This window comes from Aquarana catesbeiana, linkage group LG08, assembly GCF_042186555.1.
Source record: "Aquarana catesbeiana isolate 2022-GZ linkage group LG08, ASM4218655v1, whole genome shotgun sequence".
NCBI classification, from domain to species: Eukaryota; Metazoa; Chordata; class Amphibia; order Anura; family Ranidae; genus Aquarana; species Aquarana catesbeiana.
The window spans coordinates 155,206,304-155,350,482 of NC_133331.1; the positions used below are offsets into that span (position 1 = coordinate 155,206,304).

The window sequence follows — 144,179 nt, forward strand, 5'->3', positions numbered from 1 at the left end:
ACTCTCTTCTTAGAAAAAATATATCACGGCCTGAATTACACTATAATTAGTAATGAATAAAAGTACCATCATCCCAAACTGACCCAGTGACGTCAGAGGTCGCTCACATGAGCGCGCCCTGACTTCCGGGTTGGGGAGCTCAAATGGCGGCCATTCCGGCTGCTATTCGAGCCTGTCAGCCTCCCGACGCAGAGCTGTGCTTGGTATCGCTCCCTAACAGGTCAGTTTAGTACTCTCCTCCTATTGATTGCCACATCTTGGTCTGCTCTCTATACACCTCAACTTTTGCTCATGTTACCACTCTGCACACTGGTCTATTATTAACATCAGGCAGAAACTGACACTGCCCTGTGTCTTCCTCCCCTGCAGCCTTGGTTTGGCTCTACCATTATCATATCCACTGCCTGTCCCTTACCCTTGATCTTTACTTACATCCCAGCAGCTATGCGGGCTATTAGATTTGTTTGTGCAATACTTTCTGTCCTGCATTCCAGCTATTATCTTTGTCCTATATATATTGGCAGTTTATTTAGACGCTTATAACTCTATTTCTAGCTGGATCGGCTTTAATGTGATATGCTCACTAGCCTGCTAATCTGGGTGTTTGAAGCAGTACCTTCGATGGCTTTATATGACCTCCCTTATTTATGTTGCTTATAAGTGGAACCCCTGCAACCATCCTAGCTCATGCTCTTACAATATTTAATATATAGCCGGTGAGTGTTAGTGCCTGTCACCTTCAGTATGTAGCCTTAGCCCCTATACAAACCCCTTCCCCTTTTTTGGTGGTGGTCTGCTATGTTCTTCAAATTTTGCTTCCCTTTTCCCTCCCTCCCCCCCCTTCTGCCCTTCCCCCCTTCCTTTGCCCCCCCCCCCTTCCCCCCCCCCCTCCCCTCCTCCACTTTCCCTTTCTTTCCTCTTTCTCCCCCCCCCCTCCCCCTCTCCCCTCATCTTTCTGGATCTTGGCCTTATCCTCTAAATCACCACTGAAGGTTCTTTGTAATCTTATGGCTTTGGCATACCCCTCTAGGATTTCATTGACACCTAGATGACTATAGTTTGGTTAATTATATTCTCATCTACCAGAGGCTGTCTGTCATCCCCTGTATTCGCCGCGGGAGGGACTTTTATTGGGTCCTGCAAACCGCCTGATTGGGTGAGCTTGTCCTTATCTGTACTCCACTTGGATGATGTTATTGATGATTTTTGTAAACAGTGCTGCTGCAATGACTTTTTGTATTTACCTGTAGATGATAAAATTTTGTCATGTCATGTTTTAGATATGCTTCTCCTGAGGAAGCGGTGTTAAACCGCGAAACCGGTCGAGACTTAAAGCTCTACATACACCCTTCATCCAAAATTTGCGGAATCCACCTGTTTTGTCCTGTGTGGTATTTCCCTTTTATGATGACATAGAGTGATGTTGTTTATAATCACAATAGTGACTGTAATTGTAATTTTACTCTGCTTTGATTAAAATTTATATTTTAAGATTTTTTAACTCATCCTTATACCTACTATGATACACCAGTAATCCAGTACCGGATCAGTCCCACTTTTCTCCAATAGTTAGAGGATCAGGACGGGAGTCGTTAGTAGCAGCAACCGTGACTGCGTCCTCACCCTCCCTCTCTTCCTTAATTATGCACTCTCTTCTTCTTTATAATGTGACAAGAATTAAGTAGTTTTGCTGCTCATATTCACACAGACTTCTCACAAACTTCTTTCTTTACTATTTTTCGGGATTCCCTCAATATATTTTGATTTGTCACATCTGACAACATTTTTAAAAAAATTTTTTTGTTGGTTTTTAAGTCTGATTATTTATTTTTTGGTTTGTCTTTTTATCAAGGCTTATTTTTTGTTTTTGTGATTTTTATTTGTACTCAGGAAAATTTTTGTGTGTGTTTTTTGTGTCAAGTTACCACAACACCATTGATATGTTGTTCTATTTAATCTGTAGAAGATTGTTTGGTGTTGTTGTCCCTTGTTAATTTCACATTTTATGTTAGAAATGTACCTGAATCGTCACCAAAAAACTGTCCTTTTTGGATGAAAACACACATAGGAGAGGATAATTTTCCAAAAAATTACTTTTATTAAGGGCTCACAACTAAACAAAGAGGGAGGCAACGCTGGAGAAACTGCAGAAATGGGTGAAGCCTTGGACCCCCAGGGCAGACATCAACTATTTTCAAGCAAAATTGGTGGCCTGAGGAGTCCATATCTAAGGGAGTGCAGTCTGGTCCAGAAGTCCCAGAGATCCGGAAAGCAGCAGATGACATCTGTGTCCCCAGGCTGTGGTCATACAAGAGACTGCAGCTTCTATCAGACCAGACTGAACCCAGGGCCATCACTCTCTGGTCTTCCTTCCACGCGGTGGCTCTGGTGGTGGAGTTGTGGCAGCAGGAGGAGGAGGAGGAGGAGGATGGTCCAACTCAATCACGTCGGTCTTAGGTGTTAGTTCCCCACTCACCCCCTTACTTAGGACTTTATAAAGAAGGTCCTCACACAGCTTGCGTTGACCCTCCTGCATGCCCTGCAGTTTTGTGGCAGCCATGCAGGCAAAGGCCTCTTCAGGAGTGGGTAAGGCTCGGAGGGACACAAAAGCCTCCTGAATGAGCCTGAGCGCAGAATCCTGCATGGGAGTCGTCTTCCTCGCTCTTTTAGATGGAAGGCGGAGGGGAGGAACCTGCGATTCAGTCAGGTTGCGACTGGTCCCCGGCTTCTCCTGGCTGACACTTAGCCCCGCCTCCTCCTGGCTGCCACTAACCCCCGCCTCCTACTGACTGCCACATTCCACAACCTCCTCCTGGCTGAGGTCTTCCTGTGTATGAAAAAGGGACATAGTTTTAGTTTTTTATTCATCAATCACACACAATTGTCACCTCCTGACTGTTGCAAATTGAATGTTAACAAATATAACAGACTATCATTCTGAGCCCAGCAGTTTTATTTCTTGTCCCAATTTTGGGTGCCCACTACTGTCTATTGATATGTCAAACACTTTTTTCAATCAGCAATTAGTGATCAATAATAACATCTAGTAAAGATCATTTCTTTATTGACCAGAAATCTGTAGAAGAATGCTATACCTGGCTCCAGCTGGGCTCCTCCACTTCTTCCTGGCTGGAGGGGCCAGGTTGGACATTGGAAGCCTCAGCTGGGGTGGAAGGAAGAGTGGAAGGAGAGTGGAGAGGGATTCCCTGACTTCAGTGTGGTCTGACAGAAATCGCAGTCTCTCATAGTACCACAGCCTGGGGACATAAACGTCATCTGCTGCAGCTCCTGACCTCTGGGAATCTGTGACCTTCTTGCGCTCCCTAAGATAAGTGCTCCTCAGGCCACCAATTTTGTTTTTTAAATAGGGGATGGTTGCTGTGGGGACCACTGGCTTCACCAACTCCAGCAGTGTCTCCAGCGCTGCCTGCCTCTTTTGTTTATTAATATAATGGGGGTGTCTCACCTGCCACAGACAGGGCAGCTCCCTGTAATTGTCTATGAACAGGGGGAGGAAATTGTGGTCATTGAAGCCATCCATTTTCTCTGCAAGACACAACACAAGACAAACCCTAAGGTCAGGCCAAACTCTTCTAATCTTGTTACAATATAGGCTTCTTACCTTCGTTATCATGATCGGCGCTTTCAATGCTCCTTCCTCCGCTCACAGATCGTACGTAATACGCACGCGTGTTATGCTTTATACACACTGCGCATGCTTGTAACTCCGCCCACCCCTGACGTTCTTTCTAGTCTATTCCCCGCCCCTTTTCGTTCGGCGCAGTGGGGGAAGATCACATGGCGGAGACACAGCAGGTGCGTGCTAATTATAACAACGAGAAGGAGGGGGAGGAAAGCCTGGAGCTTGAAATGTCTGGATCCAGAAGGAGATTTAAGGCCTCAAATATGTCCTTTGGGGAGATGTTGGAGATGGTGGACATCCTGAAGAGGGCCGACTATGAGGGGAAGTATGGGCCTTACCCCAACCACAATGTCAGAAAAGCCAAGATCATGGCGAAAGTGGTCAAGCGTCTGCACCAGAATTTCGGGGTATGACGATCGAAAGATCAACTCAGGAAACGGTGGTCGGACCTCAAATTACAAGAACATGAGCAGTACAGAAAGATCCGGAGAGTGCTGCAAAAAAGTAAGTAGTTGTCCTGTGTTCCTATTATTCTTTATGTTTATTACGTTCGTGCTGCTCCATGTGCTTTTCTTACAAGTCTACATTTTTACATGGCAAATTTCATGTTCATGGGTACATTATTCGTTCGTATCAAACATTTTTCTTTCGGACTATAAAACACCATTGTTTAGGCCATATGCATTTGGCCACAATTTTTACGCCCTACTTGTCATAAACTATTTTGGTTGTGTAGATGGCTTTGTTACTAGAATTAAATGCAAAATAGATTCTGTGTAAGGAGAGGACACTCAGCAGCTGTTTTCACATCTGGACACTGGAGCACTAGTGTGGGACACAAGAACACCATTTTTATTAGGGGGCCACACAGGTGTTCCAGTGTATACTATAGGGGGGGGCTACATCTGTGAAGCTTGTAACAAACAGGTAAAGTATTGAAGCTTGACAAAGGACAATGAAAATGCCACATTTTGGAACTCTGCCAAAATAGACAATTGTACCCCACTTCCAAGCAATGTTTTCTAATTATAGTTCTGCCATCAAATCACTGTGTGCTAAGTATAGCATTTTTTTTGGACATAGGGGATAAAAGACTCGGAGGACACCCCTCATCCGAGGAGAACACAGACCCCCCACCTCTGGAAGAAGGTGAAATCCCACCAACCCAAGAAGTGCAGGAGGAGGAAGAAGATGTGGTGGAAATTGTCACTACAACAGGTGAGTGTCTGCGACCACAGGCTCAGGTAAGAGATGTATGACGGCAGATTTTTTATACCTTTTTTTTGGTTTCTCTCTTTTTAGGTGATCGTGATGTTGTGGTCTCCAGATCCTTTCACATCAGAAAGTGCCAAGATCCTGATCAGGGAGATCATGGGGTGTAATTTAGAATTGGAAAAACTCAATAAAAACATCAATGATGTTATTCAAAAAAATAAAAACATCATTGATGTTTTTGGGCGAATTTAAAACCCCTCCCAATCCCTTTGTTTTTTAGTGTGCTCCAATGTTCAAAATGTTTGAAAGATTTGTCGAAAAGCCAAATTTGGAGGATGCACACAGTGTGCCAACATGTGCTATCTGCCATCACGGGAGATCAATGGACGCGTTTTAGGGGTGCAACCCCTTCCTCAATAATAAAGTAGCTGAGAGGAAGGGGTTGCTCCCCCAAAACACATCCCTTGATCCCCCGTGATGGCAGCTAGCACATGTTGACATTGGGAAATTTGTGTGCATCTTCCAAATTTGGCTTTTCCTGGGGTGACTTCACCCCATCTGAACGCAATATCAAACACAGTTCCTAAATACTCATGTCTGAGATTGCCTTCAAGTTCTACCAAATGTGAACTTTGTAAGTTCAAGATTTGTGGCTTTCTTGTTGGTTTTACACATGCCTGTTTTAGCTTAAATGGACATTTATCTGTTTGATAATGCCACCACAAAAATTGTTATACCACAAACATGTTGTTTTGTTAGAAAAACCTTTTCTAAATGCACATGTGATTGTGCAGGTATTAAAGAGATTGTTAAGCAAGAATGTGTGGATTATTGTGTCAACGCTAAAACACTTTGTTGGTGATGCCATTGCTGTTTTCTGTGAAAATGGGGGTTATTTCCTATGGGCAAATCCTCTTTGCACTACAAGTGCAGTTTCAGTGCACTTGTAGTGCAAAGTGTCTTTGCCTTTAGTAAATAACACCCAACAGTGCTTTGTATAAGGTTACACAATCACGCCATTTTCTGGACTCAACACATTTCTGTCACAGTCAGCTAAAACAAACACAAGCAGTAAATGTCCACAAACATTTTCTTTTTTTTGCTTTTTTATTTGATAAAGGCTTCACAAATTTGCTGGCATATTGATGGCCCCCCTACCCGCAAAGAACTCCAGGTATCGTAACCGGATATTACGGGCACTCAGGGAGGGCAAGCCAGGACGGCCACTTTCAAGCGCCGTCAATGTTGTTTCAGGGATCACTCCAGCCTCAGGCCCAACTGAGCCAGCATAGTTGGCCGAATGTTTCCGTAAAAAGTTATGGAGAATACAGCACGCCAGGATTATATGATTAAGTTTATACTCCGCCATATGGATAGGTGTCAGAAATAGGTGGAACCGGCTGGCCAGGATTCCAAATGTGTTCTCCACCACTCTTCGGGCTCTGGCCAGCTGGTAATTAAAAACCCTCTGTTCCGGGGTGAGGGTCCTCATCGGGAATGGCTGCATAAGATGGTCCCCCAGCGCAAACGCTTCATCAGCAACGGACACGAATGGGAGTCCTTCCACATTGTCCTCTGGAGCTGACAAGTCCAAGCTGCCATTCTGGAGACGCCTGTAGAACTCCGTCTGGGCGATGACTCCACCATCGGACATCCGGCCATTCTTCCGCACATCCGCATACAAGAATTCGTAATTAACCGACACCACCTCCAACATCACAATACTATTGAACCTCTTATAGTTGAAATAGTACGACCCCGAGTTGGGTGGTGGGATGATGTGGACGTGTTTCCCATCAATTGCCCCTCTGCAGTTAGGAAAGTCCCAAAGTTGGGCAAAGTGGGAGGCCACAGTCTGCCATTCCTGTGGCGTGGAAGGAAACTGTTGAGGAAAAAAAATAAATATTAATATTTTTGCTCAGAAACATGGCAAGCAGATTAGGCACAAACATTATGGGTCAACCTCCAGATAGCATTTATTAAGGGGAATGTAACAACACCAAAGTATAAGGTAGACCTATCATATTCCCCCTACCCCCCCCCCCCCCTTCCATTGGGCCATTTCTAACATTATGGGGGGTGGGGTAATCTTGGACAGGTAACCCTCTTCACTTCATTGAGAAATGAATGGCTAAATACAGGGTATTACTTGGAACAGCCCCTCCTTAGTTACACTATTGGCAGCCCACTGGACAGGTAAGACGTGTCATAATACAAAGATATAAATACACACTGGACACATTTGAGCACATTTGGACATTCTGCTATTACCTATCAAGATAATAATAGGATCTAAAAAGTTTAAACACTACCATTGGAAAGTATACAGGCAGGCCCTTGCACTACATGCTTTGGGGAATTCATCCATAAATCTGACCACAAAAGAGATGGGTATAGTGTGTATGGGTTTGGCAAAGTCAGCAGATAGATGATTGAGGATAGATAGAGAACTGGGATCAGCTGACTTAGCAGTTGGGGGGAGGGAGGGTTACTAAAAATGATTTGGGGACACCACAAAAAAAAAGCCTCTGGCACTCTGCCTGAATTTAAAGCACAAATAACATTTCAAAACATTTTAGGGGGTGTTTGGGGTAAAGCACTACTATGGAGCTGATAAAATACATTGTAAAGTGACTACATGATGTGAATATAGGGCCCGTAGAGCATGCTGGGGAGGTAAGTGAAGGCAAATATGTATGAAGGACCGACAAAATTAATTAAATAAAAATCCAGCATGCATGAGGACAAAGGGGACATTCACAGCATATTCCAATCATGGTAATTAGGGAATGAGGAAAGAAATACAATATATTATCAAACATTAAATACAATAAAATGTGATATTAAAGGATAAAAATCTTACCTTCATATACTCCTTCTGTAGGACCTGGATGATGGCAGAACAGGTCTCTGGGATAATGATACCCAGAGCCTGGGAGGAGACGCCTGTTGAGAACTTGAGGTCCTGCAGGCTTCTCCCTGTCGCCAAGTACCGCAGAGTAGCGATGAGCCTCTGCTCCGGAGTGATGGCTTGCCTCATGCAGGTATCCTGCCTGCTGATATAAGGGGTCAGCGAAGCCAACAAACGGTGAAATACGGGGTCCGTCATCCTGAGAAAGTTCCTGAAATCATCAGGATTATTCTCACGGATCTCACAGAGCAAAGGCATATGACAGAACTGGTCACGCTGAAGCAACCAATTCTTGGTCCATGAACTCCTCCCCACCCTGTTCATGGACTGGACTTGTGTCAAGGTCAGGACCCCAACATCAAGCCCCCGCACAGCACGAACTCTACGAGGAGTACGTATACGCAACATGGCTAGAAAACGGTCGGCTGCTCAGAACGAAGTAACAGAACGCACTAAAGAACAGCAAGGCCTGTGAAGAGCGACCTGAAAAACAGTAACGAACGAACAAGAACACAATGACTAATCCAAATCACGCGTAGCTTGTTTGCACGCACTGAAGAGCAGATACAAACCCACAAGCACAAACTGAACGGCAGAAAACGATCTGAAAGCCACGAGTCTGAAAAAGCGTGAATCGTCTCTCACCAAACTTCCGACAACTTTGTGTGACCGTGTGTATGCAAGACAAGTTTGAGCCAACATCCGTCGGAAAAAATCCTAGGATTTTGTTGTCGGAATGTCCGAACAAAGTCCGACCGTGTGTACGGGGCATTATACTCATCATCATCCAACAAGAGGAACCCTCAAACTGTGACTTCCATAAGGAATAAAAGAAAATGCAAAAAAAGAATGAAAGAAGAAAAAAAAAGGTTCATGGTTTCTCTGCTCCTAGAGAAGCCACCCCCCAGCCCCACCACGACATCCCCTGAACTTTTTTACTCCCATACTGAACACAGCTCTTTAAATTTAGTGGAAGAATAAAAAGATTTCAAGGAAGATCGCACTTCTAAAAATTTGGCAGAATTAGCAAGTAGGGTGGTTAACTCCTGCACACTCTGTAGACATTGCATTTTATCCACCCACTCCCTCAAAGTAGATGGGTAAGATGAATTTCAGTGTTATGGAATGATCGCTCTTGCAGCCATCAAGAACAAACGTCGGAGACCCTCCTTAGCATCATTCATAGAACCAGGGATAATGGACAGCAATGCTTTTTGGAGCTCTCGGGCTATTTGTAACCCAGATATGTGGTCATATATGTCAAACATGACTTACTGCAATGTTACAATCTTTGGGCAGGACCACCATAGATGTTACAGTGCATGTATGACATAGGCACCTCTAGCATATTTCAGAGGGAATATCTTATGTAACCTTACTGGCTATTGATACCACCTAGATAACTTAAATTTCCTTTCTTGTATCCGCTATAAACATGAGTCAAAATAAATGCATTATTAGCCACATTTTGAGAAATCGTACACTGTAAATCTTTTATCTACTATATAGTTTGGTAAGTTTAGGTATACATCAGATAACAAAATTGCATAAATTGTTGAGATAAGGTGTTTCGGGCTTTGCATTCTTCTACATAACTGTGCCAATTGAGTGAGGGGTCTATGCAGAGAGCCTAACTCTGAGAGATACACCACAACTATATAGAGCCCATGGGACTTTTATCGAGTCACAACACCAAGGTAAAATGTAAGAAAATGTATTACATGAAAAAATACATATATTATTAAACACATATCATTATACATGTATGCCAACAGTGAAAAAACATCATCAAATGGCATTCAAAAACCTTCAAGTTTGAAAACACCTGACATCAACATATGGCAACTGAGCTAATGCTGTCCATCAATCAAAATAGTCTGTGCTTAAAATCTCTAGGCATTTCACTAGATAAAAACTGGCTTCCTCAGGAGAGCACACAGGGATATCTGAAGATAGAAAGGCTTGCTGTTAGAAACTTTTTTTGTTTTTAAATAATTATTTTTATTTTTATTTAAAGTATTTTATATTACTTATACGTATAAATACCAACACAATTACATCTCCCATAGGTGAACTTTCATCCAAATTTTATACAAAAGATAAGTTTTCCCCGTTAACAGCCAACTATAAGAAGTTCTCCTATATTGTTACACCCACTCTGTGTTGTGGTCTATATGCCCATCTGCTCAAATGTATCAAATATTGGTCCATTATTCCTTCAAGAAAACTTCAGTCAAATCTTTACCTATTATTTTATACTTCTCTTATGTTTGAATTATATATATTGTTCTAAGGCAGTTGTGGGTTCTACTAACCAACCAGACCATATCTTTTCAAATTTCTTTGGGCAGCCTCTATTAAAATATGTAGCCCTATATAATGGTAAACTACTATTTACTAATTACTTCCAAAAGGTCACTGAAGGAGGAACGTTTTTTTTCCAGTTTAACGTAATTGCTTTTCTAGCATAAAAAAAGCAAACCTATTTGTATTTTTTTCCCAATTATGGGAATCCTATTTCCAACTAGCCCAGACAGACAGAGCTCCATATTTCGATTCAAACGTAACAGATGTAACTTCTGCAATTATCTCTAAAACCTCTGTCCAAAACCCAATGATCATGGGGCAAGTCCAGAATATAGCCCAGGTGCTTAAAGCCCAGGTGCTTGACAATCCCGCCCCTCTAGCATCACCATGGCAGAAATCAGCCAATGGGCTCGTGTCAGAGCATAATGCAAAGGGGGAGGGAACAAGTGCCGCCACCCAAACGACACGGCTGATGGAAATGACATACAGGCCAGGGATGGGACGTGGCCACCAGGTAGCCATGTCACTTCTGCTCCACTAGAGCCCAAGTCTCACGGCGAACGCGATGCCAAACCCCTGCACACACACCACGCAGCCGCGTCACAAGGTCAAAGGGGTCCTGGCCAAGATGCAAAAACAGTTCCTGGAAGCTGTAGGTGATGCCAAGTTCATCTGTCCCCTGCGGCGGACGGGGAAGGGGATGTAAATATCACGCAGTACATGGGGGACACCATGGGTGAAACCACCCGAGTGACAACCCAAGGGCTGCGCAGTAAAAATGGGCTTGCAACTCCCGAGCAAAGACCAAAGCGTTATGGGGAGGATTAAATCTATCTTTGAGAGAGTCTTATAAAAGTCTCAAGGCTGGAAATAAGATAGCCAATGTTCCTGTGGACATTCCCGGTACTCAACCAATGCTGATAATGGTTTTATATTTATAGGTGGAAAAAAAGAACCAGTTACACCTACCGGTAATGGTGTTTCTGGGAAGTCTTCCAGCACCCTGAGAGATGACTGGTCCACCTGACAGGAAACACAATCAATCAAGAGGTTAAAGGCCCCCGCCCCTCCCGATGCTCCTCAGTTGTGACAAAGTATTGACCCACACCAGTGCACGAAAGTGAAAAACATAACCACCACCACTCTAAACATTACATGTTTCCTAAATAGAACGGGTGGGAAGTAGGCCTGCCGTCCTGGAAGACTTCCCAGAAACACCGTTACCGGTAAGTGTAACTGGTTCTTTTCTCAAGTCGTCTTCCAGGACGGCACCCTGAGAGAAGAGCAAGTAGCTCAGGCCTACCTTTAGGGTGGGACCACCGCTTGCAGGACCTTCCTGCCAAATGCCAGGTCCTGAGGAGATAGTAACTCCACTCTATAATGCCTCAGGAACGTGTTCTGGCTTGACCATGTAGCGGCTCTACATATCTGCTCCACCAAAGCTCCGGCCCTTTCCGCCCAGGAGGTTGCCAGAGATCACGTGGAATGCACTCTAAGATTTCTAGGAGCTGCTTTACCTGACTGCTCATAGGCTAACGAAATGGTATGTTTAATCCATCTAGCTATAGAAGCCTTGGATGCCTGTTGGCCCTTCTTTTGGCCAGAAAAATTAACTAAAAGATGGCTGGACCTTCTGAATTCCTTAACCCTTTCTAGGTAGGATAATAAACAGCGTCTGACGTCCAGACAATGAAAAGAAACTTCCCCTTCACTTTTGGGGTTACTACAAAAGGAAGGCAGCATCACTTCTTGAGTCCTATGGAACTTTGATGCTACCTTAGGGAGGTACAGGGGGTCCTGCCTAAGTATAACCCTGTCCTCGAATAAAGAAAAAAATGGTTCTTTAATAGAAAAAGCCTGAATGTCACCTACTCTCCTAGCTGAGGTGATTGCTAGTAAAAAGGCTAATTTAAAGGTCAGGATCCTAAGGGGGATCTGATCTATCGGTTCAAATGGGGCCTTTGTTAACCCCTCCAGTACTAGTGTAAGGTCCCAAGGAGGATACCTGGACATTTGAACAGGGGACAACCTCTCCCTGACCAAGAGAAATCTCTTGATCAGGGGGTGTAATGCCAAACGTTTCTCAAGGAAACAGGACAGGGCTGAAACCTGCGCATTAAGGGTCTTGGTTGCCAAACCTAGATCTGCTCCATCCTGGAGAAATTCTAAGATAGCAGGGATCTCTCTTTGAGAAGTCCCTCTCTCCTGGCACCAGCGAGAGAAAATCGCCCAGGTCTTGGCGTAAATACGCCTTGTGACTGGCTTCCTACTAAGGAGCAGTGTATCCACTACTCTGTCCGACAGCCCCTTCTCCCGCAGGTTCTGCCTTTCAAGAGCCAGGCCGTCAGCTTGAAGAAGCTGGGGTCTGGGTGGCGGACTGGACCCTGAAGGAGAAGGTCGCCCCGGACCGGGAGGTGAAGCGAGGGGGCTATGGACCAACCCTGCAGGGTTGGAAACCAGGCTCTCTTGGGCCACCAAGGGGCTATTAGAATCAATTTGCTTTCCGAGAGGAACAGTTTTTGAAGGACCCTCGGAATTAGTCCCAGAGGGGGAAAGGCATAGGCCAGTCGGAAGTCCCAGACCTGCGCCAACGCATCTATCCCCTCTGAGCCTCTCTCTCGAGCAAGGGAAAAGAATCTCTTTACCCTTCTGCTTTTCCTGCGGGCAAAGAGATCTATCTCTGGAACGCCGAATTGCCGACTTACCAGGGAAAAGACCTCTGGATTCAGTTCCCATTCCCCCTGCAGAATCGGCTGCCGATTGAGGTAGTCTGCCTCTACATTTAACATCCCCTTTATGTGGACTGCGGAGATGGAAGGAATCCAACTTTCCACCCAGGACAGGATCTCTGCTGATAGGGATAGAAGTGTTGTGGATCTGGTACCCCCCTGATGATTCAGAAACGCCACAGCCGTGGCATTGTCTGACAAGACCTGCACCTCCAGGCCCCTGATCCTTCCTTCGAAAGCCTTTAGTGCTTCTCCTATGGCCAACAGTTCTCGAAAATTGGAGGAGGCCCTTCTTTGTTCTGAATGCCAGGATTCCTGAGCTATTAGATCCTCCAGGTGGGCTCCCCACCCGTAGGAACTTGCATCTGTAGTTATCCTGAGAGGCTGAAGTTGGCTCCAAAGAAGGCCCCCTTGAAGCCTCTGAGGAAGGATCCACCAGTGAAGGGAGTTCTTTACTTCGACCGGTATGGCTATCTCTATGTCCAGAGAGTCTCTTTTTCTGTCCCAAGAGGATAGAAGAAAGTGCTGGAGGAGACTGGAGTGTAGCTGTGCCCAAGGAACTGCTGGGATAGCTGACGTCATTAGACCCAGAACTCTCATGATACCTCTGTAGGAGATAGTGCTTGCCTGTAACAGCGATATGACCGCTGATATGAGGCCCTCTACCTTGCCCTGAGGAAGAACTAACTTTTGTTCTGAGGAGTCCACCAGGAAACCCAGATACAGCTTTGTCTGAGCAGGAGTCAGCGAGGACTTTTCCTTGCTGACAATCCATCCCAGGGCTTCTAAGGTCTCCATTACTCTGGATAGATCCAGAAGTAGTTGATCCCGACTTAGACTGTAAATCAAAATGTCGTCCAGGTAGGGAATCAATGCCACTCCCTGGAGGTGCAGAAAAGCCACCACCTCTGCCATGACCTTTGTAAAGACTCTCGGACTGGATGCCAGTCCAAAGGGGAGGGCTGTAAACTGCCAGTGTTGCACTCCCTCTGGAGAGGCGATCGCAAATCTCAGGAATCTTTGATGGCCCTGAAAAATGGGGACATGAAGGTAGGCGTCTTTTAAATCCAAGGTCACCATAAACACTTCTTTGAGGAGATGTCTCCTGAGGGAATAGACACTCTCCATGCGGAACTTCTTGTAATGAAGAAAAACATTGAGGTTCCTTAGATTTATAATAAGACGATAGCTTCCTGAGGGTTTTGGTACCACGAAAATGTGGGAATAAAACCCCTGACCCTGCTGGTCCACTGGAACAGGTATTATAACCTCCTGACTGGCCAGCTCTCTTATATTCTGAAGGATTCCTACCACCTTGCAGGGATCCCTGGGAAGGCAGGTCAAGAGAAACTTGGGTTGTGGAGGGGAGAGAAACTCCAATCTGTAACCCTCTCTTATGATCCGAAGTACATAGGGGCTTTGGGTGATCCTTTCCCACTGAGAGGCAAAGTGGGAAAGTCTGCCCCCTACCGGAAAGTCATTTGGGGGTCTTGTCAACTGACTTCTGGCTGGAAAAGAGAACGCCAGTTTTTTGTTTGTCTTTTCCTGCACCCCAACGTCTATTAGGGGAGACCTTTTTCTCGGAGAAGCGATTCTTTGCCTGGGGGCCACGAAAAAAACGCTTCCTCTCTCTCCTTGGTTTGGTAGGAAATTTTTTCCCCTTCTCGGTAGATCTGGCTAGAGCCTGATCTAGGCCAGCACCAAAAAGGAGCGTCCCTTCAAAAGGGAGACCACATAGATGGGTTTTGGATGAGCTATCCCCATCCCAGGTTTTAACCCAGAGGGCTCGCCTGGCTGAGTTTAGAAAGGCACCTGTCTTAGCGGTTGTACGCACTGTCTCAACCGCAGCATCTGCTAAATATGCGACAGCATTCCCTATGACCTCCAGAGAATCCAGGACCTCCTTGGATTTTGAGGTTCGGGGTACGTGGTCCATTAATTTACAGACCCACGTGTCGGCATTCCTTGCGATACAAGCTGAGGCCAATGCGGGGCTCATAGCCTCAGCGTTAGCTTCCCAGGCTCTGCGTAAAATGGTTTCAGCCCTGCGATCCATTTGATCCTTTAAATTACCGGTATCTTCAAAGGAAAGATCCGACTGCTTAGAGACCTGTGCTAAGGAGGCGTCTAGTCTAGGAGTTTTGAAAAACTTTTCCTCATTCTCCTCAGAGAAGGGGCATCTACGCTTCCAGGTTTTATATTTCAGAAGCCTTCTTTCTGGTTCTTTCCATTCCCTTAAGATGACTTCCTTAAGGGCAGAATGTACCGGAAGGACCCTGGCATGAGGTTTAATCAAGCCTCTATACATCCTATCCTGAGCGGACACCTGTGCAGCAGGCTCCTGAATCTCTTCTGAGGCATAAATAGCTTTCAGAAGATCTTCCATGTCGTCGGCAGAAAATATATGTCTGCTAGACCTGGATTCCTCCCTCCCATCCTCCTCTTGGCTGTCCACCACCCCTTCATCAGAAAACTCCTGATTAGGAACTTCTAAATCACACTCTTCCTCCGAATCGTGGGGGAGTGGATACTTCAGTACCTCCGCCCGATACCTCCTAGAGGAGGCGGAGCTCTCCTGGGAAGAGGCATCCTTACTAGAGTGAGCCTCTGAATCCCTAGGCTTAAGGGTGGCCTGAAAAGACTTTAAGGTGGACAGCATCTCAGTTTGCACAGTAAGGAATTCCTTCATTATCTGAGATGTCTCCTTCCCTGTCAACTTCTGTATGCATTTAAAACAGAAGGGCTTTGGATGTTCTGGGGGTAGCCTGTCATTACAGTTCCCACAACGTTTAGAACGGGTGGAGGATTTCACAGGACGGCTGGCAACCTCACGGGCAATAGCGTCGTCCCCTGAAAAAAACACACAGGCATACACTGTGAGAGTCGGAGGAGAAGAGTTGGGGTACCCTCCCCCTCTAAACCTCCGAAGGCCGGTCAGACTCACCCCCTGTGGTCTCTTCCATGGCCGCAGACCCTGCAGGTCTCTCCTTCTCATGTTCCATGCTACTTCCTGCTACATGTGCTGCATACAGGAACGCAGAGGAGACATGGGCGCCTGTTCCCTGTGGCTTTTTATATCCTCTGTATGCTGGCTGCAACTCGCCACCGCCATCTTGCTGAAGACAGGAAGTGATACTGGACCTGAGGTCACTTCCTGCTGCAGCCCTTCCACTCCCTCCTCTTAGAGGAGGAAGTGATCTAATTTCCTGATCTTCAGGAAAATGGTGCTGAGCTACACTCAGCAAGGCCCCTGGAAGAAAAGCTCTCAATGCAGAGCTTCTTGCCGCGCGACCCCCGCGAACGTTCGGCGGGCGGACAGACGGACGGACGGGCGAGCGGACGAACGGCAGCCCTGGCCAGACCCCAGAACGGGTCCCAGACTCACCTCCTGTGGTCTTGTAGCCAGTAGAAGGAAAACCACCAACTCCTGCAACTGCGCGGCCACCGCACAGGTAAGGAAGGGCAACAGGAAATTTGGCCCCTGAAGTTCTGGGTACACCACCGCACCCAGGGTTCTTCAGCACTCGGGGGGCTCTTCCATGGAAAGAAGCACGGTCACCGACCAGGGTCCCGCTTCTGCTGCCTCTCCCCCCCGAGACACGGATTGGGAAACCCCCCAGGAAGGATGAGAACCATCCGGCAGGACCCAGCGGCTTCCCAGGCATTTGGTCCGGCTCCCAGGGGGAGACCACCAGCCCCAGGCTTTTAGGTCAACAGAAAAATAACAAACGGTTTCGCTGTGGGGAAACACAATCAAAAACTGAGGAGCATCGGGAGGGGAGGGGGCCTTTAACCTCTTGATTGATTGTGTTTCCTGTCAGGTGGACCAGTCATCTCTCAGGGTGCCGTCCTGGAAGACGACTTGAGAAATTGGAGTCATCAGAACAATATACAATGATGTTTCTAACGATTTGATTAAATAGTTCCATGCTTTCAAAATAGATGGAACAAAGAGATGCCTTCAGTGGGCATGCTGAAAGCGATATTCACGGCAAAGAAGTAAATGGAATAGGGGATAATAAAGATTCAATTTGGACCCATTGTTTATGTGTAAACCAAAATATGAAATTTAAAATTCTTGTTAGGACTGATCTAAAATACAAGACTAAATTTGGTAAACCCAAGCCCCTATCTTGTTTTTTCCTCATAAGCACATCAGATCCAAATGTAGTTTAGAACTTGCCCAAATACATCTCAAAAGAATTGTGATTTTAACTAATACATTCAAAAGTCTACACTCAGAGGCGCATGTATCTTTCTTCTCTTTGCATATCTTGGAGATTGCTACCCAGTGGTGGCTGCTCATAAGGGGTGCAGGGGCACCGCTCCCCTAAGCCATGCACCTGGCCCCTAATCCCCATGCAGGACGCATGGATTTCAATGGATTTTTTTTAAGCACATGATTAGAGCCTGAGGCTCTAATTGGCTTTAAAAAGAGTGGGCTCAGGGCGCAGAGCACTGCGCCCCGAGTCCACCTACTTGTGTGACATCAGCGATCATGAAGCTCGTCCTGAGACTCGATTGTCCAGGAGTCCTAAGACCCAATTGGCTGGGAGGAGAAGTGACCGCCGGGACTGGGGAGGAGATACAGGGGGGGAGCCACCAAAGCTGCAACCTGGATGAATGTGAAAATTCTGTAGCAATTAAAAACAGATTGACCTGAGTACAGATTTGGGGGGAAGAATGAAAACATTTGCAGAATTGCAGTTTTGCATGAATTTTTCTGTAGTTGTTTCTGTGCCATCCTGTATTAACTGTTTGGTAGAGGAAAGCCTGTACTTGCTGTATAATATAATATTATCAAGAATAATGAAGTTGTAAGTATACACTGCCTTGGGGTTTCTAGAAAAATATTTAACTTCAAATGATACAATCACATGGGGCAAAAAGCAAATGAAATAAAAGCTTAGCAGATACAATATGAAAAAGAAAATACCTGTAAATTTATGTTGGCCATAACTATTTTCGTTAAGCTAATACGCAAAGAGTGAATGCATCTATTAAAACAACAATAAGCACGGAATGGAATTTAATGTTACATAATCTTTAATGGCTTTAGATATTAAAAAAAAAAAAAGTTTTGGAGATCATTATTAATACATTATGTGTTAGCGCTATTGAGAATAACTGATATAAAGTCACCCTAACTTCAACAGTAACATTTCATATAATGAGGCTTGCTATAGAAGCTGTTAATACTAATATTGATCTTGTTTAAGATAATATATTGGGTTATTACATTTGAATAATAACAATAATCGGGAATTACCCATTTTCCTCTCATTTCTATTTTATAATCACTGCCAAACTGCCAAGAAATACAAAGTCTAAATGGAGTCTAGGTATTAGCCTTAATATTGATGGTGATGTAACAAATGCAATTTACACAACAGCGTAAGCTATTAGATGATCCTTATGTAGTATTGATCCTATTTCCCATTACACATTGCCATTTGTTTGAAAAATGGTAATTTTCATCAATTATCCTAACACCTGGACTAATGCAAAAGGCTGTTTTTTTTAATATACCCTTTTAGAAATCAATGTTGAGAAAACCTTTTTTTTTTCTTAGTAAAAGTCAAATATGGCATTCAGTGGTTTACATCGGCTACATCGGAACATTATTACAATGAAAAAATAAATAACATATTGAACAGCTATAAAGAGAAAGACAAATAAAGGAACATAAGATTCAAATGTACAAATATTGATTGTTTTCATTATCAAAAATTTTGGCATCACTGGGGGCAGGAGGCGGAGCCTAGCGGAGCAGACATGCATTGTTAGAGCTCCACACCGCTGAGGAGAGAAGAGAAGGACAAAGCGGAGCCTGCAGGCTCAAAAGGTATCCATTTGAACCTTTTTGCCCCAGGGAACAAACTGTGAAAGTTTGGGCAGGAAATATGGTACTGGGAGGAAACCGTGGCAGAAATAAAAATCACCTCACAAAGAGCTCACAGGCACTCACTGCAGCTGAAGCAGCTCCAGTCACCTCACAAGATACAGCATCAGGGCACTCTCACAGACAGAAAATGTCACAGCAAGACTCTCCATTTGAGTCAGAAATAGAACAAATCCTCTCACAAACTTCTCCACAAGCCTCCTCAGTATCCCCAGTAATATTATTACAATTTGAAAAGATGCTTCATAAGGCTTTAAAACAAACCTCAGACCAAATAACAAAAAGCCTAACCAAAGAAATAAGAGAGCTGGGAAACCGCACCGCAGCCTTAGAAATAAAAATGGATGAAATTGAAATTACAACCCAAGAAAATATAACAGAATTGGAACAATTAAAAAAAGAGAATTTAATACTTCAAACTAAGCTCGAAGATTACGAAAATAGAGCCAGACATTCAAACTTACGCATAAGGGGAATACCTGAAACTGTGACAGACCTGCAATCTACTATTACTGCTCTATTACAAGAACTAAAGCCAGATATCCCTATTGAACATTTAGAACTGGACAGAGTACACAGAGCCCTCACAGCCAAAAAGAAAGATGGACCCCCACGTGATATAATCACAAAATTTCATTATTACAGAACGAAAGAACAAATACTAATTGCTGCAAGAGAAAAAAAGGAACTTAATTTTCAAGGACACAATTATCAAATTTTTGCTGACCTATCCCAACTTACTATTACTAAAAGACGATCCATGAAACCCCAACTAATGGAACTGCAACGCCACAACATTATGTATCAATGGGGCTTCCCCTTTTCAGTCAGATTTAACTACCAAGGTACAATTTACAGAAGCAGATCAGCAGATGAACTACAACAAACCCTTTTAAAATTAAATCTGACAGAACCCACAAGCAGCAACACTCCCACACGCAGAAGAATGGCATCATCTTCACCTTCAGGCAGCACCCAGAAAATTTCAGAACAAAATGGGAATCATCATTCTCACAAAAGAGGCCGTTATGCCACATCATCCATGGACCAAGAAGATTCAATGGACTGACATCCTAATTCCTGATATCTCTTCATTTATTATACTAAGAGATGGTTCTCTATAAAAAACCTATATTTATAACTGAATGTAACTGCATTCTTATAGTCACACACTGTGTGGGATCATGTTACATTCCAGTTATATTTCTTATTACTTCTGATTCATATAGCCTTAGAATATAAAAGTGAAATAAGGAAATTCTTGTTCAGTTATATATTATCAGGTAATAACAATAGATTTATTACTTTTTAGGACAAATATGTTCAATAATCCAGAAGTAATGGAAGCTTTTTCTTTCTTTTCTTAAAACAAATATATTATTACCTAACTAGTTCCTAGAATTATGTTTTTGTTTATTCTAATCTGAAGCAATACAACCTCAATTTTATGAGTTAACATATCTAAACAGTTGCATATGAATAAAATATGTAATTGTTTACTCTAAAAGGGTTAAAATCCCAAAATAATTCAAACTATCTTCATCAATACCAAAGTTATTAACAGTACCTTTCTAACTGAATTATTTAGCCTAGGGCAAGACTAACCATATACAACCACCCTGGAATAAATAATTTCAACAAAAACTATATTCTGCACTCCAACTAATGAAACATCATTTTGATGTCTTTAGACATAGCACTTCTCTCCTGTAAGCGGAAGATCCGTGTACCCCCATTAGCCCTCCTCATTCTCCCAACCATATTATGTGGGAGTGTGACGAAGGCACTTATTCCCCTGAGAGAGATATTTATTCTCTTTCACGGGTAAATTGTGATTACTTGCAAAAAATAATTTATACAATGTATCATCTAATCTCATATGTTTTTTGTTTACTCTTTACTCCAGAATTCACTGGTTTATTTTCTATCTATTCATCTCTTCAGTCCACACAGGTTGATCTGCGCAGTCAGCTCTGCATAACAAAAAGTAAGTCAAAACTATTTGATCTATTGCCATGGCACCACTGAATATACTTTCCCTGAATGTTCAGGGAATAAATGTCCCTCAAAAAAGGACCAAAGCCTTCCGTACTTTCCATAACAAGAAGGCTCACATAGTATGCCTCCAAGAAACACACTTCACCAAAGATTCTACTCCAAAATATATTTCTCCTTTTTATCAACAAATTTACACGGCTTCTGCCTGTACCAAGCAAAGGGGAACTCTAATTGCATTTCACCGATCCACACCATTCACCTTATCATCAGAAATTAAAGACCCAGAAGGTAGATACCTGATACTCATGGGTTATATAATGGATACAGCAATCACGGTGATTTCCTACTACGCTCCTAACAAACAACCTACACCATTCCTCTCACATTTATTACAAGTGATTAATACACACAAAATAGGAACAGTGATAATGTGTGGGGATTCGAACCAGGTCCTCCTCCCATTTCTAGATAAATCACCTTTTACACCATCCAAAATAACCTCTAGATTACCTTTTTCTCAACTTCTTTCCAAATACAATCTGGTAGATTCATGGAGAGAAAGTAACCCAATGAAAAAGAAATTCACTTATTTCTCACACCCTCATCAAACCTTCACCAGAATAGATCATATTTTTCTAACAATAGGAATGATACCAGAAATTATTGCATCAGATATAATTCCGATTCCGTGGTCTGACCATAATGCAGTATACACTACTATAGCCTCAGCCATACCAAAAGCGCATGACCCAACGTGGTACTTACCGGACATAATGCTCAAACACCCACTACATCAGATGGCCATTGAACAAGCTTTAAAGGAATACATATCAATTAATAATACAACAGACATCTCCCCAATAACACTGTGGGAAGCTCATAAGCCTGTCTTGCGTGGTACAATACAAAGACAAATGGCACTATTTAAACGGGAACGCAAAAATCTAGCAAAAAAACTAGAACTCAATTTTAATGCAGCCTACATATCATTTCAAGATAATCCATCTCAGAGTACAAAATCTCATCTGGAAAAATCTAGATTGGAATATGATCTATTTCTCACTGAGTCAGTTGATAAATCCCTCAAACGCTCCAAACACAATTTCTACATGAATACAAACAAACCAGGTACATATTTGGCTCGGGCATTAAATTCAACTAACAAATCTTTCAAACCAATACGTTTGAAATTATCAAAAAATGTTTACACTTGTAATCCAGTTAAAATAGTCCATAAATTTCACTCACATCTCGCAACTATATACAAGACAAACAATGAATTTAATCCTACAGAGGCTGAATCCTTCTTCTCAAAAATAACCTTACCTGAGTTATCTCAGAATCAAAAAAGCAGTTTGGATGAGCCTATAACTATAGATGAAGTTGCTAACGCCATAAAAGACCTAAAACTTAACAAAAGACCAGGCCCAGACGGCTACTCGGCTTTATACTATAAAACATTCTCAGAAATACTCTCTCCCATTCTCACTGAAACTTTTAACAAACTTCTAGATGGACATTCTTTTCGGCAAGAAACACTAATGGCAATTGTTTGTATGATCCCAAAACCCCTTTCTGATGATACTTCCTGTGTGAATTATCGGCCCATCTCTCTGTTAAACCTCGATATTAAATTATTAGCAAAAATAATAGCAAAACGCCTCAATAGCATTATAGGAAAATTAATACATAGAGATCAAGTAGGCTTCATGCCAAATAGACAGGCAGGCGATAATATACGCAGGGCAGTGTTATTGGCACATATTGCTAAAAAAGGAAAATCCCTTTATGTTTTCTATCTCTCGATATTAAGAGGGCATTTGACACAGTATCCTGGCAATATATGCAATATTCATTACAAAAATGGGGTTTTGGACCCCACTTTTTAACATGGATCAAAGCATTATATAATAAACCCAAAGCCTATATAAAATATGCTGGATACAAATCTGAAGCCTTTAATATCGAAAGAGGTACCCGACAGGGTTGCCCATTATCTCCCTTATTATTTGCCCTTATACTCGAACCCATGGCCCAATACATCAGAACAAACCAAACTATAACTGGCATTGAAGTAGGAGGTATTACGCACAAATTATGTATATTTGCAGACGATATATTACTTTTTCTATCATCACCACAGGTCTCTGGTCCTAACTTAATACCAGCTCTTGATGGGTTTGCAGCCCTATCCGGCCTTATGATTAATCCTAAGAAATGCCTAGTGCTTAATATTTCACTCACAAACATGGAATTGATCCCGGCTAGGGCTGCACTCCCATTCACATGGGCAGAAAAATCAATCCCATATCTTGGAATTCATTTAACAGCATCTCATTCGGACTTATTCTCAACCAATTATCCTCCTGTATTAAGACAGATCACAAATCTAATAAAACAATGGTCGCAACTTCCTTTATCCTGGATAGGGAAGATTAATGCAATCAAAATGACTATTCTACCCAAATTGCTTTATCTATTCAGAGTCCTCCCTATTCCAATTCCTTCCTATTTTTTGAGAGTAGTACAAAAAAGAGCAACTTCGTTTATATGGGGCTCTTCTAAACCACGTATACCTATACACACACTACATCTTCCCAAAAATAAAGGAGGCATGGGATACCCTAATTTTACTAACTACTACAGAGCAGCACATTTGGCCAGTCTGTCCAAATACCATGCAAAACAGGAAATCCCATTATGGGTATTTATAGAGGCTTCAGAAAATGACCCTCTATTAATATCAAATTTATTATGGCTTGATCCTAAAGACCGCTTTAAAATTCATAATCCCATAACTAAACACTTCTTATCTCTCTGGGATAAACTAAAAACCAAATATCAGTTACAATCTCCACACAATCCTCTCCTTTCTTTTATCAGAAATCCGGCCTTTTATCCGGCATGGATCTACCCAAATTCTTTTAAAGCTTGGACAACATCAGGCATTCAGACACTAAATGACTTCATAGCATCTAAATCATTCCTTTCATTCCCATCGCTTAGAGAAAAATATGATCTACCAAACTCTGAGATATTTAGATATCTCCAAATCAAAAATTTCTATGCACCATTCCTAAAGGGGGATACACCATTATCCCAATTATCCATTTTTGAATCAATCTGTACAAAAGATCCATTTGCTAAAGGTACAATTTCATCACTTTATAATCAATTATATGGAGTAGCAAATCTTAATAGACCCTCTTACGTTCAGAGGTGGGAGGAGGACCTGGGACGAACTTTAGAAGACACGGACTGGTCTAACATATGGCTCACATCTAAGTCATCTTCACCCAACATCTTAGCACTGGAGACAAATTATAAAGTCCTAACTCGCTGGTACCTTGTACCCGCTAGAGTGGCAAAATATTCACCTAATACCTCAGCTCTTTGTTTTCGAGGATGCCCAGAAATAGGCACATATTTACACATATGGTGGACATGCCCAGTAATCCAAACCTTCTGGAAGGAAATCTTCCTGATTGCATCTAAAATATTTAAAAAAATAATACAACCAGATCCATATTTAACTTTACTTAATCTAAAACCGGAATGGTTAACACTCTCTCAATTCAAACTTATGATCCAACTAATAACGGCTGCAAAACAAACAGTGGCCAAGGCATGGAAATCTCCTACATTGGTACTAGCAGAAACAATTCATAGAATGAATAATACAATGTCCCATGCTAAGATGGTAGCCATCGATCAAAATCAAATTCCAAAATTTGAAAAACTTTGGCATCCTTGGATAAAACAACAGTTCCTGTCAAACTTCAATGACTCTGTCCTGTTGCCATGGTAACAGATTAAATGACTTACAGAGACACCCATTCTAAGGCTTCAAAGAGAACTAAAAAGAATAATAAACTGACGAGCGGGACAACCTTGTGGACCATACCTCTACCTTTCAACCCTTTTTCTTCTTTCTCTTTCCTTTTCTCCACCTTACGATTAAAGCTCATTATCAGAATTTATTTGACCTATATACACTCTACTTGTAAACAATATGTATAGTAGGTATAAATCATTTAAATACCTACAAAAGTAACTAAGGAAATGATATATATCTTTAATTTAGGTTTACGTGAACCCAATGTTTAATATTTGAAATTTCATGATATTTACCTATATAAACCCCACTGTAAAACAATGAGCTTACTTTATAGATCCTTGTAAACTTACTTTATGTATCTTTATAACATTGTATACTCAATAAACTTCTTTTGACAAGGAAAAATTTTGGCATCAATAAACTGTTGCAAACTGACCATTAGCCATTTATGGAGGTTAGACATTTATATGTCTAAGCCTGAATTTTGGCATGCCAGCTTTTACTAGGCACCTTTATCCAGTTGCCAACTGCCCCATAGCAGATTTACTATAATGCTACTATACTGGATCACACATATATATAAATATAAATATATGTGATCCTGCACCTCCAGGTATCGGGCGCGAGTGCGTGCCGCCGGCGGCTCGTTCTCACTGTGATTTTACACAGCGGGAGCTGATCAGAGGGTCACGCGGACCCGATGTCTGCTGGCACACGGTTATTATTCTGTACACCGGCAGAACGGCAGTCTGGCTATGTGAACAAGGCAGATTGCTGTTCTGTCAGTACAGAAGGCATTGATCCTGTGTTTCTGTAAAGCAGGAACACCGATCCATGCCTTCCACTAGTAAAAGCACCTCCCCCCTACACTGAAACATTAGCTAGGCACACATTTAACCCTTTGAGCTCCCCTGATGTTAACCCCTTCCCTGCCAGTGCATATTTTTAGCACTGATCACTGTATTAGTGTCACTGGTTCCCAAAAAAGTGTCAATAGTGTCAGTTAGGTGTCCGATTTGTCCGCCTCAATATCGCAGTCCCACTGTAAGTCGCTGATTGCTGCCATTACTAGTAAAAAATAAATAAAAATATCCCATAGTTTGTAGACGCTATAACATTTGCGCAAACCAATAAATTTACACTTATTGGGATTTAAAAAAAAAAAAAAATACGTAGCAGAATACATATTGGCCTAAATTGACGAAGAAATTAGATTTTTTACATTTTTTAAATTGAATATGTTTGGTAGCAGAAAATATTTTTTTTTTTCAAAATTTTGGTTGTTCTTTGTTTATAGCGCAAAAAATAAAACCTGCAGAGGTGATCAAATGTCACCAAAAAAAAGAATTTGTGGGAAAAAAAGTACAAAAATGTAATTTGGGTACAGTGTCGCATGCCAGCGCAATTGTCAGTTAAATTAACGCAGTGCCGTACCACAAAAAATGGCCTGGTCAGGAAGGGGGTCAAATCTTCCCGAGGTGAAGTGGTTATAAGAGTTAAGGATTCCTTGTAATGTCTCATTCGTGGTTATGTTATTTTTCTCACTAGTGACTGTGGAATGTACTCTAATGGGATTCTTTCACATCTACCTATATACAGTCTTCTTCTGTTTTAGATATTAGTTATTACATTCTTAGCATGCACTAAGTCATTACTGTATACTGTATGTTCAGGGGAGGGTTGGCAGCCTTAGGCCTAGGGGGCGAGTCCAGTCAAGTGGCCCATAGGGTGGCAAAGTGATGGGCCGGGGAAAACAGTCTAAGGTTTTCCATGATCACAAAGATGGTGGGAGGACAATGTGGCCCCCCAGGGCCCCTGGCAGGGGCTGACCGGCAGCTTTTGGCCCAGGGGCAAGTATAACCCAGAGGCCCAGTGACTCGGCCCCACGCTCCCTCTTCCCTGCCCACTCTTAACTCCCACCTGCCACTTTCGTCATCCATGTAAATTTACCTTTTCATTGCCAGAGCTGTTTTTGAATTTTTTGCACACATGTTTAAAAAATAATTTTAGGCTGAAGATTACACAAAACCCCCAAACATTATATATTTTCTGAAAGCAGACACCCTAGAGAATAAAATAGTTATAGTTCCAATTTTTTATGTCACACATTTTTACCACAGATGTCTAGGAAAACGCAAAATTTCTGTAAAAAAACGCAAACAAATGCAATAAACTACCCACATTTTTGTTAATATATAAAAGACTAGGTTGCACCGAGTAAATATATCCCACATGCAACTCCAAAGACATGCTGGTAGGTTAATTGACTTCTGTCTGAATTGGCCCTAGTATATGAATGTGAGTTCCTCCTCTTCCATCCTGCCTCCCCCCCTCTGAATGACGTCACGACGGGTGGGACCTGGAAGCTCCTGTCAGGCAGAGATCCCTGACAAGGAAGTGATTGATGGTACACTTGCTGGCCAAGTGCAGGAGCGCACCCTGCATATTCCTACCGCTTCGCTGCAGCTCTGGAGGCACAGCACTTTCTAGCAGAGGCCGGCGGCTGTACATAGTGCCTGGCCCCTCGCTAATCCAGCCCAGAGTGCGGCCTTTTTACCAGGCATCAAAGCGGCCCGGTGGGCGATTGCCAGCCTGCCCCACCCCCCCAACCCTGGCCCAGTCTGCCCCTGTGTATGTTTGACCATTTGTGTGTGTTTAGGCATACTGTCTGTAACCAGTTAAGCGTGCTTTACATATCGGATAGGCTTAGTACAAACTATTAAAATGGATTTAAAGAAACTATACACTTTTGTCAGCCTCTGGGTGGAAAGAAGAAAGTCATGCGTTTAAGTGGAAGTAAACTCATCAATTTACCTATTCATAAAACAGTTACATGCAAGGCATGCCATGAATGATAACTGTCACAACAGTTTATTTTCTTAACCAAATTTTCAAGCCACCAAATGGCTGGAGTCATAATTGATCACATGTGCAGCACCACGGCAAATACAGATCAAACAGAGGCTACTATGGTAGTTTCCTTCACTGTAAAGTAGTGGTCTCCAAACTGTGGCCCTTTGCTTGCCTTTATCCGGCCCTTGGGGCACTTTCTCTCCTACTGATTTGATGCATTATTCTTTCCACTGACACCAACAATAAGGTGTCATTCCTCCCACTGACACCAATGATGGTGCACTATTCCTCCTACTGACACCAACGATGGGTCACTACTCCTTCCGCTACTACCAATGATAGGGCACTATTCCTTCCACTGATGCCAACAATGGGGCCCTATTCCTTTCACTGACACCAACGATGGGGCACTATTCCCTCCACTATTACTAATGATGGGGCACTATTCCTCCCACTGACACCAAAAATGGGGCACTATTCCTCCTCATACTAACCACAGGCAATATGTGATCTTTCTACTCCCAATGACCACAAAGCTTGGAGCGTTGTTTGCTCCCAATGACGCTGCGGCATTGTTTACTTCCATTGGTGACAGTCTGGCCCCTCTAAAATCTGAAGGACAGTAAACTGGCCCACTGTTTAGAAAGTTTGAAGACCCCTGATCCACACCCATAAAGATACCACCATATCATAATTTCCATCCATAAAGATATCAAGATATCATAATTTCCATCCATAAAGATATCAAGATATCATCATATCTATCCATTAAGATATTACTTAATATGAGGCCATTACTGCCATCTATATGGGCTGTAATTGTGAAAGATCCAAACTGTGTTCTGTTGGGTCAATAGACAATACATTAAAGTGATACACAATCAGCGAGCCAATCACAGAAGCAGGAAATTATATTTCTGGGGGTGTACAGAAATGCCTAAAGGTTGCCATATTGCATTGAATTTTACAGAAAATGACAGATTGAAAAGGAAAGGTCATTTTTAACCACTTGCTGACCGCAATACGTATGTATATATATATATGCTGTGGTTTGCAAGTGGTTTACCGGGATTATGACTGAAGATATTGTTTTTTACACCCGGCGGCTGGCTTTCTCATGAGAGCGTTCCGAACAGGTCACGAGCCGTTTCCGCCAATACGCCTGAGAAATGATCTGACCGTGCCGCCAGCTTTGGCAATCAAAGAGTAGATCCACTTTGATCACCTCTATGGTCTTGGAGGACCAGAGTGACGTCATGACGTCACTTCCCGTCCAGGCGAGTAATCAATGTTTGTTTTCAATTTTTTAAAAATTGTTTTTGATCGCTTTTAAAAGGGAAAGGAGAGATCTGAGGTCTTTTTAATCCGAGATCTCTCCATAAAGAGGACATTTCATCCTTATTTCTATTACAAGGGATGTTTACATTCCTTGTAATAGGAATAAAAGTGATTAAAAAAATAAAGCAATGGTGTAAAAATAAAAAGTAAAATACATAATAAAAGAAAATGTAAAGGGCCCTCATCTCTCCGTGCTCACGCACAGAAACGAACGCATAGGTTTTCATTGTTCTTCCTTTCTCCATTGATCCCCCAATATTCTAATAACGAATACAAATCAGTACTAGAGAACAGCAATAGGCAAGCTGAACAGACAATGGAGAGTGTCAGCTGTACACTATGAGCCTCAGTCCGCGCTAGGTGCCGCCAGAGGGCGCTGTGTAGTAGGTTGACGCTCTGACCAGTGAACGCTCGTATCGTTGTTCCTCCTCGGGCCGGGGCCGTAGATCGGTATTTGTTGTCCTGGAGCCAGGTCTGTGCGCCGCCGGGGGGGATGGCGGAGGCCGGGGTGTCGGCTGCTGAGGTGGTGGCTGAGACGAGGAGAGTCGGTGGTGGGGAGGCCGAGCCCCGAAGTCCCGGGTGGAATGAGTCTCAGTTACGGTCCTATCAGTTCCAGTGCCGACAGATCCCGCGGCTGCAGCACTCTGACCCCAGAGCGGAAGAGCTGATCGATAACGAGGTGAGCCCTCTCCAGAGGAAGTGTCCGATCCCCTCTTATTGTGTGTGGGACCCTCTGATCACCTGCTGTGCCTAGTGCCATGGAGAGGTCACGTAGTCCAATGGGGGAGGGGAGGACGTGCTGTACTGGGGGCAGAGGTCAGGGAAGGGTTACCAGCTGGGTAGGGGGGTCCATCCAGGGGGCAGAGAGTGTGACAGGTGGGTTATTAGCAATGGGTAGAGTGGAATAAATGGGCTGCCAGATACTTGGAGCGCAGCAGATGGGTCATCAGGTGGATGTAGTGCAGCAGGTAGGTCACCGACCCAGTGGTTAGAGCAGGTGTGGTCAGCTACAAGGTGGGTAGAGTAGAATAGGTGGGCTGGCAGACACTTGGTGAGAGACATGGTCGGTCGGAGCATGGCAGGTGAGCATTAGGTTGGCTGAAGCACTGCAGATGAGTCAGCAGGTGGTTGTAGCGTGGCAGGTGGGCCACCGACCCGTGGGTTTGAGTAAGGCAGGTGGGCTGGCATACACAGCGCAGCAGGTGAGAGACTTGGTCGGTCGGAGCATAGCAGGTGAGCACTAAGTTGGGCGAAGCACTGCAGATGGGTCACCAGGTGGTTGTAGCGCGGCAGGTGGGCCACCGACCCTGTGATTTGAGTAAGGCAGGTGGGTAGAGTAGAATAGGTGGGCTGCCAGACACTTGGAGCGCAGCAGGTGAGAGACCTGGTTGGTCGGAGCACTGCAGATGGGTCATCAGGTGGATGTAGTGCAGCAGGTAGGTCACCGACCCAGTGGTTAGAGCAGGTGTGGTCAGCTACAAGGTGGGTAGAGTAGAATAGGTGGGCTGGCAGACACTTGGTGAGAGACATGGTCGGTCGGAGCATGGCAGGTGAGCACTAGGTTTGGTGAAGCACTGCAGATGAGTCAGCAGGTGGTTGTAGCGTGGCAGGTGGGCCACCGACCCGTGAGTTTGAGTACGGTAGGTGGGCAGAATACAATAGGTGGGCTGGCAGACACAGCGCAGCAGGTGAGAGACTTGGTCGGTCGGAGCATGGCAGGTGAGCACTAAGTTGGGCGAAGCACTGCAGATGGGTCACCAGGTGGTTGTAGCGCGGCAGGTGGGCCACCGACCCAGTGATTTGAGTAAGACAGGTGGGTAGAGTAGAATAGGTGGGCTGGCAGACACTTGTAGCGCAGCAGGTGAGTGACATGGTTGGAGCATGGCAGGTGAGCACTAGGTTGGAGTGCAGCAGATGGGTCACCAGGTGGTTGTAGCATGGCAGGTGGGCCACCGACCCGGTGGTTTAAGGCAGGTGGGTAGAGTAGAATAGGTGGGCTGGCAGACACTTCTAGCGCAGCAGTTGAGAGACATGGTTGGCAGGAGCATGGCAGGTGAGCACTAAATTGGGGCGAAGCACTGCAGATGGGTCACCAGGTGGTCGTAGCGTGGCAGGTGGGCCACCGATCCGGTGGTTTGAGTAAGGTGGGTAGAGTAGAATAGGTGGGCTGGCAGACGTTTGTAGCGCAGCAGGTGAGGGACATGCTCCGTCGGAGCATGGCAGGTGAGCACTAGGTTGGAGCGCTGCAGATGGGATACCAGGTGGTTGGAGCGTGGCAGGTAGGCCACCGACCCGGTGATTAGAGCAGGGCAGGTTGTCTACAAGGTGGGTAGAGTAGAATTGGTGGGCTGCCAGACACTTGGAGCACAGGAAGCGGGCCCACCAGGTGGTTATAGCGAGACAGGTGGGTTCACTGGGTGGGCAGAGTGTGGCAGGTGAGCTACCAGAATAGAGCACACCAGAAGGGCTAGGAGGTGGTTGGAACAGTGTAGGTGGGCCACCAGGTGGTCAGCATGGGCAAGGCGAGCCACCAGATAGGTTAGATTGTAGCAGATGGGCCATTAAGTGGTAAAGCACAGCAGGTGAGCTACCAGGTGGCCTGCCAGGCACCTGAAGCATGTAATAGGTTCAGTGTTGTTGGGAGCTCTGTAGTGGGAAAGCAACCTGATGACTTGTCTGGGGCAGAAATGTACCCAATGTATGACGTGAAGGGTTAGCTGGGTCATCAGGGTGACCTACGGTAGTTAAAATGATTGTAAAAGATCACCTTGTAAAACAATCCATTCAGTTTAAAATAGAAATGAAAGGGAAAACATTTGTGTTTAGATATAAAAAGAAATGATAAATACATTTCCCCCCCTTTTTTTTTTTTTTTTTTTTTTTTTTTTTAAATACGTCATTACATTCCCTCTGTACTCAGCTGCATAAGAGCTGGGCGAGGAGACACTGTAGCACAGTGGTCATCAACCCCGTCCTCAGGACCCACTAACAGGCCAGGTTTGCAAGATAACTGAAATACATCACAGGTGATATCATTTGCTGCTCAGTGATTGCAGTATTCTAGTCTGCATTTCCCCAAGGTAATACATAAAACCTGGCCTGTTAGTGGGCCCTGAGGACATGGTTGATGACCACTGCTGTAGCACACTAAGCTTCTCAGTGAAAGGCTGTGTGTGGGGGTGGGGTTGTGGTCAGGACATGTCTGATCATTGGAGGAGAGCAGACTGAGTTCCTACACACCTATATAACTGACCACTCTGTGCTACCATACCTAGTGTGGTCAGTTATTAATAGGAAAGCAGCGGGACTAGCAGGAACACCAGGAATTTCATACAAAGAGAACAGGATACTTTTCATACCAGTACATGTTACAGCAGGCACATATCAGGAATATGAAATGTTGGGTTTTAGGTTCCGCCCATCCCTGCAAAAATTAAAAGCCAGCAGTTACACATACTGCAGCTGCTGACTTTTAATAATAGGACACCTGCCTGTCCTGGAGTCCAGCGATGTCGGCACCACAGCTGATGTTTCCTTAACCTGTCGGGTGCTGCCGCCGCCATTGCCAGTAAGGCTTCATGCTGGGTCCCTACTGCGCATGCGCAAGGCACCGCTGTGCTCTCCTACTGGCCAGGCAGCGGGGAAAGCCGCCGACATAATTCGCCGTGACCTGGACTCCTGGAAGTGGGGACAGGATACCTGTCAAAGACAGGTATGCACTCCACCCCCCGAAAGGTGCCACATGTGGCACCGGAGGGGGGAAGGAGACAAATGAGCGGAAGTTCCACTTTTGGGTGGAACTCTGCTTTAATGCTGCTTATTTGGTGTAGTAGGGAAGTTGCATGGTGTGTGGAAGTCATCAGATTATGGCCAATGCTTTTTACAGACTTGTGTTTAGTTTATAGAATGTCCCTCTGTCCATATAGCTGTTTGGTTTCCTTGTAGATTGTTTTGTAGAACACTGTGGTGCTTGGATTCAGATCCCAAAAGGGATTTTGGAAATGAACTCCTTCACGGTAGAGCTGCAGGATTCTGGCTAAAATGAGAATGACAATTTTTTTTTTTTTTTGCTTAGAATAAAGATCACGATTCTCACGGCGTAACATCATCTTTCACATTACACACAAAATTTGGGCTAACTTTACTGTTTAGCTTTTTTCTTTAACTTCATTGAAGTATATTTTTGCTTTTGAAAGACCGCTGCGCTAATATAGTGTGACATTAAATATTGAAACAACCGCCATTTTATTCTCTAGGGTCTCTGCTAAATATATATATATATATATATATATATATATATATATATATATATATATATATATATATATAATCTTTGGGGGTTCCAAGTAATTTTCTAGCAAAAAATACTGGTTTTAACTTGTAAGCAACAAGTGTCAGAAAAAGGTTTAGTCTTTAACCACTTGCCGACCAGCCGCCGTCATTGTACTGTGGCAGGTCGGCACGATTTCACGAGCTATTATAACTGTACGTCGGCTCCTTTTAAGCGGGATAGCAGGCGCGAGCGCGCCGCCGCATTGCAGGGATGCCGATGCTCCTGGCCGGCGGTTGCGGGCACGAGAGGCAGAACAGGGATGTGTGTGTAAACACACACATCCCTGTTCTGTGAGGAGATGCAGATCGTGAGTTCCTAATAGCTAGGAACAATAATCTGTCATCTCCTATAGTCAGTCCCCTCCCCCCACAGTTAGAACACATAATAGGGAACACAGTTAAGCCCTTGATCGCCCCCTAGTGTTAACCCCTTCCCTGCCAGTGACATTTACACAGTAATCAGTGCTTTTTTTTTTGAGTAAACCAATCAATATAGGCTTATTGCGATCTTTATTACCAAAAATATGTAGAAGAATACATATCGGTCTAAACTGAGGAAAAAATTAGCTTTTTTAAAAAAAAAAAAAAAAATTGGGTATATTTTTATTATAGCAAAAAGTACAAAATATTGTGTTTGTTTTTTTTTTTGTCCTCTCCCGTTTGGCTGGATGCCAAGTGAGAAGAAGGTGGGCCCCCACTCGGCTCCATAGCATTGACTGGCTGAAGCAACGTCAAACGTCACTTCCGCCCAATACTATTAAAGGAGAAATGTTGTTTTGTGTTTTGTTTTTTTTTCAAATGACTTTTTTTTTTTTATTGCATTTTAGTGTAAATATGAGATCTGAGGTCTTTTTGACTCCAGATCTCATATTCAAGAGGTCCTGTCATGCTTTTCTTTCTATTCCAAAGGATGTTTACATTCCTTGTAATAGGAATAAAAGTGGCCCAATGTATTTATTTTTTTTAAAAGGACAGTGTTGGAATAAAAAGTAACATTTAACTAAGGAAGAAAAATGAAAAGCGTCCCCACGAGCTCGCGCGCAGAATCGAACGCGTACGTGAGTAGCGCCCGCATATGAAAACTGTGTTCAAACCACCATGTGAGTTATCGCCACGATCGTTAGAGCGAGAGCAATAATTGTAGCCCTAGACTTCCTCTAACTCAAAACTGGTAACCTGTAGAAATTTTTAAATGTCGCCTATGGAGATTTTTAAGGGTAAAAGTTTGTTGCCATTCCACGAGCGGGTGCAATTTTGAAGCGTGACATGTTTGGTATCCATTTACTCGGGGTAACATTATCTTTCACAATATAAAAAATAATTGGGCTAACTTTTTATTGTTGTCTTATTTTTTTTAATTCAAAAAAGTGTATTTTTTCCAAAAAAGTGAGCTTGTAAGACCGATGTGCAAATACGGTGTGACAGAAAGTATTGAAATGACCGCCATTTTATTCTCTAGGGTGTTAGAAAAAATATATATAATGTTTGGGGGTTCTAATTAATTTTCTAGCAAAAAAAATGATTTTAACTTGCAGACACCGAGTCTGAAAAATAGGCCCAGTCCGTAAGTGGTTAAAAAAAGGGTGCCAAACCCCGGTGATCTTTGATCTTACTTCTACTTTGTATTGAGAAAATGAATAAAACAGCTCTTTTTTATGCATAGCGTACATTTTGACACAAAGCCTCTTCTAGCTCTCTAAAGGAGCAGATTAATAAACAGCACCCAATATTGTGCCCTTTCACAGAGCCAGTTACTACTGAAGACAATTATTTTGGTCATTGTAAGAAAAATAAAACAAAACAAACACACAGGGTATACAAAGGTTGAGAGGATAAAAAGGAATGGGGGGATCAATGGCTAATAAAATAAGGGTCACCTGATAGAAAAAAATGGTGGCGTGATCTCATGGAAAGACCAAGGAGATAAACCCCCCCCCCCCCCCAAGGCCTTTGGGTCCGGGGATCCCAAAATGGTTTTTGACTTTGATCTTATTCGGGTCGTCCAGGTCGATCCCTGCCTCAGAAAGGTTGCCTACCTCTGCTTTACAAGGTAGTGCTGTTGGCATATTTGTAACCCCCTGACAAGTTTGCTTTAATGTCCCTAGTCTTGGCACTGGGGCATTTTAAATTCCTTTGCCACAGACCTGGCTGCTTTTCTGCTCATCTGGCTGGTGTTTTTGGAATATATAATATGCTGTCATGTCTAATTCTGTACACTACCTCCAGCAATACAGAATGGAAACTATGGGACAGAATAGAGTTACTTTCCAAAAAATGGCACATTTATTAGGGCCTATGTCAACGGGCTTGTGTCGGTGGCATCCGTTTCGGATGTTTCGAAACCCAACTCAGACCCACCATCATGTATGGCTAAGTTGGGAGATGGATCTTGGGTTTTCGTTGAAAGAAGCCGATTGGTATAAGATTTCGATCACAACTAGCTTCATCTTCACAAAATATAGCTGCCTTAGACAAATTACAAAGTGCTCACACGGTGGTATTTTGTCCCTGTCAGAATTGTGAAATATGCTCCATATTATTCTCCATCTTGTTTTCGTGGCTGTGGTGATCTTGGATCGCATCTCCACACTTGGTGGGATTGCCCAATAGCAAAAAAATTCTGGAAAGATGTATTTCTTATGCTTTCAACACTGTTTGAAATCCCTATCAATTCTGATCCTGCAATACCCCTTTGAACCTAAAACCGGCCACTCTCTACTACCACCAATTCAAACTCCTATTACAGATCACTACAGCCGCAAAACAAACAATTGCCAAAGCTTGGAAATCCCCATCCTTAATCATTGCTGAAACTAAAAATAGAAGCAATCAAGCAATGATCCATGCCAAAACAGAGGCTATAACTGAAGATAAATAATCCAACTTTGAGAATGTATGGAATCCCTGGGTGACTCACTTTTTACCTTCCAATTTTGATGCTTCCCTACTTAGGCCTCATGCACACGAGACGCTGTTAAACTCGTGTTCAGAGGCAGTTGGACACTTTTTTTCAACTGCCCCTGAACCCATTCAATGTTATCCTATGTGTCCATGTACACAGTCTTGTTTTTTGGCGTTTTTAGGCAGTTGCGTTTAACCTCGTTTTTCCAGAAGTAAAAAATGGGTTCAAACGCAAACGTTTTCCACGCCAAACGCGGCTAAACGCCGGTACCGCATTTAGCCGGGTTTGCGTTTATAAGTGTTTTTTATAACCCAAATTTGGGGCCCCATATCTCGTGGCCACTTAGTGCTAGGAACCCCAAATTTGGTATGCAAACACTGTTGAACTAGCACTACAACATATCCAAATTTGGGGTTCCTAGCATAAAGTAACCCCAAGATATGGGGCCCCAAAATTGGGCCACAAAATGTCATGCTCTGCTGCAGAAGTGCTTGACATTTTGCAACCCGACTTTGGGGCCCCATATCTCGGGGCCACTTAGTGCTAGGAACCCCAAATTTGGATATGTTGTAGTGCTAGTTGTGTGTTAGCACACCAAATTTGGGTTTCCTAGCACCAAGTGACACCGAGATACGGGGCCCCAAAGTTGGGTCGCAAAATGTCATTCTCTGCTCTGCAGACGCTTCTAGACGCAAACGCGGCAAAACGGGCGTTTCTAAACGCCGGTTTCAGCTTTTAAAAACATGTGTTCAGCAGAGTTTGCACCGGCGTCTCGTGTGCATGAGGCCTAAGACCTTGGTAATCTCGATTTATACTTCTATTCTCTACGTTCATGGTATGTGTTTATTACCATGTACTACCCTGGGGACCCCTACTACCTCTCATTTCTTTCTTCCCCATCTATTTTTTCTCTAGAGACTACTTTCTTTTTCTTTTATCTTCTACTTTTTCCCCCTATTCTTGCTCTCTTCTTTTAATTTACTCTTTATATAGTTCTGGTAGCAGAACTTTTGTTTCCTTGGTTATCATTATACCAATGGTACATAGTTCCAGTATGTAGTATAAGATTTTAGATTCTATAATTTCTTTTTTATTTTATTTAAAAACTATACTTTTGATAATTAAGACCTTTTTTTTTTTTTTTTTTTTTTTTTTTTTTTTTTAATCTGAGGTCATCTTATATGAACCTGGTCTAAGTTGGTTTTATCCTTTCTTCTACAATGTATGACGTAATCTTTTGAGTAGTTAGATCCATGCTAAAATTGTTTTAAACTACTTTTAGTTTATGTTGGAACTAAAACAATATTATTACCATATATGTGATCTTTTCTTTTGCTGCCACCATATGTACTTATGTATACTAATTGTTGAAATTCAATAAACAAACAAATTTTGACAAGGGATGCTTCTGAGGTCATTCTTAAATCATTGATAGATGCATTTGACTTGCTGTTGACCTTCATCAGACCTGGATTTGACCTGTTTGTTTTAAAATGCTTTTGCATTTTCATAGACTTTCATAGTAATGTAAACCCTTTTTAAGCAAATAAAAGCCCATTGACAAAGGCTGTAAAGCACACGGACTATATACAGGTGTATTCCTGTATCAGAATAAACGAGAAGTGAGAGGAGGAGGAGGGAGGGAGACTCTGAGGGGCGTACCAGGATGAAACTGGCTGCACGGCGATTCAGATCTGACACACAATGTGACATCGCATTACCAGGCACTGGGGAGGCTGCATAAGATGGGCGCTGGCAGGCTGCATAGCATGGGCACGGGCATTGGTGGGGCTGCATGGCATGGGCACTGGTGGGCTGCTACATATGGACACGGGCACTGGTGAGGCTGCATGACGGGCACAGACAGGCTGCTACAACTGACTGGTAGGCTGCATCTGACAGGCACTTGTGAGGCTGCATTGATCTCCTGTACCGTGTCCCCGGTCTCTGGCCATCTCCTGTACCGTGTCCCCAGTCTCTGGCCATCTCCTGTACCGTGTCCCCAGTCTCTGGCCATCTCCTGTACCGTGTCCCCAGTCTCTGGCCATCTCCTGTACCGTGTCCCCAGTCTCTGGCCATCTCCAGTACCGTGTCCCCAGTCTCTGGCCATCTCCTGTATAAAAATATTTTTTAAAAACAGTCACTTTCGGTTTTCGATGCTGTTTCGGTTTTCGGGGTCAAGGAAGATTTATTTTCAGTATCGGTTTCGGCACCCAAAAACCCATTCGGTGCATCCCTTTCTGAAATGCAGTATGTAGCTACATATTTTTTAAAAGGCATGTACAGTGGGTCATTTAATGCACTATAACACAGGATTGAATAAGACACAGTTTAAAACTTGTAAGTGAAATACGATGGGAGCGTTCTCCCAGGAGGGGCATGGCATGTCGGGATGACATTGCCTGGCAATTGATTAATGGCGGTCGTTGCATCGATGCCGCATCGTGGACACCCGAATCGCGATGCATCGATGCTACGATTATATTCAACACCCTAATCTGCAGTCGTGTTTAAAGTGGTTGTAAAGGCACAAGGTTTTTTTTACCTTCCTTCTGTGTGCAGCAGCCCCCCTTCTGTGTGCAAAGCCAGTGAGCCAATCAGGAAACGAAGGGGGCATGGCTGAGCCACGGCTCCATGTGTGAATGGACACACAGAGCCACGGCTTGGGAACGCGCCTTCTTAGGCAAGCTGCTTGCTGTGGGGGCACCCCAGCAGGAGGGAGGGGCCTGGACCGCCGGCATGTGACCCGAGAACAGAAGGATCCAGGCTGATCTGTGCAAAACCATTTCACAGAGCGGGTAAGTATAACATGTTTGTTATTTTAATGTAAAAAAAAAAATTAAAGGTTTAGTAACACTTGAAGATTTTTCACCTGTTAATGCATTCTGTCCTTTAAAGTGAAAAACCTTCTGTGCTGCAGCTTCTCCCCTGCCCCCCCCCCTTTCTTACCTGAGTCCTATCCAGCGATGTGCAGTGGCTCACGCTGCTGTCTCGCTCCTTGTTGGGCCGATAGATAGCAGCGGGAGCCAATGGCAGTCAGTCAAATGCTGTGACACGGGGGGCTGAGCTGACTCACGCTGTCTGTGCCAATGGCGTTCAGGAGTGAGCATACACGGTGGGGGAACTGGCGAAGAGGAGGAACCTGAAGTGCTGGCTGGGGACCTCAGAAAAAGAGGATCAGGGCTGCTCTGTGCAAAACCATTGCACAGAGCAGATAAGCATAACATGTTTTCTTAAGAGAAAAAAAAAAAGGTTTAATATTGCTTTAAGATATAAACTAATGCCAGGGTGAATTCCATGCTTCATCAATATGCCCTTGCTCATCAGTAGGCAACACATTAAGAGCTTATTATACAGAGATCACTGTGCTGTTACTTAAAATGAGCTGTACTGCATTACCTGACTAAGGTCATATGCACATTCCTAATTCTGCATCACTATGGGCTGAATGCAATCTCATCATTGCAGAATGACACTAGCCTGCATTAGTCATTGATCACTGGCAAATTCAGTTGTCTGTAATCATTTTCAGTATATTAAACCCTGGGCACGTTCCAGGTTCTTCATGTTCTGTTTTAGTTGCCTTTAGCACACTGATAGTTCTGACACGTGCATTATTACCAATGGTCTTTGTTGAGACACTCTACGAATGAAATGAATTGAATGCTGCTGCAGTCAAATGAAGAGATTCCACTTATAGCATGAGATCTGTAAACCGTAAGGGGAGCAAAGGAATGAGGAAGAAGGGGAGGAAAAAAAAAAACTTGGAATACTCGGCTTAAAATCTTGGAGGAAGATTTCCCTGTATGTCAAGATTTGCATCACTGCTTCACAAGGGACCAGATCTGCATGTTACAGATAAGAGATCTGTGAATGTGTGCAGCTGTAGCCCACAAATCTACAAAATGTGATTCTGACAGACATTCTGCAGCTTACAAGCAGAAATCCATCCTCCCACACGCTTCACTCTTTGCTTAAAGCTGTCTATACACTGGTAGATAGTCAAGAGAACATTTGTATGATTTTTTCTTGTGAACATTTGTGTAAAAATTATTTGTACGTTCAACGACTGGACAAATGTTGTTTTTGAAAGTACTGCTGTCTGCTGAAAGCAGATCACAAGAGTGCAGAATGAACTGCAAAAAGTAATGCTTTTACCATTCAGTTTTGGGATGATGGAATTTCCTGAACAAAAAACACATAGGCTGTTAGAAATTGCTTTGATCTAGTAAAATGTTCAATTCTGTGATTTCTCATTTTCTCATCACGATGGTTAAAAATTAACTTTGATTTGATCCCACTAACAGTTAGAAAATGGCATGATCTTAAAATGAAGAATTTGAAATGAAATTCAACTAGTGTATAGCCAGCAGTTCCAGTAGCCACATTGTCATTTAGAATTCCTGTCAAATAATAAACAGTGGATAACTAGGGATATGAAGGATATTCTCAACTCCAAGAAGATGGCTTTTAGAGTGGGTAATAGGGAGGAGTTAAAAATGATTCGGAGGGACCTGAGGATAAAGATTAGAGAGGCTAAGGAGAAATATAGGAGAAAGCTGAAGTGGACACTCAAGCAAAACAAAAAGAGAGCTCTGGAGTGGCATGAGAACCATAACAGGTCTTAAGCAGGTTGGTGGATGGGCTAGGTGTGATGTGGAGGGCAAATGAACGGAACCATTTTTTTTAATAGATTTGATTCGGAGGCCTTGGCTTTAACTCCCTCAGAGTCAACACAAAGCTGTAGGAGAGTTTACTAGATGTCCTTCCACCTTTTAATCTGTGTTTTGATTCACTCCTATTGGATACTTTTACTGGTGGTTCTTTTTATATGAACAACTCTCTCCCTCCTTTACAGGAAAGTGCATCAATGTCTTTTACAGCTGATCAGGTGAGTAGACAGTTGAAGAGACCTAAGGCAGTGAAATCAGCAGGCCCTGATGGCGTTAGTCCCAGGGTGCTTAGGGCATGTGCAGACCAGCTGGGGAGTGTTCTTCAACAGGTCTTTAACTTGAGCTTAAGTCTACGAAAGGTTCCTGTGTTGTGGAAGACGTCCTGTCTAGTCCCTGTGCCAAAGATACCACGTCCTTGTGGCTCCAATGATTATAGATTAGTGGCTTTGGCCTCCCACATCATAAAGACCTTGGAAAGACTTGTTTTAGGGACTTTGATAAGGCGCAGGCACGCAAAACATGTAAGCCACAGTGGTCACGGCAACACCAAGCTTGCGATCCACCTCGATACACAATATATCCCGGCCATCTCCGCTTCCGGCCTGACTTCCACGTCATCCAGGGCGCCTGGCCTCGGTCAGTCCGATCGGCTTTTTTGAGTCCATCCTCCAGCGGAGTGCACTATAATACACCTCCCGCGACACAACGGGCTTGACACCCTTGACCAGCCACCGGACTCACAATTGTGACTCTGGTCTTCTCATCCTGGCAGCTCCCCTGGAGATCTGGTGGCCTAACCTATGACCGAGAGTTGAAGCATGGCGGTTGATGTTAGCCCCTTGTCATCTGTACTTCTTGGTGGTATCGTGTATATATTTTCTTCACAGTATATCAATAATGGCAATTTGGTTTTTATTATTGCTTTTGCAAATTTCTACAATTTCATTACCATTGACGGTTGTTTTTAAATTTTCCAAGTGTGCATCAAATAAATTAACTTTTCTTGGCATAAGGTCTGCAAATTCTTACGCTTGTCCCATAGAGCGCATCTTTGTGTTTTTTATGTCCTGTTCACATTTTCCAGTGGTTGGCGGCTGCACTGGGCTTCAGCTTTTTCTTACACGTATATTCTCCAGCATGAGCACACATCCATAGATGATTGACAGTTTTAGCGCTCAAGGACCCTTTTGTTTTGTTTGACTGATTTGCAGCACTAATAGGTGGCACTGATATGTGGCACTGATTTGCAGCACTAATGGCACACACTGGGCACTGATTTGCAGCACTGATTTGCAGCACTGGTGGGCACTGATTTGCAGCACTAATAGGTGCCACTAACTGATGGCTGGCACTGATGGCTGGCACTGATGGCTGGCACTGATGGCTGGCACTGATGGCTGGCACTGATGGCTGGCACTGATGGCTGGCACTGATGGCTGGCACTGATGGCTGGCACTGATTGGCTGGCACTGATTGGTGGCACTGATTGGTGGCACTGATTGGTGGCACTGATTGGTGGCACTGATTGGTGGCACTGATAGGTGGCACTGATGGGCGGCACTGATGGGCGGAACTGATGGGCAGGCAGTGGCAGTGAAATGCAGCACTGATTGTATTGGCAATTGCTTGCAGCCTGGCATGATAAAATGTATTACAATGTATAAAGAGTATACAAGTATTATGACGCCATCTTGCTATACCCTGCACTCAGCCTCAGTAAGCCTATAGTTAGAAGGCAGCAGTGGACATCTTGTTACACCCAGCCCAAATAGTTAGTGAACTATATGAGCTGGGTGTAACAAGATGTCCCCTGCTGTTTTGTGACCGAGTGCAGGATGTACCCAGATGAGCGTTGCCAGTGTTCAATCTCCAAGGGAGACATGGGCCGTCACTTCCGTTAATGATTCTGACGACCTGGGTCATTGGTTCTGACGGGCGGTACATGCGGCTGCGACCCACACCTGCAAGCTTACCTTCCGCTGCTACCAGGACTCTCTCTGCTCACTGACTTCTGGGAGCGAGCGCAGCCGTTTCTTAATGCAAAGGTATCAGATTAGGCATTGCGAGCATTTGCCTGAGTACAAGTACTCGGGCAAATACTCGGTATCGGCATGGATACTAGTATCGGTGCAATCCTAGTTACGACCCATGGTTAGTAAATGCTTAGACCCTTTGCAGTTCATATACTAGCCAAGACTGAGGGTTGAGGGTGCTATAATTTTCATGTTAAATTGCATGTATGCACACCTGGATAAGTCAGCAAGCGCTGTGAGGGTCATGTTTTTTTTTACTTCTACAGTGCTTTTAATACTATCAGGCCGGATCTTTTGGACGAGAAGCTAGCAGCAATACAGGTTGATGTTTCTCTTCTGTCATGGATTGTAGATTACCTGACAGGAAGACTGCAGTATGTGCGTTTGCAAGACAGATAGGGTGATCAGCAGTATTGAGGTTCCACAAGGGACAGTTCTCTCTCCCTTTTCTTTTTACTGTCTATACCACTGATTTCAGATATGACTGTCTCTTGCAGGGTGGATAAAAATCAATGTTTGTTTTTTTTTTTTTTTTTTTCAATCTGATTTTTTTTTTTATCCGTTATCTCTGTTTTACTAACCTGACAGCTTATTATTCTAAATAGGTAGGAAAGCTTCATTTTGTTTGCAAATATTAAAGATTCTAACTACCAGCAAGAATAAGTTCTTACATTTAAAGAGCACCTGACATTTCAGATCCATCATGAGAGCGTGTGTTAACGGGCATCCACTCACCTGCTGCCGCCACGTCTCTCATCTTGTTGTGTCACTTTCGCCACACCAGCCGTCCCATTAAAGTGGATGGGACTGTCTGTGAGTCAACAGCGGGTCAGAGGAGGAGGAGCTGCTGCAGGACAGAGATGAAAGTTGCTCTTTAAAAATTATGTTTTAAATCGAGTTGATTTAAATCAAGCCTTTTTACTAGTGATTTTAAATCGACTTAATTTAAATCAAATCCACCCTGGTCTCATGCCATCTTCAGAAGTTTTTTGATGACTATGCAGTAGTGGGATGTATCAGGGATGGGGAAGAGGAGTATAGAACTGTGGTGGAGAGCTTTATCACATGGTGTGAGGTTAATCATCTATATCTAAATGTGACAAAGACTAAGTAGCTGGTTGTGGATTTCAGAAAGAAATAGTGTATTCTGAATGCAGGTCAACTAAAACGGCTGACCAACTAATCATATATGTTGATTAGTTGTTTCAGCCCAAGTTCAAAGTGCAGAATATACAAAGCCTGTCTTAAAGTTCAGAAAAAAGCGGGTGGAGAGCTGAAATTACACTCTGCAGAACTCAGTAAAGAGAGCTCTGAGAGCTGATTCGAGGGAAGGGATGCACCCCCCTCCACACAGAACACAGTCTAGGCTTCCCTGTAGGTCATAGTGGTCTGTAAGGGTTTACAACCATTTTAAGGCCAAAAAGTTCTATCTTGGTCTCATCAGACCAGAGAATCTTTTTTCTCACCATCTTTCTTCAGGTGTTTTTTTTTTTTTTTTAGCAAACTCCATGCGGGCTTTCATGTGTCTTGCACTGAGGAGAGGCTTCCGTCGGGCCACTCTGCCGGAGAGAATTCCATTGGGCCACTGCAGCCCTCCACCGACTGGAGGGCTGCAGTGATGGTTGACTTTCTACAACTCTCTCCCATCTCCTGACTGCACCTCTGGAGCTCAGCCACAGTGATCTTTGGGTTCTTCTTTACCTCTCTCACCAAGGCTCTTCTCCCCCGATAGCTCAGTTCAGCCGGACGGCCAGCTCTAAGAAGAGTTCTGGTCATCCCAAACGTCTTCCATTTAAGGATTATGGAGGCCACTGTGCTGTTAGGAACCTTAAGTGCAGCAGAAATTTTTTTGTAATCTTGGCCAGATCTGTGCCTTGCCACAATTCTGTCTCTGAGCTCTTCAGGCAGTTCCTTTTGACCTCATGATTCTCATTTGCTCTGACATGCACTGTGAGTTGTAAGGTCTTATATAAACAGGTGTGTGGCTTTCCTAATCAAGTCCAATCAGTATAACCATCTCAAGGATGATCAGAAGAAATGGACAGCACCTGAGTTAAATATATGAGTGTCACAGCAAAGGGTCTGAATACTTAGGACCATGTGATATTTCAGTTTTACTTTTTTATTAAATCTGCAAAAATGTCAACAATTCTGTGTTTTTATGTCAATATGGGGTGCTGTGTGTACATTAATGAGGAAAAAATTAACTTAAATTATTTTAGCAAATGGCTGCAATATAACAAAAGGTGAAAAATTTAAGGTGGTCTGAATACTTTCCGTCCCCACTGTGTGTATGTATGTGTGTGTGTGTGTGTGTGTGTGTGTGTGTGTGTATATATATATATATATATATATATATATATATATATATATATATATATATATATATATATATATATATATACTGTGTGTGTGTATATAGACCTCGTATATACCGTATACTGTGTGTGTGTTTAGACCTCGTATATACCGTAGAGCTGCACGATTAATTGTCAAGAATCGTTATTGTGATTTTCTCCCGTTGTGATCTTGATAAAAGTGTGTCACGATTCTTGGTATACAAAGAATTCTCTCTGCTCTTCTGAATCCACACGTCAAAAGAAAGGAAGAGAAAAACCGGGCAGTCTGCAAAGAATCAACATTCTTTAGCTGTGAAACTTGAGTAGAAATATTGTAACAATTTGTTAATGGAATAGACTTCTGTGTAAGTGAGGAAAGTTTAAACACTAAACCTTTTTCTGACATTTGTTGGTTTCAAGTTAAAATCCTTTTATTTTGCTAGAAAATTACTTAAGTTAGAACCCCCAAATGTTATATATATTTTTTAGTAGGGACCCTAGAGAATAAAATGGTGGTTGTTGCAATATTTTATGTCACACTGTATTTGCGCAGCAGTCTTTCAAATGCAATTTTTTTGGAAAAAATTACTTTAATGAATTAAAAAAAAAAAAAAAAAAAACAGTAAAGTTAGCCCAAATTTTTTTGGATAATGTGAAAGATTTTACGTCGTGAGAATTGTGAGAGAATCTTGATTTTTTTTATTCTAAGCAAAAAAATTGTGATTCTCATTTTGGCCAGAATCTTGCAGCTCTAGGGTGTACTCACTTTTGTTGCCAGCACTACTTTACATTGTAGCAAAGTGTCATTTCTTCAGTGTTGTCACATGAAAAGATATAATAAAATATTTACAAAAATGTGAGGGGTGTACTCACTTTTGTGAGATACTGTATATACACATACACAGTATCTCACAAAAGTGAGTACACCCCTCACATTTTTGTAAATATTTTATTATATCTTTTCATGTGACAACACTGAAGAAATGACACTTTGCTACAATGTAAAGTAGTGAGTGTACAGCTTGTATAACAGTCTAAATTTGCTGACCCCTCAAAATAACTCAACACACAGCCATTAATGTCTAAACCACTGGCAACAATTAGCCATTTTCCCTTCACGGTGTCATGTGACTCGTTAGTGTTACACTTCTCAGGTGTGTTAAATTTGGTGTTATCGCTCTCACTCTCTCATACTGGTCATTGAAAGTTCAACACCTCATGGCAAAGAACTCTCTGAGGATCTGAAAAAAAGAATTGTTGCTCTACATAAGGAGGGCATAGGTTATAAGAAGATTGCCAAGACCCTGAAACTGAGCTGCAGCATGGAGGCCAAGACCATACAATGGTTTAACAGGAAAGGATTCACTCAGAACAGGCCTTGTCATGGTCGACCAAAGAGGTTGAGTGCATGTGCTCAGTGTCATATCCAGAGGTTGTCTTTGGGAAATAGACGTATGAGTACTGCCAGCATTTCTGCAGAGGTTGAAGGGGTGGGGTGTCAGCCTGTCAGTGCTCAGAACATACACCACACACTGCATCAAATTGGTCTGCATGACTGTCGTCCCAGAAGGAAGCCTCTTCTAAAGATGATGCACAAGAAAGCCCACAAACAGTTTGCTAAAGACAAGCAGACTAAGGACATGCATTACTGGAACCATGTCCTGTGGTCTGATGAGACCAAGATAAACTTACATGGTTTAGATGGTGTCAAGCGGCGTGTGTGCTGGCAACCAGGTGAGGAGTACAAAGACAAGTGTGTCTTGCCTACAGTCAAGCATGGTGGTGGGAGTGTCATGGTCTGGGGCTGCATGAGTGCTGTGGGCACTGGGGAGCTACAGTTCTGCCAATGTTTACTGTGATATACTGAAGCAGAGCATAATCCCCTCCCTTTTGGAGACTGGGCTGCAGGGCAGTATTTCAACATAATGACCCTAAACACACCTACATGACCACTGCCTTGCTAAAGAAGCTGAGGGTAAAGGTGATGGACTGGCCAAGCATGTCTCCAGACCTAAACCCTATTGAGCATCTGTGGGGCATCCTCAAATGTAAGGTGGAGCAGCGCAAGGTCTCTAACATCCACCAGCTCCGTGATGTCGTCATGGAGGAGTGAAAGAGGACTCCAGTGGTAACCTGTGAAGCTCTGGTGAACTCCATGCCCAAGGGGGTTAAGGCAGTGCTGGAAAATAATGGTGGCCACACAAAATATTGACACTTTGGGCCTAATTTGGACATTTTCACTTAGAGGTGTACTCACTTTTGTTGCCAGCGGTTTAGACATTAATGGCTGTGCGTTGAGTAATTTTGAGGGGACAGCAAATTTAGACTGTTATACAAGCTGTACACTCACTACTTTACATTGTAACAAAGTGTCATTTCTTCAGTGTTGTCACATGAAAAGATATCATTACATATTTTAAAAAAATGTGAGGGGTGTACTCACTTTTGTGAGATACTGTATATAGGTCTGTTATTCTTGGATATTTTGATACCTAAACATATAGCTGGTTGTTTATATTTACCATGCATATAGAAATAATAAATTGTCTTTTTAAAAAAAAAAAAAAACTTTACATATTAACTAAATTATACACCAAACTTTTTGTTGAGGTTTTTATCTGATTAATCGAAAAAAATATTCGATTATGAAAATAATTGTTAGTTGCAGCCCTACTTTGAACAGCTGTTGAGAAGTCTGCAGATAAACAGATACAATTTACCGCTGTAATAGCGGCGCTTTTCGGCCGCCAGCGGGGGTCACTTTTAACCCCCACTAGCGGCTGCATAAAGTGCCTGCAAAACCTAGCTGCCGAAGTGCTTTGCAGGCGCTTTGGCACCGCTGCCCATTCATTTCAATGGGCAGGAGTGTTGTATACACCGCTCCTCCACTGCCCGAAAGATGTTGCTTGCAGGATTTTTTCTAACCTGCAAGCGCACCGCCCCAGTGTGAAAGAACTCGGGCTCTCATACTGGGGCTGCAAAAGGGGGCATTTTTCAGGCACTATTTTTAGCCCAAAAGCGCCTGAAAAACGCCCAAGTGTGAAAGGGGTCTTAACCACTTCAGCCCTGGACCATTTGGCTGTCCAAAAACCAAAACACTTTTTGTGATTTGGCACTGCGTCGCTTTAACTGACAACTGCACGTGGCTCCCAAACAAAATTTTTTTCCTCAGTTTAGACCGATACGTATTTTTCTACATATTTTTGGTAAAAAAATAGCAATAGGTATTTATTGATTGGTTTGCGCAAAAGTTATAGTGTCTACAAAATAGGGGTTAGTTTTATGGCATTTCTATTAATTTTTTTTTTTTACTAGTAATGGCGGCGATCTGCGATTTTTATCGTGACTACGACATTATGGGAGACACATCAGACAATTTTGACACATTTTTGGGACCATTGTCATTTTTACAGCGATCAGTGCTATAAAATTGCACTGATTACTGTAAAAATGACACTGACAGGGAAAAGGTTAACTAGCTGGTTAGGAAGGGGTTAAATGTGTCCTAGGGAGTGATTCTAACTGTTAGGGGGCGTGGCTATGAGTGACACGTCACTGATCACCGCTCCCGATCACAAGGAGCTATGATCAGTGACAGTGTCACTAGGCAGAACGGGGAGGTGCTTGTTTACATTAGCATCTCCCCATTCTTCAGCACCATGAGACGATCGCGGGTATTCCCGTGGACATCGAGTCAGTGGGACCCGCGATCCTACTCGCGGAGCTTGTGGCAGGGTCGCGCGCGGTGGCGTGCACGCGACGGCAAATTTAAAGAGACGTACAGGTACGCCTATTTGCGCAGCCGTGCCATTCTGCTGGCGTATATGTACATGCGGCGGTCGGCAAGCGGTTAAGGAGCCAAACTCTGTTTGCCATTTTGGTAGACTACGGAAGCCTGAAACTCCATCTGAGGTGTTTTGTTTAGATATCTGTTAATGGGAGATTATAGAGGGGGGTGTTTTCTCGAACTTCAGCTATTCTATCCTAGTTAGGATAGATTTGTTCAAACAATCTGATATGCTTTGATTTTCTAAGATGGCTTTTCCAGGAATGTAGAATGTGTTTTGCCAATGGTAGTAATTCACACAATACACAAGGTAACAAGTGATAGGTGTTGCTTTCACCATCTAGGTAGGTCCTGTGGGCCGATGATGTCACAACCTCTCTGAATTGGCCAATCAGAGTAAGCTTTGTTTTCATTGCTAGAATACATCGCTTTCTATGAATGGCTGAACGTTGCTCAGATAGACTAGTGTCTTCCAGGTATGAGACTGGAAGGTCTCGGCTCAAACCCGGAACACAGTGCAGTATGCTGGAGGTAGCTTCAGCTGCATACAATTTATACCGCACATCCAGCAGCCTCACATGTTAGTGAGGGACATAGTGCGTTTGGGTCAGCTTGGCCTAAACAAACTATGTAAAGTGTAACAAAAGCTTGAGTTCAGCTTTAGCCTGGGTTCACACTGTAGCGATATGGGGAACCAGCGAGATTCCAGCGCATTCCCGCATCACATCTCTCCCGCAAGCAGTTCAAACTGTTTTCTGTGAACCGCTACGGGTGTCAATACAATATTAATGACACTCCCAGTTCGGTTCACGGATTGCAATGTGAACTGTGGATTCGGACAGGAATCAGATCGCATGGGTGTGGGCTGATAACAGTGCGGGGGGAAAAAAGTCCCTGCCCCTTTTTTATGCGAGTTCAGCCATACAACTGTATGGTCTCATTTGCATTGCACAGACATCGCATGTGATCAGCACCGCAATGTGGGTGAGAATCACATGCAATGTCTGTGTTCACTACAGTGTGAACAAAGGGAAAAAGTGATTGTAAAGTCTCATTGTGTTTTTTTTTTTTCTTCAATTAAAATAACAAACATGTTCTACTTACCTGCTCTGAGCAGTTGGTTTTGCCCAGAGAAGCCCAGATCCTCCTCTTCTCTGGTCCAATTGTTGTCAATGTTATGTTTCAGAGAAGAGCTTTTATTCTTTATTTCGTGGTTTTATGGGACTTCCACTTGGCAGCAATGTTTTGTCAAATCCTGTGCTTTGGAATGGTGAATTGAGCGGCTACATTAAAGTTGGGCTCTGCATTGTAGATAATGCATTAGAGCAATATTTACACTGCTTGAAGGCTTGGAAATAACACACTGCCTTCTGCACTTAAAGTTCACAAACCCAAACATTGCTCAGGAATGTATATCCCCATTATTAATCCCCGCTTAGATCAATTTCACAGATACAGTAGGCTTGTCACTTGTAAATGTGTAACAAGCCAATCCTGCAATGACACTTCTAGTACTAATGTGAACCTGAGCAAAGAGATTACATGTCTGGTACAGCAAGCTTGAATGGCAGACTTATCTGATAACATGCGTTCTTGAGTCCTAGTTAATGAACCACTACTTGTGTATCATTTGTTTACCAATCCTTTCAGGTTACCAGTCGTGCTGTTTTCTTTCCTGAGATCAATTAGCAGCCTGTGTTCATTAGCCCCACGTTTTTAAAAACCTTACGTGCCGCGTAAGCACATTTCCATCTTCTACCTATATGTTAAAGCAAGCCTGTGCTTCAAAAAAAGGGAACACAAGTTGAAGGCTATCAGATTTTTTTTTCCCCAGCTGGGTGGGATGAAGGAGTAACTGGGTGGTTCCACAAGAGTGTCTGAGGAAGGTTATGCAGAATATGCAATATAGTGCAGGGCTTAAAGGGGTTGTAAAGGTAATTTTTTTTTTTTTTTTCCTAATAACAAACATGTTATACTTACCTCCACTGTGCAGCTCGTTTTGCATAGAGTGGCCCCGAACCTGGTCTTCTGGGGTCCCTCGGCGGCTGCCTCAGCTCCTCCCTGCAAGAACTAAACACCTTCATGCGAGCTCTCTTGCATGGTGTTTAGTTCTTGTGGGCACACTCCCGTGATACAGCTGGCGGCTATAGCCGCTGACTGTATCACTCGGCCGCGCCGCGTCATTGGATGTGATTGACAGCAGTGCGAGCCGATGGCTGTGCTGCTTTCAATCCATCCACTCTAGCCAATCAACGGCCAGGCTGAGCGGCGAAGAGGAAATCGGGGGCGAGCGCAGCTGGTGAACAGGCTCAGGTAAGTAAAATGGGGGGGCCGGTATTGTCGGATGTTTTTTCACCTTAATGCATAGGATGCATTAGGGTGAAAAAACGTGAACCTTTACAACCCCTTTAACAAATTTGCTTTGAATCTAGGAGCCAGTTTTTTTAACTAACAAATCTTAAGGGTGGAACATGTAAAGTGAACTTATCCTTTCACCCTTTCACAGCCAGAGCTGTTTTTGCACGTTTAAAAAATCATTTTAGGCCTGAAGATTACATGAAACTCCCAAACATATGTTTTCTGAAAGCAGACACTCTAGAGAATAAAATAGTGGTAGTTCCAATTTTTTCTGTTACACAATATTTTCGCAAAGGTCTAGGAAACACAACATTTCAGAAAAAAACACATTAAAAGTTAATTTTAGAAGGACAAAAACGCAATAAATTACCCAATTGTTTGGTAAAATGTAAAACCTGAGGTTGCACTGAGTAAATAGATACCCAACATGTCAAACCTTATACTTGCGTGCGCCCATGAAATAGTAACAAACGTTGGTACACTGTATTTCTCATACAGAAATGTATTTATTTATTTATTTTTACTTAAATCGGAACTCCACCCTAAGGTGGAAGCTCCACTTGTTTGCTTCCTCCACCCCTCCGCTGCCACATTTAGCACCTTTCGGGGGGGGGGAGCGGATACCTGCCAAAACCAGGTGTCCGCACCCACTTCCGTGTAAAATCGCTGCATCTTTGTGCGGTGATCTATGAAACTTCCGGCGCCTCCTTCATTCCCACGCTGCCTTCTGTGAGACACAGGTCCCAGAAGACAGCAGGGACCATTCAGAAAGCACAACACGACTCACACATGCGCAGTAGGAAACGGGCTGTGAAGCCCTTAGTGAAGATGCCAGTGCCTGCACCCGGAGCCGATGGATGGTTCGGCTAAGGGTGCTAACATCGTGGGCTCACTGGACAGGTAAGTGTCCTTGTATGAAAAGTCAGCAGCTACAGTATTTGTACTGGAACTCCGCTTTTAACTCTTTTTTTTCCATCACATAGGGGACAAAAGGTCCCCTATGTGATGATTTTTATGGTGACAGGTTCTCTTTAATGGGACATCCAGGGTCTAAAAGACCCTGCACATCTCCTCTGTGCTTCTTTGAACATTGCACTGCATTACAGTCTTTCCTGGCCTTGATGGGGTCAGAAACAAGAAGGGGAGGAGAGCGGACTTGTGTCCACTCACCTCCCTCCCCTCTTCCTGGCGGAACCCGCTATGCCAATCCAGGGCACGCAAATGGGCAAGCGGAGCCCAGGATACATAGCAGGAGGGTAGGGGTGGTACATTTCAGGCGCCAGGTAGAGTAGGGAGGGTTATAACCCCTGTCAGTGTTTTTTGTCTTATATGTCACATTGGGGAGATTTCCCTTCACTTCCTGCCCCATAGCCAAAATAGGAAGTGAGAGGAAATCCCTCCACAGTGAGAGAATCCTGGGGTATCGCTAAAACTAGTCCCTGGTGGAAGATTTTCCTCTTACTGTTCTGGTGTCAGAATCCCTAAATTTTCTTTCACTTTCAATGATAAACAGGACAAATAAAGAGGGTGAATCTCACAGACAGCAATAAAAACTGACAGGTGTTCTAATTCCTCTCCATCCTATCCAAAACTAGGGGAAAAAATGTTGCCTTTAGTTCTACTTTGCTTTTATTTCTAAGTTGCGAGGTGGAGCCCTCCATGGGTCAAACCTTTTTTTTTTTTCAGTACATCCCACAGATGCTGGATTTAGATCTCCAGAATTTGGAGGCCTAGTCCCACCTGTTGTTTTCCTAAATCAATTCTTGAATTCAGCAGACCAGGCCACCATCTTCCACTGTCCTGTGGTCCAGTTCTGATGCTCCCGTGCCCATTGTAGGCCCTGTTGGCTGTGGACATATATATATATATATTTTTTATAAATAATTGTATTATATTTGACTTTTTAATTAATATCATGAATTTAAATGACTATGAATTTATTAATCGGCCAGTATCGGCAACTTTTTGAAACCGTGTTCAAAAATCCTGCTTGCTGCATTTTTTGTGCATATTTTGTCAGTTAAAAAACGCAACAAAAATGCACCTCCCTATTGAAATACATTGTAAACAGAGCAAGAACACATTAAAATTGCACCCATGTTGCATTTTTGATGCATTTTTTGAGTTACATTACCTATGAAAAACACACCATAAGCACGGTAAAATCACGGGTGATTTCGCCAGCCGTTATTGGAGCCTTTTTTTTCTTTCGGCACAACGCTGAAAACTCTCTTCACATTGGAGCGATTTGTCAAGTTTAAATCACGTGACAAGTTGCAGCCTATTGCCGGCAATGGCATTGTTCCAATCGGTGTGACGCTGACTGCGCGGCGCCGCACTGATTTGTAAAAGTACCTCCTGCACTACTTTTGCTGATTTCCGGTGCAACTTCAATAGACATCTGGGCATGAAGCTGCACAGATGTCTTTCAAGTAGCACCTGAAATTACGCTGTCCTGTTACTTTGAAATTGTGCTACTTCGAGTGAAATAGCATGATTTTAAAGTAGCATCAATGTGAACAAGGACTGAGTCTGATATTTAAGTAGCGAAAACCTGAAAGATAACCGCTACTACTATGCTTTACCTTTAGAAAGGGAGCATGGGCAGGCCTGAGGGGTGCTCTGTGTGTCAATTGATGCACACAGCCTGGCTCGGAATCAAGCCTACACATCTGCAAGCTGTTTTCTGTGGGAGCAGGCAGGGAAGATCCCACTGACGGCGTGGCAGGGGACCCCAGAAGACACGGTTTGGGGCCATTCTGTGCAATACCATTGCGTAGGGCAGGTAAGTATAACATGTTTATTATTTGAATTGAAAAATAAATTTACTTTGTAAACACTTAAATACCCTTTTTTTCACTCCTGTTTGATAGCTCACGTTTTGTTTTCCTTATGACTGTTACTATTGCAGCATATTTTTCTCGTCTTTCTTTTAGGTTTACGTGTTAACACATCAGCGTTGCTTAACTTAACACCTTGATCTTCTTGTTATGAAATAGGAACCTGTGGTTCTGACCGAAACGAATCTGGTTCATCCAGCTCTGAAGTGGGATTTGGACTATCTGAAGGACAACATTGGCAATGGGGACTTTTCTGTGTACAGTGCCAACGGCCACAAATTTCTCTATTACGATGAGAAGAAAATGGTGAACTTTAAGACCTTCAAGCCTAAGTCTGTCAGACAAGAAATGAAGTTTCCAGAGTTTGTGGAGAAGCTCAGAGACGTAGAACAGAGAGGAGGTGATGAGAGGTAAGATGACTTAATTGTATTGTCTCATAAGATGCCATGTCACATAACAGTGATGTCTAGCTTGCCACAGAAGCCAAGTGTAAATGTCAGATCCTCATAATTAAGTTTTCTTCAACTAGAAAGAGACCTGTAGTAGGGATCGACTGATTATTGGTGTGGCCAATATTCACTATTTTAGAAGCATCGGTCAAAAAACTGACCGATATTACCAAAATTGCTTCAAGGGGTTTTACCGGGGTGATGCATTCAGCTGCATGCATCACCCCGGTACTGTTTAGAGCGGACGCCGGCTTTATTGTAATAACAACCGATGTGGCTCAGCAGCCGCTCGGCTGTTATTACAAGCAGCGAGAGGGGATGTTCCCCCTTCCACCGCTCGCCTGGACTCTCCCGTCCCACCGGGAGGCCCGAGTAACCAGCCAGCACGTACGCCGGCTGGCCGATGCTTTGGGTCTCGGATCTAGTAATCCGGATACATCTCATGACTTCACTTCCTGGGTTACTGGCATCTTAAAGGCGCCAGTTTAAAAAAAAAAATAAAGTATTCAAAAACGCCGATCTTGATATTTTGAATATTTTGAAGTGCAGTGGAGGGGTTTGGGGGTCTTACAGACCCCCGATCTCTCCATGAAGAGTACCTGTCAATGCCTATTACTGTCACAAGGGATGTTTACATTCCTTGTGACAGCAATAACAGTCATAACAAAACAAAAAAAATGTAAAATGACACTGTGTAAATTTTTTTTTTTTAAATGTACAAAATATCAGCAAAAAAATATCGGCTATCGGCAGGAGAGGTGGCCGAAATATCAGTATCATATCGGCACAAAAAAAATTATATCGGTTGATCCCTAACCTGTAGCTGAGGGACTTGGGAAGAGTAGTGTTTAATGACGACAAGATCCTAGATGGCTTCCCTGCTAGATGTTTGTAATGATCATATTCTTGTGATAGGGCTTGTTCACACTTGATAAAAATTTTGAATGCTTAACAAACGCTCCTATAGTGTTAGTATGGGCGTTAAACGCGTGTTAATGAGCTTTAGTATGGGCGTTAGACTGGCGTTTTACAGGCGTTAATGACCAGTTAAAAATGCTCCCTAAATGCCCTATGGGCAGTTTTAAAGCGTTTGAGTGTTAAGGCATATTAAAACCGCTCCACAGACATCTATTCCATTACAGTTAATAAAGTAAACTTAATGCCCCGCAACCGCACCGCAACTGCCTGCCAGAGCATTTGCGAAGCATTGCCATAGACTTGAATGGGAGGTGTTGAAAGGCTTCAAACGCCTCCTGACTCGTCATGAGGCTTCATGTTTTCATAGTGTGAACAGCACTGTGTGCTGTCCATTGTATAATTTGCAAAGACGTTTGAGGGGTGTTTTTAACACCTCTCAAATGCCTGCTTTAAATGCCAGTGTGAACTAGGTCTTTGGGTTGAGCACATCTCAGATGCCAGAAAGCTAATGTCCCAAGTAAAAGCAACCTGATGTTTTTGGGAGTGGCAATAATCGTTTGCAAAAATAAAGAGCATAAATCTTGCAAGTGTATACATAGACTAAAATGAAATCTTCATCCTCTATCCAGAAACCAAACAAAAAAAAAATAACTTAATTAAAATGAAACCTAACCCTTGTATTATTGTCTACAAGCTCCACCCAGAGTGAATACATTTTTACTGGAGAATAATTGTAGCACTTTTTAGCCTTTGTTTTTGCCCTTGAAGTACTGCCATAAAGATTTACTTGGCAGGGCCTTCTGTGTAAGCTCACTCATGTTGTCTGTCAGGACTAAGGTCTATTTGTTGCAGTAGAATGTCAGGATTCCACAATAAGTGAAACTGACATCCAGAGCGTTTATTGTGATCCGACAGTTGAGTCCCACCAAAATGTCAGATCACAATAAACGCTTCACCCATTGTGAAGTCCTCATGAGTGCTCGCTACTTGGTTCTGTTGGCTGTGATTTGTCTTGTGACGCACCCAGCCATTTCTTTGTATAGTGCTTTAGCGCCCTGGAACAAGTATGAATAATCTCTGATGTTCATTTGCTGCATGCTTGTTATAGGTCAGTAACTGAGAAGCATTTACCATATATACTCGAGTATAAGTCGAGTGAAAAAAAGAAATGATTAATGCGCTACCCAAAAAAACAAAAACCAGCTGCTACAAACCATAAGACAAAAAGGTAACAAATATAAGATAAATTGTAGCGCTAAAACACACATGTATTAATAGTGAATAAAGTTCAAAGTGCATGTAGACGTAATGTCCCAAAAAAAAAGGGAATATATAATCCAAATAGGACAACAGTCCGCAGTGAGATTAAATAATCTGTGTATCAATCCTGTCTGCTTCCCAACCGTCAACTTGTATATCATCAACTTTAGCGAATAGATGGAATACGCTTACCAGAGAGGTTGGATTCTACTGCCATAAGCATAGAATCAATGGAGCTTGATGCCACCCTGGGCAAAGTAATGAAGTGTTGGAGGCAGGGGTAGAGCCTCTACCGGGCCGGGACATCCCCTCTATGTCCACCGAAGCAGAGCCAAAATGGATTCCAAAAAGCAAAGTGGTTTCTCAGTTCTTCGGGTGGCCGCAGCAAGCGCGCTTCTCCCTATACAGGTGTATGCAGGCTCCGTGTGCCTGGATACACCTGTATAGGGAGAAGCGTGCTTGCTGCGGCCGCCCGACCACCCGAAGAACTGAGAAACCACTTTGCTTTTTGGAATCCATTTTGGCTCTGCTTCGGTGGACATAGAGGGGATGTCCCGGCCCGGTAGAGGCTCTACCCCTGCCTCCAACACTTCATTACTTTGCCCAGGGTGGCATCAAGCTCCATTGATTCTATGCTTATGGCAGTAGAATCCAACCTCTCTGGTAAGCGTATTCCATCTATTCGCTAAAGTTGATGATATACAAGTTGACGGTTGGGAAGCAGACAGGATTGATACACAGATTATTTAATCTCACTGCGGACTGTTGTCCTATTTGGATTATATATTCCCTTTTTTTTTGGGACATTACGTCTACATGCACTTTGAACTTTATTCACTATTAATACATGTGTGTTTTAGCGCTACAATTTATCTTATATTTGCGACCTGAATATAAGCCGAGGCACCTAATTTTACCACAAAAAAACGGGAAAACGTATTGACTCGAGTAAAAACCTAGGGTGAGAATGCAGCAGCTACTGTAAGTGGAAAAGAGGGTCAACAATGCCCATTGCAAGCCTCACTGTGCCCATTGCAAGCCATACTGTGCCCATGTACCTTATCCGCCGTGTCAATATTGATGCGGAGGGAAGGAAAGCCATATTACACCGTAAATGGTCCCCTCCTATTCACAGCAGGGCTGTGTGTATAGGATATCTGCGCCGTCCCGCCTCCTCCTCATTCGTCCATGATGAGGAGGGGGCGGAGCTTTATTACAGTGGCTGTGTGTATAGTTAGTCTGCGCCGTCCTGTCTCCTCCTCGTTCATCTGTGACGAGGAGCAGGCGGAGCTTTGTTACAGTGGACGGCGCGGACTTCCTATGCACACAGCCACTGTAACAAACCTCCGCCTCCTCCTCGTCACGGACGAGGAGGAGGTTGGACGGCACAGACTTCGTATACACACAGCCCTGTTGTGAATAGGATGGGACAATGTACGGCGTAATCTGGCTTTCCTTCCCCCGCATCAATACTGACACGGCGGCAGATAACCTGACTCAAGTATAAGCCAAGGGGGGCATTTTCAGCACAAAAAAATGTGCTGAAAAACTCGGCTTATACTCGAGTATATACAGTAATTTGGACACAGCTAGGAAACTAGCATTTCAGCAGGAGATCTACAATGGCAACCCTTATATTTCTTTGACCAGTGTATTTTAAGTAGAGAAAACCATATCAAAACCATTATTCCTCATGTACCAACTACATAACTAATTTTACTGTGGTTAATGTAAGTTCTAGCTATATTCAAGAAAAATGTTGCCTTGAAAACTTCTAAACATCATGTGCCATAATATTGGGTATTTTCTTATAGTCCATTCTGTGTCAGATTGATTACAAAAAATGTAGTAGATTGCATGATGTGGGAAATTAACACAACAGCATTTTTAAAGCTTTCCTGAAAAACAAACGCAGGCAGAAAAGCTGTACTTAAAAGCAAGGTTTCTCAACTTTGTCAGGACGCCATTGAAAAGTATTTGTCACAAGGTACCCCGGTCTAAGACTTGGTACACATTACTGCTCACTGGGGAACGCATGCAAAATGACATGCATTTCTGACATGCAGACAAGCGCAATGCTCTTTAGCAGGTGTGCAGGGTGCCATTCTTTCCTAATGGTACCCAAACACATTGACAAATGCAGTACGTTTTTGGTGCGGCGTGATTTAAAAAAAAAGTTTTCCTTGTTTTTTTCCTGTGTTTCTGCAAGTAGGGAAGATCATTCAAGTGAATGTGCTGTCCTACATGCAGCTGCACACATGTGAACCAAATTCTGATTCACATGTGAGGTTGGGGGACAATAAAACTGCCTGGCTGAGCAGCATTTTTACTATCTTCAACTGTTCCCTCTTTAGCTGCAATGACAACAGCCAGGGATACGTGCTGTCGCCGCAGTTAGAAGTATACCCTCAGGTGAATGTGGCTGTGCTGCAACTTCCCTGCAACTGCATTTTAGGGGTTAAAACAGGTGATGAGGAGGGAACATATCACCTCTTCACCGCCTGTCAAATGCCTCAGAAAAGCTGTCTGAGCATTAATTGTTTTTCAGAGGAGCGGCAGTTTTTGCTGCTATTATGAACAAGCTCTAAAAGACATGCATACGCACAGCCTATTTAAAAACTGCAGCACTGTACCTGCACTTGAAGCGAGTACTGCACTTCCGGGTACTGCCCTATAAGGGGAGGCGGAGAGGTCAGAACTCAGGAAGCCTCCCTCTTCCACTGCTTTCACTTCATTGTCCTGGCAGAGCTCCTGCTGTGCCAATGTACAGTTCGGTGGAGAAGCAGGAGATTGGTCTTATCTGACAGCCTTTCTCAACCGGGATGCTGCAGAACTCCTGATGACCTCAGTCAGAACTCTGGTTGAGAGAGGGGGCTTTAAAGGCCCATCCATTAAAGGCCCATCCACACTAACTGCGTTTTTGGTGAAGTCTGGTAGCGCATGTTATATGCGCTATGGTGCCATTCATTGTAAATGGCACCCAACACCAATCAGAAGCACGGTGTCCTGTGCAGTTTAAAATACAGTCAGCACCTGATTTTTCATGTGTTTGAGGTGCTTTGCAGCCCATTCATTTTGAACAGCCTGTCTAATTGAGTGCAGTGCACTTCAGAACACAAAATCTCATGTACTACAGAGCGCTGAATGGGCCCCAAGGCCCCTTTCACACATGCTGTCCGATCAGGTCCGTCTGTCCGTTTTTCATACGGACCTGATCGCACACTCCATTCACCTCTATGGAGCGACGGATGTCAGCTGTGACATGTCTGCTGACATCCACCGCTATCTGATCCGGTCTGCCAAATCCAGACGGAAACCCTATTTTCCATTTGACAGGCGGATCCGTTTATATCAGATCTCCCCTTAGAGGACAGCGGGGCTCTGCACAGTGAGCAGAGAGACGGACCTGTCATCCGCCTGCTCAGCGGAGATCGACGGATCGATCCCTACTGAGCAAGTGGAGTCCATCAAAACGGACAAGCCCTGTGTGAAAGGGTTCTTGCTGTGTCAGTCTTTTCATCTTGGCCCCCCAGTGCATCCTTCAAAATCAAACAATAATCCTAGATAAAAGATGTCAACTGTCTGCACTGTTCTTCAGTAGCCACACAAAACTGGGTGCAGAACCTCACCTCAACCTTTGCTGGACATTATTCATCATCCCATATTAACACACTAGTACCCAATGCATTAAAATGGGTCAGTATTTCCAGAGGTCAGCAATTTCTTGTGGCATTCACTACTAAAAGAATACAGGTCAGGTAAGACGTATGGAAAGAGAAGGAGCAATAATCGGCACTCATCCGGGGTGATGGTAATCGTAAAGAATGGATTGCTCTTGATGTGGGGGGTAAACATAATAAATGGTTGGTTTATAGTCATTGTGGAGCATAGTTAAGTGTTTTCTGAACCGATAGGCATGAGATTGTTGCTGCATGTCCATGGCTGCTCATCCCATCTATGAACCCGGCGGTGTCGTCATGTTTGGTGTGGATAAACCACTACGTCTGCTGGGACAGTACAATACAGTTGCTTGCTGGGACAGTACAATAGCGTTTCTGTAATGTTTTTCAGTAGTTGTTAATATGAAGCAGAACTTCTAGCTTTTTCTAGTTAACAGAAATACATTGTAATACGTTTTCTCTGTACAGGTTATATCTGCAGCAAACTCTGAATGATACTGTAGGGCGAAAAATTGTGGTGGATTTCTTAGGTTTTAATTGGAATTGGATTAATAGGCAACAAGCAAAGCACGGCTGGGGACAGCTGACTTCAAACCTGCTGCTGATCGGCATGGAAGGTAAGGTACCCAGCCGTGTAATAATAATGTATGCACATCCTTTTTCTGTAGCCATGTGTGGAATGTCATCGAAGAGCTTTAGGTGAAATCATGCCATAAACAAGTCTGTGTAAACATGTTTTTCCACACTCTTTTGTCATAACTAGGGAAGGGAAGGCTAACCTTTTATAATGCTAAGGCCGTTCTTCTGTAAGGGAAACTGCTCTGCTGTCTTTACACATTACCATTTTGTTGTAAGAGTGCGTATTTACAAGTGTATTTCTGTTTGTGTAGTAAGATCATTCTACATGTTGATCTCCTGTGTACGTGACTAAGGTCATGTTGCTGTTTGTGTTTAGGAAATGTGACTCCGGCACACTATGACGAGCAGCAGAACTTCTTTGCCCAGATTAAGGGCTATAAGCGGTGTATCCTCTTTCCACCCGAACAATTTGAATGCCTTTATCCTTATCCAGTTCACCACCCCTGTGACAGACAGAGCCAGGTGAGAGCCACACTTTGGCAGGCTTGCTAAAATACAAACTTCATTTGTTGTTAATGTCAGTGAGGAAGGATACTCGGAAACATTTTACTTTTCCTAGTGGTTAGTGATAATATGTAGTTACTTAGCTTAATGTGTACTTTGTTGTGATGTTTTTTTTTCTCTTCCTTTTCAATAAAGGCAACTTCAGACAAACGTTATTTCCTCTTTTTAGTTAAAGTGGAATAGATCTCAAACCTTTTTTTTTTTTTTTTTTTTTTTTTAATCCTTTTATAACACTGCAAGTAAAGAGAAAAAAAAAAACCTTTTGATCTGCTATAAATCCATTGTGCTTGTAGAGCTGATAATACATTGCATTTGCTGCAAGCAATCCCAATCATTGTTATCTCTGCCTGCTGGACTACAAAACTTCATTTATACCCTCACCCTTCTCTGTCCTGCCGCAAATAATGCTGCCTTCACTCCCAAGAGCCCCCCACCCCCCTCTTTACTATGTGGGGAAAAGGCAATTGAGACATGCAATTCTGGGGTTATGCCTATGTTACTAGGATTTGAGCTCCCAGCAGTTGCAAGGCTTGTGATGATGATGCAAGGAGTAATGAAAGCGGTTTCTTGCTACAGGAACAAGATACAAAAAATAGTGGGATATACCCTAGGAAGGGAGGAGAAGGAAATTTTGTGTTTTGTTTGGACATACCCTTTAAACTAGTGACATGGATAGTTCTGAAAGCCAGGGAGTTCTTCTCAGCCCTAAACGTCAGTTAAGCCCTGAAGGTTAAACAAACCTTGATTGTAATTGAGTAAGATTGCTTTTAAAAGTGGTTGTAAAGGCAGAAGGTATGGTAAAAAACCTTTTGCATGCAGCTACCCACAGCCCCCCATAAATAAATACTTGAACCTGATCTCGATCCAGCGATGTACTTGAGAGCCAAGTCTATCTTGGCTCTCTAGCTCCTCATTGGCTCAGATACAGCATTGGGAGCTATTTGTAATCACAACCAGTGACAAGAGAGCAGGGGTGGGGCTTGGGAGCAAGCACACACAAGTGCCCCCATAGAAAGCAAGGGGGAGGAGCCAGGAGCGCTGGTGGGAGAGATGAAAAGAGGATCAATCAGTGCTTCTCTGTACAAAACCATTACACAGAGCAGGTAAGTATAACATCTTTATTAAAAAAAACAAAAATACTCCTTTCCAATCATTTTTAATTTATTTAATCATTGTCTATGTCCACATAGAGGTGCATATGAAAGGGTGATAGTTGGGTAGTGGTTTTATGGCCTTGTGCTGGTACATCCTGCAGATTAGGCTGTAGATCTACTGCCCATTAGCATTAAAGTGGAGCTTCACTCTCCCAATCAGCATTGATTATTTTAATCCTCATGCTGTTAGCATTAGTAAATAGATAGGAAAGTATATATTTTTTTTATATAGAGTATATAATTATATATATATATATATATATATATATATATATATATATATATATATATATATAATATTTTATATTTCTTCAGTTACTTCCTACTTTCTTGCCTAGGCAGTTGTCGTCATACATCCAGGGAGGGGTTTTCTTAGCTATGCACACTCTACTGCCTGCATGCCTGAGCTAAGTGGCTGATGGCTTCCAGGAAGTAAATGCTACATGAAACATTTGTCCTTATTCAAGATGGCCATGGCTAGAAATGCTAAGGGGTAGTTTTTCAAAGTGATTTCTCAACAAAAGGAAGCATGGAGATATGGATGGATGGGGGGGAGTTGAATATTAGAAATTAGTGGTTTTGGTTTGTGGTGGTCAGATGCAGTGAAGATCCACTTTAAGGAGTTAAATGGCATATTTGTGATATAGGTGGATAAGTAGATGTTTAATTATTTTATTTTATTTTTTTACACCAGCTTCCTTTTACAGAGACCTGACTTCTTTGATAGTAAAGTATTTATTAAATTCATACACTTCAAGCTTAGAGTTCTATTTTCCTCATGATCTAGGTGGATTTTGAGAATCCTGATCTAGAGCGGTTTCCTAACTTCAGGAATGTGGTTGGTTATGAGACTGTGGTGGGACCCGGTGATGTTCTTTATATACCCATGTACTGGTAAGGCACTTACAGTATAATTGCATGCTTTTTGTGTTGGTAGTGAGGTTTTTGCCATCGATGTCATATTGAAGTAGGACATTATCTAGTTCTAAAGGCTATTACTTTTACATTTTTTACCTGAATGCATTCAAAAAGCTAAGGTAAAAAAAATCCCAGTACTTTTACTACCACTTGTCTCCAAACATATACCTGATTTCCTTGTCACAGCCGCCAGGCCCAGCATCTGTCAGTGCCACTCCCTGAATTTTCTGGATACTCATCAAGCTCTAAGCCGCAGGGGTGTCAAACGGGCTGCCCTCCACCTGTTGCGGAACTACAAATCCCATCATGCCTGGGGGGTCATGCTTGTAACTTGCAGCCTTGCAATGCCTCATGGGACTTGTAGTTCCACTGCAGCTGGAGGGACACCAGTTTGACATCTGTGCTTCAAGGGCAGCGGAGCAATAGGAAAACTCCTAAAAAAAACTCCTAGGGGGAGGGTTCAGGGGCATGGTTTGCCAGTGCTGTGTGAGTTGTGACTTCTTAGCACATTGAAGCAGATCTGCAAACAGAGAGCTGGGGACTGCAGCTTTGGGACCCCCAACTACAGAAAGAAAGGAACATAGAAGAAAAGGACTACATATAGTATGGACTTTCTCCTTTGAAAAAAAGAGGGTTTAGTTAACTTTAAGGTCATATTAGGTAATTTTTTTTTTTATGTGCTTTTTACTTTTTGTTTTTAACTTATTTAAAATTTTGGCATTACATTTCATTTGTGCTCCTTGTCGTGTGTAACTGGAATCCCAGTTTAATGATAGTTTTGATATTTTAAAGTGGCTGTAAAGGCGTGAGATTTTCTACCTTAATTAAAGAATTCTATGCATTAGGTAAAAAAAACAACTTTCCATGATAAGTTCCCCAGTCCCCTTAAATACTTAAACCTAGTACATACTGGCTGATTGTCGGGTAGCATTGGGCAGTTAGATAGAAGCGGTCCCACATTTGGCCCATGTGCAAGGCAGCCGGTCCAACAGAAGCCGATGGCTGAGAGCGCTAACCAGTCTTTAAAGTGGAAGTAAACCCTCCTATCGTTTTCAGCCAAGGAAGCTGCCATCTTGGCCTCTGTTTGATCTACAACTGCCATGATGCTGCACATGTGATCAGCTATGACATCAGCCATTGGATGGTTTGACAGTTTGGTTGAGAGCACAACCCATGGGAGTGTTGCATTCCCAGCATGTGCTGGAAATGTAACCATTTTTTGAAACGGTTAAATGGATGGGTTTACTTCCGTTTAAAAAGGGAAAGCACTTGTTGCAGTGATGCTATAGCACTCCCAATGTACAGGGTATACCAGATCACTCTCAAAAATAGTTTTTCAGTTAACAGTGTAAGCTACAATGAGCCCACAGGCACTTTAACCACTAGCTGACCAGCCGCCTCAGTTATACTGCGGTAGGTTGGCTCAGCTGGGCAAATCGCCGTAGCTGTACGACGCTCCTTTTAGACTTCACAGCAGCCGCGCCCGATGTCTGCCCCCGGGCGATGACCGCGGGGCACCCGCGATCGCTTGTGACAGAGCGAGAACCAGGGTCTGTGTGTGTGTAAACACCCAAATCTCGGTTCTCTCAGGGGAGATGAGACAGATCGTGTGTTCCTACTAAGTATGAACACCAATCTCTCTCCTCTGCTAGTCAGTCCTATCCCCCCTACAGTTAGAAATGTCAGTGGTCCCAAAATAGTGTCAAAAGTGTCCAATCAGTCCGCCACAATGTCGCAGTCCTGATAAAAATTGCAGATCGCCACCATTACTAGTAAATAAATAAATAATAAAAATGCCGTAAATCTATCCCCTATTTTGTGGACGCTATAACTTTTGCGCAAACCAATCAATATACACTTATTGCAAGCTTTTTTTTTTTTTTTTTTTTTTTTTTTTTTATTTAACCAAAAATACGTAAAAGAATACATATCAGCCTAAACTGAGGAAACGTTTCATTTTATTTTTTTTTAAATTGGGGTTATTATAGCAAAATCTACAACATTGTGTTTTGCAAAATTCTCGCTCTTCTTTTTTTTGTTTATAGCGCAAAAAATAAAAACCCCAGAGGTGATCAAATACCACCAAAAGAAAGCTCTATTTGTGTTGAAAAAAAGGACATACATTTTTGTTTTGGGTACAATGTTGCACGACCAGTTAAAGCGACGCAGTGCCATATAGCAAAAAACGGCCTAGTCAGGAAGGGGGTAAATCCTTCCAGGGCTGAAGTGGTTAAACTAAAAATTTTAAAGCTACATAGTGTTTTTTTTTTTTTTTAAAAGTACATGGAGCCCCTTGACTGCATAGTGCATTTTATTACAAAGGCGAACTTGGCCTTTAAAATCCACTTGAATAGTAAGTTGTAAAACATTGCATCCCATATGCAACTTGCAGGATTTTTTTACACTGCAGCCCAGTGGTAGGGAATGGAATCCGGTGAAAAAAAAATGGATATTCTGATCATGTATTTTATCTGCACTGGCAAAATCATAAAAATCTATAGAACAAGTCTGAAATGAGTTATTATGTTCATTTGGACCCTCTAGTGCCCTAAGACCTTTTTGTTGAGCCTGTAGTGAAAAGAACTTGCTTCAGAGTCAACTGTGGGAAAAACTTTGTGAACCATTATCCCTTTTAATGCTATCAAGGTAAAGACTATGTCTATGGTAGAAGCGGTGTGAAAACAAACTCTGTCACAACTCCAGCCATGAGTTTACTCTTCAAGAACAGGTTGTTGTCTATATTGTAGAAGAGTTCTGGTGGCTGTATTTATATAATTTATACAGAGCTTTATGTGCCCCAATCCCCTCACCTCCTTCTCCTAGCCGCCAGGACTAAAAACAGAAAAAGAAACAAAAAAAATAAATAAAGCAGGATGTTAAGCAGAGAGGGATGGAGGAAGGTTCATCCCTTCCTCTCTGCTGTGAAGTAGGAACCTGGAAGGGCTCAGCAGAGTTGCAAGGGAGGCATTAGGGTTTGGATGACTATATTGGGAGTACCTGTCGCTCAAAAAGTGCTAGGAGTCTTATCCGCTCACCTGTGATAGCAAAATTAGGTAAATGAAAAAATAAGTGCAAAATAAAATTTAATAAAATTAGAAACATTTTTAAAGCTCTCTTGCATTTGCACATACACACAGAAAAACATATGTATGTTGCACACGTGTACATAAATGAAAATTGTGCAACACGTGTATTGCTGGAATGAGAGGAGTAATTTTAGGGTTATCTCTAAGGCTGGCAATACAAAAGTCCATTTTTTGATTTTTAACCAGCAGGTTAACACACACACTGGATTCCTCCCACCACGTTATTGTATTCTAACAATACATTGATTGGCACCCCCAGCCATTTTGATTGAGAGAAACATTTCAAAAAGGCTGGTTGTACACACGTCAGTTGATAGATAGACATGTGTCTGAACAGCCTGCCCAATTATGGGTATCTAAGTTTGTCAACGTGTTGCTGGCGAACACATTGTGGAGTCTTTGCTTATTTGGTATCTGTTTACTTGACTCTATCTTTTATATGTTACAGAAAATGTATATATTTTATTGTGTTTTTGAGCACTAGAATAAATTGTATTTTTTTTTTGCTGAAGCTAAAGATTTGATAAACAGTTGTGCTAATTTCGTGCACCATAAAAAAATGTTAACTACTGTTTTTTTTTTTTTTTTTTTTTTTTTTATGTTTTTTTTTTTTTCTATGGGTCCTCAGCTTTCATAAAATAGGTAATGTTTGGAATTTTAAAGAGATTGTAAAGTCAGAAGGTTTTTTTTATCTTAATACATTCTTTGCATTAAGATAAAAAGCCTCCTGTGTGCAGCAGCCCCCCAATCCTTACCTGAAGCCCCATCTCCATCCAGTGAAGTCCAACGAATGCCTTGTGTCATCCGGGACTCTCTCTCCTGATTGGCTGAAGCACAGCAATGGCTCCCGCTTCTGTCAATCAGACTTGGCCACTGAGAAGTGAGAGGGAGCGGGGCCTAGGCGAGTCTCCGTGTCTGAATGGATACACAGAGTTGCAGGTCGAGTGCTCCCATAGCAAGCTGCTTGCTGTGGAGGCACTCAACAGGAAGGAGGGGCCAGGGACTCGAGAAGAGAAGGATTGGGGCTGCTCTGTGCAAAACCACTGCGCAGAGCAGGTAAGTATAAACTTTAGTATCACTTTAAGCTCACTTTTATGTGAAAAAATGTAGCATGTGTGCAGAAAATGAAAAAATGGCTCCAACAAGGAAAGAATTAATTCCATTACCATGTTTCCCCAAAAATAAGCCGGGTCTTATATTAATTTTGACAACAAAAGACACAGTAGGGCTTATTTTTGGTGTAGGTCATACCATGTAATGTGCTGTCTTATTTCCCCCTCTCTCTCCTTGCCTGAAAGGAATCCCCAGTGTGAACCGAGTTAAAATGCTTGTAAAATCCTATAATCCACTCTATTACAGTAGTATATAATGTACAATGTGTGTTTCTGTAATATAATTGTGCCAAATACCTTCGTTATAGCGTCGCTCTGCGCTTCCGTGACCCGCCGGAACTCTCTTCCCTGTAATTATATTACAGAAACGCACACATTGTACATTATATGCTACTGTAATAGATTGGATTATAGGATTTTACAAGCTTTTTAAACTAGGGCTTATTTTCGGGGTAGGTCTTATTTTCGGGGAAACACTGTAGCTGGGCTTCCTTGGGGTCACACCATGTATTTTCATTGCCTATTTCTTACGGTTATTAGTTTTATGGTTTGTCATGGTTCTAATTATATCGAAAATGGAGCGTATCATTTTTATGAACACTTAATATATATTACAGGTGGCACCATATTGAATCATTACTTGATGGAGGGATAACAATTACAGTTAACTTTTGGTATAAGGTAAGTTTTTTTTTTTTTTTTTTTTTTTTTTTTTTTTAGTTTTACATATACCTTTAGAAAATGTATTTATTTGAATAGTATGATAAGAATGCATCATTTTGATAAATTTATTATAGACCCTATAATAGTTGTGTGTATTTGCTACAAACATTCAACAAATTAAACTTGTTTTAGTTCTTGAATGTAACTAAACCTTAAAGGTTAAGTTCATCTGGAGTTCAGCTTAAAGGCCACGTTTACATTTTTTTTGTTCTAAAATCCAGCTCCCGTATGTACCAATATAGCATTAAAGCGGGGTTCCACCCAAATTTTGAACAATATCTGTATGTATTCTCTTCCTTGCCTAGATGCTGACATGCCGTTTAAAAAAATTTAAATCGCCGTAATTACCTTTTATTTTTCTATTCTTCTTTGCACTTCCTGGTTCTCCCGTGGGAGTAGGCGTGTTTCTAGCCTCTCCCAGACTCCTGGGAGTTAGTCTCAGGCTTCCCAGGATGCCACTGAGCATGTGTGGGAATGAGCGGTGAATGCTGGGAGCACAGCATTCACCACATCCAGGAAATAAATGCTTGTGGGCTTCAAATGCCCACAGTGAAGATGGAAACCGCCTGCAGTGAATAATATAAGTTATTCTTTCCGACGAAATCTGACACAGGCGGACATATTACACACAATATGTGAGTATGTAATGCTGAGAAGAAAAGTTTGTGAATGAACTCAAAAAAAAAAAAAACCGATAGATAGGTGGACCCCCGCTTTAAAGTGGATGTAAACCCGAAAAATGTTTTGTTCAGTGAGATAAATTTTGACAAACAGAGAAAAACTTTGTCAAATCCTCCCCCTTGCTGTGAGTGACAGGTGATTTACATCTCGTGCACTAGCCTAAGACATGCATTATTTTTTAATTCCCACCCCACAGCTTTCTTCAGCAGCTCTGCAAAGATTGGCTTTTCCACACCTCAGCATGATTTGGCATGCTGAAGTCATGTGGTTACATTCCTGTCTTTTCACCAAATGTTAGAGATCATAGCAGAAGTTCAGTGTAAGAAATACACAAGAGAAAAATGCATATTGACAATGGGAGTGTAGAGGTGGGCGGGGAGTCTACTGACATCACACACTGAGCTCCAGACAACAGACCCACCCACAGAATATGCAGTTTTTCGGCTCTCATACCAGACAGAGGGGAGATATTTGACAGATAAAGATGCATGCAGGAGGCATGTATATCCTTATAGATAACCCCTATGGCAGTAGTTTAGAAAGAATGACATTGGGTTTACATCCACTTTAATGTACTTATTTTGCAAAAATAAAACCGCTTTTTATTTTTTTTTTACACACGCATACCTCACTGTCTTCATGACTATTTAAAAACACTGCTTGATTAATTCTGCCTTACTTCCTGGACAGACTTTAGATAATGACACAGGAAGGAGTTGACCAGCTGAGGGTAGATGATGCAGGGTGTGTGCTAATGAGATCAGCTGGTCAACACCTTCCTCTGTCATGACCTAAAGTCTGTCCAGAAAGTAAGGCAGAAATAATCGAGCAGTGTTTTTAAACAACCATGAAGACAGTGAGGTAAGCGTGTGTATAATAATTGGAAAGCGGTTTAATTTTTTGCAAAAGAAGTACAATAATGCTATATTTGTACATGAGGGAGCTGGATTTTAGAAAAAAAAAATGTAAACATGGCCTTTAAGCTGAACTCCAGGTATAGATTTTATTGCATAAGTAACGAAGTATGCATGCTTATTTTATACTTGTAGGACCTGATTGGAGGAGGCGGAGAGTCAGGGTGGTGATTTCACAAATTCCTCCTTGTCCAATCAGAATACTTTGCATTAGAGCTCCATGATTAATCATTAAAAAATCGCAATCTCAATTCAACCCCCCTCACAATCTTAATCTGGCATTTCCACGATTCATGTAACAAGTAGAGAGCCATTCTCTGCTCAGAGCTGTCAAAAAAAAAAAAGGCAGCCTGCAAAGTTTATCACAACAATGCTCAGCGCTGAGATAAAAATAAACATTGTATCATTTGTTTTTTTTAGATCAAAGGGATGAACTTCAGTCTGCAAATGTGCTCAGTTTAACCACTTAGAGACTAATGCAGCGTACACACGGGCGGACTTTTCGACTGGACTGGTCCGACGGTCTATCCGACGGACTTTCGGTGGACTTTCCCAACGAACGGACTTGCCTACACACGATCACACCAAAGTCCGAGGGATTCGTACATGATGACGTACGACCGGACTAAAATAAGGAAGTTCATAGCCAGTAGCCAATAGCTGCCCTAGTGTCCGTTTTTGTCCGTCGGACTAGCATACAGACGAGTGGCCTTTTCAACAGGACTCGAGTCCGTCGGAAAGATTTAAAACATGTTCCAAATCTAAGGTCCGTCAGATTTTCAGCCGAAAAAGTCTGCTGCAGGTCTGATGAAGCCCACGCACCATTGAATTGTCCGTCGGACCAGTCTGGTCAAAGACTGCTCGTGTGTACGTGGCATAAGCCTTTTTCTGACACTTGTTGCTTTCAAGTTAAAAATCAGTATTTTTTGCTAGACATTTACTTAGAAACCAAACCAAACATTTAATAATACAATGGCAGTCATTGTAATATTTTAGGTCAAACTGTATTTGCGCAGCGGTCTTTCAATAGCAAACATACACTTCAATGAATTTAGAAAAAAAAAAAACTAAGCACAATTTTTTTGTAAAATGTGAAAGATGATGTCGCGCTGTGAATCGTGATCTTTATTCTAAGCAACAAAATCATGATTCACATCCATTCAGAAAAATGCAAGGCGTACTTTGAATGGTGCCAAGCTGTAACAATGTAACTATGCAATAAAATACATACCTGGAATTCAAGTTCAAAGAAAAAGTTCACCTTTAAAAAAATCTTTTTGCAGGTAAAAAAAATGTGCATTTATTTATTATTTTTTTTACTATGAGCCTGCACAGCATTGCACCTGTAATCAGCAGATCGTGGGTGCTATGCAGGGCCCTTGCTGACTGTCTGTGTAAGCTGTCTGGCCATACATCATACGTACAGGCAGTTACACACTGGCAGGGAGGCACAATTAACTACCTAGAGTGCTCAACAGCACCCTGGTAGTTCATTGAGAACTACAAGCCAACAGCTGCAAATGTAGTTGTAGTTTTCACATTCACAGAACCCTGAGTGAATGATGTGGACAGATCTCCACGCGGGCGCATTTTTTTTTTTTTTTGACAGCGAACTGGGGAAGAAGATCCTCCACTCCCTGTCAAAACGAGTAATCGGGAAAAGGGGGAGGGGGGGGGGTTGTGGGAGCTGCTGCATCTGTAACATGTCACAGTATACCCGGAATATGGGTGTAACATGTTATGAAAGGTGAACTTATCCTTTCAGTTTAATTACATTATTTTTGCTATACTATCTTCACTATTTAATGTATTATTGGAATGTAATGTATAATTAGTATTGCATTTTTGCTTATTTTTGTGCCATTCTATCCTGTAAGGGTGCCCCAACCCCGAAAAGAATAGAATACCCACTCAAAGCTCATCAAAAAGTGGCTATAATGCGAAATATTGAAAAGATGCTTGGAGAAGCTCTTGGAAGCCCACAAGAGGTATGTGTGGTCTTTTTCTGACATTTCTTTTTGTCTCCTTGCATGTTAATGCTGTCCTACTGCTCATTTAAACTGAGGGCTATAATGCTTAATGGACACTGGACATTCTACACACATCCATAAAACTGAATTAAAGTACAAAGGACATGTGTAGTACATGCTGGCCTTCTGCCACTCACTCCCCCCCCAGCCCTCCCCTGTCCCTGCATTTACACAGCAACTCTCGATTGTAACAATGACAATCGGGATTTGCTGTGTAAATGCAGAAGCTGTAATAGGTCATCTGGCCGTGGACCATTGGGTAATCTAACCTCTATGGTAACCGGATTGGATCCCGGGCTCCCTGATCAAACAGAAGAGCCCTGTAGAGGCTCAGGCGGGGGGACGTCTTCTCCCGCTGCCTGTAAAAGCAATCAAGCAGCTAATCAGCTGCTAGGATGGCTTTTACAACACACGGAATTGCTGGCTGAAAAAAAGATACCAGGATGATGCTTGTAGCTGCAGTAAAACAGATAAAAATGAAGGATGTCCATGCACGTCCATCCATCGGGAAGTGGTCAAGGTCTTGCAACCCCCTGTTCTCGATCTCAGATTTATATTGAAAATACTGCCCTGTAGTAGAATCTTATTCACAACCTTAAAGCTTATCTAAACCCAAAAGCAAAATTTCTTACTTTGCAGCTTACAAGTCTTTACATGTGGTGGCTGCACTTTGTCCCTATTTCAGACTAAATAGGTTATCTATAAGCACAGAAATATACTAGTTTGTTCTATCAGAGGTCCAGTCTTTTAACTTCCTGTGAACTGAGCCAAAATCTCAAATAATTTCAGCTGCTTTCTCAGTTCCTTTCTGTGAACTACAGAACATCCCCAGCTATCACTGTGGACTACAGAACCCTCTTATGTTATGGAGATGAAGAGGGGGTCCCTGTAGTCCTATCCTAGGGGGACAACATTTTTGGTTTTGGGTTTAGATATGCTTTTAATTTTTTTAAAGGTTTAATTTGTGTCTCCCACTCTTCCAAAATGTGTCCTATTCCTCAGACCTTTCACCATTTTTGTTGGACTCATATCTTATCAATATATTTTTCATCATCACCAAGGACCTACACAGCGGTAAAAACCTTATTGGGGACCAACCCACACCCCACTCAACCTAATATGAACAAATCTATTCACATTGTGATTGTTTTTTATTGATTTTGTTTAGAATTCCAGACTTTTATTCTTCCATTTCTGTCGTGTTGTTTGCAGGTTGGACCTTTGTTAAACACAATGATAAATGGGCGCTATGATTAATTTGAGCTGTAAAGAGCAGTGAGCTAGTGTGTGTGCTGCTGCTTTCTTGATTCACTTTCAAGATGAACAAAAAGCATAATGCCCATTGGAAGCACCTAACTGGCCAACTGTTCTCCGGTACTTTGGATTACACCACTCACTACTGTACTTAAAGATCTTCTGTATTTATTTTCTGGTTGCTGAAGACGAGAAAGATGACGATCAACAAAACAATGCAACACCTATTGCTCCTTGCACTCTATTCAGACAGTGGACTTGGATGGCTTTCTGTTTGCCCATTTTCCATTTTGTCTGCATGTTTACCACAGCCTATCACTGCTTCAGGTACCATATCCAAAGACCTCAGTCAGCCATGATAAACTTTTGCTTTAATTAAGGCATCCTTCATGGACAATTTTTGATGATATCCTATCCCTTTTTTTTTTTTTTGCCATTGAACTTTTTTCTAATATAAAGTGTATGCTTTATGGACATCATCAAAGGAAACGGTTGCAAAAAAACAAATTGACTACTCAGGCAATTACATCAATTACTTTTAGATAACACAGACGTCATATTTGGAAAGAAAACCTTTCCAAATGGTTAACCGTTTTTGAAGATCTTTTGTTTTATAATGGAAACAGTGTTTCAGAAAGCTGGATTCTCTTTGCAGGAGTTGTTGATATTCAAGCTGCACATGGAAGACAAGTTAAAGAATTGTATGTCCCTCTCTTTGCTGCTTACACAGTGATTTTATGTGATACTGAGGATTAAAGAAGAGGATACCAAATTGTTCATCTTGCTAGTGCCTACAACATTTATTCTCCATGCAGAGTAAAATTAGTCTCCTAGCAACGTTTTCATCACATCTGTCAGCGCCAAGGCCAGTTCCCCTTAATATTTGCAGTCTCTCAGTAGTGAATAACTTGCAGCTTTATGTATTAAGCTATACTATGGCTAGTCCCTATGGCAAAAGGTTGATGTCTAAGTAGAGCTGCACAATTAATCTTTAAAAAATTGTGACCTCGATTCAACCCCCCTGACAATCTCTCTATTGCAGAGTTTGCCGATTCTTTCATATAAGTGGAGAGACTTATCTGCTCACTCAGCTGTCAAAAGAAAACATCGGGCAGTCTGCCAAGTTTTTAAGATGAAACATTGTAACTAACTCTTCCTTCTTAGATCAAAGGAATAAACTTCTGTGTAAAGAAAAAATCCAGGCAGTCTGCCATGTTTTTATCAAGGTGTAAATGCAGGAAGTTTAACCACTTAAAGTCTAAATCTTTTTCTGACACTTGTTTCTTAAGTTAAAATCAATATTTTTGCTAGAAAATTACTTGGAACCCCCAAACATTATATATATTTTAGCAGAGACCCTAGGGAATAATATGCCAATTGCTGCAATATTTTATGTCACACTGTATTTGCCCAGCGGTCTTTCAAACTCAATTTTTGGAAAAAATACACTTCAATGAATTTAAAAAAAAAAATGAAACAGTAAAGTTAGCCCAATATTTTTGTTTTAATGTGAAAGATGATGTTACGCCGCGAGAATCGTGAGAGAATCGTGATCTATCTTCTAAGCAAAAAAATAAAATCGTGATTCTCATTTTGCAGCTCTATGTCTAAGTGTATCAGTGAAGAAGCCATTTTAATTGAGTGACCATAGGAAAACATTTTTTTAACAAATTGAGTGGGCATGTATAGGCTCATGTGTACCATTAATAAAATCTACTCTAAGCCACCCTCCTGGACTAATTCACACCAAACCCTCCTACCCTAGCTTCTTACTGTAGAAGCTGTGGCCTACTTGGTTACAGCATCTCTGGGCAAAAATGCTGGATTTGTATGCACACAAATTTTAGGTGGAATTTTATTGACAATTTAGAGACATTGCAAGCACATCGTTTTTTTACTTCAAATCAGAAGTGCAGAATTCATTAATATTAATGATATTGGCTGTATCTGTGCAGTGAGACCTCATAGAGTTGTATAGAGGCATCTCCATTCTTGGGAGAGGGTTTCATACAAGTCTGCAGGGGCTCACAGCACAAAGTAAGGACAGCATTGGGTAGAAATTTCCGCCATGTAAACTGCAGAGTAGACCGGGTCTGAACTACTGTGTTTATCAAACAGCTTGGGTGGGGGTATAGATTAGTTCAGGAGGGTCAAGGTAAATTTATTTTATTTATGCTTTCAAAGAAATCCTTTTTATAGCTTTCTAGAAATCACTGACCAAGTGAATTTGATATAAGGTGCTGCCTAGTGAAATCTGGCATTGCAGATTTGTTAGTAGGACCCAGGACCTGTAGGATGGGGAGGTATTTACTGGTTATTACACAGAAACTTCCGTCAGGATTTTGCAGATTTCCTGGAAATACCCTTTAAAAAGGTAGACCACAACAACCAGTCAGAATCTGTATTGCACTTAGTTGACAATGTCAAAAGTTAATTACTGCGCTATCTGTAAACCACTCAGTGATGATTACAAAAGTGATATTAGTAAAATAACAAACTGCTGCAACTTCATGTGAGGCACACACAATCAATAGACTTAAGTAAAAATAAGCTGCGCTGAATTAAAGTTTGATAATGTGACATGTGAACCATTAAAACATGCATATGAATCAAAAACAAAGCTGTAAACCCTCCTAAGTGTCCACTTTACTCTTATATGTCTATGAAGAAAGAATGTTCTTTAACACAAAATATCAGAGCAACAATCTATGTGTGATTCTTCCAAAGATTCATCCACGGTGACATATGACCAAGACACCCAAGAAGAAGTGAGAGGGTAAGATTGGAAAGGTCCTCCACCTTTAAAATCACTGCCGCTTACCAGCTACATAGATCTCTTGTTAAGGAGATCAAAAAACGGCTGTGGCTTGTTCCCTAGCCCCATATCTCTGTGCTTAGCAAGTATCCCAGATTCCTCCTCACTGGATCTCGCCAGTGTATGCCAACGGTTAGTTAGTCCCCATGTAAGGATAAAAATGCTTCCATAGTGTGAATCCTTAAAACGTTTATTAGTTAAAAGAAAGGATTGCACTTACAATTGCCATAGATAAAAAATAGTGTGTCAAAAGATAGTCGAGCCGGCTGAGCCACAGAGACATGGGGCTGGGGAACAAGCCACAGATGGTTTTTGATCTCCTTAACAAGAGATCTATGTAGCTGGTAAGCGGCAGTGATTTTAAAGGTGGAGGACCTTTCCTATCTTACCCTCTCACTTCTTGGGTGTCTCGGCCTATGTCACCGTGGATGAATCTTTTGAAGAATCACACATAGATTGTTGCTCTGATATTTTGTGTCAAAGAACATTCTTTCTTCAGAGACATATAAGAGTAAATTGGACACTTAGGGGGGTTTACAGCTTTCTTTTTGATTTATATGCATGTTTTAATGGTTCACATGTCACATTATCAAACTTTATTTAATTCAGCGCAGCTTATTTTTACTTAAACTTAGTTGACTATGCTAAACACATTTATCAAAACTGTTTGCGCTGCCTATTAATATTGGAAGGCGGTTGCCCTATCTGGTCATTTTTTCCAGACTGAAAAAATTCCATGTCTATAGACAACAGCAGCACCTGATCCTGTTGTGAGAATGAGTGCAAGCATGTCTGAGCCTCTCTGAGGTCTTCAGGCACCTTTTAGTGTGCACTTGATCCTTTTTCTTTACCAAACTAGGCCATTGTAGACCTTTTTCAGTTAAGTTCCTAGTTTTAAGCACCAATACTGAAGTGCAGTACCCCATTGCTGCCAATAAGAATTTACTTTCCTCATGTCAGTTTAGTATAGGGTGGATTCTAACTGGTTGTTGTGGATTGCTGCACTTAGAAATTAACACTTAGGAATTTGATTTCTTTATGAACAGTGCCACATGTCTGATAAAGCGTAGTCACACCGTCAGAACCTAAATCACAATTGGCTGCATTGAAATGATAGTCTGTTTAGCGCATAAAATGGTTAATTCTGTTCTGTATATTTTACATTTTGCAAGTGCTCAAATGTGGTTAGTCTACTGTGGGCATAGCTAGATGTAGATGGGATTCTTGGCCAAACTTTTTTTATATATATATATATTGACTGACATTGTAATTAACAGTGTGCCCAAGACACAATATGGTAGCTTTTCTATGCATTGTGACTTTCTGTTTTTGTACGTGGTTTTTTTTTTTTTTTTTTTTTTTTTTACTTCATTTGAGTTCAGTTGGTACAGAACATAGTAAATTCTGTTATTTTAATGTGAAATACTAGGGGTGTTGGTTTTGGCGTAATGATCCTTTGGAGTTGGTTAAAGTTAGCCAAACTCAAAAGCCTCAGGCTTTTTAATGTATGTGTGATTCTTCATTATCAGACAGGCAGACCGATTTCTAATGCATAAATAAAATTTTATCAAATAGTTGACCTATTATTTTGTGAATGAATTGCTGTTCTGTCATTTCATGTACTCCAGAGTTGTACCTGTAATCCTCAAAACTAGAGAAAGTATTTAAAAATATCTATATTTAAAATAATCAATTAAAAATAATTAATGGCATTAAAATTGTCCTTTTTTACTTTGCCTCCCCGAAGCTATAGTACATTTCCATTTCTATCGTTTAGATTTTAGAGGTCCAGCATTTGAGATCTATGGCCCCAGTTAGTGAAAGCCTTCCAAATTGTGCTTTAAAGTCCAGCAAAAAACTTTTTTTTGGCTTTGGATAGAGCCAGATTTTTATTTCTATTATGTGTCTCTTTTCTCAGGACAGGAAAGTGATAGGAAATCTCTCCAATGGGCACACAAACATAAACACAATTTAGTAGTAAGAAATCTTGCAATATTTTTCATTGCTGTCTATGCTCTCCTATCTGGGTGTTGACCCAGCCCCCATTTCTTGTACCGGTATCACGTACAGAAATAAAGTCCATGATTAAACTTTTATCCATTTCCCACTCTCAAAACAAAATCTGGAGTTAAGCTTTAAATGCTGCAGGCACAAAAACATGGAGGACCTATCCCATGATGGTTTGTTCATGTCAGCAACCCATAATGGCTACTGGCTCACTTAGTAGAGCTGCCCCAGCAATGATGTATCTCCTTTTCACTGCTGTAAGCTGCTCCACCACTTCACACCAACACAAAGGGAGTACAGTACACACTGTCATTCCAAGTTCATCTAAAGCTAATATTTCAGTTTGAGCGCAGTTGCCCATGCAGTGTAAAGAAACTGCGTATGTCTAGTGCTCAGCATATCCTGGAGCTGCCTATAGCCATCCGTAGACACAATGGGTGAAGGTAGCTGTACCTATGCGCAGCTATTCATGTAAAGTAGCGCACAAGCATAATGTCCTAAACGCACACTATCTGCGTTTAGCACATTGCATCTTGTGTGCAAGCCTTACTTTCGCTATTAGCCGCCTTCATCCATTCATGTCTGGAGGGAGGGGTGTCTGACTGTCTGACTGCAGCTCCAGGAGATCTTGGGCACCAAAAATACGCAGAGTGTTTACACAGCACAGGCAAATATGTCCATGTAACCTTAAAAGAATGCCATTAACATGAGTCAGTGGCTGGCTTTATTTTTATCTCAGCTCTATTGTTATAATCTCCTCGTCACTGTGTTTGTGTTACTGCCACTCTTTGAGGTCAGTTACCATCCTGTATCTGGACTCGAGGTTAGTCTGCATTATGGGGAACCCAGAAAAGAGAAGGTAACACCATCACTTGGCTTTGTAAAGGCTGCAGACATATGACAGTGTTGGGAACTCTAGTAGTTGGTTTTGTCACCAGAGTTCCCAGAGAGATTAATTAGAACAATGCATGATTCAGTTGGCCTGCATCAACCCAAAAAGGAAACGGTTAGTGGTAGATAGTTTCTGCTGGCATTTTATATTTGCCATGGTGATAACACACCTTTTAACCAATAGTTTGGGAATATGGGGACCTACTACTCTGTGCTGTCAGAATATTCAAACTTTTGCTTCAGATTTGATTAGTCACATCAACCTACCTTAAAAAATAGTTTCATCTTTGTTGCATGTTACAGCCATATTTAGGGTGCTCCAAGTTCCAACCCCTCCCTGTGACAGCAGGCGGGGGTTCCTCACCCCACTCCCGTTGTCACATTTCAAAATCGGTGCTGCTGTGTGGGGCTTTGCCTTCACAGCCGCATCATTCATTCAAAGGGATCTGTGAATGAACTAAAAGTCCCGTCTGTCACCTTGACAGATGACTTGAAGTTCTTAGTGGACTGCAAGGGCACTGAAGAGCACCCTTGTAGTTCATTCTCAAGCCCTGCAGCTTCCAAACTGACAGCCCATACAGATGTATGGGCAGAAAGCTGTAGGACTTGACTGCAGGAGCCTGACTTTGCAGTCTTTGCGGGGGCAATGCTTTGCAGGCTCCTTGGGGAAAAAAAATAATAAATGCACACTTTTTTCTGCAAAAATATGTGCCTTTATATTATTATTTTTTCCTCAAAGGTGAACGTAGCCTTTAAAGCAGAATTAAACCCCTCTTTATGCTATAAGGTATGCATAGCATTTCAGCACATTATGACAGACTTGCCTGTCAAATGAAGTCCTGCAGCACTGTGCTGTCGTTGCTCCAGCTGGTCCTCCAGCTTCTCTTGGTCTTCCTCCTGGATTTTCTCTGTTTGCTTTTATGCCCTGGCCACGATGATGTCATTTTGGTGCATACGCAGTGGAGTCACTTCATCATGACACTGAGCGATGCTGTCGATGTACTCTGAGCTTCCATGACGGCTGACAGGCAGGGGGAAGTTTTTTTTTTTTTTTTTTTTTTTATTTTAAAGAGACCAATGTGGCAGATTTAAATGCTCATGAATAAAAAAAACCTGACAAGTTTTTTTTTTTTTGTAAGTTTTTTTTTTTTTTTTTTTTTTTTTTTGCTTTAAGCTGGCTATATACTGGTAGATTTTCCTTTGAATATTTGCGCGAAAATTCTGATCAGTCTCTTGGCAATTGTCATTCAAGTTCATATTTTGCTTTAACATTTGATTTTAGAATGAATGGAATTTCCCAAATTAAAACCATGCTGTTAGAATTTCATTCACTTGAGAAAAAATTTCCATCCTACTAATTTGAGTTTTTATTCTTATGTTTTTATCACTACGGTCAAAAATGATTGTTGCTTTCACCCCATTAACTATTAGAGAAACAAATGAACAAACATTCTGAAATTAAATTTTATTAAACACAATTTTACCCGTGTATAGATAGCTTTACTAACAACTATGTAGAGGATCTAACAGATTACACATAAAATGAAACCATTGTTTGTGTAAGTCCTCACAATGCATCGTTCTTGGTAAATGATGATATGACTCATTAAATGTGATACAAAATTTGTAGATAAATAAATACCGCGCTCTAAAATAAACAGACAAAAATAGACAAAAAATGTGGAGCAGCAGCTAACATATGAAATACAACCATAGGCACCATAAAATAATAAACAATAGCTGCGCTAAAAAATGAACATGGTGTATGAAAAATGATCACTTTAATAACAATATGGTGGAATATTAATAACAAAATGAATGGAATAAAAAAGTGGCTATAACATGCACAAAAAGCAAAAAATAAAAAAAGGAAAAAGGGGCCAAATAAAGTGATATACAGAGAAGGCAAAATGGCATAAAAGTCCAAACAGCCAGCTGATAGCTGGTGAGAAAGTGCAGTCTTCCGTCACCAGTGAATGTGAATCACCAGAATAAATGCATGCTTACCAGAGGCAAGCAAGGGTGAGCTTGCGGCTATAAACCCAGCCAGGGCCTTTCCTTAGGATATCAGGAATACACACTCCCAGAGAACACTGATCCTAGATCGGCACACCGTACAATTAAATGGAAGGGACCCTCAGGTAACATGTCATCAAAGCATGAAAGGGAATGGACTGTGGGCAGGGGTGTCCTGTGACTAAGCAGGTCAACCCAAGAGTTTCACCCTCTCGTATCGTATAGACACGTTCTGAATATCTTTCTTCCTCAATATTACAGGCCAAGCCTGAATGGATGATCCGAACAGTAGGTGGAGCTGTGTCCGTGTTTTATTTCAGGCCGCCATATCTGCAGAAAGTATACCAAGATGCTTCAAATTTGATCACAGGCTAAAATGAAATGAGGTGATGGTAATGATCATTTCATTTTAGCCTGTGATCAAGCGTTTATTCTGGTGATTCACATTCATTGGTGACGGGAGACTGCACTTTCTCACTCTTAACCCAGCTATCGGCTGGCTGTTTTTTGGACTTTTATGCCATTTTGCCTTCTCTGTATATCACTTTATTTGGCCCCTTTTTCCTATTTTTTTAATTTTTTTTTTTTTTTTTGCTTTTTGTGCATGTTTATATCCACTTTTTTATTCCATTCATTTTCCATTATTAATGTGACAATTTTTTCATACACCATGTTCATTTTTTAGCGCAGCTATTGTTTATTATTATGATACAAAATTTGTGTGTGACCAGCATGTATTTCTGTACTTCATTGTCAACTTTCAAAGCTAAAGTCCTGTTTTGCAGCAGACACTACAATTTGGCTACTTCACCTTTTATTAGCTAGAAAACATTTGTCTTTCTCTGTTTTAATTTCACTTTGATTCTGGGGCATCCGATTCCCTGGTTCCATGGCCAAGCCCGCCAACAGTTATTCACTGTCAATGAGACTGCTTCAATGGCTGTTTTTTTTTTTTTTTTGAACTGTAAAATGATAGGGCTTAAGCTGGTCTTGGACTCATAGTTTGATTCTAGCAGATTAATCCATTCATGCTAAACAGCGCTGGATGCACAAATTTCCCCTGCCAGCTCCAGCCAGCTGTCAGAATACCCGAACAGTGCCTGCATCTGATTTAGATGCAAGCTTCAGCTGACGCTTTGGCAAATGTAGCACAGTGTGTGCTTTCAAGCAGTAGAACCTGCTCTCCATTTTAAATAAGGCAAGCAATAAAAGAAGGGCACAAAGGGAGACTTTCTGGTTATTAACTTTTAACAGCAGGTATCATGTGGCGTCTGCTCTTTGGCATGACTTTTCAAAAATAAAAAAGGAATACCAGTTCACTTTAAGACCCAAACTGTAAAGTAGAGGGAATAGATATATAAGTCTAAAATAGTACTTTTATGAACCCTGTGTTTTACTGTTAAGAATAAATGCCTTTGCTGCTGAAATGAATATCTGGCAGGAAGCTCATGCAGGTTTCTACCACTACTACATTTTTAAATATTGAGTATTAGTCTGGTATGCAATATTTATCAAATGTTAAAGCTTTTGGTACAAGAAAGCCTCCTTTTTTTTTTTTAGGAATGAAAGTTATAATTCAAAAATTGATTGTACATCTGCTCTAGAAGTCTGCCCTAATTACTGCAGATTTGATGTGATTGTCTCTTCTCATTGACTTCGGGCCTCCAATAACATTGGTTTAATGTGCACATTTATTTAATGTACATTTTGTAGTTAGATTTTCTGGCCTCAGTGTTAGCAGCTTTTTAATGTATTTTTGATTATTAAATAAATAAAACAATTACTCTGGCTGTTGTTTAACTGGAGGGAAACCTTTTATGTTACTTTTTATATCTTTGTGTTTGGAACGAAATTCTACCTCCTCTAATAAAATGTTTGCAATCAACCCTTTTCACTGCAGTTGCTATGGGTCCCATCATTGTCTATTTTCTTTTGGAGCACAAAACTATTGCAAGTAATGCACTCAATGGAGCAAATTGTTTTCAACCCCTGTCACCCTAGAAGGACTGGTCTGTTGGGCGGAGCGAACCCCTAAGGCCCAAGTTCTTTTTCTTGGAGACTTCAGTGGTAAGTTCTGCTTCTTGTAGTTCCTATCTCTGTTGCTGCCCACTGGAATTCTTGGGAGATGCAGTGCCTTGAAAAATTCACACCCCTTGAAATTTTTCACATTTTGTCATGATACAACTAAAAAGGTAAATGTATTTTATTGAGATTTTTTGTGATAGACCAACACAAACTGGCACATAATTGTGAAGTGGAAGGAATATGATAAATAATATCAACATTTGAAAAAATACAAATACACCTAAAAACGGTATGCATATTCATGGTAAGATATATTCTTATCGTAGTAGTAGTAGCAGACTATAAATGTCTGAACTACATCATTGGTATGTTCAAATTCAAACTTTCTCAGCGTGTTTCATGAATTTCTGTTCATTTCATCAGGGGAGTAATTGACTGCATAAAATGCTGCAAAAAACATTCACATAGTAAGAATTAAGACAATAGCAATAACTCATAATACTATCATCCCTCAGGTCTGTTACAAATATCCCCCCCCAATAAAATAAAAAATATTATGTAATGTAAAGGTATCATACTTGCCAACCCCATCACAAGGCCAGGGATGGTAATCAACAACCGTTTCTAAATGTCATAAAGGAGAAGTGAACTGCCACTGAGTATGCCTGTCCCAGGAGCTGTGGAGGGGGTCAGCAGAGACAACAAGCCACCCAACAGCATGTGAAATATGTGTGCATATCATACACACAAAAGAGGCTTTAAGCAAGGTGGGGGAATCTCTTTAAATCTAGTGAATCAAGTATCAACAAAAAAGGGGGTGTAAATCTTCACATTACTAAAGTAAAAATTGAGAGAGAGAAAAAAGACAAAGGTATCAAGAGCCCCATTGTTGCAGACATAGCAGTTGAAAACTGAAAATAAAATTCTAGACTGCTCATAAGGATTTAACCTGAGCAGCAAAGTTAACATTGCAGGCTATATAAAGTGAGAAAACAAGACATAAAAAACTAAATTAACCGATTTCTTAAATGAGCAATACTATTTGGGGTGTTCATGGCAAATTCGAAAGCCGCGGAGCACCCTTTAAAAGTCTATGGGAGAAATAAAAAGTGCTAATTTTAAAGGCTTATATGCAAGTTATTGTCATAAAAATTGTTTGGGGACCTGGGTCCTGCCCCAGGGGACATGGATCAATGCAAAAAAAAGTTTTAAAAACGGACATTTTTTCAGGAGCAGTGATTTTAATAATGCTTAAAGTGAAACAATAAAAGTGTAATATTCCTTTAAATTTCGTACCTGGGGGGTGTCTATAGTATGCCTTATAAAGGGGCACATGTTTCCCGTGTTTAGAACAGTCTGACAGCAAAATGACATTTCAAAGGAAAAAAAGTCATTTAAAACTACTCGCGGCTATTAATGAATTGCAGGTCCGACAATACACATAAAAGTTCATTGATAAAAACGGCATGGGATTTCCCCACAGGGGAACCCCGAACCAAAATAAAAAAAAAAAAAATGATGTGGGGGGTCCCCCTAAATTCCATACCAGGCCCTTCAGGTCTGGTATGGATATTAAGGGGAACCCCGGCCAAAAAAAAAAAATTGCGTGGGTCCCCCTCAAAATCTATACCAGACCCTTCAGGTCTGGTATGGATTTTAAGGGGAACCCCGCGCCAAAATGTAAAAAAAAAATGGCGTGGGGTCCCCCCAAAAATCTGTACCAGACCCTTATCCGAGCACGCAACCTGGCAGGCCGCAGGAAAAGAGGGGGGGACGAGAGAGCGGGCCCCCCCTCCTGAACCGTACCAGGCCACATGCCCTCAACATTTGGAGGTTGCTTTGGGGTAGCCCCCAAAACACCTTGTCCCCATGTTGATGGGGACAAGGGCCTCATCCCCACAACCCTTGCCCGGTGGTTGTGGGGGTCTGCGGGCGGGGGGGCTTATTGGAATCTGGAAGCCCCCTTTAACAAGGGGACCCCCAGATCCCGGCCCTCCCCCCTGTGTGAAATGGTAAGGGGTTTAGTACCCCTACCATTTCACAAAAAAAGTGTCAAAAATGTTAAAAATGACAAGAGACAGTTTTTGACAATTCCTTTATTTAAATGCTTCTATCTTCTATCTTCCTTCGGTTTCTTCCTCCATCTTCTTCTTCTTCTGGTTCTTCCTCCAGAAGAAGAAGATGGAGGAAGAAACCGAAGGAAGATAGAAGAAAGAAGAAGCATTTAAATAAAGGAATTGTCAAAAACTGTGTCTCGTCATTTTTAACATTTTTGACACTTTTCTTGTGAAATGGTAGGGATACAAAACCCTTACCATTTCACACAGGGGGGAGGGCCGGGATCTGGGGGTCCTCTTGTTAAAGGGGGCTTCCAGATTCCGATAAGCCCCCCGCCCGCAGACCCCCACAACCACCAGGCAAGGGTGGTGGGGATGAGGCCCTTGTCCCCATCAACATGGGGACAAGGTGTTTTGGGGGGCTACCCCAAAGCACTCTCCCAATGTTCAGGGCATGTGGCCTGGTACGGTTCAGGATTGGGGGGGCCCGCTCTTGTCCCCCCCTCTTTTCCTGCGGCCTGCCAGGTTGCGTGCTTGGATAAGGGTCTGGTATGGATTTTTGGGGGGACCCCACGCCTTTTTTTTTTTTTTTTAATTTGGCACAGGGTTCCCCCTAAAATCCATACCAGAGTATGGAATTTAGGGGGACCCCCCCCCATGTCATTTTTTTTAAATTTTGGTTCGGAGTTCCCCTGTGGGGAATTCCCATGCCATTTTTATCAATTAACTTTTATGTGTATTGTTGGACCGGCAATTTATTAATAGCCGCGAGTAGTTTTAAATGACCTTTTTTCTTTTGAAATGTCATTTTGTTGTCAGACTGTTCTAAACACGGGAAACAAGCGCCCCTTTACAGGCATACTTTAGACACCCCCCAGGTACAAAATTTAAAGGAATATTACACTTTTATTGTTTCACTTTAAGCATTATTAAAATTTCTTTTTTTTACATTGATCCATGTCCCCTGGGGCATGATCCAGGTCCCCAAATACTTTTTATGACAATAACTTGCATATAAGCCTTTAAAATTAGCACTTTTGATTATTCATGTTCGTGTCCCATAGACTTTAACGGTGTTCGCGTGTTCGAACAAATTTTTTGCCTGTTCGCATGTTCTGGTGCGAACCAAACAGGGGGGTGTTCGGCTCATCCCTACAGAGAATGCATCTCGACTCATACGGACATATATGTGTATGCCTGTATGGGTTGAAATGCACTAGCACCACTTTTTAGGCAGAACCTTGCTGTCAGCAAGATCGTGTGCATATTTATATACTTACAGGCCATCAGCAAATGGAAAAACCCTGCAAATTATGTAACTTCCTTCACAGCTCTGTTGGTGGGAGGGATGGAATACATCCTAATAAACATTCAATTCCACCCAGTCACACCTACAGGAAGAGTCCCAAGTCCCACCCACCTCACAGATCACAGCATTATTCAAGAAGGAAACGCCTTCATACACAGCCTGTTCTGAAAGCTAGCTGTGTTGCTGCTGAGTAGGATTGGAATTAGATTTGAGACATTAGAATTTAATCCTGCCCAGTTAAATAGGCCGACCAGTATGAACATGGAGAGTCCCACCCCTCAGATCCCTCCCTCCCAGAGCCCAGCTCTCTGTGAACTGATTAATTTACATATGAAGAAAACACCTTCATAATCACCTTTTATAGCCCTTCCTCTGCAATCTTGCAATAAGCTGTTATTTTTTGGCATGCTGCAAGACGGGAATGACATAGGAGGTGGTGTGACACATTTACTCCTTTCACCACTCACATGAAGGCCCAGAAACACACACAGTAACCCTAGGACCCACCCACATCAACTCCCAGAACTGGTACAAGTGACTCCCATAGCCTGCCCTGAAATTACAGAGGCTCAAAGGATCATGGGACTTGTAGTATCAGGACTGGAAAAGAAAGGAAACTGCAAACTTTACACACACAGATCCACATGCCGGCCCGGTTAACAGGCAATCGCGGGTGCCCGGCGGACATCGCGGCCGCCGGGCACACGCACCGGGTCCCGAGGAACGCGGCGGGCACGCGCACGCACTCCCGGCGGCGCGCACGCGCCCCCTAGACGGCCGGGAATCCCAGGACGTCATATGACCTCCACCCAGGATGGGAGATCCCATCTGTGGATGTCATATGACTATGGGCGGGTAGGGAAGTGGTTAACTGGTGATCCAGGCATACGATATTTAAGGAATAAGTAGTGTCTACTTTTTGGATCAGCTCTCTGGTTTTTCAGAGACTTTTTGTGTATATACAAGCATATACCTCGCAGTCGCTCCAAATATAATACAATGCAGCTGCATATCACAACGGTCTAATCCCTTGTTAGAACTAGGGTAACACTGATACCACTTTTGTAAGACCGAGTACAAGTACCGATACCTTTTCTTTTTTCAAGTACTTGCAGATACCGATTACCGATACTTTTTTTTTAATGTCATGTGACAGTGGCACTAATATGCAGCACTGATGACACGTGGACTGTCAGTAGATTTTATTTTTTTTAATTTTTTTAAATGTATATATTTTTTGTCTATTTCTTTTTTACAATGCTTTCTTTTTTTTAAATTTTTTTTGGGGGGGGGGGGGGTAGAGTGGACAGTTTCAGTGGTTTTTTTATTTTTAGTTATTTTTACACTTTTACCTTATAAATATTTATTAAAATGTTTTTTTTAATTATTATTTTTTTTCAGCCCTGTTGAGTGGCTTTGGTGAGATATCAGGGGTCCTAACAGACCTCTGGCATCTCCTCTTTTGAGACAGGGGAAGGGACTGAGGACACCTATTCCCCAGTCCTTTTCTCTGCAGCCACAGCTGCACTGAAGATGAATGGACAGGAGACAGAGGCTCCTGTTCATTCATAAACTGAAGCAACGTAAACAGTTTACAATGCTCAGTTATGAATGGACAGCATCAGTGATCGCTGACTCTGCGCATTCAGAAAAGGAAGGAGCTGGTAAATGACAGATATACTGGCTCCCTCCTCCGCTCTCTATCCTGAAAGATCCAGGACAAGGGGGGCCAGAGGAGCACGGAGGGGGACCGGAGGAGGACACGGGACAGTCAGGGATGATCGGCAGGGAGATCTCCCTGTATAGCTTTCAAGCAGCTGAAAGTCGCGGGGGGGGAGAGAAGTGGCTTTCAGCTGCTTTATTGAAATCTATACAGGGAGACTGGTGCTTGTATGTCTCTGCACCGATTATCCCTGGCTGTCCAGGTAACAGATTAGGCATCCGAGCATTTGCACAAGTACAAGTGCTTACCAATATTAGCATTCTAGTTAGAACATACTATATGTCATATCTAGTGGGAATACTTTTTAATTTCTTTTTTGTCGATCACAGGGCACAGAGTAAGCTTAGTAAACATGAGTCATGCACCACCTACAGGTGAATGGACACTGGCATAGACAGGAAGTCTGCCCCTATATAGCCCTGCCTCACAAGGCCAGCATCATTTTTTTCGCCAGTGTCTGAAAGTGACAGATGTGCAGCTCCTTGCACAAGCTTTATCAGGGCTAAGTGGTCCCTGCAAGGATTAAAGTTAGAGGTGCACCAAATAGAAATTTTGGTGCTGAAATCGAAAGTGCAGGATGCACTTGGCTGAAACCGAAAATGACAGTTTTTAAAAAATATTTATATTTTTACATATTATTGTATTATATTTGACTTTTTAACTAATATCAATTTAAATTAATATGAATGTATTGTTGGGCATTATTGGCACCTTTAGCACAAGGAAATATCAAGAAAAATGTATCCCTTTAAATTTCTATGTACAGTATCTCACAAAAGTGAGTACACCCCTCACATTTTTGTAAATATTTTATTATCTTTTCATGTGACAACACTGAAGAAATTACACTTTGCTACAATGTAAAGTAGTGAGTGTACAGCTTGTATAACAGTGTAAATTTGCTGTCCCCTCAAAATAACTCAACACAGCCATTAATGTCTAAACTGCTGGCAACAAAAGTGAGTACACCCCTAAGTGAAAATGTCCAAACTGGGCCCAAAGTGTCAATATTTTATGTGGCCACCAATATTTTCCAGTACTGCCTTAACCCTCTTGGGCATGGAGTTCACCAGAGCTTCACATGTTACCACTGGAGTCTTCTTCCACTCCTCCATGACGACATCCCGGAGCTGGTGGATGTTAGAGTCCTTGCGCTCCTCCACCTTCCGTTTTTAAGGATGCCCCACAGATGCTCAATAGGGTTTAGGTCTGGAGACATGCTTGACCAGTCCATCATCTTTACCCTCAGCTTCTTTAGCAAGGCAGTGGTGGTCTTGGAGGTGTGTTTGGGGTCGTTATCATGTTGGAATACTGCCCTGCGGCCCAGTCTCCAAAGGGAGGGGATCATGCTCTGCTTCAGTATGTCACAGTAAATATTGGCATTCATGGTTCCCTCAGTGAACTGTAGCCCCCAGTGTTGGCAGCACGCATGCAGCCCCAGAACATGGCACTCCCACCACCATGCTTGACTGTAGGCAAGACACACTTGTCTTTGTATTCCTCACCTGGTTGCTGCCACACGCGCTTGACACCATCTGAACCAAATACGTTTATCTTGGTCTCATCAGACCACAGGACATGGATTACTGGAACCATGTCCTTAGTCTGCTTGTCTTTAGCAAACTGTTTGCTGGCTTTCTTGTGCATCAAGCCTTCCTTCTGTGACAACAGCAATGCACAGCAATTTGATGCAGTGTGCGGCATATGGTCTGAGCACTGACAGGCTGATCCCCCACCCCTTCAACCTCTGCAGCAATGCTGGCAGCACGCATATGTCTATTTCCCAAAGATAACTTTTGGATCTGATGCTGAGCACGTCCTGTTAAACCGCTGTTTGGTCTTGGCCACCGTGCTGCAGCTCAGTTTCAGGGGCTTGGCAATCTTATAGCCTAGGCCATCTTTATGTAGAGCAACAATTCTTTTTTTCAGATCCTCAGAGAGTTCTTTGCCATGAGGTACCATGTTGAACTTACAGTGACCAGTATGAGAGAGTGAGATCGATAACGCCAAATTTAACACACCTGCTCCCCATTCACACCTGAGACCCTGTAACACTAACAAGTCACATGACACCGGGGAGGGAAAATGGCTAAATGGGCCCAATTTGGTCATTTTCACTTAGGGGTGTACTCACTTTTGTTGCCAGCGGTTTAGACATTAATGGCTGTGTGTTGAGTTATTTTAAGGGGACAGCAAATCTACACTGTTATACAAGCTGTACACTCACTACTTTACATTGTAGCAAAGTGTTATTTCTTCAGTGTTGTCACATGAAAAGATTTAATAAAATATTTACAAAAATGTGAGCGGTGTACCCACTTTTGTGAGCTACAGTTCATTGAGGGAACCATGAATGCCAACATGTACTGTGACATACTGAAGCAGAGCATGATCCCCACCTTTCGGAGACTGGGCCGCAGAGCAGTATTCCAACATAATGACCCCAAACACACCTCCAAGACGACCACTGCCTTGCTAAAGAAGTTGAGGATAAAGGCGATGGACTGGTCAAGCATGTCTCCAGACCTAAACCCTATTGAGCAGCTGTGGGGCATCCTCAAACGGAAGGTGGAGGAGCACAAGGTCTCTAACATCCAACGGCTCCGTGATGTCATCATGGAGGAGTGGAAGAGGACTCCAGTGGCAACCTGTGAAGCTCTGGTGAACTCCATGCCCAAGAGGGTTAGGCAGTGCTGAAAAATAATGGTGGCCATACAAAATATTGTCACTTTGGGCCCAATTTGTACATTTTCACTCAGGGGTGTACTCACTTTTGTTGCCAGCAGCTTAGACGTTAATGGCTGTGTGTTGAGTTATTTTGAGGGGACAGCAAATTTACATTGTTATACAAGCTGTACATTCACTACTTTACATTGTAGCAAAGTGTCATTTCTTCAATGTTGTCGCATGAAAAGATATAATAAAATATTTACAAAAATGTGAGGGGTGTACTCACTTTTGTGAGATTCTTTATGTGGGCCTGTTTTAACAGCTGCAGGTAAGCCGGCCTGGGAGCTCACTACACAGGGCAGAGTTTTGTGGATTCAGCCTGTGAGAGATGTAATACCTGTGGGGAAAATAGCGCTGGCAGCTGGGATAAAGCTGGGTCTTGGTACACTTGAGCTAGGTATTCTCAGGTTTTTTTCCTCATGGCTGACTGAGAGCTCTTTTGGGCACAGGTCTCAGTATTGGGCAGCAGGCTTGTCATGTCTAACAGAAAGTGAGGAGGTGGGAGCATGGCTGGGAAGGGCATACGGCCGCTGCTGACAGGACTCGTGCTGGTTTAAGCATCCTTATCTGATGAAGGAAACGTTTTTCAAAGAGATGGTGAACACCCTTTGTAAACAGTGCAGTATCTTGTTTGAACAAGAATCTAACTTTTCTGGTGGAGGAGGTTAAGGTTTAGAAGTATCCAGGCAGATAAGAGGATGGACAACTTGTCGAAAACATCTTTTGCATTAAGCATCTTTTGCATTAGCAGCCAGCAGTGACAGCCATTGGTGTCTGTCAAGAGTCTTAGGGGGCCGTGTTAAAGCGGTTGTATACCCGCTGAAAATTTTTTAATTTTTTTTTACCTCCTGTAAAGCAAAAGGCATAATGAGCTAGTATGCACCGCATACTAGCTCATTATGAAATACTTACCTTAGAACGAGGCGTCGGTATCTTACCTGGTCCATGCCGAGGGAGCTGTCATGTTGCCTCGGCGTGTCTTCCGGGTATCGCGGTTCCAGCGCTGTGAGTGGCTGGAGCCGCGATGTCATCACTCCTGCGCATGCGCGCGGGAGATTTCTTACCCAGCAAGGTCCGGCAGTTGCCGGGCCTTCAGCCGAGAATCCCCTGTGCGCATGCGCCGCTGCAGTCAGCGGCTCATAGCAAGAGGAATATCTCCTAAACCGTATAGGTTTAGGAGATTTTTTTTTACCTACAGGTAAGCCTTATTATAGGCTTACCTGTAGGTAAAAGTTAAAAAAAAGACTATACAACCACTTTAAACCCCTGGTTAAAAAAGACTTGTAAGAAATTGCTGCAGGTTTTCCTTTCCATGGGGCAGTGTTTGAAACAGATTTGGATTCATATATTCTGAAGATCTCTGGTAGAAAGAGCCTTCTTTTTCCTTTTAAAGCGGTTGTATACTCCGCTTGGTGATTTTTACCTACAGGTAAGCCTATAATAAGGCTTACCTGTAGGTAAAAAGAATATTGGTCTGTTCTATTACAAAACCCTTCATTTAAAAAAATACCACAGAAAACACCAATGTTGTCCAGCCATATTAGTAGGCCAAGCATTGTTAGACTTGTAATGTGCAGACCAATTGTATTTACAGGTCCCGAGGCATATGAAAAAGAAACTTGGGTGTCACATCATAGTTTGATACACAACCCTAAACATCTCATTATCTTAATGTTGAGGAGATGTTTAGGAACAACTATATCTGAAAGCTGTATTCTAACTATCAACAAAGAAAATGTTTTAGTTGTAGTCTTAAGATAAACTTGAAAACTGGTATCTTTGTTCTCTTCGTTCCATCTATGGAAGTGGTTCTTATGCCCTGCTGTTTTATATACAAACCTAAAAAAAAAAGTCTTGCCTTCAATTTTTTCACACCTCCTGAAAAGAATGGCAGAGTGAAGAAACAAGTCGGGGCATAGCTGGAAATGACATCATGCACAGCACACCTGGAAGTGATGCCATTGTACACCCGGGAAGAAGCAGGAAGTGTACACTTGCCATTGTATGTATGAAGGAGGATATTAGTTAACATGCAACATGTCGGCTCTTCTTATCATTGTGAAGCAGAATTCACCAAGCATTGGATTGTTCACCCACTAATAGGGAACGTGAGCTGGGATTAGACCGTTGTGAGACAGGTTAGTTTTACCCTACTGATGATGTGTTGTCGCAATAGTAATTACTTTACATTATAGGATGCTGCAAAGTCTTTAATTTGAGCTTCATGGCAGCACAGTGGTGTAGAGGGTAGCACTCTCGCCTAGCAGTAAAAAGGGTCACTGGTTCAAATCCCAACCACTACCTGCCTGGAGTTTGCATGTTCTCCCTGTGCCTGCATGGGTTTCCTCCGGGTACTCTGGTTTCCTCCCACACTCCAAAGACATGGTGGTAGGTTAATTGGCTTCTGCCCAAAATAAATTGCCGCTAGTATATAAATGTGAGTTGGGGACCTTGGATTGTGGGCTCCTTGAGGGTAAAGCCCAATGTGAGTGTCCAATGTATGCATGGAGCGCTGCATAAATTGACAGCACTATATGGGTACCTTAAATAAAAATAATAATAATAATAGATGAGCATCTTAATGAGACACAATGTATAGGGATAGGGACAATTGTAGACACTCACTCAGGTTGAACTGGATGGACTGGTGTCTTTATTCAACCTTACTAACTATGTAACTATGTAACTATGCAATATTCCCTTGGTGCAAAGCATAGCACTTTTAAATGTGAGTAGGGATTACCTAGGTTTTTAAATATATTTTTAATAAAGTAAATCAGTTTTACACTATGATGGATCTCCCTTGTTTTCCATTTGCTTCACCACCTGTGATTGTATTGGAACTTTAATGAGAGCAGAGGTGGATGTCCCAGGTTTGCTGTGGATGGTGGATTCTCTGTTAAAACAGGCGTTATATGACTTACCTGTAGTGGGTGGTCATATTGGGGTTTATTTACTAAGGCTAGAGGCGGCAAAATTAGTCACAATTCTGCAGAGAAACTAATCAGCTTGTTTTAATTAAGCTTTAGCATTAAAACCTGGAAGCTGATTGATTTCTCTAGTGTGGTGGTGGTGGATCATAACAGCACTTTTGAAGATTTGTGCATATCACAATAGCACTTTATGGCACAGTGGATAACACTTTGAAAGAATAAGAGACTTTTTTTGATGCATTGACACTTTATATACAGTGCCTTGCAAAAGTATTCACCCCCTTGGCATTTTTCATGTTTTGTTGCCTCACAATCTGGAATTAACATGGATTGTTTGAGGATTTGCATCATTTAATTTACAGAACATGCCCACAATTTTGAAGATTTTTTTTTTATTGTGAAGCAAACAACAAATGGGACAAAATAACAGAAAAAGTCAATGTACATAACTATTCACCCCCCCTAAAGTTAATACTTTGTAGAGCCACCTTTTGCTATCACAGCTCCAAATCACTTTGAATGAGTCTCTATGAGCTTGCCACATCTTACCACTGGGATTTTTGCCCATTCCTCCTTGCAAAACTGCTCCAGCTCCTTGAAGTTGGATGGTTTGTGCTTGTGAACAGCAATCTTTAAGTCTGACCACAGATTTTCTATTGGATTGAGATCTGGTCTTTGACTAGGCCATTCCAACACATTTACATGTTTCCCCTTAAACCACTCAAGTGTTGCTTTAGCAGTGTGTTTGGGGTCATTGTCTTGCTGGAAGGTGAACCTCCGTCCTAGCCTCAAATCACACAGAGTGGTACAGGTTTTGCTCAAGAATATCCCTGTATTTAGCACCATCCATCTTTCCCTCAACCCTGACCAGTTTCCCAGTCCCGACTGCTGAAAAACATCCCCACAGCATGATGCTGCCACCACCATGTTTCACTGTGGGGATGGTGTTCTTTGGGTGATGTGATGTGTTGGGTTTGTGCCAGACATAGCATTTTCTTTGATGGCCAAAAAGTTCAATTTTAGTCTCATCAGGCCAGAGCACCTTCCTGCATACATTTTGGGAGTATCCCACATGCCTTTTCCCAAACTCAAAACGTGCCATTTTGTTTTTTGCTGAAAGTTATGGCTTTCTTCTGGCCACTCTGCCATAAAGCCCAACTCTATGGAGTATATGGCTTATTGTCGTCCTATGTACAGATACTCCAGTCTCTGCTGTGGAACTCTGCAGCTCCTCCAGGGTTACCTTAGGTCTCTGTGCTACCTCTCTGATTATTGCCCGGTCCGTGAGTTTTGGTGTGCGGCCGTCTCTTGGCAGGTTTGCTGTTGTGCCATGTTCTTTCTATTTAGTTATGATAGATTTGATGCTGCTCCTAGGGATCATCAAAGATTTGGATATATTTTTATAACCTAATACTTACTTGTACTTCTCAACAACATTGTCCCTTACATGTTTGGAGAGTTCCTTGGTCTTCATGGCAGTGTTTGGTTAGTGGTGTCTCTTGCTTAGGTGTTGCAGCCTCTGAGGCCTTTCAAAAAGGTGTGTATATGTAATGACAGATCATGTGACACTTAGATTGCACACAGGTGGACATCATTTCACTAATTATGTGACTTCTGAAGGTAATTGGTTGCACCAGAGCTTTTTATATGCTTCTTAACAAAGGGGGTGAATACATACGCACATGCCAATTATCATTTTTTTTATTTCTGAAAAATTGTTTTATGTTTATATTTTTTATAATCTTACTTCACCAACTTAGACTATTGTGTTCTGACCGATCACATATAATTCAGATTAAAATAACACTGAACTGAAGGCTGTAGTGCAACAAAATAGGTAAAAAGCCAAGGGGGTGAATACTTTTGCAAGGCACTGTATGTGATGATTATAGATGCATATATGCAAACATTTTTTGGGGGGGGTATTTATTTGTTGATTTATTGTGTTGTATGAGGAGAGGTAAACAGATCAGCGCTGTATAATATAAAGTGGATGGTTAAATTACCCAGTAGGGTTTTGATATATAGCTTCTCTATCTGTATAGAAAATCCCAACACTGGTGATAATATACGATATCTGTGCTTTAGTTTCACTTTAAGCTTAGTAGTGCCAGGTAGAATGGACTAGTGAACCTTGTACAGAAGTGAGCTTGTCCTTTAAGGTGAAGGCTTGGTGGCTATTATCTTTGTTCTGTTTTTTCTAACTAGTAAGTCACTGTCCTGGTACATCTAATATACATGGTTGTTTGTAATATCCACATTTTATGGCTTCTCATGAGGACTGGGTTTTACCAGCGGACAGCAATTAAACTGCATTCTTTATAAGCTGTTCTGTGTGATCAACCTTTGTCAAGAATGTCAAACATTTAAAATATCTGTGTTACAGTATAAGATGTCTGTAGTACATAATAAAATGCATGTTCAGTGTGGTGCACACAATGATACCAAACAGCAGTAATCCCATTTAAATAGGCTGATGGATTACAAGATTGAAGATGTGTGATATAATTACAGAAAAAATAAATATCATCATAATCTAATTATGTAGAACCTTTAGGGTGCATACACATCTGTCCGAGACATTTTAAAATATCTTCCTAATAATTGATCTCTTTTCACATTTTCTTTGCTTTACTCTGTGAAATACAAAAGACATGCAGATATACATCAGACAATTGCTTTTAGTTTCTTTATCTTTCAGGAGCATGTTTCAATGAGCTGTAGGGGTGCCAACAAATTTGCCCACGTTTGTATACTCAGTCTTACCCACTTGAGCTCTTTGGACATGTGTAGTTTTGTTTAAGTGGTAAAAACTGGTTTATGGCCACTGGGAATAAGCTTGGGTGTGTCCAGATCCTAGTCCCAACCTGTTTGAGTGAGCCTGCCCTGAAGACATCACATTTCTGGGCCATTCATCTGTAGCCTAGGGTTTTCCCCACCTGCAACTGCACGTATACGAGGGGCTCATTTCTGTAGGTTTGCACTAGGATTTGAACACTCACAAGTTCATCTGTACTCATCTCTAGCTAAAACTGCACTCTCATTAATGTGGGAAACAGGAGAAGATCACGGAACAACCTTCCCCCCAGATCTCCCATGGAAAAGCTCTGAGCACTTCCAGTTCTAAGCTGTCAAAATCCCAGCTAGAAAGCTGGGTAAACAGCTGATCGAGTACAAGGCTGTGCTTTTAACTGGAGCAGAGGGCAGGGGAGATGTTTGGGGGTCTAATAGATGTCGCCATAAAGTGAACCTGTTACACATGTGTATGTGAACAATAGCACCACGCCTGATTTATATTTGAACAGAACAAGTTCCCCTAGTGGACTTTAAAGGCACATATAAAAGGACATATAGGAGAATGTATAGTAAGTAAATGATAGTTTATTCGTTACAAAAACATCATAAAAAACATCAAGATAGAATACAAATTGGAAGGAATGCGATTCGTGTACATTCTTCTCAGACTTAAACATATTACATTTTGTTTATTATATAAAAAAATTGAGTTTAGTGTCACTTTAAATGCATTTATACCTCTTCAGTTTAGAGGTAACTGTAAATGAGGGGCCTAAAATTATTGCACTCACTCCAACATATGCACCGATATAAATCAGGCGTAAACATGGGTTGTTGGCCGGCTAATTATCTGCGAGTTGTGCCACATCCTAAAATAAGAATTTGAACAGAACAAGTTCCCCTAGTGGACTTTAAAGGCACATATAAAAGGACATATAGGAGAATGTATAGTAAGTAAATGATAGATTATTCGTTACAAAAACATCATAAAAAACATCAAGATAGAATACAAATTGGAAGGAATGCGATTCGTGTATATATACACATGTAACTAATGATACCAGTATGCTTGCACCCGACGCGTTTCGGAGTTGTTAGCCTCCTTCTTCAGGGGTGGTTGTAAGTTTTAGCAATGGTTTCTATATTAAAAATAGTATATTTAACATAAATATGGTAAGTATATGTACATCTCAGACCGTAAGGACATAAATATAGATTGAATCATTTTGTTTACACTTACATTAGTATATGTGTAGATTGGCTACGCATTCCATACAAGTTTAAAAACAAACGTGCTGACACTGTCTGCCATCCATCGTGTTTCACAATTGTGATATATAAAAGAAGCTTGGCATGCCCAGGTTGTTAATATTTCGTATGTGGAAATGAGAGTAGCTGGGTATGGATATCTAGGACAATTTACTTCCTTATAACAGGAAAAAGGCCCATCAAACTAGGGCATATAGATGTTTGGATCTGGAGTCCCACTGAGGCCGAATGCGGGTCCTGTAAAGTGCGAAGGTATAAAGACGTATAATGACCAACCATGTAGGTATACTTAATGAAAAAGAAAAAGAAAACTTTTAAGTAGTGCAGGTGTATCATACCTGATGGGCCTACTGTGGAGAGTTCAAAGGAAAACTACAAAGGATAATGGATGTAAACCGAAGAGGTCTCGGATGACTGAAAAAAATCAACACAGAGGACAAATGGGAGTCTCATTTAGATGGATATACAGTTTATCTTGACCGTTTAGGGTGTACACATAAGAGTGTCTTTTTAAAGATTTTGTATAAAGTAATACAGATTCAGCCAAGTTATCCCTAGTGGGTAGTATTCAGATGGGTTGGGAGCTCCTATATTTAATCACTGAAAAGGGAGGGGGGGGGGGGGGGAGGGGGGAAGGGTCAAAGGGGGGGGGGGAGAAGGAAAAGAACAAAGAGAAAAAGCAGGGGGGGGAAAGAGAACCCAGGAAAGACCGAGAAAATAAATAAAACATGGAAGACTGAAGAGGAGAAAAGAAAAAAAGCAGAAAGAGAAAGATAGGAAAAGAGAGGAGAAAGAGAGCAAAAGTCAAAAGAAGAAAGAGAAAAAAAGAGAAAAGAACGGGAAAGGGAGGAGAGGAGGAATGGGGGAGAAAGGAGAGGGGGGGAGAAAGGATGGGGGGGGGGGGAGTTTGGAAAGAAAAGGGAGGGGAGGAGAAGGGAAGAGGGAGGAATGGGGGGGGGAGGGAAAGGGAGGGAAAGAGGGGGGGAGAAGGGGAAGGGGAGGACGGATAAAGGGGGGACATTAGAGTTCCAATGTATTAGGGGCTTGAAATCTTCTAATCACAGCAGTACAGGTTTAGATTGGTACATATATGTAAGTGTAGTTACAGGTATGATATCAGGATGACTTACTTTATATTTGCAGCAGCTCACACCAACAACGTCCTGCCCACAGCAAGGGACGTCTGGTGTGAGCTGTGCTAGTGTATTTCAAGCCCTCCCCACCAATCAGCCGTTGGTGTGATGGCCAACAGCTGATTGTAGGTGGTGGAGGAGGGACGGACTCGCTTCGAATGGCCCCCCGGGTGGAGTGAGCGCCGCCAGGCACCCACAGCGCATGCGCACGCATATGCGGTGAGGCGTGGCCACGCTCACTACACCCGCCGACACGTCTGGCTTCCCCGGCGGACTGCGCATGCCCGCCGGGGTCGCAAGGTGGAGGACAGTGTAATCGACACTGTAGCCTCACACAGCGCCACCGTGAGCTGGGATCGCTCAGGCGGCTTTGTGTGCCGGGCGGACAGCAGATCCCAGAGTGAATAAGAGTAATATTCTGAAAAGGAGGGCACTGATGGCATGCATCACATATAGAAAAAAAGAAAATATTTGTAAATTTAGCACAATTCTATGGGAAACATCGTTGGCACTGCTGTGATTAGAAGATTTCAAGCCCCTAATACATTGGAACTCTAATGTCCCCCCTTTTTCCGTCTTCCCCTTCCCCTTCTTCCCCCTCTCTCCCTCCCTTTCCCTCCCCCCCCCCCATTCCTCCCTCTTCCCTTCTCCTCCCCTCCCTTTTCTTTCCAAACTCCCCCCCCCCCATCCTTTCTCCCCCCCCTCCCCTCTCCTTTCTCCCCCTTTCCTCCTCTCCTCCCTTTCCCGTTCTTTTCTCTTTTTTTCTCTTTCTTCTTTTGACTTTTCCTCTCTTTCTCCTCTCTTTTCCTATCTTTCTCTTTCTGCTTTTTTTCTTTTCTCCTCTTCAGTCTTCCATGTTTTATTTATTTTCTCGGTCTTTCCTGGGTTCTCTCCCCCCCCCCTTTTTCTCTTTGTTCTCCCCCCCCCCTTTTCCCTCCCCCCCCTTCCCTCCCCCCCCCTCTTTCTCTCCCCCCTTCCCCCCCCCCTCCCTTTTTTCAGTGATTAAATATAGGAGCTCCCAACCCATCTGAATACTACCCACTAGGGATAACTTGGCTGAATCTGTATTACTTTATAGAAAATCTTTAAAAAGACACTCTTATGTGTACACCCTAAACAGTCAAGATAAACTGTATATCCACCTAAATGAGACTCCCATTTGTCCTCTGTGTTGATTTTTTTCAGTCATCCGAGACCTCTTCGGTTTACATCCATTATCCTTTGTAGTTTTCCTTTGAACTCTCCACAGTAGGCCCATCAGGTATGATACACCTGCACTACTTAAAAGTTTTCTTTTTCTTTTTCATTAAGTATACCTACATGGTTGGTCATTATACGTCTTTATACCTTCGCACTTTACAGGACCCGCATTCGGCCTCAGTGGGACTCCAGATCCAAACATCTATATGCCCTAGTTTGATGGGCCTTTTTCCTGTTATAAGGAAGTAAATTGTCCTAGATATCCATACCCAGCTACTCTCATTTCCACATACGAAATATTAACAACCTGGGCATGCCAAGCTTCTTTTATATATCACAATTGTGAAACACGATGGATGGCAGACAGTGTCAGCACGTTTGTTTTTAAACTTGTATGGAATGCGTAGCCAATCTACACATATACTAATGTAAGTGTAAACAAAATGATTCAATCTATATTTATGTCCTTACGGTCTGAGATGTACATATACTTACCATATTTATGTTAAATATACTATTTTTAATATAGAAACCATTGCTAAAACTTACAACCACCCCTGAAGAAGGAGGCTAACAACTCCGAAACGCGTCGGGTGCAAGCATACTGGTATCATTAGTTACATGTGTATATATACACGAATCGCATTCCTTCCAATTTGTATTCTATCTTGATGTTTTTTATGATGTTTTTGTAACGAATAATCTATCATTTACTTACTATACATTCTCCTATATGTCCTTTTATATGTGCCTTTAAAGTCCACTAGGGGAACTTGTTCTGTTCAAATTCTTATTTTAGGATGTGGCACAACTCGCAGATAATTAGCCGGCCAACAACCCATGTTTACGCCTGATTTATATCGGTGCATATGTTGGAGTGAGTGCAATAATTTTAGGCCCCTCATTTACAGTTACCTCTAAACTGAAGAGGTATAAATGCATTTAAAGTGACACTAAACTCAATTTTTTTATATAATAAACAAAATGTAATATGTTTAAGTCTGAGAAGAATGTACCTTCTGTCTCTCTTCCTTTGTTTCATCTCTGAAATGCAAGCTTTTTTTTCTGCTATTATCAGGCTTCCTGTTCTAGAGTGACTACATTTGTTCTCTGTGTATGTGATCCTAGCCACCCTCTGCCATTGGGCAGCCCCGATGATGATACTTCTGCACATGCATGCTGGATTTGCTTTGTCCCAGAGCCAGACTCCATTCCAGAAAAACACTTTTAAGAGATGCTGGGAATTCAATGCTTATTTAAATAGTTCAAATGTAAGCAAATCAAACTCACTGGCTGGGGTAGGACAGCTGTCAGACATACAGACCTCCCTTAATAAATACAACAATGGAAGCAACTCAATGTATAGATACACTATATTACCAAAAGTATTGGGATGACTGCCTTTACATGCACTTGAACTTTATTGGCATCCCAGTCTTAGTTTATAGGGTTCAATATTGCACTGGCTCACCCTTTGCAGCTATAACAGCTTCAACTCTTCTGGGAATGCTGTCCACAAGGTTTAGGAGTGTGTCTATGGGAATGTTTGACCATTCTTTCAGAAGTGCATTTGTGAGGTCAGACAATGATGTGGACAAGAAGGCCTGGCTCGCAGTCTCCACCCTAATGCCCCGTACACACGGTCGGATTTTCTGACAGAAAACGTTCGATGGGAGCTTGTTGTCAGAAATTCCGACCATGTGTAGGCTCCATCGGACATTTTCCATCGGAATTTCCGTCACACAAATTTTGAGATCTGGATCTCAAATTTTCCGACAACAAAATCCGTTGTCGTAAATTCCGATCATGTGTACACAATTTCCAACGCACAAAATTCCACGCATGCTCGGAATCAAGCAGAAGAGCCGCACTGGCTATTGAACTTCATTTTTCTCGGCTCATTGTATGTGTTGTACGTCACCGCGTTCTTGACGTTCGGAATTTCCAACAAGATTTGTGTGACCGTGTGTATGCAAGACAAGTTTGAGCTAACATCCGTCGGAAAAAAAACATGGATTTTGTGGTCGGAATGTCCGATCGTGTGTACGGGGCATCCCAAAGGTGTTCTATCGGGTTGAGGTCAGGACCAGTCAAGTTCCTACACCCCAAACTCGCTCATCCATGTCTTTATGGACCTTGCTTTGTGCACTGGTCCAAATCATTTGATAGAGGGGGGGTTATGGTGTGGGGTTGTTTTTTGGGGGTTGGGCTTGGCCCTTTAGTTCCAGTGAAAGGAACTCTTAAGGCACCAGCATATCAAGACATTTTGGACAATTTCTTTGTGGGAACAGTTTAGGGGATAGCCCTTCCTGTTCCAACATGACTGCACACCACTGCACAAAGCAAAGTCCATATAGACATAGATGTGTGACTTTCGGGTGAAGGAACTTGACTGGCCTGCACAGAGTCCTGACCTCAACCCGACAGAACACCTTTGGGGTGAATTAGAGACTGTGAGCCAGGCCTTCTCATCCACATCAGTGCCTGACTTCACAGATGTGCTTCTGGAAGAATGGTCAAACATTCCCATAGACACACACCTAAACCTTGTGGACAGCCTTCCCAGAAGAGTTGAAGTTGTTTTAGCTGCAAAGGGTGGGCAACTCAATATTGAACCCTACGGACTAATGCCGCCTACACACGAGCGGACTTTCCAGCAGACTTGGTCCGGCGGACCAGACTCTGTCGGACAATTTGATCGTGTGGGGGCTCCAGCGGACTTTTTTTTCCCAAAAGTCCAACAGACCTAGAAATAAAACATGTTTCAAATCTTTCCGACGGACTCGAGTCCGGTCGAAAAATCCGCTTGTCTGTATGCTAGTCCGACGGACTAAAACTGCTGCTAGGGCAGCTATTGGCTACTGGCTATCAACTTCCTTATTTTAGTCCGGTCGTACGTCATCACGTACGAATCTGTCGGACTTTGGTGTGATCTTGTGTAGGCAAGTCCGTTCTCTAGGAAAGTCCGTCGAAAGTCCGCCGGATAGTCCGTCGGACCAGTCCGGTCGAAAAGTCAGTTCGTGTGTACGCGGCATAAGACTGGGATGCCACTAAAGTTTATGTGCAAGTAAAGGCAGGCGTCCAAATACTTTTGGTAATATAGTATATACAAATGGGCTCCAAACCGCAGTAATAAAAACAGCCAATGTGTTTTGGGGGCAACAAAACTTACCTTTTATCAGAGTTTGGAATAATAAAATGAGGACTTGAATAGACTCAAAGGACAATATAACTGATCAATATTTGATGCCAGGAATGGGAGGTGTAAACTGCACTGAACCTGTATACACACAAAAAAAGCTACTAGGAGCAAGAGAAAAAAGTTTATATAGCAGAAGAGATGTTGCAAAAAATAAAAATAAAAAATAAAAACAACTCTACCTCTCAGCAATTTTTATTTTTCTTGCTTTCGTTCCTCTTTAAGCCCGGGTTCACACCTATGCGAATTAGAGGTGCGTTTCCGCACCTCTAATTCGCATAGCAGGAGAATGTGACTGGCTCCCTATGGAGCCGGTTCACATATCTCCGGGGCGGCTGCGGTGCGCACTGCACAAAAACGCTGTGCGTCTTTGGCTGCGTTTCAGGGACGAATTCAGGCATAGAGTCGGCCCTGATTCGTCCCTGAAACGGTGAACAGGGACGCACAGCGCTCCTGTGCGGTCCGCAGCGCATTATAGTGTGAACCCGGGCTAAAGCTCCCTCACCTTGAGCACCCAGATGCTATACTGATTACCTATGGTGATTCTGGGTGGGTCTTCTGCAAGGCCAGGCTACACAACGGCTTTATCTTGAATGTCCACAAAGCATCCTTGCATCACATGCACTTACAGTATATGAATTATAACAAGCTGCAAACGAAACAATTCACTTTTTGTCAAACAAAATGCAGACATAAGTAGCTAATTGTTCTTATGACAAGTTTATAAGTGAATTTTGTGTCATGTCTGTAGTTTGCCAATTAATGAGATAATTTTTTTTCGGTCTCAGGTCTTATTTTTCAGATATATATTTACAGTACCTAGTTGCAGCCACTAGAGGGCAGAGATAGTAAGACTTTAACTCTAGGTATCTTACTGTACATGAGCAGTTTAAACCTACAGTTAAGATGTTATAATGAAAATGTTACAACTTTGGGAGATCTGAAATTGTACCAGTCATATGTTTTTACAGTCATTTTTAATATCAGTCAAATCAGTTGTGAAGATGGCATCTTTATATGTGCACAAATTGCAAAGCAATACAAAAAATATTTGTAAGCAATAGTTTTTGTTTAATTTTTTCTTTTTTTTTATCTGCCTTTTTGTTAGTTTCAGCTACTGAAATTTTCAAAGATTATTTCATTTGCAAAATTGGGTGTTGAACTGGAATGCTTAGGACACATAGTTCAGCCAGATAATGGAGAGGACTTGCGGACCAAAAAATAGTAAGAATGGCATTAATGGCACCCAGCCCTGCTGCAGGCAGCCTGTGAAAGTCTATGGCAGGCTGCAGCTGGAAAGGGCCCTGTGCATTCTGCATTCCAGACCTTCATTCCAGACTGGTACAAGGTCCTAAATGCCAGTGGTATTTAGTGTTCAGCCTCATCCAGCAGCAGCCTGCCATAGACTTTAACAGGTTGCCTGCAGCAGAGCTGGGTGCTGCACCCGTTTCTCCTGGGCACACTATAAAGTAAGGAGGTATGCATTGTAGCTGGATGGCGCCATGTTCAAGGGACCTAAAGACCCTCCAAGTTTTACAGGGTTACATGAAGCAAAACTACCACATGACTTTATAGCAGACTGTCTGAAGCTTAGAAGTATCTTGAGTATGCTTGAACACCATCCAGTTCTGCCATTGTAGCCTACAAAGATGCTATGTAAATACAGATTTTTCTGAAAGTCAGTATTTGCATATTGCTAGGCATAGACTTAATCTATTGTGGCAATGCTCAGGCCTGGCTACAGGTAATGCTGGCACCAACCACTGCACTGTTGGTTTCAGATTTCATGTTTGACCGATGTCTAGTAGCTGTGGTCTTTGAGGGGGCTACCACAGGAGATCTAACTGGCAGCCAGACATATACAGTATGTACTGTGTAGCTGTCATGGACATACTACTTCCAGACCTGCAACAGGGCTCAGGCGCATCCCCACCAACAGGTGCGCAGTAACGAACAGGCGTGCGCCAATGCGCATGTGCCGATCGCAGAGATCGCACGCACAGTGATTCGGCTTTGGCGCCCAGTGGCCTTTAAGAGGGGCTTCCACAATTCAGCACTTGCTGTTTGATCTGCAGCTTCACCTGTGACCTGTTCCTGTAATCAGCATCCGATCACCTGACCTGGCTCTCTGACCACGCTGCTGTCTCCAATCCTGAACCTTGGCTTTCCCTGACTCTGATTCTGTTTACCTGCCTGTCTGATCTCCTGTTACCAGAAACCAGCCCGAACTTGACTATTCCTTGCCTGCCGAATCTGTTGAACTGATCCACTGTGTATGACCTGGCTTGTCTGACCTTGCTTCTGCCTGCTGTGTGCACCCTGCTGACCTGCATCCAGCTTACCTGCATCCTGCTGACCTGCATCCAGCTCACCTGCATCCTGCTGACCTGCATCCAGCTCACCTGCACCCTGCTGACCTGCATCCGGCTTACCTGCTGACTTGTATCCAGCTTACCTGCACCCGGCACTCCAGTCAGTTCCAGTGTCTCCCAGTGGACATCATCTCCAGTTCCAGAGAATCCACCAGGCACTCATACCCCACTGTGCTCCTACGGTCACTGTACTCAACTCCAGTGATCTGGGAACCAGGGCTGTACGAGAGGTCTCCCTCTGCACGTCAGGCTCACATACGAGGTACGTGTCAGTATCAAACAGCCATGCCTGAGCCTGCAAGAGGGACCTCTGCTACTGATGAAATCTGCCAATTACTCTCCGTCCTCACTCAAGAGGTGAAATCGCTTCAGGACAGCTATGAACACCTGGTGAGACAAGTGCAGTCCCGGACGAGTATTACAAACCCTTCTTCCAGTGGGTTGTCATCAGAGGCTTCCCCCACACTCCCTGTAATGATGTTATCTCCAGAACCCAGGGTCCCAATTCCGGAGAAGTTTTCTGGGGATCGAAGCAAGTTTTGGACTTTCCGTAATGCATGTGAGCTGTACTTTTCCTTACTACCCTTAACCTTTTCGCGGGAAAACACCAAGGTGGGGTTTGTTGTCTCACTTCTGCTGGGAGATCCAATATGTGAACCACACTATACCTACATCACCTGCTCAACTTAACTCAGAATAAGTTCGGCTACCATCTGATAAGCACTCTGAACTGTCAGGATCTGTACAGCCAACTCCTTGATCCCCATTCCCGGGCCCGGGCTCTTCCCCTTTCCCCCCCGCCCCCTTCTGCCCCCCCCCCCCCTCTCCCCTTCCCCGTTCAATGTTCAATGTATATGCTTCTCGGCAGCGCGCTCCACTAAATTTTCAGGACATATTTATATGTCGGTAATCAATTTGATCGCCAGGCCACCGAGCAGCATATAACCAGTCCGGACAGTGTTCATGCCGTCAATGTTCTGTGTACGTCTTGTCTGTTGTATTTATTAGTCCCTTTATGCCACCACTATAGATATGGCATTGTATTCTTAAGTGCACCAACCATTATTGTATGTCTATCATACCCAGCTGTTTTATCATCTTATAATAAAATGTTACCTTTTACTCCAATCATACTGTACTGACCTCTAATTGCTATAGTAACCACTTTTCCCATCGGTATCTCTATACCGCATACCCCTCCCCCGTTCCCTGGTCCCCCACCTATTATTATATACTATTGTATTGGTTACAGCAACTACACCTTACAGGTGCATGGTCAGGACCTGATCAGTATTGGACTGATCAGAACATCTATACACACCTGCCATTGCCCCCTTCCCCCCCTTCCCCTTTTTCTGAATATTGGGAGATCCAAAAGCCTGGGCTCATCACCTGCTGGGAGAACACCATGTTTCTCTGGACTCTTTGTCATCCTTCTTTGACGCAATGTCACTCTTATATGATGACCCCCAACGAACTTCCACTGCCGAAGCTGCTCTTAGCACGCTCCAGCAGGGCCGCAGAGTGGTCGAAGATTATATAATGGACTTTAGACGCTGGAGCGCAGGTACCCAGTGGAACCATGCAGCTTTACGGCACCAGTTTCGCCTAGGCTTGTCAGAAGGACTAAAGGATGAACTGGCTCGGGTCGGTGTACCAAATTCCCTGGAATCCTTGATGACCCTAACTATTCAGATAGACCGTCGTCTTCGGGAACGCAGGATGGAGAGGGTGACCCAGCAGACTCAACCAACTTGGATGTTACCCCAAGTGCCTACGACCTCTCGTCCTGTTCCCCTTAGACCGGTCCCAGTTAATCCTGCACCAACCAAACTAATACCGGACTTTCAGAAATCTGGGCAGGTCGGACTAATGAGACCCGCATTGTCTGCCGAGGAACGTCTACGTCGGCAACAGCTCAACCTGTGCTTGTACTGCAGGGGACCAGGCCATTATGTACATTCGTGTCCTGCCAAGTACCGTAGATCTTCATCCATCCCACCACACAGTCACCCAGCTCTCTCTACTCACCTGGCTATTCCCATCACCCTTCAGTTTTCTGGAAAGACTGTGTCTGTTACTGCAATAATAGACTCTGGTGCATGCAGTTGTTTTATTGATTTGAACTTTGCCAACCAACAACGCATTCCACTCCAGCACAGGGCTCAAGGACTTTCTGTTTTCTTGGCAGATGGATCCCGTATTAAATCTGGCCAGGTGACTCAAGAGACTCCCCCACTGCCTATAATTACTGTCTCGAACCACAAGGAACTGCTTAAGTTTGATGCTATTGCTTCCCCTCTGTTCCCGATCATCTTGGGTCTACCGTGGCTTCAGGCCCACAACCCGCAAATTGACTGGGGCTCTGGAGAAATCAGGTTTCAGTCCCTCTACTGTCAAGAACATTGTCTGCCCTTACCTTCCAAGATATCTGGTCCTTTGCTGTGCCTGGAAGCTGACTCAGAATTACGCTCAGCAGTACCTGAACAGTATCACGAGTTCTTAGACGTTTTTAGTAAACGAGGGGCAGAGACACTTCCTCCTCATCGTTCCTACGATTGCCCGATTGAGTTACTGCCCGGAGCTGAAATCCCCTTTGGGCGAATTTTCCCTCTGTCTGAGCGGGAGTTGGAGGTTTTAAAGGAATATGTTGACGAAAACCTTAAGAGGGGGTTCATCCGGCCATCCACCTCTCCAGCTGGGGCAGGGATCTTTTTTGTGGAGAAGAAGGACCACTCATTGCGTCCCTGTGTGGACTACCGGGAGCTGAACAAGGTCACGGTCAAGAACCGGTATCCCTTACCCCTGGTACCTGAGCTTTTTTAAAGATTAAGAACTACTGTTGTGTTCACCAAACTCGATCTTCGTGGGGCCTACAATTTGGTTCGCATTCGTGCAGGGGACGAGTGGAAAACGGCCTTCCGTACCAGGTTTGGCCATTATGAATATCTGGTGATGCCCTTCGGCCTGTGTAATGCCCCTGCTACCTTCCAGCACCTGATAAATGATATCTTCAGAGACTATCTGGACATTTTCGTCATAGCCTACTTAGACGATATCCTGATCTTTTCCTCATCCTTGGATCAGCACCGGAAACACGTCAAGATGGTACTCTGCCGACTCCGTCAGCATGGCTTATACGCCAAACCAGAAAAATGCGCATTTGAGCGGCAGAGTATCCAATTTCTGGGCCTGGTAATTTCCACAGAAGGGTTCAAGATGGACCCACAAAAAGTCACAGCTGTTCTGGACTGGCCTGCACCCTCAGATAAAAAGGGGGTGCAACGTTTTGTTGGCTTCGCCAATTTTTACAGAAGGTTCATCAAAGGATTTTCTGCAATTATCTCTCCGATCACCCAGCTAACAAGACAAAACGTCCGATTCCAGTGGAATCCCCAGGCTCAAGCTGCCTTCTCTACCCTAAAGGGACTCTTTACCTCTGCCCCCATCCTGAGCCATCCGGATCCCTCTCTTCCTTACCTACTCGAGGTTGATGCCTCAGAAACAGCTGTGGGGGCAGTTATTTCTCAGCGCCAAGGACCCAAGGATCTCATGCACCCCATAGCTTTCTTCTCTCGGAAGCTTTCGCCTGCAGAGAAGAATTACGATGTGGGGGACCGTGAACTTTTGGCCATTAAAGCCGCACTCGAAGAATGGCGATACCTGCTAGAGGGAGCAGCACATCCCATACTTATCTACACGGATCATAAAAATCTGGAATATTTACGAACTGCCAAACGTTTGAAGCCGCGTCAGGCACGATGGGCGTTATTCTTTTCCAGATTTTCATTTCACATCACCTACCGGCCAGGATCAAAGAACATCAAGCCTGACGCTCTCTCTCGGATGTACGATGACCCCAAAGAAACTTCAGTTCCGGACACCATCTTATCTGAGGACAACTTTCTGCTTTTCCAGACAGACCTGATATCTGGTCTAAAACAAGCCTCAGAGGGGGTGTCCGGTCCTCCAGGATCAATCTTGATACCCAGGGATGGGATGCTTTGGAAGGACAGCAAAATTTTTGTGCCAGAAAGTTGCCGGACAGAAGTGTTGAGCCTGTGTCACGACCACCCGCTGGCCGGACATTTTGGGGTTCACAAGACTCGTGAACTAATCCAGCGCATGTTTTGGTGGCCGAAGCTTGAGGAAGATTGCAAGGACTATGTTAAGTCATGTGTCATCCTATTCCCAAAGCAAGTCTGCCAGGACCAAGTCCTGGGGCCTCCTCAGACCACTACCAATTCCTGACAGACCCTCGAGCATGATTGCCATGGACTTTGTAGTGGAACTACCCCCTTCTGAAGGACATACAGCTATCTTTGTAGTGGTTGACCGTCTGTCTAAGATGGCCCACTTCATACCCCTAAAGAGTACGCCGTCTGCTTTGGAAACCGCCCGGGTGTTCATCAGGGAGATCGTAAGGCTGCACGGGGTACCAACCAACATTGTATCTGACAGGGGAGTCCAGTTCACCTCCCGCTTCTGGAGGTCACTATGCCAAATTCTGAAAATTGAACTTTCCATGTCATCTGCTTTCCACCCCCAGACTAACGGACAAACTGAAAGGACGAACCAAACCCTGGAACAGTACATCCGTTGCTTTACCTCATTTGTCCAAGATGATTGGGTAGCACTGTTGCCTTTAGCGGAATTTGCTTTCAACAATGCCAGCCATTCAGCCACAGGTCAGTCACCGTTCTTTGCGAACTATGGGTTCCATCCTGTCTTCCTGCCTAACATTATTCCAGAATCTCCTGTTCCAGCAGTACAAAGCACTGTCGAGTTCCTGGGTCGCAACAACAAGTTGTTGCAAGAAGCTATATCCAAGGCGCAGGCAACCAACAAGAGGCTTTATGACAGGAAGAGAAGAGGTGAATTACGTCTCCAACCAGGTGATCAGGTGTGGTTATCTACCACCAACCTCAAGATGGCTTGCCCTTCAAAGAAGCTGGCACCCAGATTCATTGGCCCTTTCCCAGTTAAAAGGAAATTGAATGAGGTCTCCTATGAACTTACCCTGCCTGAGTCGCTCAAAGTGCACCCGGTGTTTCACGTGTCTCTGCTTAAACCCACAGTACACGACCCTTTCCCGGACAGAGGAACGGGGCCACCTGGACCCGTTATTATTAATAAGGACGAGGAGTATGAGGTGGAGGCTGTCGTAGACTGCAGGAGAAGAGGTAACCAACTTCAATTTTTAATCAAATGGAAGGGCTATGGACCAGAGGAGAACTCATGGGAACCTAAGCAAAATGTGCATGCCCAAGAACTGATCCAGGCCTTCTTCCGCAGACATCCTCAGAAAAGAGCTCTTTTGGGCACCCGGAGGTTGCCCTTAAGGGGGGGGCAATGTCATGGACATACTACTTCCAGACCTGCAACAGGGCTCAGGCGCATCCCCACCAACAGGTTCCCAGTAACGAACAGGCGTACGCCAATGCGCATGTGCCAATCGCAGAGATCGCATGCACAGTGATTCGGCTTTGGCGCCCAGTGGCCTTTAAGAGGGGCTTCCACAATTCAGCACTTGCTGTTTGATCTGCAGCTTCACCTGTGACCTGTTCCTGTAATCAGCATCCGATCACCTGACCTGGCTCTCTGACCACGCTGCTGTCTCCAATCCTGAACCTTGGCTTTCCCTGACTCTGATTCTGTTTACCTGCCTGTCTGATCTCCTGTTACCAGAAACCAGCCCGAACTTGACTATTCCTTGCCTGCCGAATCTGTTGAACTGATCCACTGTGTATGACCCGGCTTGTCTGACCTTGCTTCTGCCTGCTGTGTGCACCCTGCTGACCTGCATCCTGCTGACCTGCATCCAGCTCACCTGCATCCTGCTGACCTGCATCCAGCTCACCTGCACCCTGCTGACCTGCATCCGGCTTACCTGCTGACTTGTATCCAGCTTACCTGCACCCGGCACTCCAGTCAGTTCCAGTGTCTCCCAGTGGACATCATCTCCAGTTCCAGAGAATCCACCAGGCACTCATACCCCACTGTGCTCCTACGGTCACTGTCCTCAACTCCAGTGATCTGGGAACCAGGGCTGTACGAGAGGTCTCCCTCTGCACGTCAGGCTCACATACGAGGTACGTGTCAGTAGCACTGCGAGGTGCATTCTGTCAAGCTGTGGGCTCTTTGTGTGAACATGCAGAAGGTTTGTTTTAATGATGAGATGGGTGGCCTCTGTCCAGTTACCATTAAAGTAGGCCATTGATGCGATTTTCTTTCCTGTAACCACAAGTTACAGGAAGGGAAATTGCTTGATTCACCCATCAAAACAGTGTTAATGGGGGAATCCCTCCAGTGGAGCTTTGTATTCTGACAGCGGGAAGTTTCCCAGCTGTTAGAATACAATAATTACTGCCGGCTTTAGCCACCAGCAATGCTCAAACTACAGTAAAAAACCTGATGAGCTGGTCAACTTCAACTTCAATACAACCAGACTGCCCATACATGGATCGAAATTCGGCTGGCTCCTGATTTAGATCCCTCTATGGCCAGCTATATATTCACAACACAAGTGTGTTACAAAACAGAGACGGCTTATACCTGGAAGATTATTCAGTAACCACCCCTCATTGATTATAGCTGAGATACTAAATTCGTCCACCAGGTTGCCTCCTCAGTCAAACGCATTTAGGATATTTTATTTTTTTGAGCTTTTAAAAGTTACAAAACGGGAATGGAAAAGTGACAATAGAACCACATCGCATTTAGGATATTATTGACACATTGTTAAATCTTGATGATCAACCTTCTTGATCCTCTTCAGTTTTTACTTCACCCTCATCACTCTACGAAAAATACTCTCCTAAAACTTACAAATGATCTACTCTGGGCGAAAGCTAATGGGCACTATTCTGTACTCCTGGACCTCCTGGACCTCTATGCTGCCTTTGACATGGTGAACCACTTCCTCCTCAAAAAAAACTCCACTTCTTTGGTCTTCGTGTCTGTACTCTGCTAATTCTAATCCTATCTATCCCACTGCATGTCACGTACAATTTTACTTCCTCTTGCTTTCTCCAACAGGGTCCCCTAAGTTTCTGTTCTTGGACCTCTCCTATTCTCATTCTACACTACCTCCCTGGGTCAGTTAATAGCCTCCCATGGCTTCCAATACTGATGACACCCAAATCTATCTCTCTAGTTCTCAGCTCACTCCATCAGTCTCCACATGCATCACTAATTTTCTAATGCCGCGTACACACGGTCGGACTTTTCGTCTACAAAAGTCCAACGGACGCCGACGGACTAAAGCTGGCTGGTAATCCGATCGTGTGTGGGCTTCTCCGGACTTTCAGCAGACTTTTTCAGCCTCAAATCCGACGGACTTTAGATTTGAAACATGCTTCAAATCTTTACGTCGTAACTACGACGGACCCCGAAATCCGCTCGTCTGTGTGCTAGTCCGACGGACAAAAACCCATGCTAGGGCAGCTATTGGCTACTGGCTATGAACTTCCTTATTTTAGTCCGGTGTACGTCATCACGTACGAATCCGTCGGACTTTTGTGTGGTCGTGTGTAGGCAAGTCCGTTCGTTAGAAAGTCTGCTGCAAGTCCGCCGAAAGTCCGCAGGAAGTCTGTCGGACAGGCTGTCGGACTTTTGTAGACGAAAAGTCCGACCGTGTGTACGCGGCATAACAGTTGGAGCATTAAGTTGTCCAAAACAGACATATCAGACTGGAAGTCACACTACTTCCTCAAACTCAATCAACCTAAAACGGTGCTCATATTATTTCCTCCCCCACGTGCTCCTTCCCCTGACTTCTCTGCCAAATTCGATGGCTCAACTATCAACTGTGACTATGAACTCTCCTTTCGGCCCCACATCCTATCAGCCAAGATTCTACTTTTAGGGCCCATTCACACTAAAGTGTTCCATTGCAGTTCATACGCATGCATTAGCGTGCGTTATAGCACATTATAAATGGGCTGCCAACACACCCCAACTGATGATAAAACACACAGGACCCCATTTTTAACGCACTGCACCACAATGCACCGTATATGTGGTAGTCTACAGCATGTTAGGCTCTGCTGTAAAATTTTGGGTGCATATCACAGTGCATTGCCATGTGTTGTGGTAACGTATGTCAACCATTGCATGCATTGCTACATTACACAGGTGTGAGCAGGCCTATCACATTCCTTGTGTTGTGAACTTTAAAAATTAATTTCTCCACTATGGTTATAGATGCAGAATCTGTAAACACTTTAATGTGCATTATCTGGGCAAAGGTTCCCTTTAAATACACTCTTCTGCCCATTTAGTAAAAGTGGCACCTACTCACCAACTGTGCCTCCTCCGCTGTTCTTCTCCTTTGTAGAGGCTGGTAATCCAAACCCTTTGTAAGTTGTGTGTCCATTAGTGTTGCAGCATGGGGGGGAGGTGCACAGTCATGTTGTAACAGGAAGGGGCCATCCCTAAACTGTTCCCACAAGTTGGGAGCATGAAGAAGTTGTCCAAAATGTCTTGGTATGCTGATGCCTTAAGAGTTCCCTTCACTGGAACCTCTGAAAAACAACTCCACACCATAATCCCCCCTCCACCAAATGATTTGGACCAGTGCACAAATCAAGGTCCATAAAGACACGGAGGAGCGAGTTTTGGATGGAGGAACTTGACTGGCCTGCATAGAGTCCTGACCTGAACCCAACTAAAAGCCCTTGGGATGAATAAGAGTGGAGACATCGAGCCAGGCCTTCTCATCCACATCGGTACTTGACCTCACAAATGCGCTTCTGGAAGAATGGTCAGACACTCCCATAAACACACTCCTAACCTATAATATTTTTTACAAATAAATATCTGAAAAGTGTGGCGTGCATTTGTATTCAGCCCCCTTTTAGTCTGATACCCCTAACTAAAATCTAGTGTAACGAATTGCCTTCAGAAGTCATCTTATTAGTCCACCTGTGTGTAATTTAATCTCAGTATAAATACAGCTGTTCTGTGAAGCTTTCAGAGGTTTATTAGAGAACCTTAGTGAACAAACAGCATCATGAAGGCTAAGGAACACACCAGACAGGTCAGGGATAAAGTTGTGGAGAAGTTTAAAGCAGGGTTAGGTTATAAACAAATATCCCAAGTTTTGAACATCTCATAGAGCACTGTTCAATCCATCATCCGAAAATGGAAAGAGTATGGCACAACTGCAAACCTACCAAGTCATGGCCGCCCACCTAAATTGACAGGCCGGGGAAGGAGAGCATTAATCAGAGAAGCAGCCGAGACACCCATGGTAACTCTGGAGGAGCTGCAGAGATCCACAGATCAGGTGGGAAAATCTGTTTACAGGACAACTATTAGTTGTGTACTCCACAAATCTGGCCTTTATGGAAGAGTGGCAAGAAGAAAGCCATTGTTGAAAGAAATCCATAAGAAGTCCCGTTTGCAGTTTGTGAGAAGCCATGTGGAAACAGCAAACATGTGGAAGAAGGTGCTCTGGTCAGATGAGACCAAAATTGAACTTTTCTGCCTAAAAGCAAAACGCTATGTGTGGCAAAAAACTAACACTGAACATCACCCTGGACACACCATCTCCACCATGAAATATGGTGGTGGAAGCATCATGTTGTGGGAATGCTTTTCTTCAGCATGGACAGGGAAGCTGGTCAGAGTTGACGTGAAGATGGATGGAGCCAAATACAGGGCAATCTTAGAAGATTGCAAAAGACTTGACTGGGGCGGAGGTTCACCTTCCAGCAGGACAACGACCCTAAACATACAAAATGGAATAGTTTAGATCAAAGCATATTCATGTGTTAGAATGGCCCAGTCAAAGTCTAAACCTAAATCCAATTGATAATCTGTGGCAAGACTTGAAAATTGCTGTTCACAGACACTCTCCATCCAATCTGACAGAGCTTGAGCTATTTTGCAGAGAAGAATGGGCAAAAATTTCACTCTCTAGATGTGCAAAGCTGGTAGAGACATACCCAAAAAGACTTGCAGCTGTAAATGCAGTGAAAGGTGGTTCTACAAAGTATTGACTCATTGACTATTTGTAAAGAAATTTGAAAATCATTTATCATTTTCTTATTATAAAATACATTTACGTTTTTGGTTGTAACATGACAAAATGTAGAAAATTTCAAGGGGTATGAATACTTTTTTCAAGGCACTGTATACAAATAGAGGTTAACTTGGCCCCACCCCTACTGCCTTACACCTACCTATGGACCTATGAGGGGCCCATCATATTGAAATGAATAGTGGGTGGTGTGGGAAATGGCTAATTGTGACTTAAGTCCTTAAAGTCGTCATTTGTATATCACCTAGGCTTTGAAACTGCTAGATCACTGTATGGGACCACACATGCAAATACCTGTAAATCCTTTGATATAATTCATAAGGATAAAAAGAAAGATGGCCCTCTTTCAAAAATAAGTGGGATTTTTAAGGGAGATAGTACGTCTATTGATAGTAGGTCAGTACCACACAGGTTAGTAAAAAATACAATTTTTTTTATTGAAAAATAGTTAAAATTATTTATATAAGCATAACAGACATAACATGTAAGAACATCAACATCTGTCTGTTATGCTTATATAAATAATTTTAACTATTTTTCAATAAAAAAAATTATATTTTTTACTAACCTGTGTGGTACTGACCTACTATCAATAGATGTACTATCTCCCTTAAAAATCCCACTTATTTTTGAAAGAGGGCCATCTTTCTTTTTATCTGTGTGCCTCATATCTAGGGATTGGGAGATCCGTCTCTGTTATTTCCTGTCTATAGTCCAACCACTTATTTTTCTAAACATGATATAATTCATAAATAGGATAAACTCTGGGGCACAACATCGGGGTGCACCATAGTACCTGGAAACTAAAACACTGATATAGCGGGCATTCAAAGTTATCCTAGAATGTTACATGGTAAAGGGATTTTTGTTTTTTTATACCTTACTTTTTTACAACTGTAAACTGCTTATAGCTGAACTCCTGAATAAGCAAGTATTGTCTAAATGCCTTTGTCATGTGTATTCTTGAATCTTTGTCTGTTTTATGTATTTTTTCCAGATCTGTGCAGCAATTAAGTGTAAAAGTTTGTCTTTATGCAGGATCTTCCTTTTTAAGACCGGTCACTGCTGCTCTCTGTTCTTTTGCAGGGTGAATGGTCTTGTCTCCTCCCCGTCCTGTAAATTTCTGCAGTCAGCCTCCCACAACTCTGCCCTCTGCACAGAGAGGATGCCTTCCAGGTGGATTTATATTCTGTTGATTGGCTATTTCTTGAATATTGTTTAATGAAAATGCCTCGAGTATAGCTTGAAAAACTCTTTCTTTTTGTGCACATGATCATTACCCACATATACTATATATATAATATATATATATATTTGTAGTCACAGTCCTCCTATACCGACAATAGTAACTTACCAAGACCTGCGGTGTGCCTTGGTCTGATTGGTCGGTATACCTGAAAAGAGGGCATACCCTGTATGAATGAAACTGAGTATGACTGAGCAAGTATGACTGAAAAGAGTGTGGGAACCGGGAGGTTGGGAACCCGGAAGTTGAGCCGACGCTGAACCCGGCTGTGAAGGAGGGCTATATAGCCCCGGATTCCTCCCACAAATGCAGGCTGGCCTGTGGCCAGCCTTTCAACTTGTAGTCAGAGTCCTCCTATACAGACAATAGTGACTTACCAAGACCTGCGGTGTGCCTTGGACTGATTGGTTGGTATACCTGAAAAGAGGGCAAAAGACACATGAGTAGGTGTGAAGCACAGAAAGTTTAATGGAAATGAGATAACAAAAGATCAATCCAACAAAGAGGCAAATGCCCTAATGACCTCCGTATGTGGTTCGGGAATGTACCTGCTAAAACAGGAGGATATTCATCGCCCCATGTGCTTGATGATGAAAGGAGGTACCCCCTGTTTGGAAGCGGCAGATGCTGCCCCGATCCTGAAAGAATGGCCGGTAAATAGTGTTGGATTTAAGCCTAATTTAGCGATCAGGATCCTAACAGGTGCCATGAACTGTTTGGAAGTTAGAGGATCTAAGGGAAATGGCAACAATGGGCTGTCCGGTGAGGAAGTAGCCAGAAATCTGAAAAGTGAGTCCAGAACCTTGAACGGACACCATCTGCTATTGGTGCTGTAAAACTTGACCACATGACCTTGACCCACCTGTCTAGTTTTATTGTTGTTAAGCTGCAGGGCGAAATGGTCCGGATACCTACTGAGACTGCCCTTGGACAGGAAAGGTGCCTGAAGATTGACCTGTGAAACCTCCCCTGGTCTGAGTAACCCAAAGAAACTTAAGTACACAGCAGCTTTTAGCACCAGACTGGGACCTATACCAAAAGGGGATGATGACAGTAAGTCTGAAATATCCCGTACCATCTGACCAGTGATAGGCAGTCTGGAAACCTGCACTTGACCCTGTGATTTCAGAATACCCCTCAACAAGGCCTTGAGAGGGTGAGCAGCAAAGATAGACGGACTAGAAGGGTCTTGAAATGCTGTATGCCTGCCAGATACAACTTGATGGTACTAGCGGACAAAGCCAACACACTGTGGCAATAGGCCGCAAATGCCATTACAGATTTAATGTCCCACGGACAGCTAGAAGGATGAAGCTCCAAAAATTTTTGAAATTTCATCCAACCCGTGGAGTACGCTTTGAACGTGTTGCTGGCTAAAGATGCGTTGGCCAAACCGATCGCCTGTGTCCAGAACCTTTTCAGTCCATGGTGAGCAGGGAAAATGGAGGAACCAGTTTGCCCACCCTCTCTGCTTCTGGGTGCTGCATGAAAAATGTATCAAATTGAAAACGAGACAATGCATCGGCCGCCCTAATAAAATCCCCGCTGATGAATTCCCCCTGGAAATGGAACCTGTAGGTCAACCCTAACCAAGTCAACCTGCGCAAGAAAGACATGATGACCAGGGACCCTGACCTGCAATTGTTGATAATGTTGGCGGTAGCCAGATTGTCCGTGAAGAAAATGACTGAACTTCCTGCCCAGCCTGGCCCCCAAGTGGCAGCTGCCTCCACAATCGGGTAGTTTTCAAATCACGCTGAAGTCTGTGCATATTTAGGTAAAAGGAAAACTTCCCGGGGCCAACGGCTAGCCAGCCATTCAACCCCACACATGACCGCAAACCCCCCTGACGCAGCTGCATCAGTGAAAACTCGGGGCGATGTGCTGGAAGGCTGGGGAATGAGCACAGAAATGCCATTCTAGTCCCGCAGGAACTGGTCCCACATGACCAGATCAGCGCGTGCGTCCGCTAGCAAGCTGACACCAGCAACACCCTCCTGAAAAAGGGGCAGCAACCTAGAGACAAAAGCCCTACCTTGCGGAATGATCCTCATCGCATGATTTAGCATGCCCAAGAGCGAGTGCAACTCCTGCTTTGAGCAGACTGGAGACCGGACGAATGCATGTATGGTCTGCCAAATTCTGTCCAACTTCTCTTTGGGCAGACTAGCAATCATGCGATCGGAATCCAACATGATACCTGAAAATCTGATGATATTGGCAGGACCTTCCACCCTGTGAATTGCCAGTGGCACATTCCATTTGGCAAACAGATCCGTGAGACACTGCAAATCCCTGGGTGGCCGGCCAGGGTCCTTGACGAGCAAAAAATCATCAAGGTAGTGTATCACACCAAGACAACCTTTGCAGTGACCCGAGATCCAATGTAGAGCCTGGGAGAAAATGTCGAACAAACAGGGACTACTCTTTGACCCAAAAGTTAATTTGGTAGCAAAATAGTAATGGCCCCGCCATATGATGCCGTGCCATTGCCAAAGCGCAGGACTAATAGGCAGAAGCTTGAAGGCATCAGCAATGTCAACTTTTGACAACCAAGCCCCCTTACCCAACTGAAGAATGAGCTGAATGGCTGAATCCACTGAAGAATATTTCAACGAAAATTCCTCAGAGGGGATCAGTGAATACCTGCGATTTGCCTAAGAAATGGATGGTCCTACCCAACTTGTCCACCTGTCCGGACGGTCCTGTGGAGGACACACTGCCCCCCTGCTTGCTAACCCCTGACGGACCTGGGGCCTCAACAACCGGACACCAAGCAGAAGTATGCGCAGAGGACTGGCAGGTGCTGCATACTGGAGACTTCTGGCTAGGAAAGTGCCTACAGAAAAGTTCCATATCGATGTTGCTCCAACACATGACCACCTGGAACTGAGCCCAAGTGGCCGCCGCTTTGGCCGAGAAAGACCGGTGATAGTCGTAAAAACTACACCTTCCGTACTTGTGCGCCAGATCCAACACTTTGTGAAGATACAAATCTAACTCCACCCTCCTATCCGGACTGACCGCACAAATGATATCACGGAAGATTCCGCCACACTAAACATGAGGTTGAGCCTGGGATCTTTAGGTTTTTAAGACAACCGACACATCACCGCAAGCATAGGACTTGTTTTCCGTGATATCTTGTGAAGGTATCATCAGGGAAGCCAAATTAACGTCCTTCCCCTCCAATATGTCTTTAGGTTGGCAGGAATGAAATGAGATGGCGAAACAGATGGGAAAGTTGCTAAAGGTGATGGAGCTGCCACCGGCAAGGAAACAGCAACGTTACCTGCAGGAACACTGGGAAGAACTGGAGCTGGGGGTGCAGGTGACACCTGGGTTCTAGCCGCATGTGCTTCCCCCACCTCTATTCTGTCCTGCATCTAAGACATGGATGTGGAAAGTGTATTTAGTAATGCATGGATCTGCATGAGTGAATTGTGCACCGACACCTGACTCAAACTGGTAAAAGGGAGTGGCTGCACCAGATTGGGGAACAATAACCTAAAAAGTTCCGCCTTCCTGGCCGTAGCTGAAAAAGAAATGCCCCTACGGCGAAGTTCTGCCATGAGCCTGGGCACAGTCCAACTTCTTAGTGACGGGGTGCTGCAGTGCTCCGAACCCCCAGTAAGGGACGGAGGAATCAAGGCAAACTCATTGCTTTCTGATACGTGTGACATGGTTGAATCTAAGATGAAAAACAACAAGAAACATTTGAGAAAAGATACGTACCGCCCATCCAACCCTACCCCCACTCCTCCCCCCAAATGATCAGACTTAAAGAAACGTGGGTGCAGTAATGTGCCAAACAGCGCGTGAATGAAACTTAATGCGCAACCACCCTACGTGTGTGTACTGAGTAAGCCCGGGCAACCAGTAGCGCCAAGACAGGCAATTAAAAACGAATACTCAGGGCTACAAATACCCACAGAGCGTGGTGGGTACAAAAATGAGAGTAGGAAGTGAAAGTGCAACGTATGACCTATGAATGTCGGCCGAGAACCTGTATTGACACTTACAAGTGAATTCTGGCCCGTAAGGATCTAAAGTCGTGATAGATCCTGACTTGTGAACTGACTGCAACCCTTCGTGACCCAGAATGACAAACAAACACCCGTTGCTTTTAGCGTAAAAGCTGGGTCAACATAAACGAATCACCCGTGAGGTGATGCACCTGAACGGAAAATGACAGACAGGGAAAACCAAACTGAAACACTTACCCAGCAAAAGAAATGTGTCCAACAACAACCCTTGACAAACCTACTGCTCCAACCCCCCTTGCACTTTCTCTTTTTTTTTTCCTGGACACACCTGATGCTTCCTGAGCAACACAATGATCCCTGTGAACAAACACTGTACAGGAACAGGACCTGCCATGTCAGCAAGGACACCCCAGACATGACGTGGCAAACTCCACCCCCCCCCACAGTGCATGGCCCACCAGAAGGAGTGGCGCTGTACTAGACCCCCTGCGCAGAGCCTGCCCATGCCTGCAGACCCACACACAGAATGCCCCCAGGACTACCGCCGTCCAGCATGACCCAGCCCGCTTGAGCCCTTGCACCTTGATGAGGAAACCTGGCCAGCCTGCAATTCCCGCCCCCCCCCCCAGCCGTCCAGCAATGAATCCATCGCCCACTGAACATAAGTGACTGGCCGCCCCTCCCCCTTCCTCGGCCGCCTGATTGAGGCAAGCGTACAAGCCCCATGCCCTGACACCCCCCGAGCCATCGAAGAGGGGCACCCCCCACCTACCTTCCGCCCACACGACTGGATAGGCTCTACGAGATGCCGCGGTGCACGGAGATGCCTAGGAAGGAAAATACCAGGAAGTCAATCCACCGGAAATGACGTCAGCAACCCGGAAGTTGAGCCGACGCTGAACCCGGCTGTGAAGGAGGGCTATATAGCCCCGGACTCCTCCCACAAATGCAGGAGGCCTGCCTTTCAACATATAATCTCCATCCTTCACAACACACTTTTGGCAAATTCATAAAGCTTCTGGAAACTGTCAGCAAAGGCCCCTTTGGGAATCGATCGCAGAACCGCTGTCACACATTCTTGGATTGCCGCTACATCCGTAAAATCGTTGTCGAAGAAGGCGATCAACATTGCCTTGACCTTGGACTTGGACATTTGCAGTCGACTTTTTTTTTTATTTTTTATTTTTTTTAGACACACCTTGTATATGTGTATATGTGTGTATATATATATATATATATATATATATATATATATATATATATATATATATGATTTATTTGTAAAATAAAATTGAAAATCATTTATCATTTTCTTTACACTTCACAATTATGTGCCACTTTGTGTTGATCTTTCACATACAATCCCAATAAAATACATTTACATTTTAGGTTGTAACATGACAAAATGTGGAAAATGTCAAGGGGTATGAATACTTTTTCAAGATTACCTGGGCTCTGCCACTGGTGGAGGATTGTTCAAGACATGTGAATACATACACTATATTACCAAAAGTATTGGGACATCTGCTTTTACATACAAATGAACTTTAATCGCATCCCAGTCTTAGTCCGTAGCCGGCCCAAGCTATAACAGCTTCAACTCTTCTGGGAAGGCTTTTTTTAGACACACCGTGTGTGTGTGTGTGTGTGTGTGTGTGTGTGTGTGTGTGTGTATATATATACAGTCATGGTCAAAAATATTGCAACAAAAGGTGTTTCTACAAAGTATTGACTCAGGGGGGCTGAATACAAATGCACGCCACACTTTTCACATATTGATTTGTAAAAAAAAAATTGAAAACAATTTATCATTTTCCTTCCACTTCACAATTATATGCCACTTTGTGTTGGTCTATCACATAAAATCCCAATAAAATACATTTACGTTTTTGGTTACATGATAAAATGTGGAAAATTTAGACACTTAGGGGTGTACTCACTTTTGTTGCCAGTGGTTTAGACATTAATGGCTATGTGTTGAGTTATTTTGAGGGGACGGCAAATTTGCACTGTTATACAAGCTGTACACTCACTACTTTACATTGTACTAAAGTGTAATTTCTTCAGTGTTGTCACATGAAAAGATATAATAAAATATTTACAAAAATTTGAGGGGCATACTCACTTTTGTGAGATAACACACACACATGTACATTAAAGGAAGTCTATATTAATGCCTAGCATTTGTAGCCTGTTGGCTTTTATTCTAAATAACCGTATGACTGGTAACTGCACCCTATCTATGTATCTCAGGAATCCATGAGCATATTATTATTGTACTTCCCTTCTGACATCCTACCTCCTTTGTATAATAAGTAAGAAATACTTGAGTTGCCATCAATGTCTGCTTGTTTTCCAGATTGAAACACAGAACTCAGCACTTTCTTTGCCTCAGTGCTTCTGTTGTCCTATTGCTGCTGTGTAAGAACACAGATGTGCATTGCTATGCAAATCCAATCCACACTAAAGGAATCATGTGTTTTCAGAGCCACAGGTCTCTACAAATGTGTTCTATTTGTTTCTCCAAAACCTCATCCAGCTTTAAAGAGAATCTGTTATGAAGCAAAATGCAAGTGTGAGAAGCCTCAGACTAAAGCTGTTCTTTTCTTCCTCCTAAAGGTGAACTCTGGGCACAAATACTTTCAGTTAAATATATTCCTCAATAACCACAAAGGATATAAAACCACTTTGTGTGCACCGAATTTGTTTGCAAACCCAGATATTACCAGTGACTTCATCACTGTGATATATATAGCTTGTGCAGAAGGCCCACTTAGTACAATCTGCAGAAAACTTCAGGAGGGGGTGGATACAAGACCAGTCACCCTGCACAAGGAGAGAGAGCAGCAGTGACTGGTCTTTATTACAGGAAGCTCTTTCACAGAGGAAATGGGGTTAATTCACTAATGTTTACCGCATGCGTTAAGGGTATCATGTTACTCATTTGCATAAATTATTGCATGAGGTAAACTAAGTCGAATTCCCAAAATAAAATAAAAACAAAATAACGATTATGCGGTATTTACCAAAAAAAACCAACGTGCCAGTAAATACCACATAAAAAGCTCTTATGTCCAATTCACAAGCAGACTAGACCGTTAAAAAACATGCGATATTACCACCAGGGTTTTGCTTGCTTGTATTTGTCAAAAAACAACCGGTTGGTCGGGGGACCCCCAGGCTGTTTTTTGACAAATAGCTGGTTGCTAAGCAGTGGGCCGAAAAGCCAGCCACTGCATCCTTAACAACCAATGGATCAACTGTCAGTTGGCTTCCCCGCTGACAGCTGATTGTAAAAAAAAAGTCAATAATTAAAAAGTATGAAAAAAACAGTGTGGGGTCCCCCAGTGCATACCAGACACAAATGGATTTTAGGGGAACCCCGTGTTGTTTGTTTTTTTAAATTTTGGTGTGGGTTTCCCCTAAAATCCAGACCAGACCCTTATCTGGGCATGCAGCCCGGCAGGTCAGGAAAGGGGGGACGAGCGAGCACCCTCCCCTCCTGAACCATACCAGGCCACATGCACTTAACATTGGGGGGTGGGGGGCTTTGCTCTGCCCCCCCACCCCAGAGCACCTTGCCCTCATGTTGATGGGACAAGTCTTCATCCCCACAACCTCATCCCCATCAACGTGGGGACAAGGCGCTTTGGGGCAGGGGAGAGGTCAGTAAATGAGCTTTACCTCATTTACAAAGCTCTGGAGCAACTGCACTTTGCAAAGTCCACAGTCTAGATGCCTTTAGTAAATCAACCCCATAGTTTGCAGACAATACTTACTTATCCCGGAGTTTAGCTTTAAGGTTGAGGCTAGTTTGGGGACAATAATGATAAATCTTTTCAGATTATCTGTGTGTCATTCTGCTGCTCCAGAGCTAGTCACAGAACAGCAAGTCCTATCTTACTGTAGTACAGTGAACCTTGGCACCCCAGATGTTTTGGAACAACATTTCCCATGATGCTCTTACACTCTGCAGTGTAGTTGAGCATCATGGCAAATGTAGTTCCAAAGCATCTGGGGTGCCAAGGTTCGTCATCACTGCTCTAGTATATTGAAGCAGCTTTAGACTCTAGGTTTGATTTGTGAAGGATGATGAAAAGATTTTTGTAAAGATCAACAGTGCCCTTTATCTGCTGAGTGTAATCTTTGCCCCGTGCAGGCAAACTGCTGCCTGACCGCTATTGAGGAACTCCAAATCCCACATGCTGTCCCTTGCAGAGTCATTATTGGTTTAGTATTTAGTATTCCTTTGACACTTTAAAATGGCTGTGTATACACAGGTGATACACAGAAATTAAACAAATCCTTCCACCTAAGTTGTACCGGTCTATCTGCAGTCATCTCTTCTTTTCACTTTCTGTCCTATATCCAAAACATAAAATGAGAGGAAAGTAGGGAATCCCTGGTTGTCACTAGAACTAGTGTACCCATTGGATGATTTCCACTCTATAACTGTTCTGGGAATTAAGGAATTTCTTTTACGTTCAAACTTGGTGATGAAGATAAACTGGACCGGACTTCACAGGGGCACAGCAGCAATAAAAACCTGTACAAAAAAAGTGACAACCACCCCAACCTATAACTAGCCTTTGCAGCAAGGTGCACGTGAAAGGGCAATACACATCACAAACAACAAAAGACTTCCCAGCACACTTACCAGCCAGCCTGCAAAGCAACCTAATTGTCCCTAACAGTTTGTGTTAAAAACTGAGGGTTTTTGTTTGCACACATTTGCAAATAGGTGTAAGCTGCAGTGCCCACACCAAGGGACCTCAGTATATACTGCGGTCCTAACTAAATTTCCAGAGCCTCCATAGTAGGAGCACATATAAAAAAAAGGTAGATTAAGGGCAGGTATGCCTGGAGGGAGCCCACCCTTCCTTAAAGGCACAGGAACGCATGTGACGCCCAGCAAAAGCACAATGGCAGTGAGGGCATCCAGTGGGTCCCTGGCACCCAATTTCTCCAATTGTACAATACAACTGTATAAAAAAGTAGCAACCACCCCAACCTATAACTGGCCTTTGCAGCAGGGTGCATGCGGAAAGGCAATACACATCGCTATCTGACATTAAATATAAAAAATTGCTTTTAGTTATACTTTAAAGTGGCAGAAATTCATATAGAAAGCTAGAAGTAGTGGCATTTCATGCAGAATCAGATACATATTTGCATATGTCTAGTCCAGTGTCATCTTTTACACTTAACAAAATTAATTTATGTAATGTTGTCAAAAAATACATGTAACATACTGTGGTGCTTTCCCTTTACCTATAAGGCCTAGTGACTATCACCAGGTGCAGATAAATTATATCTTGTCGACTTTTATGTACTTTTATGTACTTTTATGTGTGAACTATTATTATAAGACCAGTCTGTTAAGGCTTTTCTATTGATTTACATTTTACTCTTTCATCCAGCTGTGTTTTCTGTTTTCATTGGCAACTATTTCCATGTTGCAGATATTGGAAATCACCTATTATCTTGTGACTGGTTTTACTAAATGTCTAGAAGGGATATTCCTACAAGGAGGAGGCAGTGTCTATAAATGAATTAATCAGCGCGTGCATAAATTCATACATAACATCACCCAGTCAATCATTATTAGAGGGAGACATAGCGACACATTCCCATGTTATAATGATAATCACAGTTTGCAAGCCTCAACACTTTAGTCAAGCTTTGTTCTTAGAAGTCACTGTTGGGTGGTTTGCCTTGTAGTGAAAATCACTTTGTTTGCTGAAGACACCAAATTTTGTGATTAATGAACCCTTCACCTTAATATGGGTAAAGGGAAATGATGGGTTGGAAAACATCTGATCCTACCATGATGAACACGTGCCAAGTAAGTTCTAATTACTGCTTTGCAAAGTCAAATATTTGTTGCAAGCAGAGGAGTAATTGGCAGTGGCAGTGGCGGGGGTGAAAGGAAGAGGAAAGGAAGTGCATGGTGTCGCAGTATATGTGGAACAGATGCCTGCACGCCTTGGGGAAACACAGCTTTCTTTTTACAAATCAGAGCTTTAAATTACAAGGTTTTTACCAAAGAGAACAGTTGTGGCAAGTCGTCTGCTCTCATTTGCGTAATGGTTTCTGTCACTGGTGATTAGACACAGGATGAAGTAAAAGAAATTTGACAATTAGGAATGAGGGATCATTAATCTGAATCTTCGTTAAGAGGATGGAAGAAAGAAGAAGAAGACCAAAGATATCCTAAATAAACCAAATGGGCCAAAAAAAGTAGAAAAGGTGTAATCAACTGAACAGCAAATACATTATTTCAAAGCATGATATGATAGCAACGTTATAATGGTAACTAATGTACATGTTCAGATGCTGATTAAGTTAACATCATGTTATGTTGCAGGAAATATGGTTTGATTGTGCTTAAGCTTAACTCCACACATTGATAAGCATCTGTTTTGGCAGTGGCCCTTCCCTTTAAGTGGTGGTTCCCTACATCCTACACATGTTCTGGTATGTAAACGTATCAGGGTCAGGTACCCATGCACCTAATAGGATTAACATTGCCTAATTTCAGTTCCAGTTATAATTATAGGATTCACCTGTAGTAGGGATCTCCTGCTTGACCGATCCTGACTTGACTTAAAAACTTCTTCAGGGATGTCAGCACAACCTAAAACTAAAACATACTTTTTTGAAAGAATGATTGTTTAAAGTTTATATCATCTACTCATCAACTCACATCTTAACACCATTTCATGTCCATGACAGTATCTGCTCAGAGGCCCCAAAGGAAACGAGGAATGCCAGAAGAGTGCAAGGCCCTCAAACCACTTCACTTGTATGCTAACTGAGGATGCCTCTTAACTGTAAAGACCTTACACTTCAGAAAGGTCCACTAATTCAGTGTGACTCCCCACTCCCTTTCTTATATATTGCATGAACTTTCAAAAAAGAACCTGTGCAAATAGTTAAATAATCCATATCACCCTTCCCGGGTGGTGACGACATCCTCCTATCAACGAGATCCTGAGGAATGCGGTGTAGCCCAAATCCCATGAGAAAATGCTGCAGCATTAATATGGGATCATCATTTGGCAAGCTTTTGCGTACTCCAGATTCTTCAGGATCTCTCCAGAATGAGAGTGATGTCACCCTTGCCTAGGTGCTGTGGGCAGAAGCCAGGAGAAAAATAAGTATTAGATGTATTTTTTTTTCCTTTTTAGTTTTTTTTTTGCCATTATATTCAAGGTTGGGGGGGGGGGGGGGGTGAAACCTTGAATAAGCGGGCCTGCAAAGGCCAATTTAACCATGATTCTCTGAGTAGTGTACAGTGGCAGATTGATCTCCCACCTACACTGTCCACCAGTACAAGGGGGGCAATTTTCCACTGAAAACCAACAAAAAGGGTCTATTCCACAATGACCACTACTGTTAGAGGACACCACAGATTTCACTTTCATCACTTATTTTAGGTTATTATTATTCATGTAATCTCAAGAATTTTACTAAAAAACACTTTGTTGTATACAGAAGGTAAATGTTAAAAAATGTGTGCCCGGCTGTTGAACACTCTAGGTATATAACACTTTTTCTTCTTTAATTTAATTTAATATAATACTTCCTACAACTTACTGATCACGCTAATGTGTTGTGAGCTGTAAGTATAATCATTTTTAACAGGAGTTGAAAATATTTTAAGGGTTTGTCTGGGGTAATAAGGTTGTGAAAGGCTGGTATAGACATTCAAAGGCAATGAAGGTACATGTGTGCATGGCTGTGCACGATGTCAGTGCATTATACACGGTAAAATTGTTGCAGTTTTTGGAGACCGCGTCATCTCTGCCAACAGGAACTAGAAATGAAGCTTATATCTTCGATAATGCTAAGCTGCCATGCTATGTGATATTAATATGCCGCTTCAGAGGAGTGCATAATCTAATAAGGTAACAAGGTAGTAAGTATGCTCTTAGATTGACCTTGTATGAAGAATGAATGTTCAGCCCAACAGGGAGAACCCACAGTAAGAATGTCTTGATTTCATTGTGGTGTTTCTATTTTCTCTGCAAACTACCAAGCCATGGTAAGAAGGAGGTTAATGTTGCAAAAACAGGGGCTCATTAACTCCTCCATTGTTTCCTCTGCTTCTTCTACAATATTTATAGATCTTCATTTTCTCCCATGTCTTTTTTTTTTAAGTTGTTGTTTTCAAATAATGAGAGAGGGGTATCCCTCCTCCCAACCCATTCCTTGTCCAAGAGCTACAATTAGCTTCTCATTAATAGAACCTTCAATTTTTAATGCTGGCCTGGACAACGTGAAATTGTAGAGAGGTCATAGCAAAGCTATGGGTGGGAGATGCAGGACCAAATTCTTTCCATTGTGTTGGACAGGTGGATTTCTTAGGTGACGTGTGATACTTGGTTGCAGGTCTACCAGCTGTGCTCAGACTCTCGTATTTATGAGCCCTCGAGATGTCCGAACAGGAAACTTTTGTTCACTTGGACCCCTTATACTGTACTGTGATTAAAAAGACCAGTTAATATAAAAAGCATAGTAAAACATACTCTAAAAGAGTGAATGTATAAATTATATTTTTCATATGTAAAAAAATTACACTTTAGCATACAGTGATCAACAGATGGTATTTATCACATGCTGCAATAAATACTAATGTTATATTTTTACAGTACTGTCATGTTGAAAAATAATTAGGCAAATGTATACTGCTAAAATGAGAATAACGTAGTCTATATTGCAAAATTTTGCATTTTTGGTATTAGTATCTAAATAGAGTCTTTTTAAAATACAGTGTATATGAAAAACGCACGGCAGTGCACTTAAGTACATATATTGCAGATGCTATGGGCATTGATTCTTACCTTCTTCAGCAACTGTAAAGTTCAGTACAAAGTGCTGTAGGCATAAGTCATTTGACAATTTCCCTGACTGCCATTTGTGACAGATATGATATCACCACTATAATTGGATATGTTATCAATTATATTTTACATATACTCATATCGCTTGTTTATCTATCTATCTATCTATCTATCTATCTATCTATCTATCTATCTATCTATCTATCTATCTATCTGTCTGTCTGTCTGTCTGTCTGTCTATCTATCTATCTATCTATCTATCTATCTATCTATCTATCTATCTATCTATCTATCTACACCATATTGTCAAAGGTATTGGGATGCCTGCCTTTACATGCACATGAACTTTAATAGCATCCCAGTCTTAGGCTGGCCATACATTACATGATTTTCTTGTACAATTTTCCTTTAGATTTACCAAAACCATATAATATGAGGTCACACCTAAACACTTTCCATTTGTTTGCAATCAGGAAGGCCCTTACACTACATAGTTGAAGGTAAATCTAAAGGAAATTGAATAAGAAAATTGTATAATGTATGGCCAGCTTTGGTCTGTAGGGTTCAATACTGAGTTGGCCCACACTTTGCAGCTATAACAGCTTCAGCTTTTCTGGGAAGGCTGCCCACAAGGTTTAGGAGTGTGTCTATGGGAATGTTTGACAATTCTTCCAGAAGCGCATTTGTGAGGTCAGGCACTGATGTTGGATGAGAAGGCCTGGCTCCCAGTTTGCGCTCTAATTCAGCCCAAAGCTGAACCCTATCGGGTTGAGGTCAGGCTTCTGTGCAGGTCAGTCAAGTTCCTCCACCCCAAACTTGCTCATCCATGTCTTTATGGACCTGGTTTGTGCACTGGTGGGCAGTTATGTTGGAACAGGAAGGGACCATCCCCAAACTGTTCCCACAAAGTTGGGAGCATGAAATTGTCCAAAATGTCTTGGTATGCTGATGCCTTAATAGTTCCCTTCACTGGCACTAAGGGGCCAAGCCCAACTCTTAAAGAAAAACCCACACCATAAACCCCTCTCCACCAAATGTTTTGGACCAGTGTACAAAGCAAGGTCCATAAAGACATGGATGAGCGAGTTTCGGGTGGAGAAACTTAACTGACCTCAACCTGATAGAACATCTCTGGGATGAATTACAGCGGAGACTGCGAGCCAGGCCTTCTCGTCCCAACATCAGTGCCTGACCTCATAAATGCGCTTCTGGAAGAATGGTTAACATTCCCAAAGACACACTCCTAAACCTTGTGGACAACCTTCCCAGAAGAGTTGAAGCTGTTATAGCTGCAAGGGGTGGGCCAACTCAATATTGAACCCTACGGACTAAGACTGGGATGCCATTAAAGTTCATGTGTGTGTAAAGGCAGGCGTCCCAATACTTTTGATAATATAGTATATATGGAAACCATTGTCCCTCTAGCAGAATGCTGTCATAGTGAATATATATACACACATACAATGAGTGCACATCTACACAAATAAAAGTCCAGAAATATCAAGTACAAACATCACTGATGACAATATAGTCTATCTATCTATCTATCTATCTATCTATCTATCTATCTATCTATCTATCTATCTATCTATCTATCTATCTATCTATCTATCTATCTATCATGTATCCTTTTCAACTTTTGTTCACCCTGATCCCATTCAATTATAGCAAAGTTTTATATATTGTACATCAAATTGCCTTGAAATAAAATGGAAAATGAATCTTATTTGTCCCCAGAGCTTTTTACTATTAAATGGAAGTTTCCCTGGATGGTTATATATTTATTGCCCTCATAATCTGAGTGTTAAGTCAAAAACTTGTAATGATGGAGTTTTAATAAGATATGTGCATGTAAAAAAAAAATCTTAAATGTAGTCGTATGAAACCATTTGTACCTTTGTACATTCTTGCTATAGCAGTTTTCAGCATTGTTTTTCCCCACCCAATAAACAGGTTTGTAAGTATCTGCAGAGAATGTTGAAATGACTCCAATGGCTCGTCCTCTCTCCAGAACATGTTTGTATCTTGTGCTTTGGGGACTGGAATTATTGTTCTTTCTATTTACATATTCAGCTCCCTTTTTTTCCTTCCTGTGCTCTATCACAGTCTCCCTCCCCCATATTCTACTCTCAAAGCTATTAATCATTTTGACAGGTTCAGATATGGCCTTTATTTTCTTGAGGCAACCAAGAAATGTCTACCAGCACCTTTCTGACATTCTTGTGTTCTTTCACCAATCACCCTGCCTCCTACCAAAGTGACACAGCAATGAAGAGGGAGCTGGTATCCCCGACAGCCAGTGTGCGATCAGCGCAATGCTATCCTGTCCTTCAGCTCACCGTTCTCTCCAAGCTTCTTGTTTAAAATCTATGTTTAACTTCATTTTTAACCTTTCCTTTTTAAAGAGTTTTTCAGCAAAATGGCAAATTATCTTAGGAGCAGAGTCTTCTTGGATTCAGAAAGCTTTGATCTATTTCACAAATAAGAAAATAAATTGTTTTATCTCGCTATTCACTTTGCAATGCATAGCTAAAAAAAACGAATGATACTTCCACAGTCTATGGAAATACAATTTCATTAGTGGTGTAAAATAAAGTATTGTCAGTATATGACCATAATCAGCTTTACTTAGATTGTGGCAAGTACAGAAATAAATAAATAAATAAATAAATATATATTTTTTTCTCTTAGGGGAAAGTTGATTTTTTGGGGTATTGAGAACCCATATACTATATTATTTATGATTGGGCTAAACTGATTGTCCTTCGTTGTATGCAAATCTGGGCAAAGATGCAAAGATCAAGTTGTCCATAGGTGCAAAGACCAGATTGTCTAACCTGACTCAGACTTGAGCTCAGTAGGCCTGATCAAAACAGATTTTGCCACATATGCTCAAGACCTGCTTATCTGAAACCACTGGCAAACCTCCAGAATATTTGTGGCTTAGCATATAAGATGAATTACATGTGAATATGTGTTCATCATAGAGAATGTAGTGCACGTTTTTGTTCCAATGCATACAATATCCAAATGAATAACAATCCGGTGGTACAGTCAGTAGGACTTCATATTAATGTAGATTATCTGCAGATTAGGCCTTTCTTTTCCAATATTTTGCACTTCTTAATTTGTATTCTGAGGCTTCATGTTCACATGAAAATTATATAACATTGAAGCTAACTGCCTATAGACCTTAGATGGTGATTAGAGGTTTGGCTATGACTTCCATTGGAGTAAAAAAAATCTTTAAAGAGAGCAGAGCCAAGCTTGCTAGTAGAGAAGACTGCCTCAGAGCGCTGCTGGCTTATCACAAGGAATAATAGTAATTATGACAAATTTTCCATTGTGTCTGATTGGCCATTCACCCTAGGAAGAGGCCAATGGTGGTAAAGTCCACACGAAGAGATTGGAATTTGCCCTGATCCAAAAAAAAAAACAGATCAGGGAATTGTAATCTCATGTCTTTGGAGCATAAAACATGTTTTATAGTACTCAGAAACCACCGTATTACACAATTTTACAATGGGTAGGAATTTTATGAATAAACCTTAAGCCCTTACTCAAATGCCTTGTAGATCACTACTGATCACAGTAATAAAAAAAAGCATATTGATTTTGTAGTTAAAGTGTAACTAAAGGCAAAATTTTTTTTGGTGTAGCAATAACTCTCGGTGGAGCTGCTGGTTTAAAGCGGGCTGTTACCTTCACTCTTGTTACCTCTGTTTCACCGGCACCGGGTCTAGGGTCCCATTGAGTTTACCTCTGGACGATGTAGACACTAACACTTGAGAAGATTTTTCAATGCTTTAATGAACAAATAATTAAGGAAGTAGCAGGAAAGAGGCAGAAGGAAAGCTGCATGGAAGCTCAAATACCTTTCCTTAGTATTCTTTAGAACATCCTCTGGAATTGAACACTTGCGGTTGAATGGTTGAATGCGCTCCCCCTTGTGGGACCCAATCTTTGCCCGTCTGGATAGGCCTCTCTCACTTGCCTTGCAGCCAGTACGCAGCACGAACAAAAGTCTCTGCCACAGACTTATTTGGAATAAAACCCGTGCGATCCTCTGCCACAGGATGTATTGGTTTGCATTGAAAATCAGACACAGTACTTGAACCTTTAAGCCAACCCGGCAGTACTATGCAGTAAGATTACTTCAGGATACGTCCTCCAACCGAGTCACCAGGCCCCTCTCCAGACCAGCACTCTGCATGATCCTTCCATGACGGGTCCTCCCCTGGGATCTTCTCAGTTGTCCAGCTTCTTCAGTCAGGATAGACAGCTCAGGACCGTTCCTCTGCTGCTGTGGTAGGCCCCAGACAGGCTTCTGGGCCCACCCACACGCTGCAGCGATTTGGGCCTCCGGAACGGAGGACCACAAGGTTGTACTCTTAATGCATACCTGTCAGCCAGGAGGGCCAGCAGGTGGCTGGAAATGACCCCCTAAACATGGCGTCTGTCCCATAAATACCCCCTCCCAGAATACAACTTGGAGGACCACCTCCACCGAGTTGTCCCTGGGACAGAGGAGCACTCATACGCTTTAACACGTTGCTTTTCCAACACCAGCCGATGGTGACAACGACACCCACTGGCACAGTGTGGAACCACATGCAACTCAGCCAAGCTGGAACAGAGGCAAATCTAACTTCCTCTACCAAGTAACCCACAAGATTAATCTATCAGCAGTAGATTAAAAAAATCTACCAGCGCTACATTGGATAGAGTAAGGGAGGGTCATAACCCCTGTCAGTTTTTTTGCCATCTGTGTCCAATAAGGGAGATTTCCCTTCACTTCCTATCCCATAGCCAAAACAGGAAGTGACAGGAAATCCCTCCAAAGTGAGGGAATCCCGGTGTGTCACAGGGTCGCTCGAACCATAGCTCCCAACTGTCCCTGATTTTGAGAGACTATCCCTGATTTGGAACAAAGTTCCTCTGTCCCTCGTTCCCCCTCATTTGTCCCTCATTTTGGTCTGATCTATATAGTTGTACATAAAATGCACTTTTTATCTTTCAAAAAGTGTTTCTCACTGCTAAACCTTTCATCCAATTTCTAAATATTTGCATTTGCAAATTTCAAAAGCCAGTATAAAGGAATAATAGTGGTAAAAAGAGCACTTGTGGGTTTAACCAATAATTTTCTTTCTAATTCTCCTTTAAGGGTGCGTGGCAGGAGGTGTGTCCTATGCCTACATACTTTTGCTAATAGGTGCCCCATTCCCATCTCAAAAATTGGGGGGTATGCTAGAACTAGTGTCCACATTGGAAGATTTCCCCTCTATCAGCCCAGAATTTGGGATCTTCTTTTACTTTCACTTTTGGAGATAACAGTAAGGGCACTTTCACATGGGACAGCACAAAGGACTAAAAGAGGATATACAATAAAATAAATAAAGAGACACAACACCATTTCATGTTGGCAATAATGGTCACAGCGTTTATTAAGGGGTTACCCAAATGAACAATAATCATTTATAACAAAATCTTTAACTTAAAATTCCATAACCATAAAATATTTAATTTATTAATGATATCACGTAGTCCATCCAGAACTGAACCCCAACAGCTGAAAGCCACTCAAGAACTGAGTGGCTGAAGCCCCCAAAATGCCGCGGCCTGCTCAATCATGTTTTGCAAACCTAAAATAAAAATGTCTTAACCAACTTCCGACACGTGTACAAAATCAATTCCATATAAACCAGGCAGAAAACCCTCCAGGTCTATATGGCGATAGGAAAAACCGCCTTGAGAAACGACTATATTGCGCATGGTTCTATTTACGCATTTCCTAATCTTGTCTATATAATGAAGATTACTGAACTCTGACCAAAGGAGTCTAGGCACTATTTCTGAAAAAACTATGACTGTAGAAGGAAATAACAACTTAAAAGAAAATAAGTCTCTTTTCATTTCGTAAATCAAATCCCAAGTTTTGATCCTGCCCAGGTCATTCCCCCCAGCATGAACAATAAGTGCATTGGGAGAAGGCCACTGACCTAACAAGTAAATTAACTGATCCTTTAAATTCCTCCATCTCAGCCCTCTTATTCCCCACCATAAAACTTGAAAACGTCTTTCATCCAGACTAGGGATGAGCTTCGAGTTCGAGTCGAACTCATGTTCTACTCGAACATTGGCTGTTCGCAAGTTCGCCGAACAGCGAACAATTTGGGGTGTTCGCGGCAAATTCGAATGCCGCGGAACACCCTTTAAAAGTCTATGGGAGAAATCAAAAGTGCTAATTTTAAAGGCTTATATGCAAGTTATTGTCATAAAAAGTGTTTGGGGACCTGGGTCCTGCCCCAGGGGACATGGATCAATGCAAAAAAAAGTTTTAAAAACGGACGTTTTTTCAGGAGCAGTGATTTTATTAATGCTTAAAGTCAAACAATAAAAGTGTAATATCCCTTTAAATTTCGTACCTGGGGGGTGTCTATAGTATGCCTGTAAAGGGGCGCATGTTTCCTGTGTTTAGAACAGTCTGACAGCAAAATGACATTTGGAAGGAAAAAACTCATTTAAAACTACCCGCGGCTATTGCATTGCCGACAATACACATAGAAGTTCATTGATAAAAACGGCATGGGAATTCCCCACAGGGCAACCCCGAACCAAAATAAAAAAAAAAAAATGATGTGGGGGTCCCCCTAAATTCCATACAAGGCCCTTCGGGTCTGGTATGGATATTAAGGGGAACCCCAGCCAAAATTTTAAAAAAAAATTGACGTGGGGTTCCCCCTAAATTCCATACCAGACCCTTCAGGTCTGGTATGGATTTTAAGGGGAACCCCGCGCCAAAAAAAAAAAAAAAAAACGGCGTGGGGTCCCCCTAAAAATCCATACCAGACCCTTATCCGAGCACGCAACCTGGCAGGCCGCAGGAAAAGAGGGGGGGACGAGAGTGCGGCCCCCCCCCCCTCCTGAACCGTACCAGGCCACATGCCCTCAACATTGGGAGGGTGCTTTGGGGTAGCCCCCCAAAGCACCTTGTCCCCATGTTGATGAAGACAAGGGCCTCATCCCCACAACCGTGGCCGATGGTTGTGGGGGTCTGCGGGCGGGGGGCTTATCGGAATCTGGAAGCCCCCTTTACCAAGGGGACCCCCAGATCCCGGCCCCCCCCTGTGTGAAATGGTAAGGGGTTACTTACCCCTACCATTTCACTAAAAAACTGTCAAAAATGTTAAAAATGACAAGAGACAGTTTTTGACAATTCCTTTATTTAAATGCTTCTTCTTTCTTCCTTCATCTTCTTCTTCTTCTGGTTCTTCTGGCTCTTCTGGTTCTTCCTCCGGCGTTCTCGTCCAGCATCTCCTCCGCGGCGTCTTCTATCTTCTTCTCCTCGGGCCGCTCCGCACCCATGGCATGAGGGGGGAGGCTCCCGCTCTTCTCTTCTTCTTCTTCTTCATCTTCAGCTTCTTCTTCATCTTCTTCTTCTTCTTCTTCTTCTTCTCTTCTTCATCTCTTCTTCCTTCTTCATTTCTTCTGCGGGCCGCTCCGCATCCATGCATGGAGGGAGGCTCCCGCTGTGTGACGGCGTCTCTTCGTCTGACGGTTCTTAAATAACGGGGGGCGGGGCCACCCGGTGACCCCGCCCCCCTCTGACGCACGGGACATGACGGGACTTCCCTGTGGCATTCCCCGTGACGTCACAGGGAAGTCCCGTCAATTCACCGTGCGTCAGAGGGGGGCGGGGTCACCGGATGGCCCCGCCCCCCGTTATTTAAGAACCGTCAGACGAAGAGACGCCGTCACACAGCGGGAGCCTCCCTCCATGCATGGATGCGGAGCGGCCCGCAGAAGAAATGAAGAAGGAAGAAGAGATGAAGAAGAGAAGAAGAAGAAGAAGAAGAAGATGAAGAAGAAGATGAAGATGAAGAAGAAGATGAAGAGAAGAGCGGGAGCCTCCCCCCTCATGCCATGGGTGCGGAGCGGCCCGAGGAGAAGAAGATAGAAGACGCCGCGGAGGAGATGCTGGACGAGAACGCCGGAGGAAGAACCAGAAGAGCCAGAAGAACCAGAAGAAGAAGAAGATGAAGGAAGAAAGAAGAAGCATTTAAATAAAGGAATTGTCAAAAACTGTCTCTTGTCATTTTTAACATTTTTGACAGTTTTTTAGTGAAATGGTAGGGGTAAGTAACCCCTTACCATTTCACACAGGGGGGGGGCCGGGATCTGGGGGTCCCCTTGGTAAAGGGGCTTCCAGATTCCGATAAGCCCCCCGCCCGCAGACCCCCACAACCACCGGCCACGGTTGTGGGGATGAGGCCCTTGTCTTCATCAACATGGGGACAAGGTGTTTTGGGGGGCTACCCCAAAGCACCCTCCCAATGTTGAGGGCATGTGGCCTGGTACGGTTCAGGAGGGGGGGGGGGGCGCACTCTCGTCCCCCCCTCTTTTCCTGCGGCCTGCCAGGTTGCGTGCTCGGATAAGGGTCTGGTATGGATTTTTAGGGGGACCCCACGCCGTTTTTTTTTTTTTTTTTTGGCGCGGGGTTCCCCTTAAAATCCATACCAGACCTGAAGGGTCTGGTATGGAATTTAGGGGGAACCCCACGTCAATTTTTTTTTTAAATTTTGGCTGGGGTTCCCCTTAATATCCATACCAGACCCGAAGGGCCTTGTATGGAATTTAGGGGGACTCCCACATCATTTTTTTTTTTTTAATTTTGGTTCGGGGTTGCCCTGTGGGGAATTCCCATGCCGTTTTTATCAATGAACTTCTATGTGTATTGTCGGCAATGCAATAGCCGCGGTAGTTTTAAATGAGTTTTTTCCTTCAAAATGTCATTTTGCTGTCAGACTGTTCTAAACACAGGAAACATGCGCCCCTTTACAGGCATACTATAGACACCCCCCAGGTATGAAATTTAAAGGGATATTACACTTTTATTGTTTGACTTTAAGCATTATTAAAATCACTGCTCCTGAAAAAACGGCCGTTTTTAAAACTTTTTTTTGCATTGATCCATGTCCCCTGGGGCAGGACCCAGGTCCCCAAACACTTTTATTGACAATAACTTGCATATTAGCCTTTAAAATTAGCACTTTTGATTATTCATGTTCGTGTCCCATAGACTTTAACGGTGTTCGCGTGTTCGAACGAATTTTTTTCCTGTTCGCATGTTCTGGTGCGAACCGAACAGGGGGGTGTTCGGCTCATCCCTAATCCAGACCAATATTGATTGTGCCATTCTTGATGGAAGCTCTCCTGTTGGCCCAAAATATAAAGGAATGTGCTATTATCCTAATGATGCACTTGGAAGAGCCTAAGAAAGATTAAACAATAACCAGATCAGGACGGACATACAATTTAAATCTATCACTATCCCAACGCCCCAATTGTTTTAAACCATCTTTAGAAAACCTGAGAAGGCTGGCTTCAGTAGCCGCCCCAATCCTAAAAGAATGAGAATAGAAATGAAAACCAGAAAGGTTAAGTTTCTTTAGGCAAGAAGACAGGACAGATGAAAACTGGTATCTAGTTAATGGAGATAGATTAAGATGAATAAAGAATGAACCCATAATAGGGGGTCGAGAAGAAAGATACTAAGTAACTCTAAAAACTGGACGTATGACTTCAAAAGGGGCTCTATAAAGAGTCAACCAACATCCCTTGCCTGATTGATCCATTTTGGATCTATGGATAAAAATTCTAACAGAATCTTCTAAAACAGAGATGTCTGAAAAAACTAAAAAGGAAGAAGAGAATTTATTAGGTGCCGTGAATTCACCTAATCTAAGAGCACCAAAAAATGCAAAAACTAAAGCCGTTTTGAACAGCAAAGTCTCAAAAGAGGAAAAGCAAACTGATTTCAGACATCAATTTTATCTATAAATTAGAGGAAATAGGGCGTCTACTGTCCACAGCTGGAGAGGATCTTCTAAAACCTTTTAGCATTTGTCTAACTGGAAAGAAGGAATTAATGGCGGGAAGTCCTGATATTTTCAAAAAGAATGAGGTCCCTGCTACAATTTTGTTAACCGAAGCAGGGCTAAGTTTAGCTTGAATTAAAGATGAGACAAAACATAACGCCATATGCACACTAACTGTATTAAAAGAAAAATTATACTCTTCACAAAATTACACCATCTAAACCAAGCTTGTGTGTATTCTTCCCAAGTTTTGGGAACGATGGAATTCCTTATATTTTCTTCTATTACTCCCATATCAGGCCCCAGAGAAAATCTGGGCAAGGGAAACCTTCCTGGTCCGCCTCTGGAGCGAGTTCCCGAACCCTCTGAAACTGCAAACGAGATAAGGAATCAGCAATCTCATTAGTAATATCTGGGACATGTTTTGCTTTCAGCCAAATGTTAAAAGTCATGCATTGCAAGACCAAAAAACGGAGTAATTTTATCACTAATTCAGATTTGGATGACAAACAGTTTACTGCAAAAAATACTCCTTTATTATCCGTATGTAGCATAACTCGTTTATTTTCAAAGAATTCATTCCAAATAGTAATAGCCACCACTACCGGAAACAATTCTAATAAGACTAAATTACGGTTAATATCTGGTGACCTCCAGGACACAGGCCATTCTTTAGCACACCAATGACCATCAAGGAAGGCACCAAAATCAACCGCACCAGATGCATCAGTAAACAGGCGAATATCAGAATCCTTAACAAATTCACTCTGCCATACAGCTCGGCCATTAAATTTGATCAAAAACTGATCCCACACTTTTAGATCCTCCTTAATGGGCCGTGTAATGGATACATGGGAAAAAGGATTTTTCAAACCCCTAGTGGCTAGAGCAAATCTCAGAGAAAAGATTCTTGCTACTGGGATGACCCTAGATGCAAAAGAAAAAAGACCCAACAAGGACTGAACGTCCCTCAACAGAACCGAACCCTTCTTTTTGACAAAAATTTATCGATCAAAAACCTCATTTTTATAATTTTGTCCATCGGCAAACGGAATTCCATAGCAATAGAGTCGATTGCGATGCCCAGGAATTCAATCACCGTTACTGGACCCACCGTTTTTTCATTGGCTAAGGGAATGCCAAAAGACTCACAAACGTTGAAAAAACAATTCAACATTCCAGAACAAACTTGAGTTTCGGCGGGGCCTATAAATAAAAAATCATCTAAATAATGGATAGCGCCACCTTGAGGGGAATTTTGTGACAAAACCCACTGTAAAAATGTCGAAAAGGCCTCAAAATAACTGCAAGATTTGGAAAAAACCCATGGGCATGCACTTATCAAAATAGAAGTTATCCTCAAAATAAAAACTCAGTGAGTTAAAACCAATGGGGTTGACTGGCAAAAGTCGAAATGCAGCTTTTATATTTGCTTTCGCCATAAAAGATGCTTTGCCAAAACGCTTTAATAGGCAAAGAGCTTCTTCAAAAGAAGCATAGGATACTGCTGATTCAAAATCCGCTATCTCATCATTTAGCGAATTTCCATGAGGAAAAGATAAATGATGAATCAGCCAAAAAGAACCCGGCTCCTTTTTTGGTACCAGCCCTAAAGGGTATAAACGAAAATTTACAAAGGGAGGAGAGAGAAAAGATCCAGCAATTCTGCCTTCTTTTAATTCCTTAGAATTTTTTTCCCTGACTATATCAGGGTGCGCAAGGACAGAATGTAAATTTTTAACCAAAAGACAACCTTGCCCTGCAAAAGCAGGAACTGAGAAACCAAATTTAAATCCTTCATAAAGAAGGTCCGCCATCTTGCGGTCTGGATACTGATCTAGCCAGAACTGCATTTTTGGCAGTCTCACTGATGTCCATGTCCTTTGCATTCATGTCTCTTGACTGAGATGTGGTAGCTGATTTTTTAAAACAGCGGGATGCTGGATGGGTACCTGCGCAGAATGAGCATTCGTGCTTATATCTGCAATTCGATAAGAATCTGCATTGGGAATCATTATATGCAAAGCATACACCTTTACAAAAAGTTGATTGATGATGCGCTACTTGAGGTCTCTGTGTATATTGAGGTCTTTGTGGCAGCATCAGGTTCAGCCATAAGCCTACATCTTTTACCCCCCATCGGAGGGATGGGTGAACAGAGAGCTTTTGTCTGAAGCTCTCATCATAACTAAACCATGCAATTGCACCAAAATGGCAGTATGCCTCCGCCACTATATCCAGGTGCTGAAACAAACCTGAACATTTATCCGGAAAATGTTCCCCCATAACAGAAGCAAAGATAGAAAAGGCCTGAAGCCAATTTTGAAAAGTTCGGGGAATTGCCCTCCTCCTATCTTCCTCAGACCTATCATCTATTCTTTTATCGGATTTCAACAAAAATTCTTTAGATGACGGGAGCAATGATAAAATATCTATGAATTCTCCACGCCATATTTTTTCTTTAACAGCAGTAGATAAATGATATCCAAGAGGAGATAATTCCCAGGGGAGAGCCTCTTTAAAACAGGATTCAGAAACCAGAGTTTTAACAGGTAAAGAAAATGTAGAATTAGAAACAGAAACAGGCATAGAGGGAACAATATTGGTATTATGTACAGGTAATTTATTCTCAACGTTTGTATTCAATTGCTTAATACTCACTGGCTTTGCGGGGTTACCCTGTGAAAAAACAGCATTATCTGATACAGTTAAACCTCCTGAGCCACCGGCACTCCACACATTACCAATATCAATAGGTTCACCCATTTTTGCAAGTACATTGGCTAAAGAACCAACTACTTTACCCAATTCTATTAAATGTGAATCATTTCTCTCACCAGAATAATGGTCCACGCTAACAGGCTGCCCAGATGTTGGCACCTCGCAGGATATGCCCGCAGAAGCTACCTGAGGTGATTCCATTCTGGCTTTGTTTGAGGAGCGTGACCTTTCCTGTTGTACTTGTTCTCTCACAGGGGAAGAGGGAGAATCATCCCCTCTCAACCTCTTTCCCTTGTTGCCTCTGCGACCTCTCTTCATACCAGCAGGGGGAGCTGGGTGACTGTCATTTATAATGACTTCAGTGAGCACCGACTGGGCATGCTCTATGTCAGCCGAGACTGACGCTGACGGAACCGCATCTTCTTCTAAGCACTGCCTTAACCACTCCGCCCCTCCACGGCTCTCAGCTTTGTGGATAAGATGGCGCAGCAGCTCTTCCATCTTAAAGGTAATGCTGTCTAGAGCAGCGCGGGTCCGTCTTCTGTAGAGTCTCCTCAGGCGGTGAACGGAGCGGGAAAGCCGCCAGCTTATATAGCCACAGCCTGGCTCAATCCCGCCCGATTCAGCCAATCGGAGACCGTTGCTATGCCGCTCCAAAGTCTGCCATCACCTGGGGCAACCTAAATAACAAAAATGGAGGGGGGGAACAGTGGAACATACTACCGCCATCTGTACTGTCCCATGGAGCCCCGCATAAGCGCTAGGGGCTCAGTTACTGGTTCGCTTCAAAACTGCCAGTAAAGTGCTTATGTGTTAATGGAGCGCATTTGTGGCGCTTTTGCAGCATTTTTGGTGTGTTTTTTAACTACTTCAATACAGGGCACTTTCACCCCCTTCCTGCTCAGGACAAATTAATTTAAATGATTTTCTTCAAATAGAACTTTCATTTGGTGGTATTTAATCACTGCTGGGTTTTTTAGTTTTTGTTAAAAAACAAAAAAATACCAAAAATTTTGAAAGAAAAAAAAAAGTAATTTTTCTCCTTCGCTGATGAGGCTGCACTGATGGCACTGATAGGCTTCACTGATGGGCACTGATGAGGCAGCGCTGATGGGCACTGATGAGGCCGCACTGATGGGCACTGTTAGGTGGCACTGATGGGCACTGATAGGCAGCACTAATAGGCGGCACTGATGGGCACTGATGGGTTGCACTGATAGGCGGCATTGATGGGCAGTGAAATGCAGCACTGATTGGCATAGCTGATGGGCACAGACTGATGTCATAGGTGGGCACAGATTGGCATCACTAATGGGCACTGTGAGGAGATGCTCTGTCAGTGTGAGGCGAGGAGAGCCGATAAACGGCACTTCCTTGTTTAAATGTGATTGGCTGTGATTGGACACAGCCAATCGCATGGGCAAGGAGCTCTTTGCCGAGATCGGGGTCGCATCATGTTCCAGAAACAGATCGCGGCTAATCTGGGTGCCATTATGTCATCCCAGAATGAGAGCAGCACCGCTCCGTGGTCATTTGACGGAGTGGGGGCGGCACGTAGTTAAAGGACATGTGACTCAAAAACTGCATCAAAAATGCTTAGTGGGGGCATTTTTGAGGCGCTTTTGATGCAGTTCCCATTAATTTCAATGGGGTGGAGCATTT

General features: G+C 42.8%; 1 protein-coding gene across 1 annotated transcript; it reads left to right on the forward strand.

Annotated features, from left to right (window-relative positions):
- Nucleotides 1-29,083: 29,083 nt before the first annotated feature.
- Nucleotides 29,084-75,823, forward strand: HIF1AN (hypoxia inducible factor 1 subunit alpha inhibitor). The gene is made up of 8 exons (XM_073596589.1): nucleotides 29,084-29,413; nucleotides 54,158-54,408; nucleotides 60,774-60,922; nucleotides 61,261-61,406; nucleotides 63,390-63,496; nucleotides 68,336-68,399; nucleotides 71,914-72,024; nucleotides 73,279-75,823. The coding sequence occupies exons 1-8, from the start codon at nucleotides 29,228-29,230 to the stop codon at nucleotides 73,321-73,323; spliced, it is 1,059 nt and encodes a 352-aa protein (XP_073452690.1). The 5' UTR covers nucleotides 29,084-29,227; the 3' UTR covers nucleotides 73,324-75,823.
- The last annotated feature ends 68,356 nt before the right edge of the window (nucleotides 75,824-144,179 follow it).

Bases quoted from the DNA above. Each gene is read 5' to 3' on its own strand.
- HIF1AN (XM_073596589.1), top strand. From the start codon at position 29,228: ATGGCGGAGGCCGGGGTGTCGGCTGCTGAGGTGGTGGCTGAGACGAGG. The intron at 29,414-54,157 runs GTGAGCCCTCTC...GTTATGAAATAG, and splicing joins AAGAGCTGATCGATAACGAG to GAACCTGTGGTTCTGACCGA. The intron at 54,409-60,773 runs GTAAGATGACTT...TTCTCTGTACAG, and splicing joins CAGAGAGGAGGTGATGAGAG to GTTATATCTGCAGCAAACTC.